This window comes from Callospermophilus lateralis (assembly GCF_048772815.1).
Source record: "Callospermophilus lateralis isolate mCalLat2 chromosome 11 unlocalized genomic scaffold, mCalLat2.hap1 SUPER_11_unloc_1, whole genome shotgun sequence".
Classification (NCBI taxonomy): domain Eukaryota; kingdom Metazoa; phylum Chordata; class Mammalia; order Rodentia; family Sciuridae; genus Callospermophilus; species Callospermophilus lateralis.
The window spans coordinates 504648-648826 of record NW_027510153.1 but is presented as its reverse complement, the minus strand read 5'-3'; the positions used below and the strand labels follow the sequence as shown (position 1 = coordinate 648826).

General features: G+C 43.5%; 1 protein-coding gene and 1 pseudogene across 1 annotated transcript; one reads left to right on the top strand and one right to left on the bottom strand.

Annotated features, from left to right (window-relative positions):
* Window positions 1–23717: 23717 nt before the first annotated feature.
* LOC143385932 (adenylate cyclase type 10-like) lies at window positions 23718–90859 on the bottom strand (annotated as a pseudogene).
* Window positions 90860–117853: 26994 nt separating this feature from the next.
* Window positions 117854–136711, top strand: LOC143385931 (protein phosphatase Slingshot homolog 1-like). Its single transcript, XM_076841371.2, is given in 12 exon segments — window positions 117854–117909; window positions 118875–118943; window positions 119836–119901; window positions 122582–122776; window positions 124002–124095; window positions 125438–125463; window positions 125465–125561; window positions 127788–127834; window positions 129394–129540; window positions 130776–130976; window positions 132687–133212; window positions 135485–136711. Coding segments are annotated over 12 exon segments (2751 nt in total).
* Window positions 136712–144179: the final 7468 nt, after the last annotated feature.

Genomic DNA, 144179 nt, shown 5'->3' with positions numbered 1-144179 from the left:
TGACTGTGGGGTGGCACCAAGATGAGCTATAATTGTGAGAGGCATATAGCTCTTCAGAAATATAGAAAACTTATTTTCAAAAATATATCAGCAAATAACACACTTGTGCAATTTAGTCAGCATGATCCTTAATACCTGGAAACTAGGGAAAAACAAGATTTAAAAATATTGGTTGAATAAATGAATGAATGAAATCGTAAATAAATTTGGTAAGATTTTGGTAAGAGCCTGGAAGATATGGATTCCTCTAGATAAGTTTTTATTCTGATTATTTCAGGAAAAATCTCTACACTTTATTGATTAGTCCATATTACTTATTGAGAGGAGCTCTTCTTCCCTTTTTCAAATTATTAAAATATATTAAGCCTCAAATTCCAAGCCTTTTTGATTTTATGGATTTCAACTTTTTTTACAGAAAAATTCTCAGCAGTTATTATCATGTTACTTATATTTTCCATTTCATCTCAGTTTTTCCATCCCTTTCAGCATAGCTTATGTATTGAGTTGGATGTCTTTTCAAAGTCTTACATTAACTAAGTTTTACAGATGAACCCATCCTGAAAATACTAAAATCCAGAATCTTAAGAGTTGCAGAATAACAATAACAGTTTATCTTCTTTCTTTGGTAGTCATCGTATTATTATATTAATTATTATATTAATCAAGCAGTATATACTGAATGCCAAATGGCTGCCAATTTACATTAGGTATTACAAAAAGGACACACACACACACACACACACACATATATATATGCACACACACACACACACACAGTAGAAATCATAGTTCTTGCCCTTTAAGTGTTTATATTAGAAGTACTTAAAATATATGTTTACACATAAAGCAAAGAACAGTAAAATAACAAACAGCTAGAAATTGACTAAAAAATTATGGGAACACAAAAGAGAAATAGATTACTATGTACCAAAGCCAGTTGCCAGGAGTGTTTTGTAGAATCAGCAAGGCGTGGCTGGAACTTGAAAGACAAGTAGGAGGAAGAAGACAAGCCGCTCAAATGGAGAGGATCAGCAGGAACACAGGCATGGTAACCGGAAGAAAAATGATGCTGACACTTTTTTACATCCCATTTAGAAGCCAAAGAAAGGCATGACTTTCAGAGCAAGTAATAGACTGTAAGAACCAGTTATTATTACCTGAGGAGAAATGTTGCCTTGGGACATTAACAGGTGGCATTATTGTTTGGGGATTAATTTGAGTCTTGGTGTTTTATGCCTGCAACAGGTGTGCTGAAGATACTTTAATTGAGTGATTAAATAAGCTGATGGAGAACAACCGAGCTGCTGATGCTCTGTTTAGAAAATGCTAAGAAACGTTGAATGCTGATTAGGTTTCTGGAGTTTGTGGAATTTGTTTTCTTTTTCTTTACCATGTTAATTTTTGCTACAATTTAACTTGCATATTTAGTCCATGCTACTCATAGTAAAATAGTAATTCAGAAAGATTTGGGTTTGCTCCTCATTTGTGTAACTTTGGAAAATCATCTAAGCCCAATATGTAAGAAAGAAAGGAAAGCATGGTCTCCTTCAATGATTGTGAGAATGAAATGAAGCTATTTAGTTTATTTATTTACCTTTGCTTTGCTGAGGATCAAAAAGGGCCTTACCATGCTAGACAAGTACTCTACCACTAAGGAGCTGCATCCTTAATCCATGAAATGAAAACATAAGCAGAACATCTAGTAAATTTCTTGGCACGTGGTTGTCTTAAATACTTTTCCTCCTTCCTGCTTTCCCTTTCTCTGTTCAAGTAATGGACAATGATACCCCCAAAGACTACATAATATATTAAACCAACTTGTGACACTTTTTGGAGTAAAAGGGAATAGTACTAAAAATTACAGTGGGGCACAGAAGAAAATTGAGACTGACCCTTACTATGTTTCTTATGAAAAGAGAAAGAAAAAGAAACCAAAAAAGATTTTTTTTTCATAAAACTATATGCCATTGAATAAAAAGTTGCCGTCACAAAAGGTATTCTGTGAATTTCATCACACATATTTTGAAGTAAAAAATCTCATTGCAACATGATGTATAGCTACCACTTAAAATAGCAATGAATACAATAGTAAATGCAAACTGCCACTCCTATATATCTTTCTCAATAAGCTTCTTTCATTTTTTTCTCCTTTTTAAATATTGATAAGAATTGTATGTATTTAGGTTGTGCAATGTGATATACTGATAAACATAAAATGATTACCACAATCAAGCTAAATAACATATCTAGCACCTCATATATAGATACCTTTTGATCAGCATGACCCTGTTCTCCTAGAAACCCTGACAACCACTTAATCTCTGCTTCCACAAATGCATGAAATCATGTAGTATTTGTCTTTTTGTTCCTGACTTTTTTCACTTAGCATAATGTCCTAAAATTTTGTCCCAAATGGTGAGATATACTTCTTTTTAAGACAGAAAATTTTTTCCCTCTTTCTCTCTGATATTTTCTGTATTAGCATTCATTCACCGATGGACTTTATGATTCATTATTGGTAGGGGTGGTCCTTTGAAATTCTGTGATGTCACTTGTAATATCTCTTCTTTCACTTACATATCTTTTCTCTCTTTTTAAAGATAGTCTAGTTAAAGTTTGTTATTTTTTTTTTGTTTCAGAAATCCAACTCTTGTTTCATAAATATTTTCTGTTCTCTATTTATTTGTGCTCTGGTTTTTATTATTTCCTTCCTTCTGCTAACTTTGGGCTTAGTTTTTTTTCTGTTTCTTGTTCCCTGAAGTATAATGTTAGGTTGCTTATTTGAGATCTTTCTTTTTTCATAATGTAGGCCCTTATAACTATAAAATTCCCCCAAACAATTGCTTTTGCTGCATTTCTTAAGCTCTATTAAAATTTCTTTCTATTTTGTATTGCAGATACCTTTTTATTTCTTTTTGATATCTGATGTTTCAGGAGTGTGCTGTTTAACTTTTATACATTTGTAAATTTTCCAATTTTCCTACAGTTACTGATTTCTAGTTTTATACCATTGTGGCTGGAAAAGATACTTGATATGATTTTAACCAAATCTTAAATTTGCTAAGACTTAATTTGTAATAAAACATATAATCTATCCTAGAGAATATGTGTGGAAGAACATCTTCCGCTGCTGTTGGAGACAATGTTCTCCATTTATCTAGTAGGTCCACTTAGTCTATAGTGTTTTTCAAGTCTGCTGAATGTCTTTTTAAAAAATATTTATTTAGTTATTTATTCTAATTAGGTATATATGACAACAGAATGCATTTTGATTCATTGTACACAATTGCAGTCCAACTTTTCTTTTCTCTGGTTGTACATGATGTAGCATTGCTACCATATGTGCAGTCATACATGTACCTAGGGTTATCACATCCATCTCATTCCACCATATTTCTTGCCCCCATGATCCTTCCCCTCCCTTTCCCCCTTTACCCAATCACAGTTTTCCCCATCCCCACCACTCCCACAAACATGGATCAACATCCACTTATCAGAGAGAACATTTGCCCTTTGGTTTTTTGGGATTGGCTTACTTTGCTTAACATGATCTCCACCTCCATCCATTTACCTGCAAATGCCATAATTTTATCTTTTAATGGTGTTTATATACCATGAAGTTTATATACCACAGTTTCTTTATCCATTCATCTATTGAAGGACATCTAGGTTGGTTCCATAGTTTACATATTGTAAATTGAGTTGCTATAAACATTGATGTAGCTGCATTACTATAGTACGCTGATTTTAGGTCTTTTGGGTAAAGACCGAGGAGTGGAATAGCTAGGTCAAATGGTGATTCCATCCCAAGTTTTCTAAGAAATCTCCACACTGCTTTCCAGAATGTTTGCACTAATGTGCCGTTCCTTTCCCTCCGCATCCTTGCTTCAAGTCTGCTGAATTTCTGTCTAGAAGATCTACTGTTGAAAGTGGGGCTTTGAAGTCCCCAAGTACCATTGTATTGAACTCTATTTCTCCCTTCAGTTATGCTAATATTTACTTTGTATACGTAGGTGCTTTGAAGTTGTGTGCATATATATTTATAATTATTCTATCTTCTTGATAGAATAATTATAAATATATTATTATTATTATTATTATATAACAATCTTATTTTCCACATTATAGTTTGTTTTTACTTGAAGTCAATATTATTTTGTGTTAGTATAGTCACTGATGTACTCTTTTGATTGCTGTTATTATGGAATATCTCTTTTATCCCATAACTTTCAGTCTATACATTTTTAAAGGTAATGTAAGTCTTCTATAAGTAGAACATGGTTAGATCCAGTTATTTTTTATTCATTCAGTCATTCTATGTCTTTTGATTGGAGAATTTAATCCATGTATAATTAAAGTAAATGTTTTGAGCTGCTCATTGTTTCCTGATTCCTTTTGCTACTTTCCTTTGTAATTTGATATTTTTCTAAGTGGTATGCTTTTCTTTTTCTCTTTTGAATGTCAATTGCAGTATTTTCTTTGTGGTTACCATGAAGCTTAAATAAAAATTCTTTTTTAGAGAGAAAGAGAGATAATTTTTTAATATTTATTTTCAGTTTTTGGTGGACACAACATCTTCATTTTATTTTATGTGGTGCTGAGGATCCAACCCAGCGCCCCGTGTGTGCCAGGAGAGTGCATTACTGCTTGAGCCACATCCCCAGCCCCGTAAAAATTTTTATAGTCATGAAAATATGTTTGAAGCTGATAATAACAACTTCTATTGCACACACAAATATTACACTTCTAAAAATAGCCAATAAATACCTGAAAAAAGACTCAACATCAGTAATCACTGTGGAAATACAATTTAAACCACAATGGAATATCCCCTCACACCTGCTGTCAAAAAGAAGGCAAATAAGTTGGTGAGGATACAGAGAAAAGGGAGAAATGGGAATCCTTGTGCACTGTTGATAGGAATTTACAGTGGTACGGGCATTTTGGAAAACAGCATAACTTCCTCAAAACTTAAAAAAGAACTTATATCATCCAATAATCCAACCACAAGGTATATTCAAAGGAAATGAAATCAATATTTTGAAGAGGTATCTATATTCCCATGTTCAGGGCAGCATTATTAACATATTCTATGATATGGAGACAATACGAACTTAACACCACAAAAATACATAATCCAATTAAGTATGCAAAAGAACTAAATAGACATTTCTCAAAAGAAGAAACACAAATGATCAACAAATATGTGAAAAAATGTTAAACATCTCTAGCAATCCGGAATATGGGGTCAACCTGATGCTGGAGCAGTCATGGTACATGGGTCTGTAGGGGCTGGTCTGGAGTTTGGAGTCATGTATACTAGCCTTATATCATATAGCCACAGCTCTAGTCGAAAGCCTGGGGCCATGGGAGCAGACCAGGTAGGCCTAAAGCCTGTGTTTGTGGTTGTTGACTTGAGGCCAGGGCTGCTGACCTGCACTAGAGTAGAACTGATGCCCAGGGCTATATGTCCTAGCTCTGGGCTGGTCTGGAATCTGGGGCAGAGACCTGGAGCTTGTATCCACATAGGCTGGACATAGTATGGGGATGGTACAGAACCTATGGCAATGAGAGCTGGCCAGATGGAGATTCAGTGCATGGGAGCTGGCTTGGCACAGGTGTTAGCCTGGAGCTGGATCTTAGGGCATGGGGGCTGGCCTGTTTCTACGGCTATCCTGGAATCTAAGATAGGAGGGGCTTGCTTGGTGCTGAAGTACGTATGGAGCCTGGGTTCACAGGTGCCAGACTAGTGACTGGGTCCTTTGTGCTGGTCTGGCACCAGGTTCACTGGGACAGTTCTGGTCCTGGAGTATGCAGAAAAGGTGGGTGCTCAGTTCACTCTCCTATCCCCACACTAAAGGTATTTCTCTCCACAATGTTCTCTGCAGATTCAGGGGAGGAGGTAACATGAGTAATGTTGAAACTGTTCTTTCTTCTCTCTTGAATGGGTCTTTTCTTATTTCTGTGCTTCACCCACATGCCATCATCTCCCACTTTAGTCTTGTGAAGGTATTGTGTGTGCATGTGTGTGCATGCACGCACCCTTGAATATGCACTCATGGATTGATGTTCAAGTTAATATTACTCTGAAGGGATGAGACTTCATCCCTTCAGAGTGGAAATTCCTATTCTGCCATTTTGCTGACACTGTGCTATTACATTCTTCACAAATTTTCAGACTGATGCAGTCCAGCTGCTCTGGGAGATTTAGAGAGATCAGTAACGGGGACCAAGTTTCTGTATATGGATGGTCCCTGACTTATGATAGTTTAACTTATGATTTTTTTGACTTTATGATGGTGTGAAGACAATACACATTCAGTAGAAACTATTTGCCAGGTTTTGAATTTTGATATTTTCCTGGGTTAACAATATGTGATTCTCTCCCAGTGCTGGGTAGTGGCAGTGAGTCACAGTTCCCATTCAACCACAGGGTCATCAGGCTAAGCAATGAATACCCTAGAGTGTACCATGTGTCCAAGCTAGGATGTAAGTAAATAACTAAGTAAGATATATTAAATGCATTTCCAATTTATAATATTTTCTATTTACAATGAGTTGATCAGAATGTAACCCTATTGTAAATCAAGAAGCATCTGTATTTAGATTCCAGAGTTATTAATTCTGAGGGCTATAACTGAAGTTAACTCATTAGAAGCCTTGGCTGAGAGGGGTTTCAAGGGGTACTCTAGCATAGTGAGGTGGGGTAATGGCTGGGAAGAGTTTAACTTGTCATCAAAGATTTTCTGACATACTTTTAAGTACTTGATTTTTTTTGTGTGTGTGTTTTTAGTTTCTTCACTAAAAGGAAGAAACAGAGATACAGTCAAGTTGCCATTGAAATATTGCCCTTGTTTGGGAGTTCAGTTTCATCTATGTGTGCTTTAGTATTTGGTAACATTAATGTTGTGTTTATAAACTTAACAACTTGAACTTGATTCTGTAATCATCAAACTGAACGGAAGCTCTCAGCCCAAGAAGCTTCTGTCCCAGTGCGTTAATTAGCACATGCCTGAGTCTGACTGGACAGTCTAGGGCCTAGGGCATAGTGAGTCAACAAAGGCTGCGCTCTAACTTTTATGGGCTTTTTAAGCCATTTTTTATTCTTTGTTTTGAGTTGCTGAGTCTGGCCTCAAATTTACAGTCCTCCAGCCTTAGCTTTCTGAGTCACTGGGATCACAGGTCTCTCCCAACCTCCATTATGAGTAAAAAGACCTTGACTGTGGAGACAGCTTATTTTCATTGGCCTTTTCCCCAACTCTAGGTCCCACTCTTTATAACCAAAAAAAGCCCTCTAATGCATATGTAATGTTAGTGTGCTAAAAACTATACATGGAATCATACCACAACTATATAATAAAAAGAATATAACTAACAAAGAATCATAAGGCTTATTTTCAGTTTTCAAGAATGTTCATAGAGAATTATACCTTAGTTTTGCCTTTTCATCTTTAAGAACCAGTAAATCCAGTTTATAGACAAAACTTTTCCCTAAAAGGCAGTTTTTTTATTGACTAATTACGGTAAGACAGTTTCCTTCAGCTTTAGCTTTCATTACCTGTAATATGATGAAGTAATAACAAGTACTAACCAACTAATATTTCTTTTGGTTTCTTTTATAAGAGCTTGTTTTACTACAATTTGCAGAGAACACTTAAAGGAGGCATGACTACACGAGTGTTCAGTGCTGCTTGTTTTCTGTACTTAAAATATCAGTGAGGGAGATGTCATATGATAATAAATGCTACTGATTTAGAATATACTCACTTGAGCTTTGCTTACTTTTGTTGTTAAAGAGAAAGCGAGAGACAGAGAGAAGGCAGATATACATGTGCTTTATAAAGAAAACGGCTTTTAAAAATGGCTCAGTAGTATTATGTGGGCTGACTTCTATTTCCTGGTGCCTCTGGCAAACATGGGAAAGCAGTTCTTCCATACAGACATTCTTGGAAATAAAATGTCTCTAGAGAGTGAGCTTCCTGCTTTATCATTTTAACCTACTAATCTGTACCTCACAGGACTATTGAGAGGCTCGGCTAATAAAAAATGATCATAAAGCACTTGGCAAAATCACAACAACTATAAAAAAGGATAAATGCAAATGTGGTAAGGCTTGTCTTTCTGGTATGTACATAAAGCCTTTGTGCATGAAATGATACAGTGACTCAAATGTCAAGGAAAAAAAATTTTTTTTCTTTTTTCACTTTCACAAACTGGGAGTAGTTTTACCAGCTGGTTTGCTAGACTGAATTGTTTCTAACTCAATAATAGGGTACTAGGTTTAAAAACCTTCCTTCTAATGCTGATATTAGGCCCCTCCATAAACTCAAGAATACATTGCTTAAGAATTCATACCTGCTTATTTAAAGAAGTGCAACACATTTGTATTAAAAATCATAGGGGTAAATAAATGGGTCATGTAGCAATTGAAGGCTTTATTTACATCACAAAATAGGAATTAGCAGCACCTATTTGGTAGTTTTCTTGAGTTACTACAGTGAGAACAGGATAATTACCGGGCACAGTGTACATATTATGCTGTATGTTCCTGATCTACAACTCCATCCAAGAGGAAAGGGAAGGGAAGACATAAGATGCAGCTGTGTAGCAGGCAGAAAAGGCAGTCCATCCACATTGATGCAGGAATTCTGCTCAGTCACATGCATACTATTGGGCGGATTCATTGGTCTAAAAGCTTCTTATTCCAGCCAAGCCCAGCTTCCCTGGTGTCTCAAGAAGATGACAAGACATTGTTGTAATTGTGCACAGAGAATGAAGAAAGGTGGGTGAGACAGTCCTCCCCACAGTGGAAGCAAGTAAGTTCCCACCAAACTAAGAAAACAATCAGTTTCTCCTTTCTTCCCAGAGAAGATGATAGTAGAAATTGTCTTAGCAGGTAAGTCCTATGTCTTGGATTTATAATATCAGCAGAGAGATAAGTTGATGTCCATACTTACGAATCCCAGGAATACTATATATATGTATTTTTTTTTACTTTGATCTTGCCTTATAACTGTAAATATTTTAGAGATGTGATCTCTATTTATTATTCAAAGAAAGTTCTGCTGTGGAATAATACCTTTCCTCTGGCATTTTAGTAAGTTCTATATTTGCCAGCATGTTATATTCCTCTACCCCAGAATTAATCACATTTAAGCATACCTAATGTTTTTCTAGTTTTACTTATATGTTAGAAAAGTAGAGTTTGGCACAAAGGGATTTGTTTTGATTATGTCTCTATTCACATTAAGTTTAGGGTTGCTTATAGGGGTTGCTGATTTTGTTGGACTATCTATATCACATTAGATGCTCTTCTATGTTTCCTTCCAGTAAATTCTAATGACACTGCTCTTTGGATGTGATTACTCATTCTTTTGAGAGTATTAAAAGGGTGTGAGCAAAGCTGTCACACAATGATGATGTTTTTATTTATGTAAAATATCTGGTGGGTGGAGTAGAAAACTCCTATCCAGTGCCACCAGGTCACACAAACACTGCTCTGTTTCTTGAAGCCCAAGTAAGATTTCTTGGAGTCCCTGAAAAAAATTTGACTCCTCTTATTACAATCTATTGGACATACTCTGCTTCATATATTCTTTGCTGTTAACTCCAAGTTTTCCAATGTCTGACAGACTAAGGAAAGAAGATAAGGGTGAACTAGCAGAAGCTGGTCAGAGGTAGGAGAATTTATTCTACAACTCTGGGAAAATTACCTGAACAAGGGAGAAGGGAAATATGTTTTGCTGTATTGTTTTTGAGAATTTTATTATCTTTCTACTTAAGTTTATAAATAAATACATATCAAAATTTCCACTTGAATTTTAAAATTATTTGGGTATATTGAGATTTGGTAATAAAGATATCAAAATTTATATAAGCCCTTTGGCTCCAAAATGTAATACAATATTTTAATGAAGATGACTTTTAAATCAACACAGGATGCTAACTTTATAAGCTGTGAGGTATGAAAGCAAGTCAGAAAGGTGTACTTTCAGGCCTAAATCCTTTCTTTTTTTTGTAAAGAGAGAGTGAGAGAGAATTTTTAATATTTATTTTTTAGTTTTTGGTGGACACAACATCTTTGTTTGTATGTGGTGTTGAGGATCGAACCCGGGCCGCACGCGTGCCGGGCGAGCACGCTACCGCTTGAGCCACATCCCCAGCCCTAAATCCTTTCTTTTACCTTCTCTCTTATGTGCTGCTGAAGGAGATTTTAACTTCAGATTCATATTCACAGTATTGCTGCTGAGGGTAAGAAACAAAACAAAACAATAGAAGAGTGTTTTCCTTAACAACATTGTCTCAGTTGATATTTAAAAAGTCAGGTGTTGATAAAATGTTTTTAAGATAATTTTCTTCAAGAAATTTGGCTTGTTAAAACCCTATATAAAGATTTTTTCTTCATAATTAATAAAGATGATGATAGTATTAATAAGTTTAACCAAAGAACAATAATAAGAAGCTGTGCAGAGTTAGATTCTACAGAATGCCTGACTTGTGTACATACTGACTACAGTTAATGGGAGGGATATATCTAAAAGCTTATTTTTAAATTAATTATTTGAAACTCAAAAGTTTAATATAAATTGGTGAGGTTCACAGCCCGCTTGAGTCCAGTTAAGTTATATTGAATCTAAAGCATTATTAGTGAAATTATTTTAAAAATGGTAATTCTAGAGTTTACAACTGTGTTTTTCTTTTTTACACTCCAATGGGAAAGAATGTCCTCTCCTGGTACTTCTGGGTATCAGTAACTCATCATATTTATTTAAGGCACATTTATATATGGATAAGTAATCGGAGGTTGGGGCGCCAGGGCTTACCCGTGTGGTTATCACAGCACATCAGGAAACAGGGCAGTTGGCTCACTGAAGTCCCTGAACTGGATTTTTCCACACCATTAATATATAAGGATGTAAAAGAAAAGGACTATTTGGGTATGGCTTAAGGAAGGTGGGAATATTAGGTCGCTAAAAAGTTGGTATTAATTTATTTTATATGACACTATAGACAAAACTATGCAATTACAATAATTTTGTCAAGACTTCCATTAATATCACCTAGAAATCAAGAATTTAAATTTTTTTAAAAATTATTTAAAAGTTTTTTATTTACCTTTCTTTCTTTCTCTTTCTCTCTCTCTCTCTCTCTCTCTCTCTCTCTCTTTCTTTCTTTCTTTCTTCCTGGAATTGAACACAGGGCTTTATACATGTTAAGCACATGCTCTACCAGTGAGTTAGACTACCAGCCCTAAAAAATATTTTAGATGTATTCAAGAGCAGGCAGTCAGGTAAGGAAAGAGTTGGGGGTGGGGGAGTGAAAGTCAGAACTAGATGAATTTAAGCATCTGTTGTCATGGCCACATGAGGCTTGAGGCCTTTCCTAATATGGGAATCCAATAGGATACTCCTCATAAAGCAGACACCCCAGAGGGATTTAAGGAAAATCAATTATTTCAAACAACAAAAGAGAGTTAAGGAGAAAAAAGCTTCCTGGAGGATTCATAGCTACAAGCCAGATCTCATATCGGTGGTCTAAAAATTTTCAAGCTGAGAATTTAGTATGAAATGGTCCTGAACTGCTGGTGCCTCCAGGCATCTATCAGCAGTTTTCTCCAGAGAACTTATCATTTCAAAACTCACTAAATTTCCATGCATAAAGCTCTAAGGATCAGATAACTAAAAAAATCACCACATACATAAGAAAATAATGGACCATAAGTAAGAACCAGCATGAACAAAAATTGAAGAATCAGATCCATAATGATTCAGATATTAGAGTATTTGGAAACAGAATTTAAGTGTATATATGAAATGTAATTTAAGAAATTTAGAAGAGGCTTTAAGATATGTGTTCAGAGAAAGAAAATTTAAAAAATAAACAAACATAACTTTAGAAATAAAAGTAATATACATTAGAAACTAAAAAGATGATGTTAGCACAAGATGAGACAAAACTGAAGAATCAATGAATAGGAAGACATTTGTGAAATTATCCAGAATGCAGCCCAGAGAGATAAAGAGAAAGATACTATGAAAGAGATATGGAGTGTAGAATGAGAATACATGTGCTATCAGCAGCCTGGAAAGAAAGGAGAGAAAAAGTGGCGTTCAGAATGTTTGAGAACTGATGAAGTCACCAACTCTAGAGTCAAAAAATCCAAGGATAGCAAGAAAGATGGACTCAAAAAAATCTGTACCTAGATTTACTCTTATTGAGTAAAACTATTGTAAACTAATGACAAGGAGAAAATTCTAAATGTAGCTAGAGAGAAAAGATGGATTACATTTCAAGATCATTTTTCAAAATTCAAATTGTAACTAAGTAAGCTAGAAGATAGTGTGATTTTCTTTTCTTTTTTTAAAGAATAAGGGTAAAATACGTTCCCAAACAAAAAATGAGGGGATATACCAGCACTTACATCATATAATTTAGGTAAATGTAAAGTGATCCTAGATGGGAGATCTAAGGGAAAAATAGGAAAAAAGCACAAAATGAGTGGTAAAATTCTGGATTAATCTGAACAAACATTGACTGTATAAAACAACATTCACTGGGCCTAGTGGCACATGTCTGTGATCCCAGTTATTTGGGAGGCTGAGGCAGGAAGATTGCAAGTTCAAGGTCCTTTCTCAAAATTAAATACGTTATAAATACTTAATTACATACTGTAGTTTTGGATGGGCTTTTAAAGATTATTGTGTTGTTTTGGAGAAATTGGGTCTATCAGTGAACTCTGAATTTAATCAGTTAGAATCTGCCTGTTAGATGTTATAAACTGTCAGCTAAATGCATCGAAAGTACAAAGCTTTCAAACTTGAAGGTTGATGTGTGAGTGCTGAAACAAAAGCATAAAAAACCACAATCAATCCTAAAGAAGATGAAGGAGTAAAACAAATCAGGAGACACTGACAGGAAGCACAACATTAAAAGGCAGAAATAAGCTCATATTTATCAGAAATTATAATAGGTGCAAATGATTTAAAAGCTGGATCTAATTAGACTAGTTAGAAAGTAAAATTTATTAGGCAAATTCAAAACACAATGATTAAAAAGTTCAAATGTAATAGAATGAAAAGAGATATACTTATACCAGACAAATACTACTCAGAAGAAAACTGCTTAGCATTTAAGGCAAAAGAAATTCACCACATAATGATGAAAGGTTTCATTTACCTGGTAGATATAATAATTATAAACTGGCATGTATAACTGCAAACTATATGAAACAAACAAATAGAAATATTTGCCAGAACAATAAGGTGAAATCCACCAATGTATTAGGATATCTTAACTCACCCCTAAAATTAATTGAACGTGTCAAGTACATGGAAATTCAGTAATAGAAAATGTCAAAACACACTCACTATCCTTGATACATATTGTTAGAATACTGTACCCAAGGGCTGCAGAATATATATTCTTTTTATTTTTTAATTTTTCTTGAGGGGCCAAGGATGGCACTTAGGACCTTTCATATGCTAAGCAAGCACTCTACCATTGAGCTACAATTCCAACCCCAGAATATACTTTATAAACCTACACAAAACATTTAAAATAACTCTGAAAACATTTAAAAACATTAATATTGTGCAGACTGTGGTCTTTGAAAATGTTAACATCAAATGTCAATAAGGAAATTCTGCTGAAATATGATTTTTGGAAGGTCTAATACCAATTTGAAAGTCTGCCCTTTGTACACTTCTCTATCAGTCATAGGGGAAGTTCTACATAAAGTGTCACTAAGATTATACCACCGGTTTCAATAATCATATTACCAAGGTAAGTGAGTATTAAATTCTTCTCCAGTAGTTTTTAGTAAATTATATATGTAAATCATGTCCATCTGATTCTCTTTTACTTTGGTAATTTCAGAATAAATAGAACTCTTCATTACAGATACCTAAAAGGTTGTTTAAAAACATTCACTTTGGAGTGTTTTTTTTTTCTCTACGCATACAAGGTAAATAGAATTAACAACACTGCATATTATGCAGGGCCATAACTGTCACTTAAAATACCAAAAATGGTTGGAGAAAACAATTGTACTTTCTCATGATGTAGGCATCCCAGGTAGGGTTTTTTTCTTTTTTTGCTTTAGAGAAGAATTAATTATAGTGAAAGGAGAAGTTCAAAAAATTCATAACACATGGAGCAGAAGTGGTTTTTAGTTTACAGAATTTATTTCAAGTCTTGGAGTATGCTAATGTCTTAGGTAGAAAAAACTTAATTTGGGAAAAACAAATTTATGTGGTGTAGTTGGCTTAATTATACAACTGAAATTCACAGAATAATTTTTTAAAAGATCACACAAATTTATAGAACTTTAAAACTTGAACATTACTCTGTTCATGTGGTATTACTATAATTCCCACTTTATAAATGTAGGAACTGAGAAACTGAAGTTAAATATCTTACCCCAAGTCAAGTTATGACAACACATTATGCCAAAATGAAACTTCAAAAAAAATTTCAGTTATGTTTTAGCTTCATTTTTGATTAAGAGGCCATAGCTGTGTAATAATAACTTTGGCAAGAAAGTTTCAGATCTTTGAATTTAACCTTAGCTTTTTTGATTCTAAGTTCCCTAATTTCCAAGACCTTGTTTGACTTTTATATCTCATGATACACTATATTCATACCACATTGGATTACCTCCTGCGTGAAAATAGACTGAAGTAACACACATTTGGATGACAATCAGTGTAGCCACGTGTCCTATGTTTGCTGGGAGGCTTCCCCGGAAGACCAGCCTGGGTCAGTTTTGAAAGTTCATCATAAGACTTTTTCTACATCTCTTCTGGTAGACTATGAGGCAGCAAGGCAGAAGAAGATGTTTTAATAAGTAAAAGTAAATAGCATCAGATAGCCCTAGGTCTGAATTCTAGTATTGCCATTACCCACTGCTTATGCTGGCCCCAGTATCTTCATGGATGAAATGTAGATAAATTTAACTCTAAGAGTATGGCAAATACTGATTCAATGTTTATAACCTGCTTTCTAGTTCTTTGGTGCCCTGTAAGTTAGCCCCTCCTATCCTCATACTTAAGTGGATCCTCCTAGGCGCTCCCCTACAATACTGGTCCTTGAGGCCTGCCACTACATGAATGTGTACTAAAGTTAGTCCTTGGTTGTGCTGCAGTTCGTGGCATAGGAATGTCTGTTTCCCACATGTGCGGACAAGTGGAGCACTATCGTTTTGCCACTTGACAGGGTTATTTAGCAGGTGCACATGTCTGAACATTCCTGAAGCAGGAGGGGGCAGCTCTGGATTTCCCAGAGCAGTAAGTAACCAGGCCACAGCTGGTGTGAGGCAAAAGCCAGGAGCATCAACTTGAGCTCTGAATTTGCAGTCTGAAACGAAGGGAACCCAATTCGTGTGCACTTGATGTTGTAAATACTACACAAGTCGAGGAACCTTTTCAGGTACTTCACTGGTAGGGAGGCTATAACCTGGACACTGGGAGCCTGGACTGGACCCAGAAAGGAAGCTGGTTGGTCCAGTGCTGAGGACACAGGAGGCACCTTGCATTCTGGCTCAGTTGCAGAATGGTATGTGAGCAGGCGCCTCTACCCCCTCTCTCCCCGCTGGCCGCCTGGGGCGCCGGGATCCGGCTCAGGCATCCTCTGCAGGCTCCCGCCCTGGGGCCCTGTGGCCCAGGTGAAGCTGCTGGGCGCGTCCCCGTGCACCCCTTCCCCCCACCCCCCCCTCCAGGCGACTTCCTGGTTTGTAGAAGGTGCAGGAGTCCCTGTGGGCGGCCTCGGTCGCAGGAACTAAGAGGCCCCTGCTTTGGTGGCGGCGGGGGCGGCGGCCTGCGGAGACGGGGGCGGCGGCCAGGCCGCTGCTGCTGTCACAGAAAGGCTCTAGGGGTGGGGTGGGAGGCGAAGTAGCTGGGGGGGGGGGGGGGCCGCGACATGGGCCCGCCGCCACCTCGGCTGTGAGTAGCCTCCTTGGTGGTGGGGCGGCCGGCGGAGGCGGGAGCGGCGTGACCCTCAAGGGGAGGGCAGCTGGCTTCCAGGTCGGCTGCGGGTCAGGACGGACAGCCCCGCAGCGACATGTAACCGTGGAGTGCAGGACCAAGTGAGTGGGGACCCAGGGCGCCCGGGGTGGGCGTCCCTCGGCGGCCCCTCCCGGCTCGAATCCTGGCCCTCGTGGCTGCCTCAGCCCTGCCCGCCGGCTCCCGCGGGGTCGGAGGGGGCGGCGCAGGCGGGGTCGCGGCCGGCCCCCAGACCCCGCTGCGGGCGGGACGGCGCTAGGCCGCAAAGCCTGCTGGCAGGGTCGCCTCAGGCGGGGTCCGCGGCTGCCCCTGGCCGTCAGGGCCTCGCCTACGCCTGCACCCCGGGGTGGCCAGACAGCCCAGGTGCGCCGACAGCCCCGCCATGGGCTTCTCCTCCCGCTGGTGTCAGACTCGACAGGTCTGGGTGGTGCGAGGTGGCCGGGAGGGAGCAGCCTTGAGGTTAAGCGGTTATTATTTAAAGTGCTCTACTAGCATTAAGATAACCGTTTTTGTAAGCTGTTTTTATTTTTTCGGTTCTGAGTTGGATGTTTCCTTTTGCTGTTTCTTAGAAAATTAAACAGGTCCCTGAGGCTTGTTTATTGGAGGCATTGTGTGGTGTGTGGTGCTGGCAAAGGGTATGCCTGTGTCAAAGTATTCATCAGTGCCTGTCTTACTTCAGCAGGTTAAGTAAAAAGCAATTTGAATAACGGTGGTGATTTTTCTTTTAGGTATCTTAGAGGCATGAGTTCTTTATTTTTCTCCTGAAACTAACTTTGGAAAGCATTCCGCCTTTTACTTCCCTCCCTTCAAACTCTTCCCTCAAATTACAATAATAAATATCACATATATTTGTGTAATTGCAGAAGGCCTTTTAAATGTCACAGAGTGTAACTGAATCAATATTTAACTTTTACACCTACTAGAGATTCTAAATAATACTAGAAAAATAGGGAAACTATGTAATTTAAAATTATTTTCTTCAGTGTTTGACACCATAGTGAGTAGGGTGAGTAAAAAAAAGTAGGATACTTTTTGACCTATTATAAGAAGGAAATTACCTGAGGGTGCATTATTTTCATTGAAACAAGCTAATAGTGGGGAAGCCAAGAAAATGTATATTTGCAAATTGATTTATAGAGTTTGTCACTTCCTATGATTCTAGATACATGTAAAGATTTTTTAAATGAACATTTATTTAAAAGTGAGAGCTGGCATTAATTTCTTGAAGGAAATACATATTAAAAATTGCAAATATACAAAGACACTAAGGTCTTGGCAGGGGTACCTGAATTATATGTATTAGCATTTTGGCATTGTGGTGTCACAATCTTGTGATTGTGATGGAAAGAGAGATTAAAACCAATGTTTTGAGAGAGAAAATTGGCTTAATAAATTTCACTCCACTGTTTTTGAAATTTAACCAATAGGTTAAATGTGTGAGAAGTTAGTAAAAATGTCAGTAAATTCTGAATGAATCAAAGCAACCTTACTGTTCCTGTATGGAAAAATCTAATGTGGAGGTAGATATTCATTTTCCCCAAAGATAATACATACAAAGCAGATCTTTTTTCTTAGCCTTGGAGTGTGTGAATAGTTTGCTACCATAAACATGTTTAAGTACAGTAAGTACATCTCAAGAAGAGCATATGCAAAGTACCACATTTATAGAACATTATAAATATTACATGGCAATGGCAAGTGAGCCAGGTAGTCGTTGCAAGTCCTTTGAAAAAGGCCTGAGAACCTATGTTAAGGTGTGGCAGGGTTTAAAGGCACTGAGGAATGCAGTGGCTTTCCAATTTTGATTCAATAGGATAAAAGCAATGCTTTGCATTTATACAGCAGTATACCCAGTATACCTTTATAAGGTACTTGCACATATATTATCTGATTTATAGTTCTCACAATTCTGTGATGTGGACAAGACTCTTTATAGGTAAGAAAACAGTCTTTGAGGTTAAACTCTTTGCCTCAAGTCTCTCTTAAGTTGCTAACTGATAGTGTTATTTTTGCTGTGTTAGTTATAGTTATGTACTTAGAAAAAGTATATTGAGACAAGAACAAGATTAGTTTTAGAATTAAGAAAATATAGGGGATATGGGTATATCTCAGTGGTAAGTGCTTGCATAGCATGCATAAGGCCCTGGATTTGAGCCACAGCACTTCATGTCTAACCCCTAAAAAGATAAAAAGCAACACACACACACACACACACACACACACACACACACACACACAGCTTTATACAGATGTTTGTTTTAGGAAAGAAATATAACAAAGTTCTTTTTCTTTTAGGGAAAATCCAGAAAGAACCTTTGACTTGGTATTGAAGGTGAAATGCCATGCCTCAGAAAATGAAGGTATGTGTGTTCTAATTCTTAAAATATTTGATTACATTTGTCAAAGCAAGGGTTAACATCATGGACTGCTGGAGCATGATAGTATCAGGAAAGTAAATAAATACTACATGTGGATTCTGCATCAAATGTCTCAAGTTGCTAGTAATAAAATAGATACTAGGTCTTTATGGTGGGTTCAGAGAAATCAGGAGTTTTATCCGTGCAGCTTGAATTTCAAGCATGTGTTAAGCCTGTATAACTTACAATGTATTTTTATCCTTTGTTGATAAAAATAATTTTTCATAATGGTAAAAGAGTATGTCTTTTCATTTTCTTTTATTTTTTTGAAAATTTAGCTCCATTTAAAAAATGTTTAGTGCATATTCTCTTGCTAGTTCTGATGGGACCTTCACCAGTTTCCTGGTAATGTTTCTAGAATGTGAAATACAGACTGAGTAGCCCCTACTTTTGATTTACTTCAGTAACATGGCATTTTCAGAGGGAGGTAACAATAGTGTAACATTATTTGGAAGGGTTTCAGCTAACAGTCTGTACAGTTTCCTGAAAAGACAGGATATTTTAGTACTATGACTTTTGTCAGTTTTTCCACCACTTTTGTTATAATGTATGTGTTTGTGGGGGAAAGAGAAGCAGAAAAGGATAAGAAGTATCTTTTCTCATTTAATTCTTTCTAGTGTGTCCATACATGGTACATCTTCATGGATATATTCAGCATTTAACTTTATTTGCTGTGTTCTTAGACCCTAGATAGCATGCTCTGGGGTTTTGTGGAGACTAGTTGGCCATCTAAAGCCTTGGTGTAAAGTCTGCTGACATTCTTAGTTTTAGAGACTAACCAGCAATTACATACTTTTAAGTAATTTGGAACTGCACACCTTAAAATAGAGGAGCCCAACCCAATTGTGGTGAAATGGGCATGGCTAATTTTAGGTAGTAAGTCACACACATTCCTGACTCTACCAGCTCTGCCTGCTGTTCTTCTGGCCTGTTTAAATTACAGCTGTGATCAGGTGTGTCTAATGGTAAGGAGTGATTCTAAGGTTGCAAAGAGCCTTTTTTTGATTAAAAAGGTTATCTTTTTTTATCCTGCATATTGTAGTTTGTCGGTTTGCAACTTTCAGGCCCAACCAAATCCTCTTTACAGAATAGACATGTTATGTGGAATAGATAAATATTTTTTCAGCTCTGATTTAAATTTATACTGTATTTATGGTATTAGTTAATCTTGCAAATACCTACCATACTATTACCTCAGTGTATGAAGTAATGCTTACCTGAAGTGTTTTTAAAATAGCCTAAATTCATTTGGAAAACATGGAATGTCTGTGATTTTGAATGCATGATTTAAAAATTCTAAAGTGGTCTTGATGAATGGATGAATCTGCCTTATATAACAACTGATCTATTCATGTGTCACAGAGATTGTGACCTGCTGTAAAGATTTTGAGTGGTTTGCTCCCTGCTTTTTCACTTTGCTCTTTGTCACTTAGCACGAGCTAGTTATTCCAATATGTATCTTGTACTTCCAACCTTTTTAAATTGCCACCGCTGTTGTTGTCATCATCGTCATCGTCGTCTTCTTCTTTTTTTCTTCTTTGCTGTTGTTATTATCTAAATCACTACTTCCTAAAAATACTTTCATATGTATTTGAATAGTCTATCCAATTTGGTGAAATTGAAATGTTATGATGGATAAAGTAAACAATTTGTTTTTTCTGTAGGTTAATGCATTTTATATGGCTGTTTGGAGCAAAAACTTCTGAAGATTTTTTTTAAAAAAGCTAAACTAATTGTAAAGAGCATTAGTCTTTCTTTTTTGATTTTGATCTAAATAGTATGAACAAAATGAATATCTTAGGGTCTAAAAAGTTATAAATTTTGTTCCCTAAAATGTAATGATATCTCTAACTAAGAGGGCTATAAAAGTTAAATTTTATGTCAAGTTGAAAGTTTGATGTTCTATAATAGTTTATCAATTTTTTCCTTTATTGATAAATAAGAATGGAAAATGTATTGAAATTATTTTTTAAATTATTGGACTATTTAACTGTCCATAAACTCTTTTAAATATGACTCTGAAATGTATACTAACTTATTTTAGGTGGAATACTTTTTTTTTTTTTTTTTTGCTAACATGTAGACAAGCATGGGTGAAATTATTACATGGTGGTTGAAGTGGAAAACAAGATGTGTGAATTTGGATGCTTTGGGCTACCAACATAAAACTGGTTTGAATACTAAAGAAACTTCAATGTTCATATAAGAGGAAACCCAAGAGGAAACCCAATAGGTCGGGAGTGATCCAGGTTCTTTCTACTTCCTAGCTCTTCCACCCACAGAAGGCTTAGATTCTTGTGACTATAAGATGACCATCAGTAGATGTTGGAAGTCTCCTCTCCTGTTTATGTCTGTAGGGTTTTTATGGCTTTTATATATGGCCTTTTATGGCTCTCTCTTTAGATTCAAAAGTTTCTTTCCTAAAATACCCCAGAAAACCTCTTGTTGGATCTCAGTGTCCAGAGTTATCTTGGGCATCACCATTTCCAGTGTACCATTGGCAGAGTAGGTGGAAGGCTGTGGCAGGACAACCATGATTCATTTACTGAATAGTTGGCAAGGAGAAGGTGTTGGGAAACCAATTAAAATATTCTTGGTAAAAGGTTTCTCAGAACATTGCTTTTTTCTTTTGATGATGCTTGATCAAATAGAAAATAGGTTCAGGGTAGGCTTGATTTATCCAAAGATTGAAATGCTCTTTACTCTTTTTGTTAAGGTATTTGGTATGCTTCTCTTATTCATTATTTAAATGGGGAAGTTTTAATTTCTCTCATTTTTCCTGAGTAACTTAGGTTATAAGTATCTTTAGAGAGAGTTATTATTAAGTTTTAGTTAGTAGTTTGAAACAGTATGAGTTGTTCAAATATAATTTGATATAGCCAGCTTTGGTAAAATAGTGATCTTGACCTGGTCTGTTGCTATTTGGATTTGCTTCAGAGGCATTACATTGATTGTTCTGAGCACAACACATTTTAAAAATTAATTAATTAATTAGTACCAGGGATTGGATCTGGGTGCTTTAATACTGAGCCACATCCCAGCCCTTTTTATTTTTTTATTTTTGGGACAGGGTTTCTCTAAATTATGTAGGGCCTTCCTAAGTTGCTGAGGTTGGCTTTTAACTTGTTATCCTCCTACCTCAGCCTCCCAAGTCACTGGGATTACAGGTGTGAGCCACCATGCACAGCCACAATAAATTTTAGAACACTGAAGAGTAATTTAGCTTCATATGGAATGCCCCACAAATTTAAAAAATTACCATGAGAGGGGTTGCTAGTGTTTCCCATCATGCTTGCTGTGTGTTAGTAGAATTGCTTCTGGTGGTATCTGTGGACTGCTTGTGGCATCTTTTAATGGCCATTTCCCATAAGACAACCTTAGTAACTTGTACTTTAACTCTCCAGAGTGAAGTGCCGAAATTTAGATCTTAATGCTCATCCTGGTAGATCTCCAAGCTAGTTGCCCTCCTCCCTCTTCTCTTTTTTCTTCTCTATTTTCCATCAGACAGGGAAGTACAGCCAGTAGTGATCGCTTATGCTCAGTTCTAATAGCAGAGCTTATTGTTATTATTCTGCCTCCATTTTTTTCTAAAGTGATTTAAGATTTCAGGGTAATGAAAAGTAACCCTTCCCCAGTAGAGACAGGACATGCCCTCTCTAAAGGTTTTTCTTTTATGCAGTGACTTTGAGACTGTAGCTTTCTCTTTTTTTATTCTGTTGATAGTTTGCTGCAAGCAACAGAAGCAACAAACAATGGTGCAGTCCTTCTTCTGTAGCACAGTCCTGATTTTTTTAAAAAAACACATTGTCTATTTAAGCACAAGGAAATCAAGAAACTTGTCCTAAGTACTAATTGCAGAGTCTGTACTTCAATCACTGCTGTATTGCATAATGACTTTATGTAATCTCAGTATAGGCTGTTTTATCATTGGAGGAAATATTAGAGTATATGCTATATGTGATGCAGGTAATTTTTTTGAAACAGTAATATAGTGTTTTAAAATTACTGAATCCAATATAATTCCACCTAAAACTACTACCAGGTTTTTTTATGTGGTTATAGACCCTAACTCAGCAGACTAACCTTCTTGGCCTTTATTTTTTTTTTAGAATTTTATATCTCTATATTTAATGAATCTTTGATCCAGTACTTCTATTTGTTAGTAATTTTAAGCACATATATAGCAAAGATTTTTCTTTTTTTCTTTCCTCTTTACCTAGAATAATTTTCCTTAGGAATAAATCTCTTTTTATAAACAGACTTTTTACTTTGATCAGCTTATTCAATCTGGTATCAAATTATCCATTTTTTAAAAATCTCTGGTTTATGTTAGCAGTTTAATGACCTTTTACTCTTCTTAAATCAGACCATTAAATCAAAGAATCCTAACTTCGTATTTCCTGTGGCCTGCACAAAAAGGCATTTCTAAGCCCACTTTGGCATTTAATAATGTTTTCTTCTATTGATACCATTCATACTAGAATTCAGAGCCTTTCAATTCTGCATATATTTTAGCACTTATTGTGTTCTAATAGAAATGTCTAATATAGGCACATATGGTCATACAGATAATATGACTAAATGTCTGTTTACCTGCTTGAAATAAGCTCTTCATAGACCATATTAACAGATATATATTAATTTGTATCCTTAAGAAAAAACTTATTGCAGTTATCAGACATGTTTAGTGAATATTTACACAATGAAAAAAACTTGGTCCTAGTTTATTTCTGGCCATTGAATTATTGAAATGCTGATTAAATCAATTAAATTAGTTCATGGAGAGCTGTTTGTACAAGTGATCTTAGATGCATGCTGGCATGAAAGTATCAGGGACATTAACATATACCTAAGTCCAACAACCCTGGCATTTAGAAAATAGAATCTTGGAGAATTATACATACAGTAAAATGGTTTAGGAGATGTTGTTATTGTTCAATATGGAAAATATCTGTGAGTAAAATGTGGTTACCATGATAATTATTTTTGCTCTAGCTTTGTGTTCATTAAGATATTCTTTTTTGTGTCGTTCTCAATCTAGATGTACTAAGATAAATTAGAGAAACCATACTGGAAGTACAACTTTATATCCTAGTTTGTTGAATAAAATGAAATTGTTTTATTTTTTCATACTCACCCAGCAGGAACTGAGTTAATGCAAGTTAATGTGATTGTTTTAGAAGCAGATCATTGGAATATGCCATTTTTGTTGCATGCACAAAATAGTTAAGCTTGTCTGTATTTTTATAGCTGTCTTCAAATATAAAAAGCAAATCAGATTTCACATTTCAATTTTTGCTCATTATTACTTTGATAGGCATGTTACCAAGTTTTTATTTTGATAATTGATTATAACTTATCTCATCAGGCACTTCTATGTTCCACATGTTCTCTGCCTTTGCTGCTTTAATCAAAGTGACTCCTTGGATTTGGGTATTAATGATTCCAACTGTTATAGGTGAAAGGCTGCAGGCCTCTGATGCAGTGTTCTTCAGTGGTGTGCTTGCCCACAGCTGTCTGGCCACTACTGTGCTGCCACGGTGTAACAAGTTTGTTCAGGTTTCTTCTTGGAGCTTTCTTTTCTTGACTTTCAGGATAATGTGTTCTTGACATATTTTTTTAAAAAGAGAGAGAGAGAGAGAAAGAGAGAGAGAGACAGAGAGAGAATTTTTTTAATATTTATTTTTTAGTTTTCGGTGGACACAATGTCTTTGTCTGTGTGCTGAGTATCGAACCCCAGCCGCACGCATGCAAGGCGAGCACGCTAGCACTTGAGCCACATCCCCAGCCCAAGATTTTTCTTATGTTCAAATAATATCCTTCTTTCCCCCTTCCTGTATTTACTTTTGACTTGCACATTATAGGGTAGTAATTTACCTTTTACAATATGCATTTTAAGAGACACACACACACACACATACACATATGTATGTATATATATATGTACATGTGTATGTATGTGTATATAAATACATATCTATATATGCATATATATATATATGTATATGTGTGTGTATATATGTGAAATAGGCATTCTGGGGTGCTTTAAGTAGGTATTTTGGGGTGCTTTGAGTGGGTGTTGAAGTTGTTTTAGATAACAATGAAAATATCACACTTAATCCCTATTATTTTTAATCAATTCCAAAAGAATAATTATTTTGGGTGCAACCCATTACAATTTTGATCCCATTCTTGTGATTGAACATGATGTAGAGTTATACTTGTTGTGTATTCATATATGAACATAGAAAAGTTTTGTCCAATTCTTTTCATTGTCTTTCCTATTCCCAACCCCCTTCCCTTCCCTTTATTTCTCTTTGTCTAATCCAATGAACTTCTGTACTTCCCTTCCTCATTCTCCCTTGTTATGGAAGAGAATATTCCACCTTTTGTTTTTGGGACTGGCTTATTTTACTTAGCATGATATTTTCCAGTTCCATCCATTTACCAGCAAATGTCATAAATTCATTCTTCTTTATAGCTGAGTAATACTCTATTGTGTATATGTAATACATTTTCTTTTTTTAAGTTTTATTTTTAAATTGTACTAATTAGTTACACATGACAGTAGAATGCATTTTGACACATCATACATAATGTGTCATTCCTCTGGCTGAACATGGTGTAGTCTCACTGGTAGTATAGTCATCATTGTATATAGGGTAATAATGTCCATCTCATTTCTACCGCCCTTCCAGCCCACTTCCTTCTCCTCTGTCCAATCCAAAGTTCCTTCATTCTTCCTTACCCTCTTGCCCCTATTATGGATTAGCATCTGCTTATCAGATAAAACATTTGGCCTTTGGATTCTGGGATTTGGTGTATTTTGCTTTGCATGATATTCTCTATTTCCATCCATTTACCTTCAAATGCCATAATTTCATTCTTTATTTTAATGGCTGAGCAATATTCCATTGTATATATGTACCACATTTTCTTTATCCATTCATCTAGTGAAGGGCACGTAGGTTGGTTCCATTGCTTGGCTATTGTGAATTGAGAGGCTATAAACACTGATGTGGCTGTGTCACTGTAGTATTCTTATTTTAAGTCCTTTGGGTATAAGCCGAGGAGTGGGATAACTGGGTCAAATGGTGGTTGCATTCCAAGTTTTCATGCTGCTTTCCAGAGTGACTACACCAATTTGCAGTTCCACCAGGAATGTATGAGTGAACCTTTTTCCCACATCCTCACCAACATTTATTGTTACTTGTATTCTTGATAATTGCCATTCTGACTAGAGTGAGATGGAATCTCAATGTAGTTTTAGTTTGCATTTTTCTAGTTACTAGAGATGCTGAACATATTTTCATATTTTTTTGACCTTTTGTATTTTTTCTTCTGTGAAGTTACTGTTCAGTTTCTTTGCCCATTTATTAATTGGGTTAGTTGTATTTTTGTTGTTAAGTTTTTTTGAGTTTTTTATATATCCTGGAGATTAATGCTATATCTGAGGTGGAGATGGTAAAGATTTTCTCCCATTCTGTAGGCTCTCTCTTCATGTTTTTGATTGTTTCCATTGCTACCAAGAAGCTTTTTAGTTTGATATCATCCCACTTATTGATTTTTTATTTTATTTCTTGTGCTTTATTTTATTTTTATTTGTCTTATTGAGGAAGTCTATTCCTGAGCCAATATGATGGAGAGTTGGGCCTATGTTTTCTTCTAGTATATGCAGGGTCTCTGGTCTAATGCCAAGGTCCTTTATCCACTTTGAGTTAAATTTTGTGCAGGGTGAGATATGGGGGTTCAATTTCAATTTACTACATGTGGTTTTCCAGTTTTGCCAGCCCCATTTGTTGAAGAGGCTATCTTTCCTCCAATGTATGTTTATGGTGCCTTTGTCTAATATGAGGGAAATTATATGGGCATGTCTCTCTGTCTTTTATTCTGTTCCATTAGTCTTCAATTCTGTCTTTGTGCCAATACCATGCCATTTTTATTACTATAACTCTGTAGTATCAAATTTTCAGGTCTATTATTGTGATGCTTCCTGCTTCACCTTTCTTGCTAAGGATTTGCTTTGTCTATTCTAGGCATCTTATTTTTCCAAATGAATTTCATGACTGCTTTTTTTATTTATATGAAGAACATCATTAGAATTTTAATGGGAATTACTTCGAATCTGTGTAGTACTTTGGTAGTATGGCCACTTTTCAGTATTAATTCTGTGTATCCAAGAACATGGGAGGTCCAAGGAAATGAGTTTTAACATTTAACATTCAAAAGAGATTCCCACTTTTGATTCTTAGTTTATGATAGAGAGACATCACCTGAAGCTGGGAGAGTTTTTGTTTGTTTGAATGTTTCAATTTTTTAATGTTTCAAACAAAAAAGTGTTAAAGATACTTTTGAAAAACTCCTGAGATCCAGGTATTCCTATATTGTTAGGTTGAATGATTTCCCAATTGTAATATTTATTTTGGGTTGTTAGAATCTTAGTTTATATAAGGGTAAATTGATTTACTTCAGATACTAATTTAATTTTATCTATAGAAAGTGATGGTTCACATTTGTATGATAGGTTAATCATTGGTATATGGGGTACTAAGAGTGTCCCTCAGTTGACTTATAGAGGTATGTATTTAAGGTGTTATGGCAGTAACACTTAGGACACTCTATAGAAGAAAGTAGAATGATTGAACTTGAAGTACCTATTGCTTCTGTGACTTTTGCAGCTCCTGCAGCCCCTCTTACCCTGTAGGTTCTGTTGTCATCGGCTACCCTGTGGCCGCATAAAGTGTTGTTGCACCCCAAGCACACTTGTTATAAGATGATCTCCCAGTTCTTCAAATAACAATTTCTTTAAGTGGGTGGGTATTAGTGTTTATCTGATCAAAGTAACTCACAGTGAAGTGAAACAACTGATAGAAAGCTCTACAGGGAACATTTTAATTTTATTTATTTATTTATCTATCTATTTATTTATAAATGTGGTGCTGAGGTTTGAACCCAGTGCCTCACATGTGCTAGGCGAGCGCTCTTTGAGCCACAACCCCAGCCCAGGAACATTTTGATTTTAAAGAAAGCCTTGTAAATTCAAATTAATTTAGAAGGTGTAGTTTGTTCTAATGGAAAGATCTCTAAACTAAGGATGAAATGTAGCTTTAACTGTAAAATCCTGGTTAGATTTTACCTTCTTTATTTTCTCTGTGTTGATACTCTGTAATTTTTGATTGAAGGTTTTAATAATTATGTAAGTATATTTAATGAGAATATTTGTTCAGTAAATTTCATTAAGATTTTTTGGTTTAAAATTCTTAGTTAATGAAATAAAGCTGTAACATCATAATTACAGAGCTTTATTTATCAGTTCATCTCCTTTGATTAGGCTTCCAGGTAGGTTTTTACAGAAATAGTAATAAAACTATTTACTGCAGTCTGGGGAGGTAGAGACTGCTATCCTTTCATAAAGATAAGGAATTGGAAGCTCAGAAAGGTTAACCAGTTTGCCTAAGTTCCATAGTTTTAGAAAGTAAGACTGGAATTTCAGCCTGTTTCTGTGACACCAGAGCCTGAGCTTTTATCCATTGGTACCTCATTTCTTTCTTTTTTTATTATTTATTTTTTTAGTTGTAGTTGGACACAATACTTTATAATAATTTATTTATTTTTATCTGGTGCTGAGGATTGAACCCAGAGCCTCACACCTGCTAGGTGAGTGCTCTATCACTAAGCCACAACCCCAGCCCCGTGGTACCTCATTTTAAACAGTGAACTTTCTCTAATGGTAACAAGTTCTTTGGCAGCAATTTTCAAAAACTACTGATTTTAGAAAATCCCTGACAAATTCCAGGATTGACTAGAGTTGTTTTGATATTTTATCAAATTCTTAGTAGACATCCAAACATAATGGGAAGAGGGGCCTAAACTCCATGGGAAACATTTGTCCCTTCCCATCATTTGGTGAATGTGTGTGTCAGTCATGTCACGTAACTTCATTAGGAAGGTGGCCTTCCTTAAAGGGGCTTTGAATGATTGTAACAATGCACAAGGCTATGGTTTGTAGCACTGAAGTTCTTCAAAGGGGGCATCTAGCTGGGCCGTGAATGTGGCGTGGGGAAGCTCAGGGGTAGGTGATGGATGGAGAGATTGGATGTTTTGTCAACCCTCCATTGGGCGTTAGGTGCTTATCTTTCTCTAAGTTATTTGGAGTGTTACTTTATATTGAGTGTGAATAAGAGTGAAGAATATATTGCTTTTGCTGTAAATATTTACATCTAAAGAAGATCAGGAATTATTCTTGCTTATACAGTGTAACCTGCCTTGGCAGGGAGTTGTTGGGGTTAGTTTTATTTACTCAGAACATAAAACAATGTCTGACTCATAGTGTGTACTTAGTGAATATTTATTGAAGAACTGATGAAGATGCTTTTAAGTAAAAGGAAATTGTTTGTTTCCTTAATTGGTAGTGAAGGTTTGATAATTATCATTAATTTCTTCTTTAACATTATTAATAATGAAGTTTGTGAAAGTGAAGCTACAGAAGTAAAAGATAACTAAAAGAAGTTGCTGAATAATAATCCTTTTGGTGCTTGTCTTGTGGCAGTTATATTCTGCTGTGAACTAGGTATTCATTTTCCTGAATTATGCTGTCTCTTAGGTTTTAGGCTTTTGAGGCTGAATTTTGTGCAGACTTTGGGAAGGTGTCTTGTATATGGATGGTGTTCAGTAATTACTTGCTAAATTATATTCTGCTATTAAAACAAAATTAGAAAAAGATTGTCCTGTAGTACCAATATCTGTTGAAGATTTCTTAACTCTTTTAATTTATGTAGAGGACTTGAAATACTGCAGGTTTTTTTTAATCCTCACAAGCAATGGGTGCTTTATTTAAAAGAAGATTTTTTAAAAAGAACTGTTGATTAACCGCAAACTGTAACTTGCTTGGCAGAAGTGGTGAAGATCAGATAGAAAGAACCTATTCCTCTTTCAGTTCCTTCTTATTTATCACTTGAATCTGAAAAATAAAAAAGCCTGTAGCTATCGGTTTAGTACATCTGATGGTCTTCTGTAGATGTATTTGCTTCTAAAAATTAGTCATTTCAAAAATAATTTTGTCTTGGTTTGTTAGCAGAAATTCACTAACATAAGGGTGTATTTAGTATTTAATTAATGCTAAGCTGTCTTAAAACTGTGTTACCTGAGTAGTTGTAAAATTTAGATGACTTTATTATGTTTATAAGATACTTAAAATTAACTTGTTAATTTATGTAGAAAACATTGGTTGTAATGAAATCCAAGTGAGTCCAAATGTGTTTTAATACACTGAAACGCATTTTCTTCAACTACGCTGTCCTTTAGATTTTTGTCTTTTCAGGATGTATGCATTAAAAGTATTGTTTCTCTTAAATGGACATAGAAGTGGTTTAGAATGGAGTTTTAAATGGTGAGTTATTAAAAAAATTTAAAAAACTTTTAAGATTCCCATGTATCTGGGATGATGTTTGGAAGAGGAAGTTGTATAATTTTGGGAGAAAATTTTTTCAAGATCTTGGTCATTTTTACCCTTTAAATAAATTAAAATAGCATTTTCTGTTTAATATTTTGCAAGTAGTTAATATGGATAATTAATTTAGTTTTTAGAAAATAGTGTGTTATCTTTTAAAACTTGTGTATTATTACAGGACTTGAGAACTAAGTTTTAAAAATTAGTGCATTATAGTTATATATGATAGTGGGGTTCATTTTGATATTTTTATAATTTACCCCATTTCAATCCTCATTACTACCTTTTTCTCTATTCTCCTACACCATGATCCCCTTCCTTTACTCTATTGGCCTTCCTTCTATTATCAATCTACTTTATAAATTGTTACATTATAATTGTACATACATAAAAGTGGAATTCATTGTGAGATATTCATGTGCACACAGAATACTTTGGTGAGAATTAAGTTTTGAAGTTTTTATTTTATGATAAAATTTTGGTGCAATTTTGGTGATGAATATGTGCAGAGGAATCATTGACAAAAAGGGAGAGCACAGTTTCATCAAGATTATGTATTGGTTGTATTCACTGTGCACAAGTTTATACATGTTAAAGAAGAAATTGTAAGCTGAGTTTTGTGATATACAAAAATTCTAGCTTCCAACTTTTATTGGTTACTATAGTGTTGTTAGTGACATTGAATGTTTACCCTAAGAAGTTAAAATATTAAAATTGAATTCAAGTTGTAAGACAAAATTTGAATTTTTAAATATTAGAAATATTTAGCTGCAGAATTAAAGACATAATGTGATGAACATACACAGGGTTAAGCTTAACATGTGTCATTTTTCTAAATTTGGTCTTTGAGGTAGAAATTACTATCCAAAATTCCTTATTAAGCCCATTATTCAATCAATTTATTTATAGTCTATTCCATTTAGGAGATTGGCAATGATAATTTTGTTTGTAGATGGACTTGGAAATGAGACAGGATATAGCCTTAATGTCAAATGTTATACCTTAATCCTTGAATAATTTACTACTGCTTTCTTCCTTATAATATTCAAAATAGTGGTGTAAGTGTTAAAAACATTTGAAGTCACTGAATACTACCAAATTGCCTTCCCAGTCATTAAAGTGAGATTAAAATGCATTGAGGATATCTGACAGTTTGTTTTTAAGGTATTTTAATTCTTCAAAAATGTATAATTATATTTATTACATATGACCATAAATAATTTAAATTTACTTTTCAAACAAATTTTAAATATGATTAGAATTGATCTTTTTTAGATATTAAATCTAGTTTTGTCAAAATAAAATATTTGTTTTTGTTTTTCTGTTAAGGGGCATGTCAAAACTAGATTCAGAATTGAAACTTCATTTAGAAGCTAGGTTTGGGGAAGAGTACATAATGGGTGCTTTTGCCTAGGAGTCTGAGAGGTTAAAGCCAAGGGCAGCCCTCAGTGAGAGGCGTTTTCCTCCCACACAGGTGTTTTTAACCTAGAATCCTGATTAGGAGTGTTGAGTCTTCTCCAGAGGTCTTGTTTTTTTCTTTTGGGATCTCTGACCAGTATGGCCCAAAGGAGGCCTGCTGGTTGCATCATCTTGAGCCACATACATGAAGGTGGTGCATGTACCGTCATTTAGGAACTTGTGGTTTTTACTTTTTTGATGTATTCAGTATTTATTCTTTCTTTGATTAGACAGTTAATATTTTATATTACTTTGAAATGTTTTAGATTCTTTGGTTTTTAGTTGTACTTTGCTTATTTTTATTATGTTATATTAGTTTATTTATTATATTTTAAAATTTTTATTCTTTTTATTTAAAATTTATTTAATGAAAAAAATTATTTAATGAAATACTCTAATTGTTTGGAAAAGTTTTGCTCTTTCCTAATCTGATATAAGTAGCAAACCCTTTGAGTTCTTTTTTAGAAATATAACTTTTTTCTAATGAAGAGAAAAGGACAATTAGTAGAGAAGTAAAAATATGATGCAAAACGTAAAAACACTCTAAATTTATACTTATACTTTGACTAAATATGAATAGATAATTCAATCTCTGTTTCAGGGTGAATATAAACAAATGGGTTAGATACCATGATTTTCTTAAAACATAAAACCTGGATCCTCTCATGAATAAAATAGAATGGCTTACCTGATTGACATCATAGTGGAGTGGAAAGATACTGGACCAAGAGTTGGAATACAGATTTTGGTTCTGACTTCACGACTTATTAAATGTTTTACTTTGGCTCAGTCCTTTAACTTTTCACATTTATAAAATCTTTGCACAGCATATCTCAATATTTTTAAGAGTCAAGTACATATACTGGTCTGAAAGTATTTTGTAAACTGAACTGTTAAACACTATCTGTACATAAACTTTTATTGTTTTTTTAATCTGTATTGTGTTTAGCTGTGTGAAAAGGACATAATCACTTCAACAGAAAGGAAACATCAGTGATTAAACTCTCCTCTTTTGATGTGTGTCATCAGTCTGTAAGAAAGGAATGCTTAAAGGAAAGTTGCATAGTAACTTCTAAGTCCCCTATTTAATATCACAGTAGTATCAGAAACAAGGTTGATGGAAGACATTAACGTATTTGAGGCTAATGAGTCAGTTTCACTTTGAAAAGGATATTTGTCAGAGTATGAAAATTTGTAACATGCAAAATTTGTTTTTTATATATGTGAAGGCAATTTTATATTATATATGTATATATGTATTAGTTTAAAGGTAATCTTATACAATATTTTTGGCACATCTGCATTTTATGAATGTCATAGGAAGTCAGGTGTAGAATTTTTCCATTTGTAAGATAGTATACACTTCAAGACTTGATAGCTTCTAGAGCAATCAAGGAAGACTTAGACAATATTTTCTTCTTTCCTTCCTTCCTCCCTCCCTCTCTCCCTCCCTCCCTCCCTTCCTTCCTCTCTCTTCCCCTTTTCCCTTTTCTGCCCATCTTTTTTTTTTCCCTTGAATTCAATCCAAGGCATTGGACATGCTGGGAAAGCCCTCTCATTCTACTGAGCTACATCCCCAGCCATATCTTTTCTTTGGCACTTCTTTCTTCTGAACTCTTCATATACACAAACTTGAACAGCAAAATGGGAGTTCCACAGATGTATAAGTTCCACAAAATTCTAAGAGTTAATATTAGCAAGCTAGAACATTATTAGAACAGGAATAGCATTAAGGGTTCATGACTCTGAAGGAATAAGGATGAGAAAAGATTAAGGATAGCATTACACAAGTGCAGGGCTTCTCAAAGGACATATCAATTGAGAGGTACAGTGCAGTTGGCTTGTGAGAGCTGTGTAAGCAGATACCGAGAACAAGTTGAGTAGTCCTTATCTGAAATGCTTCATATTGGGCATGTTTGCCTTTTGGATTTTTTTTCCTTCAGATTTTAGAATGTTTCTGTATACATAATGATATTTGGAGAAATAGACCCAAGTCCAAACACAGTATTCATTTGTGTTTCATATATACCTGAAGGTAACTTTATTTTATTTATCAGGTTACATATAATATATAAAACTTTTAAGCTTATATATTTTTGACACATCTGCATTTTAACTATGACTGTTATTTTCCACTTGTGACCTTATGTTGACACTCAAAAAGTTTGAGATTTTGGATCATTTTGGATTTTGGATTTTTGGATTAGGAATGTTTATCCTATATTGCAATTTTCGGATGAAAAAAATTATAGCAAGTACAAGTCTATCCGTGTAAGGAAATTACTCTCATTTATTTGAATTCCTCTATAGCTTTCTTGAAAGAATATGAAATTAATTAATTAATTAATTAATTAATTTTAATTGATTTTTTTAAAAAAATAAATGACAGTGGAATGCATTACAATTATTACTACACATATACAGCACAATATTTAATTTGGGTTTAGAAATTATACTTGAAGCAAGATTCTTGTCAAGTGAGATTCTGTCTCTTTATAAGTGATTTAATAAAGTTTATGAAACTTATATTTTGTTAAACTAATTTATTTAAGACTTTTCTTTACATTACTTAGTTCTCAGGAATAGTGTTTCTTAACTTTATGTTATGACACATAGAAAATGACAATATGTGTATAATGCTTCAGAGCAAATGGACTTCATGCAATGATAGGAGGTATCTGGTCTCGGGGCTCCTAGGATTAAAGGGGTCATTATTTTCTTTCTGTTACCCATTAGAATGACCCAGATTAGAATGTTCTCTTCATTGTGTTCTTGGTGAAAATCTACTTTTTATTCATTATTATTTATCCTAGAAGAGGACAGCAAAACTCTAGAGTTTGGCTGGAGTTAGAAGAATTTGGGTTGTAGTTCTGACTTAAGCTTTCTGAACTTAAGCTTTCTTTTCTTTTTGTTGTTTAAAATGAAAATAATTATAATCCCTTCTCTTTCAACCATAAAGCTGTGATGTTCAATCAAGATAGTAAAGTGCATGCATACACTTTTGAACATATGGTTATTTTAGTTATAATTTTAACTTAATAATAAATTTTTAAATTATAATTCAAGAAAACTGCAAGTATATGCTTTTCATAACTTTCTAGTGTATGCACATATATATGAGCATATATATAAAATGTGTCTATATTTTAATAAACAGTGGTATAGTGTACACCAGGGATGGCTTTAGGAAGGAGAATTGCAAGATTTAAAAATGACAATAAAAAGTAAATATTATAAGAGATGTATTACATTTATGACTGTGTTTCTTTCCATTTCAGGCTAAGTCCTTTTAATAATAGTTAACTTTAATTATGGGTTCTGATAAATTTTATAGTTAACAATCTCATTGTCATCTATTTTCATGTATTTTTAAAATAAAAAGATAAATCTCAATAATAATGACTCATATGAAAGAAAACATTCAGCCTTTAGTTTTTTGGGATAGGCTCACCTCACTTAGCATTATATTCTCTGTCTCCATCCATTTACCTGCAAATGCCATGATTTTATTCTCTTTTAATGCTGAGTAATGTTCCATTGTGTATATATATACCAAAGTTTCCTTATTCATTCATCTACTGAAGAGCATCTGAGTTGGTTCTACAATTTAGCTATTGTGAGTTGTGCTGCTGTAAACATTGATGTGGCTGTGTCCCTGTAGTATGCTGTTTTTAAGTTCTTTGGGTATAAGCTGAAGAGTTGGATAGTTGGGTTAAATGGTGGTTCCATTCCAAGATTTCCAAGAAATTTCCATACTGCTTTCCAGATTGGCAGCACCAATTTGCAGTCCCTCCAGCAGTGTATGAGCATGCCTTTTCCCCCACATCCTCACCAACACTTATTGTTGTTTGTATTCTTGATAGCTGCCATTCTGACTGGAGTGAGATGAAATCTTAGAGTAGTTTTGATTTGCCTTTCTCTAATTGCTAGAGATGTTGAACATTTTTTCATATGTTTGTTGATTGATTGTATATCCTCTTCTGACAAGTGTCTGTTCAGTTCCTTAGCCCATTTGTTGACTGGGTTATTTGTTTTTTGGTGTTAAGGTTTTTAAGTGAGTGCTTTACATATACTATGGAAATGGAGGGGGAGCATGGGAGGAATGGAGGAACTTTGGATAGGGCCAAGAGGAGGGAGGGGGCAAAGGGATAGGAATGATGGTGGAATGAGTTAGACATCATTACCCTAAGTATATGTATGAAGACACGAATGGTGTGAAAATACTTTGTGTATAATCAGTGACTTGAGAAATTGTGCTCTATGTGTGTAATATAAAATGAATTGCATTCTGCCATCATGGATAACAAATAAGAAAAAATAAATAATAAAAAAGATACTGAGTGAAGTCCAAATAGAATAAACCTAAATTAATCTATGCTAATAAAAAAAAGATAATAGTGACTCATTCTTACTGAAAGTTGGGATATTGGTACCAGTTTTTCACCATAAGAAATAAAACTACCTATCTTAAAGGGAGCATGTTTTAATTGTTGGAAAACACCTAACAGTAGCCTTTGGTCTTGACATTACAATCTTCAGAGCATCAGGGAAGTATATTAATTCTGTCAAAATACTCTGTTTCTTAAGCATGTAAACTGTATGTTTATGATAATTCCTAGGACTTTTATTGAGGAATTAGTCTTATACAATTGGTGAAGATGAGATTTTTGGTTTTACCTTCATCAGTAATGTTCCTGTGAAATCTAACAGATCATCATACTCACCATAGTGGGATGGCCATTCTGATTATGTAGACCAGTAATGTGGTAATCTTGTCCTGCCAACAGGCTTTTGATCTCCATTGCTAACTAAAGGTTTTCTCAAACTGGGGCCTGAAAATAGAAAAAGCAATCTTGAAATTCATCTGGAAAAATAAGAAAGCCAGAATAACTAAAGCAATCCTTAGCAGGAAGAGTGAAGCAGGTGGCATCACTATACCAGGCCTCAAACTATACTAAAGAGCAATAGTAACAAAACCAGCATGGTATTGGCACCAAAACAGACTGGAAGACCAATGGTACAGAATAGAGGACACAGAGACTAACCCCCCAAATTACAATTATCTTATATTAGACAAAGGTGCCAAAAACATGCACTGGAGAAAAGATAGCCTCTTCAACAAATGGTGCTGGGAAAACTGCAAATCCATATGCAACAAAATGAAATTAAATCTCTAACTTACCATGCAGAAAACTCAACTCAAAATGGATCAAGGACTTAGGAATAAAACCAGAGACTCTATTAGAAGAAAAAGTAGGCCCTAATCTCTATCATATGGGATTAGGCCCCAACATCCTTAATAAGACTCCTCTGGCAAAAGAATTAAAATCAAGAATCAATAAATGGGACAGACTCAGCAAAAGAAACAATCTGTGAGGTGAATAGACAGCCTACATTTTGGGAGCAAATCTTTACCCCTAACACATCAGAGCACTAAACTCTAGGGTATATAAAGAACTCAAAAAGCTAAGCACCATAACAACAAGTATCCCAATCAATAAATTGATCAAGGACCTGAACAAACACTTCTCAGAAGATGATATACAATCAGTCCATAAATACATGAAAAAAATGTTCATCATCACTAGCAATTAGAGAAATGCAAATCAAAACCACTATAAGATTTCATCTCATTCTAGTCAGAATGGCAGCTATTATGCATACAAACAACAATAAGTGTTGGCGAGGATGTGGGGAAAAAGGTACACTCTTACACTGCTGGAGGGACTGCAAATTGGTGCAGCAAATCTGGAAAGCAGTATGGAGATTCCTTGGAAAACTAGGAATGGAACCACCATTTGATCCAGTTATCCCTCTCCTTAGTTTATACCTAATGGACTTAAAAACAGCATATACAGAGACACAGCCACATCAGTATTTACAGCCCAGTTCACAATAGCTTAGCATTATATTCTCCAAACCAAATGCCAAATGTTAAGGAGGCTGATTCATAGTGAGGTAGGGAGGCGGAGCATTGGAGGAATAGATGAACTCTAGATAGGGCAGAGAGGTTGGAGGGGAAGGGAGGGGGCATGGGGTTATAAATGATGGTAGAATGTAATGATCATTATTATTATTATCCAAAGTACATGTATAAAGACAGGAATTGGTGTGAATATACTTTGTATACAACCAGAGATATGAAAAATTGTGCTCTTATATGTGTAATAAGAATTGTGATGCATTCCGATGTCTCATATAAATAAAAAAGAGAATAATTCCATAAAAAAGTGAGCCTCTTCTCCAGCATGTATCCACATTTAATTCTTCTTTTCTTTTGGTACCAGGTATTGAACCAAGGGGTGCTTAACCACTGAGCCACATTTCCAGCCCTTTTATTTATTTATTTTTAAATTTTATTTTGAGACAAGATCTCACTAAATTCTTAGGGCCCTGCTAAGTTTCTGAGGCTGGCTTTGAACTTGTGATCCTTCTGCCTCAGCTTCCTGAGTTGCTGGGATTACAGGTGTGCACCACCCTACCTGGCCACAATTAATTCTAATATTCTAGATCCTCCATGATGTGGATTCAGATAATCATTCTAGACTTTACTTCACTACCTGCACTTCTCACCACTCAAACAAATTTTAGGTAATCATGCATAATTTCCGTTCTGTGCAGAGTGTTATTATTTTCCATTTTCATGTGGTCGATTTGTATTCATCATGAAAGTTCAGCTTTCAAATCCTGCCTTCAGGATAATATGTCAGTCCTCTCCAAATGCATGTTAGTATATTTAAATTACTATAATCAAGTTACATAATTTATTTGATGGTAATTCTTTAAAGTTTATGCTTGCCTTAATGGAAATTATTTAAAACATACTTTTAAGTAACAGTCTTTAAATCAGAAAGTAATTAATGGAAACGGTAAAAAATAACATTACTGTTAAGGGGCATACAAAGAAAAACATGTCTTCTTTCCTACCTTAAATCAAAATTCCTTACCACCTCTTTCTAGAGTATACTCATTGTTTCTTTTACATTTCCTCAGAAATTTTCAGTGTATTTGCTTGCATGTTTACATAAACATCCTCTTGGACCAAAGTGGATGCATTTTATGAAGATTCTTTTCTCTTTGCCTTACTTAATTTAGTTTTCAGATTGTTTTAACATCAGATTGTGTTGACATAGAGTTTGAGTTGCGGCGAAGTGTGCTGGTCCAATGTCAGTATAGTGAACTGGTTTAATTTTCAAACTTTTTTCCTGAGATTTTCTGTTGCTTTTCCATCTTTTAGGTCATTTTTGATGTGAGTGATGTATTAAAATACCTTAAAGCTTTTATGCTTACTCTTTCTTATTTTTGTAATTATTAATGTTATTGATTCTATGAAGTGGAATATATATTACCTTTAGTGAACAGAAAATTTCATTTGCGTATTTCATCTAATTTCTTTTCATCATGATATGGGCACATATTGTGAAGATTATTAACCCATGAAATTACTCTTTGAAAATATAAATTTTTTTCATTTGTAGCATTTTTATTAATTTTGTAAATAATAGCATTAGATTATTATGCAATCTGGAAAATATGAGTTCCAAATACATTTGCATGACCTACCATATAACTTTGTGCAAATTACCCTTTTTGTATTTCTCATTCCTCATCTGTCAAGTGAGAAAATTAAATTGCAAATTATGAAATCATATACAAATGTTATGATAAGACCTTAAAACCAGTTTGTCATCTAACAAGGTTTTCCCCTAGAATAAGTCAAAATAGTATCTGTAGATATATTTTTTCCTTTATTTTCAACTTTTACAAAATTTATTTATTTATTTATTTATTTTTGGTAATAGCCAATATAACTCTTAATCTGCTTTCTTTGTTTTCCCATGTGTTTTGGAAATCATTTGGTAAGAGAGTTTGTATTATATACTATATTTAACGTTTTAATAATGCCAGTTCTTTTCTCCATTTGTGAATACAGTGTATTCTTTTTATTGAAAGAAATGTTATTAAATTCTTAAGGAATGATTAAAAAGAAAAAGCATGACTTCTGTCCTAAAAAGCCATTACTGATTCTGCCTAGACTTCAATATTGCTCAGTTTGCTTTTAGTCTCTCCTTGTGTGCATTTTTGTCTGTTTTCCACCATTAACTTCACTTTTTTTCTTTGACATTCCAGCTGGCCTTTGTATCATCCCAGTCCCATTTCATTTGTGGGGAACCAGTGTTGCAGTCATCACCCCTTCTTTCTCCCTTCCAGTTGCCCCTATGTTCCCTGTCAACTTCTGCCATTCCTGGATCCTGTCTTTAATAAGCAGTTTGTTTGTTTCTCAAATGTTAAGAGACATTCTATTAAACTTCAGATCTCCATGGCACACAGATTTGTTTGTTCCACTGCTTGTTTGTCCATCCATCCATCTATCCTCCTGAATATAAAAAGGCTCCTTGATGTTAGAAGGAATGCAGAGATGATACTGGGGCCTACTCAATAAAGGAATTTACAATCTAGTGAAACAAAAGTGTATTTAGGGGTTATTAGTTGTTAGAGTTTAGATTTTTTCCAAGCCCCATCTGTAACTGCTACTCTCGTTAAAAGACTCAATGTTTGAGAACCCAGTAATTATAACCAGATGAAATAAGTTTTGATTTTGTTCTTAATTTATTGAAGTATCTCAGTTATTAATATCCTCTCTGAATGTGATCACCTCTAATTTGAAGATTCAATTATTAATAAGGAGGTGACAGGGACGATCTATTCCAAAATCAGTCATTAAATAATACTGGATCACAACTGGTCTTAGGTCTTTGATTTTACTAAGGTTTTCAGATAACTTCTAGGAAGCTCTTCAGATTCAAAAAAATCACCCTTTCCATTTTTTTTAATTAACTAACAACTGGGTGAACTCAACATTGAGGTGATAGACAGGTATTATTTCCTGATGATTGATGGCTTACTTTTCCTGTCAGTTTTGGTAACATTTGCAATAAAAATCCAACATTGACTAGGTGGTGTACTGAGTGACTAATTATTTAATGTTTAATATATTAATGCTAGCAGAGTAACATTTAATAACTAATTCCAGCTCCCAGGTCTGGTTGTGACTAGGATAGGAGGTACTGGGCCAGCTGTGTCTCCAGGTCTGTGTTTCAGCATCAAGCTGCTTTTACTGCTGATAAATCTCAGATACAGGTGTGAAGATTGAGCATCTTTCTTATTCCTGGGTTATAATTCTGTTCTGCTACTCTTTTCCATGTGTATCCTTGTTTTGATAATTGGGTTTATATTTGTGTTGGTACTCTAGTTTATCCTTCAAATAAATTATAAATTTTTCTAAAGCAAGAAATGACATATGTATCACCTATTATCTTTGAATTCTATTCCCTAATATAGTTCTCTGTGTTTAGAAGGCATTTAAATGAAAGTATAATAATGAGTGATGATAATGCTTACCTCTTCCTAATTTTCTTCCCATTTTAAAAAGTCTGCTTTTCCTTGTTGTTTCATATTGTATCTTTTCCATTTTGAAATATATTGCTTTTAAGGATATACCACTACTAATATTGTAGAAAGTATTTTCAGAAAGTATTTTTTACATGAGTTACTTATTTGATTTTCATATCAATCATTAGATGGATATTAATATTTTTGTTTAAAATTGAGGAACCTGAAGAACAGAAAGTGAAGTGATCAGGCTTACACAGATAACTGACAGACTTAAACCAAGATTTCAACTCTAAAACTTACTTTTATTCCAGTACACTTTGATTCTATTTCAGATAAGTGTGGTAAATTATGAGAATTATTCCAAATTATAGGATCACATAAATTATTTTTTTAGGTAGAATGAACTTTTTTCTTGATAAATTATAAATCAGAAGTTTAAATTGAAGTAGCCAAATACTATGTGTTAGCTATATGTGAGTGGGAATGCCTTCATGATTTACGAAAAAACATCCCAGCCCATTGGAAAAAATTCAAACAAAAGAAAAAAAATAACATGAAGACACCAAAAATCATCATAAATACTATCCCCTAAAGAATGTTGTGGTTAATATTTTGTTGAATAATCTTCCACAACTCTGAATATGTGTACATTATATTCTTTTTCATAAACTGGCTCCTCTGCCCATGGCATCCTGCAATTTTACCTTTAACAGTTGACAATTTATCATGAACATCATTTTGTGTCTGAAAATGGAGATCTACTCAAATTTGATAATTCTCTGAGTTCCACTGTTTTGAGTCTGCTGTGCATACATCTTATGGCACTGGTATTATCATCTACTTTGAATAGTTTCTTAATAATATCATTTTTGAACTTTTGGTATGTATTGGCCAATTGTCTTCACAGAAAAATTGTGTTTACTATTGACTGTTTGAGAGCATCTGTGTACCACTCTTCTCAACAATACTATTAATCCTTTTTAAAAATATTAACAGTATCAATTCAGCATCTCAAAACACTATTTTAATATGCAGTCAACATAAAAACATTACACAAACAATTCATACTATTTTTTCTAGTCTTTGAAGTTCTGTATTTAAAAAAAATAGGTATTATGTTTTGGAGCAATTTTAGTTTCGTAGCAAAACTGAGTGTAAAGTACAGAATTCCCATATGTCCCCTTCTCTCACACATGCAACTTCCCTCACTGTCAGCATTCTTCACAGGAGTGGTACATTCATTATAAGCATGGTAAAATCAGTATCATGCAAAGTTCATGGTTACTAGGGTTCACTCTTGGTATATAGATTCTCTGGGTTCTGACAGTTTAAAAGGTATGTACCCACCTTTATAGTATCATATGTAGTTATTTCACTGCCCTAAAAATTTTCTGAATTCTACATATTTATCCTTTCCTCACCCAACCTCTGATCTTTTTACTGTTTTCACACTTTTGCCTTTTCCAAAAATATCTCTGTTTTAAAATTTTGATAACATTTTTCCCTATTGTGCTGTACTTTTTGTCTTTGATTAGCAGAAAAGTTGATCATTATTTAGTGGTGTCATTATTTTCTTCTGTTTTTGTCTTGTATACATTAGATAGATCTAGATTAATGGATTTTCCCTTTTAGTACTTATGTTTTTCTTCTTCTGTTGGGTTTGTTTTTAGAAACTTAAAGAATAACATTGTGCATCAATAATGATCCTATCTACCATGAATTAAATACTCATACCAGTGCTAATATGAGAACTTTTCAACAGTAAACAATATTTATTCTTTTCCTTCCTTTGTGGTATTGTTTTCATACATTTTTCTATCATGTAATTTATAATTATTCTCAATGAATCCTTAATTTTCTTTAAAAAATAAATTACTTTTAAAAGAAATTTGGATATAAAAGAATAATCTTGTATTTACCTACTCATTTAACATCTTGGGCAATCTCCTTTATGTAGATTCACAATCTGGTCTAGAATTACTTTCTTATACCCTGAAAACTTTAAAAGAATATTAATTGTAAATAATAAATACATTGTATCTGAAAATGTATTTATTATACTTTAATTTAAAAAAATATTTGGAGATAGATTTCTAGTTTGAGAGCTTTACCATTCAACATGTTAACATTGCTGTTCCATTGTCTTTTAGTTTGCATAGTTTTTTTTAATATATATATTTTTTAGTTGTAGTTGGACTCAATACCTTTCTTTTATTTATATTTTTATGTCGTGCTAAGGATTGAATCCAGTGTCTCACACATGATAGGTGAGCACTCTACTGCTGAGCCACAACCCCAGCCCCTAGCTTGCATAGTTTTTTGTGATATTGCACCAGAAATTTTTGATTGTTATTCTTTTGTATGACAGTGTATCTCCACTCTACTCCAGCTGCTTTTAAGATTCTCTTTCATTATGATTTTAAGAAATTTCATTATCATGTCTAATTAGCTTTTGTTGTCTTTGTAATTATACTGCCTATGACTTTTTGAACTTCTTGAATCCACAGATTTGATTTTATACAAATTAAAAATTAAATAAATTTAATTTTATACATATGTCAAATTAAGAAAAGTGTCAATCATTGTTTCTTTCAAACTATTTTTCTATTCACCCGCTTCTTTACTCTTTTTCCCTTAGGACTACACTTTATTTATGTTAGACTGTTAATATTACTTTAAAGAGACTATTTTTTCTCAGTATTTTTTCACTGTGTTGCTTTATTTTGTATAGTTGTATTTATTCTGTATTTAGATTTTCTGACCTTGTATTCTGTATTCTCTTGTCTGCATTAAGCCCATACAGTGACTTTTGTTTCAAATAACTTGTCTTTCAGTTCTACATTTTTTTAAATTTTACTTTGTGCTTTTATTTATTTCTAAATTTTCAAAATTGATTTTTTTTAAAATGAATGACAATGAAATGTATTACAATTCTTATTATACATATACAGCACAATTTTTCATATCTGTGGTTATATATAAAGTATGTTCATACCAATTCATATCTTCATACATGTACTTTGGATAATGATGTCCATCATATTCCACCATCCTTGCTAACCCCCTGCCCCTCCCTTCCCATCCCACCCCTCTGCCCTATCTAGAGTTTGTGTATTCCTCCAATACTCCCCCTCCCTACCCCACTATGAATCAGCCTCTTTATATCAAAGAAAACATATGGCATTTGGTTTTTGGGGATTGGCTAACTTCACTTAGTATTATCTTCTCCAACACCATCCATTTACCTGCAAATGCCATGATTTTATTCTCTTTTATTTCTGAGTAATATTCTATTGTAAATATATGCCACATTTTTTTTATCCATTCATCTGTTGAAGGGCATCTATGTTGGTTGGTTCCACAGTTAAGCTATTGTGAATTGTGCTGCTATAAACATTGATGTGGCCGTGTCCCTGTAGCAGGATGTTTTTAAGTACTTTGGGTATAACCAAGGAGTGGAGTAGCTAGGTCAAATGGTGGTTCCATTCCCAGTTTTCCAAGGAATCTCCATACTGCTTTCCACATTGGCTACACCAATTTGCACTCCCACCAGAAGTGTATGAGTGTACCTTTTTCCCCACATCCTCACCAACACTTATTGTTGTTTGTCTTCATAACAGCTGCCACTCTGTCAGTTCTAGATTTTCTATTTGTCCTGTTTATTAGTTTCTATTTTTCTACTGAGAGTCTTCATCTGGTCATTCATTTTTTTTCCTATCACTTCCTTTGAACTCTTAGAAATATTTGAAATAACTTGTGTTAGTTTCTTTCTGTTTTGTAACAAAATACCATAAACAAATATCCTGACTTAGAATAGTACACATTTATTATTTTATAGTTCTGGAATTCAGAAGTCAGTAAAATCAAAAAATCAGCAGAGGTATGTTTCTTTCTGGAACATCTAGGAGATCATCTTATTTCTCACCGTTTTTTAAAGCTTCTAGAGGTTCTCTGCATTCCTTGTATCATGGCCCCCTTTCATCTTCCAAGCCCACAATGGCTGAATAGCCCTCCTCACATCTCATCACTGACACTTCTGCTTCTCTCTTCAACATATGAGGATCCTTGCAGTTATATTGTGACCACTTGGATAATCCAGGATATACTGCCTATTTTAAAAAGTCACCTAATCAGCAACTTAATTATCTCTGAAATTCTAATTCTCCTTTGCCATATTAGCTAATATAGTTACAGGTTTTAATGATTAGTACATAGACATCTTTGAGAGGTCACTATTCTGTCTCCTGTGAAATTATTTTAAAATTCTTGCCTACCAATTCTAGTATCTGTTTCATGTCGAAATTTATTTCTATTTACTGTTCATTCCTCCTGTCCTCCATCCTGATTATGAATTATACTTTATTGCTTATTTTCATGTCCAGTGACTTTCTGTTGTGTGCTGAATATTGAGGATATATTATTGACAGTTTAAAATTTACCTTCTTTTAGTAAGTTTTGAAGTGCAATTTTGTGCTGGATCAGTTTGATCCTTACAAGATTAATTTTTAATCTCTGGGTGGATTTAGAATATTTTACTCTAAGGCTACAGAAGCTGACTCTTTAGGTTCTCATACTCTTTAGGTTTGTATCAAGAACTGGGCAGAGTCTTACCTTTTACTCTATTTGCATGCCAGTTACCCTATTAGAGTTTCATGAATACTATCAGAAGATACGAGTTTGCAGAGTTAGATACAGAGAACTTCATGACATGGCACAGCAAGTGGCATGAGCATCAACATATTTGCATCACTATTCCTTGCCCCTAAATCACAGAAATATAAGGTGAATAGGACTAGATGGATGACTGTAATTGGTTGCATTACCAGAGAAGAACCTTGAGCTTAGAGAACCCAAATAGCATGTAATGTACAATAAGTATGCCTGCCCTTTACTGCTGGAGGGTGAGCTCATTTCTATCTTCTAAGGATATAAGCTGATTTGCCCTTTGCTTTGGATGGAGACAGATTGTCTTTTCCAAGGTTGTTTGTTTAAATCAAGTTACTATTATGCTAGTAGTTTAGAATGGCTTTAATGATTTCTTGCCCTATAAAAGCATGTTGGATCAGATAGTCTGGAATAAAACCCAGTTAGTGCCTGTGCTCTCAAAGAGTAAGGAAACATGAGAGACTCCTGGGATTCTTTCCCAACAGTGTGACATTTCTGGGGTAGTATTAGTTGATTTCCCATTTTCATGGTTTTATATGCATGCCACTTGGCTATTAACTGCCAGACTTTGTAGAATGTCATCCTGATCATTGCAACCTAATAATTTGACTTATTATGACCTTTATGCAAATTTCTGGAGCTCCTAATATTTGATAGCTTTTCCTACTAATTTTGCTGCCTTCCACAACTTGATTCTGTCCTTTCTCTCCTCAGCATGGCTGCTGTTCTTTGCTTGTGTGCTGTAGTTCTAAAATGCCTCAAAGCTGAAAGCCAGGGAGATAGTAGTATTCATTTAATGTAATTTCTTTCTCTCAGGACCAGAATTTTGCTTTGCTTATTTCATAACATTTGTTTCAAATATTTTGTGAAGTTTTATTTTATTTTACATTTTTTACAGTTAGCTAACTACTTTATGCTTACTATCTCATGACCAAAAGTGAAATGTTTTAACACTTTACATGATTTATGGGTATACAGCATCATGGCATGTACACTGAAAATTACTTAGAGGTATTTTTTGCTTTTTAAAAGTTCTTCAGAGTGTTATATAAATAGATACTCAATAAAATGTGTCATGTTCTTTGATATTGCTGTCATGATAACAATAAGAAAAAAGGTTACTTGATGACAGATTGGTTTGTAGTTATTTACCTCTATCAAAACATATGTCCAGTTGATCACATACTTTTTCTTTCTTTTTTTTTTTGGTGCTGGGAATTAGAACCCAGGGCACTATACATACTAGGAAAGTGATCCTATGATTGCACTACAGCACTAGCCCAGATAACATAAACATTTTTATGAACCATTACTGTTTTGAAAGAAAACAACAACTAGAGAAATTTGTAAAGGCTGCCATGATTTGAAATAGTGTCATTGTATTATATTTATTATTTCCTTATATAATTTAAATTTGTATAATAATTTATAGATTCAAAGGGGTTTTGCACACATTGTCTTAAGCTAATTTTGTATTTCTCAACAACTCTATATTAGCTTCAGCAGCTATTCCCATTTCACTGATGAGAAAATTAGATCTCAGTAAAGTAATTTCATACTTAAGATTCTAAATCCATGAAGTAGTGTTAGTGAGCTTTGGCATCACTCTGACAAAATATCTGAGAAAAACCAGTTAAAGGAGTAAAGTTTTATTTTGACTCATGGTTTCAGAGGTTTCAGTCCATAGTTGCTTGGCCCCATTGCTGTGGGTTTGTGGTGAGGCAGAACATCATGGCAGGGAAGGTGTGGTGGAGCAAAGCAGCTCACCTTGTGGAGGCCAAGAAGTAGAGAGAAAGAGAGGAGGAAGTGAGGAACAAGATATAGTCCCCCAAAATATCACATATCCAATGTAGAATATTATTCAGCAGTGTTATGGTTTGGATGTGAGGTATCCCCCAAAAGCTCATGTGTGAGACAATGCAAGAAGGTTAAGAGGAGAAATGATTGGATTATGAGGGCCTTAACCCAATCAGAGAATTAATCCCCTGATGGGGGATAAACTGAATGGTAACTGAAGGTGGGTAGGGTATAGCTGGAGGAGGTGGGCATTGAGGTGTTGCGTTGGGGTATATATTTTGTATCTGACAAGTTCAGTCTCCCTCCCTGGTTCCTGATCATCATATGAACCTCATCTCCACCATACTCTTACACCATGCCTCATCTGGAGCCCAAGGAATAGAGTTGGCCTTCTATAGACTGAGACCTATAAAACCATGAACCCCTAAATAAACTTTTCCTCTTCTAAAAAAAAAAAGATATAGTCCCCAAAGGCACATTCCCTAAGAGTCCTCTCCCTTCAAGTAGGTTCTACCTCCTGTAGTTTTCCTCCACTCCACAATAGTTCATTTATCTGTGAATCTGTCCATGGGTTAATCCATTGTTAAGGTTAAAATCCTCATGATCAATCACTGTCTAAAAGTCCCACTTCTCAACATTCATGCATTGGGAACCAAACCTTCAACACATGACATTTGGGGGATATGACAGATCCAAGCTATAACAGGAGTAGAAGAGCTAAGGGTAAAAATTGAGACTTTAAATAAAGTTTACTGCTCTTTGTGCATATGTGGGTTGCCCAATTTATTTTATATGAGCGTATATAATTTATATTCACTTCATTTATTTTTTTCTTGTTGTTTGATCTGGAGCTAAAAATTTAAATCATAATAGGGTGAGATCATATATAGATATAAATTTTTAAACTTTATGATCTTTTACATATTTGAAACTTTTAAAATTTTTAAAATAGCAAATCCTTAGTGAAGGCATTAAAAGAATGTTTTTGTATGACTTTATTCAGTAATTATTTAAATTTTCAGTTGGATAATTAGGTTCAATCTATTGTGTAAAAACTTGTTGAAGATTGTTTATTGACACACTCTTACATTGGAATTGTTATATTGGTATTAATATTTTAACATTTAATTTACTTTAAATCACATTTGTAGTTTAAAACTGCTTTAGTGATTATTTGCCCTGTTTGCATGTATAAAGATGATACCATTGTAATCACATTACATGCTTATTTGGGTAACATATCTTTGTTTAAAGATAAAGAGTTGGTAAAAATGGGAGTTCATAATCCACTTGAATCAAATGTATGAAATATGATATGTCAAGAGCTTTGTAATGTTTTGAACAACTAATAATAAAAAAATTTTAAAAAATAAATTGAGTTGGAAGTGTTGAACATTTGGAGTATATGCTTGAATTATATTGTCTATATAATCTATATGATCTGGGGGTATGTCAAAAGTACTACTTCAGTGAGAGAACTTTTTGGTAGGAGATGTTAATTTTTACCAGTTTGTGGTGTTTGATCTTGATTTGAAAGAACCTAGCTCTATCAACAAATAAAATAATTATTTACTTCCCAAGAAATCCCAGAAAATAATTTTTGTTAGAAGAAAATATAGTCTGTATATGAAAATCTTTGAATGTTTTTCTTATCAAAATACAGAAAACTGTCTTTGGATTCACTGGATTTACTTATTAACATAAATATAAGTTTGCTTTTCACTCCTTCCCTCAGATAGGGAAATCTTTGGAAATCATAAAAGCAAGTGAATATGACAAAAACTTATCTTGAACCAATTTTGCAGAAGTACTTTATAAATTTAATCTTTTCTTCTTGTTCATAATACTATTGCCATACTACACTTCAAGTCTCTGAAAACTTATTTGTAGTTCTACCCTAATCAATTACTAGTTACATGACCTTTCCTGGCTCAAGTTCCTAATATTGAACAAAAGCTATAGACAAACTATAGTTTCTTGAAGTTTCAGCATTCTATCATTTTAAGTATATTGTTGCTTTAGTTCAAATACATTATCAAAATAGTTTTCAAAATATATTGTATAGCATGGTGAATATAATAATAGCTGTTTGTTTACAACATCAATTCCTAAACCTCAGCTTTCCAAGAGTCAGTCTTCCCTGTATAGGGATAGTCTACTCATAGTTCCCATTTTTTCATTCTTCTGCTTTTTTAAAGTCATGTAAATAAAAACTAAGGACCTTCTAGGGACTGATATAGCACTATATAATATGACTATAATCCCTTCTTTCCACATTTTGACCTCATCCTCTGTAACTCTTGCCCCTAGCTCTGTCAACTACAGCCACATTGGCCCTTTTTGCTATCCCTGTAGTACATTCACATTCTTCTTCAAACATTTGTACTTTGAGTTTGTTCTGCCTCTGGTATTTTTGCTCCACTGTATCTGCCTGATTCCTTTGCCTTCTTCATGTGTGTGTATGTGTGTGTTCATTCTCAGTGAGATCCACTTTAACTAACTTAATAAAATCAAAACTGCACACACCTTTCTCTGTCACTCTTGAGTAAATTATATATGCCTTTTCCCAAATCACGCACAAATTCATGACTGTATTGATTGGCTTTGCTGATACAAAATTCAGTCTGATGGCACACAGTTTCCCTAGGATAACTGAATGGAGCTATTGACAATATCTTAGAACATCGGCATATTCTAATTTGGAAGTAAAGTCTGATTTTTTAGAAATTGGTGGATGCATTTCACAACTCAGTTATGTTCTATTAGAATGAATTCATGTACTTATTTTTCATGGGTGTATATTATTTGTTGAAACTCAGATATTTTCTTTATATTTTCTTTACTTGTGTTGTTTTCTTATTACTGAGTTTTGAGGATTTTTTTTTTGTATTTCTATCGTATGGTAACTTTAATTTTTCCAGGTTTGTCTTTCTATTCTCTTAATGGTCTCACAAAGTAAATTCCTTTATTTTGAAACAGTTATATTTTCATTTTCATTTAGTTGAATATATTTTTGGTTTTTCTTTTCTTCTTTAATTCTTCTTATTTAGAAGTGTGTTACGTAGGTTCAAAATACTTGGGTATTTTCTAATGATTTTTCTGTTGTATTTTGATAACACAATTCCTGAGAATATTGGTTGTATGATTTGGATTTTTTAAAAATCTATTGGAACTTGCTTTATGATCCCAAATATAGTCTCTATTCTTAAATATCATCTACTTAAATTTTTATTTTTTTAGAACATTGTTGATTTGTTTGCAAACAAGTATGAACAATGAAGGCTTACTTTTAAGCTTAGAGTTGCCTTTAGCTACTGTTCGTTTTACTTCACTGCTGTAGTATTGTCTTCTGAGTACTGGCCCAGTCTTCTACCCAGGACTCTACTACCTGACAGCCTATGTCTGCATTCTGATGGGGATGGGCAGAACTGTGACCTGTTCCTGAACAAAGCCTTGAGGCTCTCGGAAACACAGGGGAACATGCTGGAGAAATGCTAGCTGAACATGAGCAAGGTGTGGACCCCTGCTCGCTGGCTGCAGGGGGCTGCTCTTAGGAAGACCCACAGTTTTTCCAAAGAGAGATGCAGGGGCCAGCACTCCTGAGTGGTGTAAGCAGACTGGTGAACTCAGTTCCACCTGGGTTCCCCTTTTAAATGTGAATTCTCAGGTCCACAGATTCTACTAAATAGACAGGTGGGGCCAGGTGATTTTTTTTTTGAGGCAGCATTTTGACATGTTGCTGAGGTTGGCATAGGTGTGTACCACCATGCTCACCTTTTCCAGGTGACTCTTATTCCCACTAAATGTGAGATGCATTGGCCTAGGACACAACTGTTGAAAAACTCTCCAGTCAAAACAGAAAAAATTAGAATGACATTTGGACTATTATTGAACTTCAACCCACTTGGCAAGTGAATTTGACTTTGAACATTAATTAGCAAGGGTAATTAATTTGGAGATTTTGAGTTCTCCCAAGTAATTTTATAATAAGAAGGCATTTTGATTCAAATTTAAGCTGCTCTGATTTGTGACATTTTATATAAGAATGTCTCCATATTGTCACTGACTCTCATCTCAAGACCTCTAGTGGACAATGTGGCTGCATGTAGTTGAAGGTGGGTGGGAAATAGACAGGAAGACTTTGAGCTGAGGGGTGGGTGGCTTTGGAATTTAAGGAATGTTTGGCTGTGACCCATCTTGGAGGCTTGCAGTTCATCAGGCACAGGTGTGGCCATCACTGGAGGCTTGCTTGGTCAAAGGCTTAGCAAGCTGATGGGACTGAGCCTAGGGTCCTGGGGAGTGGGCTACCAGAGAGTCTTGTTTTCTCCCATCTCCTTCCACATGATGGCCTCCACAGGTGAAGCCCCAGGTTACGCCTGCTTCCTCACTCCTCCAGCAAGAAGTGCTGCAGTTGGCTGGTGGTCTGGGGAAAGAATGAGGCAAGTGCACGGGGTCCCTGTCTCTATCCTTTGTCTTGAGAGCCAGGGCAGCAGTCCTGGGCATGGTGTGCATCTTCTCTGCACAGGGGGAAGAGGCCTGCAGGTCCCAGGACTGCCCGCTGCTGAGGGTGCACGGAGTCCTACGGCCATATCCTGCAGTCCCGGCTTCTTCAACGTGGTTTCTGTCTGCTCTGATATGGGTGGGTTCAGGTGGGCAAGCACCACTCATGACTGGTTTGGAGGCTCCACCCTCCTCAGAAGCAGTGTGGCCGCCCCTCGTTCCCCTTGGGGGCCTGGTTCCAAGACCCCTCTCCCCACAGACAGGACCTGTGGATGCTCAAGTACCTTACAGCAAATGGCCAGGATTTGCACATAATGTAGGCACCCTGTCCCGAAGACTTAAATTCACCTCCAGAGGACTTAGGAGACCTAACCCAGTGTGATGCATGTAAATATGGTTTTACTGTATTGTTTAGGGGAAAATGATAAGAAAATGTATATGTTCAGTACAGATGCAATCCCACCACTATCCCCCAATCCAGGTCTCTGTCTGGGTTCAGTTGAATCCACAGACAAGAACCAGGGACACAGAGGCCGTCGGGCCATGCCCTTTCTGGTTTCTCCAGCAAAGTGTGTGTAGCAACTGCTCACTGCAGGACACCTGAGACTGCCACTTCCCTGACCTTGGTTGAGGTGATGAAATAGACAACCCCTCCCTGTCTCCGGGTGGATACTCTGTGACACCCTCCAGCCAACTCGGGTATAAGTTAAACAGGTTTTTGCTTTTTTCTGGAAATACTCCCTGGAGCTCTTCCAGGAGACGTTTCCCCTTAGAAACTTAGTGACATCTAAGACACTTACCAGATAGCAACACAGGAGTAAAGTCCCAGGAGGATTCCACTCTGGAACTTGAAATTTCTGTTGTTTTCATTTTGGCATATGAACTCCACACATTCTTCAAATGTTCTATAGGTAAAGCCTAAAAGAGAAAGCAGCAGGAGAGCGTGGCGGGTAGGTGGGGGTGCTTGTCCTGCTGGCAAGGACAACTGTCTCCACAGACACTGTGGAGACAGTTGTTTCTGATTGCTATGAGCCAGAGGGTCCTGTGAACTTCAAGAACAACAGTCCTACACCCGCTGTGTTGCTGAGTCCCTGCTATCATGGAATGTTGTAGGTTCACAACGCAATTCCACAGCAGAGACCAGGCAAGAGCAGATTCTAAACCAACCTTTCCTGGCCTGAGCACAAAGAGGACCTTAGTGTGGCCTCTCCCCAACCTTCCCAGCCAGGCTTCCAGACTGGCAGCAATATGTGCAGCCCTTTCTAAAATGCATGTGTGGAGAACAGCCCCCCGCTGATCCTGCTGGTGAACTGTGCACCAAGGGCTGCCCACTTGCAGTCAACACAAGGTCTTCAGGTTCACCAACAGCTGTTGGTGCCTGCCACTCTCATCATTAGCAACCCAGTCCTTTAATCTAAAGCACAAAGTCTTTAAGAATACCCTAGTAAACATGAAGCCCTCCCAGCACAATGTGCATGGCCAGATAGGCCTGTCAGCTTCAGGGTAAACTGAGCTGAGAGTGTAACTGACAGCTTAGGCCAAGGCTTCCTCCAGACTGGATTCTCCTTCTTGCTGTTCCTCAACAATCCTGCCACCTGCCAGACTGCTCGTCAGCACAGCCACCAACCTCTCCATCCCTGTCATATCCATGCAGGCTGAAAACTTGCAGTCTCAAGGCCTCAGCCCTGGGGCTGCCTCACCACACAGTACAGGGGCCACACCCACCTTCTCTTCAATTCCAGAGCTGCACTTACCAGAATACAGCATGATGTCCAAGCAGACAAAATAGAAAAATGCCTTGCTGAAGATGTGCTCTTCCACCACAGAAAGGTCCCACAGCCACCCAGCACCTGGAGCAGCTGCTTGTATCTGTGGAACAGAGAAGGCAGTAGGATCACCAAGTGGTGGATGGGGAGAAGTGAGCCCTGGTCTAGTCCTGGTCCTGCCCAGTAAAACAAAACCAAACAAACCTTAAACCCAAATTGCCATCTGTTTTGTTTTGTTTTCCAATCTGTTTTTTATAGATTCTTCTTTTTCAAATATACATTTTTTTATTTATAGATGGACACAATAACTTTCTTTCTTTATTTATTATTTAATTTATTTGTTTTTCTATTTATTTATTTATTTGGGGGTGCTAGGGATCCAACCCAGGGCCTTGTGCATGCAAGGCAAGCACTCTACCAACTGACTATAGGCCCAGCCCTATTTATTTATCTTTTTGTGGTGCTGACAATCAAACCCAGGCCTCACACACACTAGGCGAGTGCTCTACCACTGAACCTCAGCCCCAGCCTATTTTTTCATAGATTTTGAGACCAGGGTGACCATAGTCAGGCCAAACTGGCCTTCAGTCCTGGTTTCTATTGTCTGGGCATTTTCCTTCCTATGAGACATTTCCCTTTCCTGCCACCTGTCAGGGCTTGGAGTCCTGATTCCAAAATAGGGATGATCAGTCTCATGGCCAGAGCAACCAAATTAGAGATGATGCTTATGAATAAATTCTGTTAAACAGATGTATCCAAAGGCAAAAGAAGAACACTAACTGTCCCATTTATTGGGAACTGGACTCCCTGTCCTGCCCTATGGACCAGGATAAAAATGAGCCCTGAACATTCAGCAATATGACTGACTTTGGAAAATAAATAGGTTTCAAGATAAATATCTGCTTTTCAGGAAGAGCGATTTACAAAGTCTGCAGAGGACCAGATAGTGTTTATTGGGATTCCGAAGCAGTGACCACAACTTATGGGCTCGAGAGCCTGGGAAGAAAACAATTCCGGTGTTTGGGGGCATTATTTGTGTCTTCATTTCCCTTCTCACCCACCAGCCCTTACCTAACTCGATGGCCAGGTCCAGGTGGCCCATTATGTATTTGATGTGGGCCAGTCGACCAGCCACGAGGGCCACGATCTCAATGCCTTCGCCCTTCAGCGGGAGGTTCACGATGTGCTCTATGGCCATCAACTCATACTTGAACCACATGCCCTGGCAGCCAGCCAGCTGGTGGTAGAGTGAATAGTCCAGGTAATCATTAATGATCTGAAATGGCATCAGGGCAGGGGAGAGGAGAAAGCCTAAGGTGGTCCCCAGACCCAAGACCAGGCACATCACCTGGCACCTGCCATTGAACCATGGGTTATCAAGCCTGGGAATAAAGCTGGTCACAGGCCAAAGCCATGGGTTTCCTGAAATCAAACTGAGTTTCTACCACCTATTTGCTGGGGCATCCAAGGCAAGCCCCATGGTCCCTCTTGCCTACATCCCTTAAACAAAAGGCAAATGTTTAATTTTTGTGAAACATAAAAGCAATAGCAAATCTAAGTAAATGATTGCACAACAGAAAACCTGAAAAGGTCTTTTAAAAGAGAATCACCTGTTAAGCTTCTCCCTTTTGCCCTCATTCTCTGGGTATATTGTGCACATTTCCAGAGGTAACCTGTGTGAACCTGCGCCAGAATAAAGGCTGAAGCAGTGTCAGAATCTAGTATCTTCTGTGAATCCAGACATTAAGCTATTTGCCAAATTTTAATACAACGTCGTTGTATTTTGTTTGTTTGTTTGGGGAAACAGAATTCTTTTAAAAAATAAAAATGTTGCCAGGTGCAGTGGCGCACCTGGAATCCCAGCAGCTCAGGAGGCTGAAGCAGGAGGACCCCAAGTTCAAAGCCAGCCTTAGCAACTTAGGAGACTGTAAACAACTTAGTGAGATCCCTCTCCAAAAAAAAAAATAAAATAAAATGGGCTGGTTTGTGGCTCAGTGGTAGAGTGTCCCTGGGTTCAATCCCTGGTACCAAAAGAAAGGAAAAAAAAGAATGTTAATATGTAATGAGTTTATTACTTTTATTTTAAAGTATTTTTTTATTTTTTTATTTTTATTTATTTTATTTTATTTTATTTTTTCCATCTTTCATACATTCGATTCAAGTGAGTTATGCACTTCCATTTTTACCCCAAATACAAATTGCAGAATCACATATTAAAGTATTTTTGAATTGTGGCAATTTTTGTTTTATGATAATATCAACAGATACAACTCATAGAGAAAAGCCACTTGGAATCCTTGATCATTTCTAAGAGTGTGAAGTTGGAGAAGGGCAGGGCACTCCCGGCCAGAGCTTCTCCAACCCTCTCCTGACTTGGAGTCTCCTCTCCTGCGACTGAGAGCAGCTAGGAAAGCGCCCTACCTGGAAGCCGTTCTGCGTCTCCAGCGCGGAGTTCACCTGCATTACAGCCGCCAGGTAGCCATAGAACTTGTAGTGGAAAAAGTAATTGGAGCTGTAGATCCGCCACAGCAGGGAGAAGCAGGCGGTCTGCCGGTAAAGCTGGGCCAGCCTCCCCTTCCTGTGCAGTGGAGGGGGCAGGGCATGGGCAAGGGGGTGAGGCCGAGGCTTGGAGCAGGCTCCCGAGGGGCCCCGTGGGCAGCCCGGTCTGGGTGGGCGCTCGCTGGATAAGGGACATGCGCGTCGTTCATCACTTTTGGGTCTGGAATGACCACCCTTCTAGCTGAGGAAGGAACGACAAACCCCAGCTCTGGACCAGCCACACAGGCTCCCAGGCTATTGCCTCCACCGCACCCCGCGGCCGGGAGCCAGGGCTCTGCTCCACGGAGCCCAAGGACGCTCAGGACACCCTCGTTCCAGCAGTGGGACGCAGAGGGCCAAGGCTGCAACTCCCATGGGTCTCACCATTCACTAGAACGGTGGGGGGGGGGGGGGAGAGGGGTAGAGATGCGGGGTAGAGATGGGAGATTCTGGGTCCTTTCCTTTTGACAGGGATGGACGACAGGGCAGGATCCCTCTACCGCTAACGCGGGGCACTCGTCAGTAATGAGGAGCGGTGGCCGGGACCCAGGGTCCTGTCTGCCCTGTCGCCTGGTGGGTGTGGCAAGGTAACAGCGACCACAGCTCCTTCTTCCCAATGCTTCTCTACTTTTTCTCCTTGTACAGGTATTTCTTATTCCTTTTATTAAACATGGTTGCCAACTTGGGTCATTAAGTTTAGCCAACGAAAATACAGGATCCCAGTACGTTTGAGTTTTGTTAGAATGCCTACGCTCTGAGTAGCTCATGTCACACACACTGTCATCAGAGACTCCAGCACAGCTGCCCACCTCTGCCCTGAGGCCTCTCAGAGATCCCTGTTAAGCTCCTGCCCTCCCCTCTGCCTCCAGGAGCCCACCTCCATCTCTGTAAAGGAGCTGGCTCATCTCATTGCCACCCAGGGAACCCCACATCTAAGGGCCACTCTGGAAGCTGGGAAAGCAGCTCTTGGTGAGATTAAAAGAGCTGGAGCAACCCGCCATGCTGCATCTTAGGCATAAGGTACAAGAATAGCACTAGGGTCTCTCTCAAAATGGAAGAGAAGTCCTCTGTAGGCTCTGCAGGCCACCACCCAGTGACAGCCTCCTTGTATGAACTGCCAACAGGTGGAAGACGCTGGACACTCTTATTATTATGGAAGTTGTCAGACCTGTACTTGGCAACAAGAGTATAATGAGCTACCTGCGCTCAATACCCAGCTTCTACAATGGTCAATCTTCCTGCCTCACCCATCTTTCCACCCACTCTCTCTCTCCCCCATTATCATGTTTTATAATGCAAAATTTCCACCCACTGAAATGCACAAATCTTTTATTTTTAAGAGTTTAAAATTATAGTGCATTTTGCTTTCTGTGGACTGTGTTCAGAATTACTTATAGTTTTCTTTTTTTTTAATTTGTTCTTTTTAGTTATGGCTGTGGAGTGTATTTTCACATATCATACATACATGGAGTATAACTTCCCATTCTTGTGGTTGAACATGTTCTGTATTCATATATGAACATGGGGAAGTGATGTCCCATTCATTCCACTGTCTTTCTCATTCCCATTCCCCCTCCCGTCCCCTTCTCCTGCCTGTCCAATTGGGTTCTCCACCCACCCCCACCCCCATTGCAAGTCACCATCTGCATATCAGAGAAAACACTTTTTGGCTTTTTGTTGTTTGGGATTGGCTTATTTCACTTAGCATAATAGTCTCTAGTTTCATCCATTTACCATCAAATGCCATAATTTCATTCTTTGTGGCTAAAATTGTGTACATTTTCTTTATCCATTCATCTGCTGAAGGACACTTAGGTTGGCTCTATAGTTTGGCTATTGTGAATTGAGCCATTGATATGGCCATGTCACTATAGTATGCTAATGTTAAGTCCTTTCAGTATATGCCAAGGAGTGGGATATCTGTGTCAAATGGTGGAAAATGGAAATTCCAAGTTTTCTGAGGAATTGCCAAACTAGTTTCCAGAGTGGTTGCACCAATTTTCAGTCCCACCACCAATATATGAATGAACCTTTTTCCCCACATTCTCATGATATTTATTGTTATTCTTGATAATTGCCATTCTGACATGAGTCAGATGAAATCTCAGAGTAGTTTTAATTTGCATTTCTCTAATTGCTGGTGATTTTGAACATTTTTTTCATATATTTGTTGACCAATCCTATTTCTTCTTCTGTGAAGTGTCTGTTCAGTTCCTTAGCCCAATAATTGATTGTGTTATTTTTGTTTTATTTTGTTTTGTTTTGTTTTTTTGATGTTAAGTTTTTTGAGTTCTTCATATATCCTAGAGATTAATGATCTAGTTGAGGTGTAGGTGGCAAAGATTTCTCTCTCATTCTGAAGGCTCTCTCTTTATGTTTTTGATTGTTTCCTTTGTTGTGAAGAAGCTCTTTAGTTTGATACCATCCCATTTATTGATTCTTGATTTTACTTCTTGTGCTTTAGGAGTTTTATTGAGGAATTTGGTTCCTAAGCAGACATGATGGAAAGTTGGGCCTATGTTTTCTTCTAGTAGGCACAGGGTCTCTGTTCCAGTTCCTAGGTCCTTGATCCACTTTGAGTTTTGTGCAGCGTGAGAGATAGGGGTCTAACTTAATTTTATTATGTATGAATTTCTAGTTTTCCCAGCATCATTTGTTGAAGAGGCTATCTTTTCTCCAATGCATGTTTATGGTGCCTCTGCCTAGTATGAATAACTCTGTTTATGTGGGTTTGTTTCTGTGTCTTCTATTCCTGTTCCATGGGTCTTCATGTCTGTTTGGGTGCCATGCTGTTTTTGTTACTGTAGCTCTATAGTATAATTTAAGGTCCGGTATTGTGATGCCTCCTGCTTCACTTTTCTTGCTGATTGTTTTGGCTATTCTGGGTCTCTTAATTTTCCAAATAAATTTCACGAGTACCTTTTCTATTTCTGTGAAGAATGTCATCAGAACCTTAATATGAATTACATTAAATCTGTATAGCACTTTTGGTAATATGGTCATTTTGACAATATTACCTCTGCCTATCCAAGAACATGGAGCTCTTTCCATCTTCTAAGATTTTATTCAATTTCTTTCTTTAGAGTTCTGTATTTTTCATTGTGGAGGTCTTATGTTTCTTTTATTAGATTGATTCCCAAAAGTATTTTTGAGGCTATTTTGAATGAGATAGTTTTCCTAATTTCTCTTTCAGTTTATTCATTACTGATGTATAGGAATGTCATTGATTTATGGGTGTTAATTTTGTATCCTGCAGCTTTGCTGAATTCATTTATGAGTTCTAGAAGTTTTCTAGTGGAGACATGAGGAATCATGTCTTCAGCAAACAGGGATAGTTTTAGTTCTTTTCCTATTCCCATCCCTTTAATTTCTCTCTCCTGCCTAATTGCTCTGGCTAGAGTTTCCAGGACTCTGTTGAGTAGAAGTGGTGAAGGAGGGCAGCCCTGTCTTGTTCCAGTTTTAGAGGGAGCAAAAGCACAAATCTTACCAGTATAATTTGACCATGGCACCCCGTGTCCTCATCGGACTACCTGGATGGGCAGTAGTTTGCTCTTTGGCAGATGTCCCTAGGTTGGGACAATGCCCAGAGCCTCAGTAATGAATAGAAGTGGGCTTGAGACTGAGATTCTGGGCTGGCTGGTGCTGGTTTCAACAGTGTGGCCTGGTGGTGAGAGGTTACAGCAGAGGAGGCCACTGGAGCTCGCTCTGCAGAGGGACCCTCATACTTTTGTCATCTAAACTCCCTCTGCAAAAGCTGCCTGTGAGGTGCTGTGGGACCCAGCCCTGGTCTAGAAGCCCCTCCTAGACGCTCTTCCTCCCACTAGTTAGAGCTAAACAGGGGTCCTGGCGCCCCCTAGAGGCCGGGGCTTGGGGGCTGACCTGTGTGGTGTGGGGTCTGCCTTGCGGTCCCCCAGCTCCCCCTTACCCTGGAGGGGAGCTGTCCGAGCCTTGCTGGTTCAGGTAATGGAAGTGTCTGTTCTTCTCCACATGGGTTTGGAGGAACAGGGAGATCATGTTGTAGGGGAACACGTGGTTGAAGAGCTTCAGCGCCTTCCTCAACATCTTCATGGCAAGCACCATCTGGCCCATGTTAAAACAGACCTGGAGGCAGCCAGAGGGAAGAGGAGAAACCAGGAGTCTGGGTGGGCCTGAAGGTTCCAGCCACAGATGGCGGGATGCTTACAACACAGCTCCTCTGTGGCCCGGAAACAAACCTCCTGTGGGGTGGGGTGCATGGGGGGTGTAAACTGTAACTGCTGGCTGGATAACTGCGTGAAGGAAGCTGCAGCCTAGGTTTAGCATTTGGCGTCTTGCTCGTGTATCATGAGCTCACGTTCATTCCTAGAGGTTGTTGAAAGGGTTCACTGAGCTGTCGGCCCTGGACAGCGAGCTTGTGCGGTAAGCGACAGTGAGGGCTGGGGGCTCGGGGCTCAGGCGGGACTCTGGTGTGGGTGGCAGGAGGACTTGGGAAGCTCAAAGGTGACTTCTGCCAATGACCACTGAGTCATGCCTCCAGTGGCTTCTTACCTGGCCTTTGAGACTGTAAAATGTGGCAGACTCAAAAGTCCTTCTCCAGGACTTTTTCTGCCTGAGAATTTTCAGCAGCTTCTCTCCCTCGTTCAAGTACATGTATGCCTGCAACCAGCACAGAGAGAGTGGCCCTGAGCCAGTGGGACAGACCCCTGAAGGGACACAAGCCCCCCCACAACCCCCGCAGTATGTGGCGGAGGAGAGGAGGCAGGCACCACTATGGGCCTCTCCTGTCCCCAGCCCCACTGAGGACAATGACTGGCAAGCAAGCTCCAGGCAGCAGCTGCTGGGCAGAGCTCCCTGTCGCATGCTCCTGGTTGCAGGATCCCTCAGCCAAGAGGACCCACTAGCAGTCCCGACTTTCCTCCTGATGCTGCAAGTTTTAACTGCCCCCACTGCCTCTTCCGAGGCCATCTCTGGGAGGCAGCAGAGGAAGGTGAGCCCAAGCAGCTCTCCTCACTTATCGCGAGCCTCCAGGGCGTGAGCAAACACCAAGATAAGATCAGACCTGAAGAGGAGCACGGGGGAGGCGGCACAGCCAGCCTCCTGCAGCCAAGGGAGGCCAGGAGGCACGTGAGGAGGCAGCTGCAGTCCAGCCAGCCAGCCAGGTTCTCCTTGGCAGGGTGCACTGGGACCTTGCACCCGGCCCCTGCTGTCAGTCACTGTCTTCCTCCTCAGTCACCACTCCGTGTGGAGTGACAGGGGAACCCACAGGCTTCAGTGAGTTGGTCTCTGAGGCTACCTAAACCTCTGCTTCCTGGAACCCACTGGCCACCTCCTCACTGCCACCCCAGCTACATGCCTGAAATACATACGAGACTTCCATGTTTAAACACTCGAAGGGCTGATAGACATTCTTAATGGTTTAGTTTTTAAAATTGTATATGAATCCAAGGTATGAATGTTGATTGGACTGCTGTGATGGACAGCAACTTTAAAACAGACTAGACCAGCACTGTGGCCAAGGACTGGGGACACAGCTGCTCAGGTGTGTGGAGCTTCTGCAGCTGCTGGAGGCAGATGAAGCAAGGCCCAGAGAGACCTTTCCTCAAATTCCTTCAGGGAAGGTTAGTCGGCTAGCAGCTCCAGGAGGCCCTAAGGTCAGACAGGTGGAGAAACACTAGGTTCCTCAGCCCAGCCTGCCTGCCCTGCCCCATCCTCCTGAGGCCTACAGGTGTCTCAGCATATCAGAGCACCTGGAATGTCTGCAGTAAAAAACCTTCTCAGCCAAGCCCAGCTCAACCCAAGTTGCTTAGCAGTGGATCATTTCAATGTCATTCTAAGGTCACATTGCCCTGGAGCCTTATTTATAATTATCCTGGAGACACATTCTTTTGTGCTTTGGGGCCTAAAGCTATATGTGATGATTTTAGCACAAATTGCATCAAGAAAAAGTGGAGGAGACCTTTTTTAAAAAATATTTTTTAACATATTGTTTAGTTGTCAAAGTGTAAGGGTCTGGCGAAACGTCGGAGGAAGAGACCACCAAGAGACTGACTCATGCAATTGCAGAAGGGGGTTTATTGGGGATCCATTCCAACGCGCTGGGGCTCCCGGCCCACTCAAGAAGGGTGAGCAGCCAAGAGCCCCAAGCAGGGGTTGAGCAGAGCTTAAGTACACTTCTTGGGGAGGGCGGGGGCTTTGCATACATCAGAACAAATCAGCATGAGGCGCGGGAAAATTGAACAACAAATCTGAGACATGATTAGTACATTCATTAGCGGGAACAGATTGGGCAGGGGTGATTGGTTATTCCTAAGCAGGTACACATTCAAACTGATTGGTTCGGGCCCTGTATGCTCTAGGCTATGAATCAGCAAAATAGCCTAGTAGGGCATTGTCTTAACTGCCTCAGGGTGTAGCAGAGGAATTTAACAATACCTGGTCCTTCACTTTTTAACTTCAATTTCTTTTACTCTTACATTCCCCACTCCTTTTTCCGACTACTTTTAATCTTAAAAGTGATAGATCATAATTATTGAGGGGTCTCATTTTTCATTTCTGCCAGTGGAGCATATTGCTGCCTGATTACCATGAGTTTCACTTGTCCTATCTGAGCCTGGAGGAAAGAAACTATGCGGTTAAGCACACAGGGATCCACAGTCAGTAACAGCATAAGAATGATCAAGGGTCTGGCTAGGGCTGATAGGAGTGTAGTTAACCAGGGGGACTGGGCAAACCAAGACTCAAACCACCCTTGTTGAGTTTCCCTTTTTCTTTGGCGCTCTTCAAGGCGTTTTTTTAATTTACTCATAGATTCTTTTACAACTCCAGTATGGTCAGTATAAAAACAACATTCTTCCCTTGGTGCTATACAGAGGCCTCCTTCCCTCATAAAGAGAAGATCTAACCCCAGCCTGTTCTGCAAAACAACCTCAGAGAGAGAAGTTAAAGATTCTTGCAAGGCTGTGATAGAAGTCTCTAATGTTTTCAAGCCCTGATCTATCACTGTTTCTAACTGGGCCATTTGTTGTGACCCCCAGATCATAGCAGCTGCTCCCGTACCTACTCCTGCAGCAGCTCCTATCCCCAACAATATGGCTAGAGTGAGGGACACTGGTTCCTGGTGGAAACGGGTTATTTGTCCCCCTACTAGACCTTCAAATGATTCTGCATCATGAAAAAGCACCCTGGGGAGTACTTGCACCATCACACAATAATTTACTGAGCTGTCAAACACCTGGACTGAAATGCAAGGAGTTAATCCTGAGTCACATGCCCACCAGGTTCCTTTCTCAGGGACTAGAAAGCCCTGCGTGACATTGATTTCTCCTATCTGGGTGCATATGTGCTGTTTACTTTTGGGTGGGGACCCTAGACATAAACCTGTCCTGGTTACTTCTGGGAGAGTTAACTTTGGATTTTTGCCCCAACTACAGGTGGAACTCTGCGTCTTCACAGCATAAGTCCCATTAACTGCTATTCCTTCATAATAAGGGGGCGCGGCAGAGAGGCATAGCCGGCAGGATTGGGTGAGGTCTGGCTGTGTGGAATTCAGTACCGTGAAGGTTCCTTTAATTAATTCCCAGGGGGAGGGGTCAGCTATACTCCGGACTGGGGAAGTAGACAAAGACGGAAACCTGGAGGATTGAGATACAAGAGGGGTTCTGGTAGTTCTAAGCAAAGGGGGTTTGGGATGCTTAATTCCTGGCTTGAGGGGATTGGGCCCTATTGTGGGATTTTCTTCCTGCTTAAGTCTGTTGAACCAGAGACCAAAGTCATAAGTGGGGCCATAAACATAGAACCGCATTCCCCAGTTATTTCCTGTAAGCCATGTTGTCCTGAGGTAGCCCCTTGCTTTGGAGATGAAAGTTATATTGAGGGGGTTACATAGAATATTTTTTTTCACAGCGAGTGTTTGACACTCGGCTAGTTAAACAGTTCCTAGGGTGTATCCAGGTGTCATTTCGCCCTACCTGAATCATGCTGTCTGGGGAGTTTGGTTTAAACCATGCAGCTCCCATTTGTTCACAACCCCAAGATTTGCAATTGAAGTCATTGGGCCCTCCACAGATTCGGACCTGTTTGCGGCTTCGGAAATCAGCTGGGCACACATAATAATCAAGACTGGCTAGTCTACACCTATGATAGGGGCAATGACATCCATGATACATATGGTGTGGGGAATGTTGCCCTGGCTTGGGGTCAAACGGGATCTGTGTGGGGTCCTCTATGTCAGGGAGGTCCCAGTCAGAGAGGCCTGTGGCCAGTTGACAAATGTCCGGATGGAGAGATAGCCACCAAGTCCATAGGGGGCCTATATGTGAAATAGACCATACTACTTGTCCAGTGGGATTTATAATCTGCCAGTGTTGTTGAACAGGCTGATGGGGATTAGGGCTGCAGGTGGTCAGGGGAAGAATCCATAGCCCTACCCACACGACGGACACACAACTTGAGAGGGTTACCAGTCTGTTCCAGTTTCCAGCCGGAGTCTGGACAGGGCACAGGCTTGAGATGGAAGGCATGGATCCAGGGAGTGATCCCATCTACTTTTACCGCTGTAGGCGTTATAAGCAGCACCTGGTATGGTCCTTTCCAGCGGGGTTCCAGGGATGACACCTGATGTCGTCTCACGAATACGAAGTCTCCCACTTGATATCGGTGTGGGGTTCCCTTGTCTCCGGGCTGATAAGCAGTGGCCAACTGTTTCCACAGGTATCGCTGGGTGTGTTCAAGGGCTTTAAGTCTGTTAAGCAAGGGGGTGTGAAAGGAATCGTTAAGTCTCAGGGTTGGGGTCAAGTCCCTGATTGGAGGAGGGGCACCATAGAGAATTTCATAGGGGGTAAGGTTACACAAAGAGATGGAGGGGGTATTTCTTGCACGAAACAGTGCATAAGGTAGGAGCATAGTCCAATCTTTTATGCCGGTCTCCAAGCTTAATTTCGTTAAGGTCTCTTTGATGGTTCTATTCATCCTTTCTACCTGTCCTGAGCTCTGGGGTCTATAGGCACAATGTAACTTCCAATTATCCCCAGGGTCCTGGCCAATCCCTGACTTACCTGGGCCACAAATGCCGGTCTGTTATTGGAGCCCATTACCTTAGGCAGTCCAAATCTTGGAAAGATGTCTTCCAGAATCTTTTTGACCACCATCTGAGCAGTTTCTTTCTTCATGGGGAAGGCTTCGACCCATCCTGAAAAAGTATCTACAAAGACTAGGAGATACTTAAGTCCATACCTTGCTGGCTTGATTTCAGTAAAGTCCACTTCCCAGAACTGTCCGGGTCTGGTCCCTCATAAGCGCTTTCCTACAGGAAGCTTGGATGAGTATGCATTAACTAATTGGCAGACTTAACAAGCTCTGGTCACCTGCTCAGCTATTTCTTTTCTTTGTGAGCCAGTCAACAATAAGTCCTTTCTTTTGTCCTTCAAGAGTGCCTGTAACTTCTTTGAGCCTAAATGGGTGAGCTGGTGAACATCTTTGATGTAAAGTTGGGCTTTTTGGACTTGTGAACTTGGCTCTGTAGGATCCCGGAGTTCGGTGTCCATGTCCCCAGGCCATAAGTTGCCTGAATGTTCCTGCGCAGCCAAGTTTCCTGGTTGTTGTTCCCCCGGCGTGGAAACAGTTAACAGGGTCATTCCGTTTAGGGCTGCCAGCTTAGCTTCCTCATCTGCCCGTCTGTTTCCAACTGCCACGGGGTCATTCCCCTTCTGGTGCCCCGACAGTGCACTATAGCTAGTTCTTTAGGGCCTTTTACTGCCGAGAGAAGGTGGAGGATCTCATCTTTGTTCTTTATTTCCTTCCCAGGGGAGGTTAATAGCCCCCTTTGCTGGTAAGTAGCCCCATGCACATGAGCAGTGGCGAATGCATAGTGGCTATCAGTGTATATGGTGGCTCTTTTGCCTGATGCTAGCTCCAATGCTTTTGTAAGGGCAATTAGCTCTGCTTTTTGAGCTGATGTTCCTTCTGGAAGACCAGAAGACCAGATAACATTAATTTTGCTAACTACTGCTGCTCCAGCCTGCCGCTTACCGTCTTGAAGGAAGCTGCTCCCATCCATAAACCATACGACCTCAGGGCGGGGCAGTGGCTGATCCTTTAAGTCTCGTCGTACATTGGTCTCCTCTGCCAGTATGTGTTGACAATCATGAGCGACGGGTCCTGATGATTCTTCTGGCAGCAGTGTAGCCGGGTTGAGTGGAGCAGGGGGTCCCAGCGTTATTCTGTCCTTGTCAAGCAAGAGGCTCTGGTAATGGGTTATTCTGGAGTTTGATAGCCACCTGTCTGGAGGCTGATGGATGATGCTCTCCAGGGCATGGGGGGCTATGATGGTTAGCTTCTGCCCCAGTGTTAACTTATCAGCATCCTTTATTAGAAGGGCTGCTGCTGCTATAGCCCTTAGGCAATGGGGCCACCCGCTAGCCACTGGGTCCAATTTTTTTGATAAGTATGCTACCAGCCTTTTCCAAGGTCCCAAAGTCTGAGTGAGCACTCCCCGTGCTATTCCTTTCTTTTTCTCGATGTAGAGAGTGAAGGGTTTTTCTACATCTGGGAGAGCTAAGGCTGGGGCGGATAGCAGCACCTTTTTGATATTATCAAAAGCCTGTTGGTGTTCAGGGGTCCATTGGAATTGGGCATCCCCCTTTATCAGCGGGTATAAAGGGGCAGCCAAAGACACAAACCCAGGAATCCATAACCTACAAAAGCCAGCAGTCCCAAGAAACTCTCTGAGCTGTCTCTTATCAGATGAGGGCGGTATCTGCACAACAGTTCATTTTCTGGGCTCAGTAAGCCATCGTTTGCCACCCCTAAGTGAATAACCCAGGAAGATTACTTCTTGTTGACAAACTTGGGCCTTTTTGGCAGAAGCCCTGTATCCGAGCTGAGCAAGCTCGGATAATAGTGCTTGGGTCCCAGACTCACAGTTCTCCTTGGTATTGGCTGCCAGCAGCAGATCATCCACATATTGGAGTAGGGTGACTTCGGGGTGTGCAGTTCTGAAGTCGTTGAGGTCCCTGTGGAGAGCTTCATCAAAGAGAGTGGGGGAGTTTTTGAACCCCCGTGGGAGTCTAGTCCAGGATAGTTGGCCAGATGTTCCTATTTCTGGGTCTATCCATTCGAAAGCAAACAACAACTGACTGTCCTTATGCAGGGGCAAGCAGAAGAAAGCATCTTTTAAATCCAGCACAGTGTGCCATTTCTGCTCCGGATTCAGAGTGCTAAGCAAATTATATGGATTAGGCACCGTGGGGTGGATGTCCTGCACTCTGTTGTTGATCTCTCTTAAGTCTTGAACAGGACGGTAGTCCCCAATTCCTGGCTTTCTTACTGGTAACAGGGGGGTATTCCAGGCCGATTGACAGGGCCTTAGGACCCCAAGAGCCAGGTATTTCTGAATATGGGGTCTTATCCCATCCCTAGCTTCTTTGCTTAGAGGGTATTGTTTAACACTGATTGGAGAGGCAGAGGCTTTTAATTCTACTACTGCTGGAGGTTGTTTTATGGCTAGACCTAACCCAGAAGTTTCTGCCCAGGCATTAGGATAATCTTTTATCCATCTCTGGGGTAGTCTACCTGTTCGATCGGTCCCAGGGGCCGTGAAGAGTTGATGTTCATCTTCTACTGACATAGTCAGAGCCGTGACTATGGGGGTCTTTACTGAAGGGTTTAAAAACTCCACTTGGGGACCATCGGGGTTAAAGGTTATTTTAGCCCTGAGCTTGGTGAGTAGGTCCCTGCCCATTAATGGGGCTGGGCATTTTGGGATTACTAGGAAAGAGTGGTGAACTTTTCCCCTTCCTAGGTCCATAGTCCTCTTTGTTGTCCAAGCCCGATATTTACTGCCATTAGCCCCTTGAACTAAGGATCTTTTATTAGATAGAGGGCCCAGTGGGGCCTTGAGGGCTGAATATACGGCTCCTGTATCTACTTCAAAGTTCACTGGGGTCCCCTCCACCTCAAAAGTTACCCTGAGCTCGGGGAGGAGATCCGAGCCCTGACTTTCCTAATCATCTTCTAGAGTCAGCATGGCGGGCTGACGTGATTGCCTCTTTTTGGGCCCTCTTTGGCCCAGTGTCCTTTTTTTTTTTTTTTACAGTAGGCACATTGATCTGAGGCCAGGGACAGCCTTTGGCGTGGGCCCAGGTATCCCTTCCTGTCTCCCTGCTTTCTAACTTCTGGCCTGTCTGCGGCTGTGACCAGGACCTTAGCCAATGTTTTAGTCTGCCTTATGTTTCTCTCATCTTCCTTGCGTTCCCTTTCCTTCTCCCTCCTCTGTTCCTTCTCTTCCTCAGTTTCTCTCTTATAATATATTTTCTCAGCCTCTCTGACTAAATCTCTTAAGGTCATATCTTGTAGTCCATCTAAACATTGTAACTTTTTCTTAATATCTAGGGCAGCCTGCCCAATAAAAGCCATTGCAACAGATGCCTTTTGGTCCTCTGCCTGAGGATTAAAGGGAGTGTATCTCCTATATGCTTCCATAATTCTCTCCAGAAACATGGAGGGAGATTCATTGGGTCCCTGAATTATCTCTCTTACCTTGGCCAAATTAGTTGGCCGCCTAGCGGCCGCTCAAAAACACACTACAAGAGCCCGGCGATAAGTGGACAGATGCTCCCTACCTTCAAAGGTGTTAGGGTCCCAGTTGGGTCGGTTTAAGGGGAAGCCAGCTTCTATGATGTTAGGGAGTTGAGTTGGTCTCCCATCTGGTCCAAGAATATTCTTTCGGGCTTCCAAGAGGATTCTCTCCCATTCCTCTGTTGTGAAGAGAGTCCCCAGAAGCTGTTGGCAGTCATCCCAAGTGGGCTGGTGTGAGAACATCAGCGACTCGACTAAACCTGTAAGTCGGCTGGGGTCCTCAGAAAAAGGGGGATTGTTATTTTTCCAGTTGTACAGATCTGAGGAGGAGAAAGGCCAGTATTGGTAAGCCTGCATTTCTCCCCCGCGCCCATCATCTATCGTGGGCCCATAGGGACGAAGAGGAAGCATCACCAGGGCTTCCGAGTTCTCCATTATCCGCCGCCTGCAGGTTCCTTTAGCTGGTTCAGGTTCCTCCGGTGGGGGAGGGGCTGCTGCCGCTGCTGCCAATGCCGCTGCCACGGGGAAATCCCTGGGAGGGCTTGGGTCTGACCCAATTACCTCTAGCGGCGGGGTAACCGAGTCAGCGGCGGGAGGGTCATCTAGGATGGGTTGGGGGTTTGGGAGCATGGGTAGAGGATAAGGAGGGGGAGAAGAGTCCTGTGACTCAGGGAGTATGAAGGGACCACGGGGAGGAGCGGAAGGTTTGAGTGATTGGATCATGGGGGAGGGGGTTGGAATGGGAGCTGGGACAAGAAAAGGCTTCACCCACGTGGGAGGAAATTCACAGAGGTACTGCAAGGTTAAAATATATGGCTGTTGATCTGGATGGCCACGCGGCCCCGGCTGAAAGACAATATCCCTGACTTTGCAGATTAGAGGGAGGTAGAAGGACCCTCCTGGGGGCCATTTAACTCCGAAGGTGGGCCATTCTGAAGTGCAGAGTGTCTGCCAGGTCTGGTGTTTCACTGAAAAAGAAAGATTCTGGGCCCTTGAATGGACGTCAGTCCAATGTTCAAGAGTCAGGGACAGAGGCGTGGTATGGTTTTGTCCCATACTGGATGTTGCTCAAACAGAGACAATACAAACGTGACACAGACACACAGTAAACATTTAACACAAGTTCAGAAGCAAAAATTAAAGACAGACAGTCAACTTAACCTGAAAAAAAAAAGAATAGCCGGCAAAGCCAGACGGGTTGGCAGCAGAACACCTGACGAGGGCTCCTCCGTCCCTCTAAGGGCACTTCCGTCCCTTTACCAGATGAGGGCTCTTCCGTCCCTCCCCGAGTCCTCCAAGGCGTCCCTTGGAGAACGTGGCCTGTGGCTTCAGGACACGTCTGTCCACCACCGCCAGGGAGAACTTACGCTCTCCGCTGGCAGCCACCCTGCCAACCCAAACCGAAAAACCAGAAAAGCTCTGAGAGCTCACGCACTCCACTGAGCCAAAAACCAAGCCCTGAGCGATCGCAAAGAAAAAACAAGAAAGAGAAGAAGGAGAAGAAGAAGAGGAGGAAGAAGAAGAAAAAGAGGCGCCTTACTTATTTACCCCCTAAAAGGAGTCCGTTGGGGTCTCCCTGTCCGGCGATGCGCAGTTCCCGGCCAACGCACCAAATGTAAGGGTCTGGCGAAACGTCGGAGGAAGAGACCACCAAGAGACTGACTCATGCAATTGCAGAAGGGGGTTTATTGGGGATCCATTCCAACGCGCTGGGGCTCCCGGCCCACTCAAGAAGGGTGAGCAGCCAAGAGCCCCAAGCAGGGGTTGAGCAGAGCTTAAGTACACTTCTTGGGGAGGGCGGGGGCTTTGCATACATCAGAACAAATCAGCATGAGGCGCGGGAAAATTGAACAACAAATCTGAGACATGATTAGTACATTCATTAGCGGGAACAGATTGGGCAGGGGTGATTGGTTATTCCTAAGCAGGTACACATTCAAACTGATTGGTTCGGGCCCTGTATGCTCTAGGCTATGAATCAGCAAAATAGCCTAGTAGGGCATTGTCTTAACTGCCTCAGGGTGTAGCAGAGGAATTTAACAATACCTGGTCCTTCACTTTTTAACTTCAATTTCTTTTACTCTTACAAAAGGATATTTGTTTTATTTATTTATGTGGTGCTGAGAAACGGACTCAGGGCCTCACACATGCTAGGTAAGTGCTCTGCCACTGAGCCACAACCCCAGCCTGAGGAGGCCTTTTTGGAGATGAGATTAAAACCAGATTTGCACCGTCAGAAGACCTCTAGGTATTTCATGCTCGAAGGCATTCTGGTACCAGAGGGTGAACGTCACTGAGGATATTACTGAGGAAGGCTGTGCTGGACCACAGCTCTGATACCCAGAGTCCTCGCTGTATCAAGCTGGGAATAGGGCCACTTACCTCCCACACAGGGAGACAGGCCATGCCAGACTCAAAGGGAGCAGCGTACTGATCGATGTTTGATCCTGGTTGCAATTTGTTCCAACTCTCTTTTCTCAATTGAACACTGCCTCTGAGCAAGGTGGTTTTCAGAGGAAAGGGGCAATGGCAGGAATCAGGAACATGGTGAGATAAAAAAGCCTCTGGGAGCTTCCCAGAGCAGCTTACCATGTAGTTATCACCCAGGATGAGATAAGCGGCAGTAATTTCCAGGAAGTAATATAAGGCTTTGTTGTTTTCTCCCAGAGCCACAAAATGCTGGGCCAGAGGCAGGATGACGATCTCCAGTACCTCCCCACACTGGCAGGACTCCAGGGGGAGTCGATTTGGAGTCAAGGTCCGGCTGGCCTCAAATTTGATATTTTCCTGCCTCAGCCTCTCAGTTCTTTGTAATTACAGCCATGCACCCACCACATCTAGCTTAGCATGCTCTTTTTATTTATTTATTTATTTTTTTTTTTTTTGCAGGGAGTGGGGGTAACCGGAGATTGAATCCAGGTGTGCTCAACCACTGAGCCACATCCCCAGCCCTATTTTGTATTTTATTTAGAGACAGGTCTCTCTGAGTTGCTTAGTGGCTTGCTTTTGCTGAGGCTGGCTTTGATTCACAATCTTTCTGTCTCAGACTCCCGAAACACTGGGATGTCAGGCATGCACAACCTCTCCTGGCTAGTGTACTCCTTTGATATAAAAATATCTTTAAAAACTAACAAGAACAAGGCAGTTAAACCTACTATAGATACTAATGACCAAAATCATCACACATAGCCTGGACATTTTCCCATTGTATCTCAGAGGCCAAAAGGACTGACCAGATGAAAGAGTCTAACAGCGAATTTACTGATAATGATTTATATTCTTATCTCCTAAATGGTTACATTTAGCTGTACTTGAGATTTTCAGGAAGTAACTCAGGTCTCTTAGGAACCTCTGATTTAGCTAAGTTGATCTCTTCTTTAGCTGGAAAATAAACAAAGGAGTTGTGGGTATAATTGTAATGCTCCCTGGGGTATGGTCTCTAGATGAGACACAATATCTTTATTTTATTTATTTTTGTGTGGTGCTCAAAGACTCTGGTTCCCTTCTGGCCACAGAGGGCTGCTGCCCAGTCAGGAGCCACATCCCCCAGCCCTGCTGCACCATGAGAAGCCTTGAGAATACTTTTTACACAGAAGATGTCACCTCTGGGCTGAGAGGGGTTATGTGTATGCTCTACTCTCTCCTTACATAGGAAAGCAACCAACTCTGAGGACCTAAGGGACAGCAACCCAGGAGCGGTCTGAGTGCCAGACTAACTGCAGCCAGGCCACTTGTTAAGCTTTACCAGGTTATCACAGGAGCAGGACATAAACCATCCCTCCATTTCAGGAAGCCTCTGAGATTTCCTATTGGTCATAGTTGACCACGGTACCCTAACTCCTCTACCCTGCACTAATTGAAATAGCAATTTAACCATCCTGAACAAAGTGACTCAGTTTCAAGTGGGAAAATACAGATAAAATTCAAATGAAATGCCCCAAAATGCTGACTCAAGGATGGAGAATCTTGAAGTAAAAGCCTTTTGCTGAACCAGATGTCAGCAGAGATGATCTTATGATAGAAAACAAATGAGGATTGTCTAATCCAGCCGACTCCATTCAGGGAGCAGAAAAACCCTAGAGCCAGGGAGGAACTGTCTCCTGTCCAGATTTGCTGGTGGCAGAGGCAGGGCTACAACAGGGTTGGCTAGCTCCAAGGCCACGGACTCCCTGATGCTGGGAGCCATCAGCCAAGTAGGTATGACAAATTCCTTGCCAGCTTACTCCCATGCTGTCTAGTGGAAGGACTTCTGAAAGGTGACCTTGCTCAAGGACCAGGGCAGGATCCGTGTTTAGGGTGTTCCCCCTTTAGAATAGGGCAGTTTAGCATAATAGGAGAGTAGGGTGTTTCCCCTTTAGAATAGGGCGGTTTAGTATAATAGGAGATTAGGGTGTTCCTCTTTTGGAATAGGGCGTATCCTGCTGCTGAGTTCCTCTTGAGTGCTTAGGGTCAGACAGTATATTTTGGGAGACAGAAGCCCATGCGGAGTGGATTTGGGAGAGAGTGGATTAGGGCAGAGTGGAGATTTGGGAAGAGACCGTGGATTCCCCCAGAACGTGTTTGTAGACGGCCGGTGTGAGTTCGGGAATAAAAGAATTGCTGTTTGAATCTACAAGCTGTGTGGAGACTCGTGATTTGTGCCCAGCCGAAAGACTGCGGCACCTCCACAGACATCCCAATTTCTAGAAATGCCTGTGAGCATCTCAGGAGTTGTCTTTTATTCCCTTCCACCACGGAGCAAGTGCCCCACCCTGTACATGCCATCAGGCCTCCTGCAGACAGACCACTCTCCTTCAGGACTTCTCCCACTTGTCCTCAGAAGTAGAGGCTGAATGCGTTGGGCTTTCTCTCCCCTGGTCCTGGAAAGCTTCTCTTGGATGCCAGTAGAAGGAAAGAAAGGGACCAGGGAGGGAGAGGGGAAGGAAAGGGGAGATACTGGGAGTGATACTGACCAGATTACATCATTATCTTGTCATCTGCATGAATATGTAACAATGAATCCCACTATTATGTATAATTATAGAGCACCAATAAAAAATACAGAAGAATTAAAACTGCTCTGGTCAATGTTACCAGTGGCTCCTGCATTGCTGAATGGAAGGGCTGTGCATTTGCCCACATTTGATCACACCTTTCAGTGGCATTCAGGACAAGCTACTGCTCTCTCTTTTCACCAGTTTTGACAACACAGATTGCCTCAGTCCCCACACCACTTCACAGCCTGCTGAGCCATCATCTAAATGCTGCTAAGGCTCAGCTGGGCACGGGGCTTCCTTTCCCACCCTGATTTCCCCCTAGGTTATTTCATCTGCCCATGACTTTAAATCCCATCTATGTGCCAGTGACTTTCAATTTCAAATGCCTAAGCCCTGACATCTACTCTAGCTACATGCCTACACATCCAAAATCCTCCTTGGCCAGAGCCACTTGGATGCCTAACAGGCATTGCAAAGTTACCATGCTCACACAGAGCTCTTGAATCTCTCCTCCACACACCTAGACCCACACACATCTTTCCTAATTTAGCATTTGCTGGTTGCCATGTTTCATTGCCTCAAGGCAAGAACCCAGGCAGAGGCTAGATTCCCTGCTGTCCCCACCCTTCCTCATTCAGCCCAGCAGCATGTCCGGTGGACCCCACCCAGGAACACACCTGAATCCTTCCTGTTTGCCCTCCTGCATTTCCAAGACTTTCTCTGGACAGGAGCGGAGCCCAGCAGTTCAGGCTGTTTCTATAGAGAAGATGGAGTGGGTCTTTAACAACCTGACCTGGATCTCTGGCAGAAGCTGCTGGTCCCCAGCTCCATCTCCTTCCCTCTATCCCTCCTTACTAACAAAACTCAATTTTATTCAAAATAGTTACATTTTCCAACCTCCCTTGCAGCTGAATACAGTCATGAGTTCAAACTCTGTGATATGTTGTAGAGGAAATATTGGGTAGGACTTCTAGAGAATTCCTTAAAGGGGACGGATCCTTTTCTTCTTCCCCTTCTCCTCCTCCTCCTTTCTTCTTTCTCCTGGCACTAAATGGGAACATGATGGCTGCAGTTCCAGCAGCTATTTTGGTTCCTGATGTGCTAGTATCTTGTGAGAAGAACATTTTACATAAGAGCAAAACGAACTTAATAATAAGTTTAAGTCCCTCTAGCCCAACTCCTGTAGTATACAGCCAGCAATAATTCTGAGCAATTGTCTCCAACTTGTCCCAACTCACTTAGTCCCACAAGGCCCCTGGATGGTTTTATTAATTCATCTTTTTATTGTCCTCTGGCCTCCACTGAAATTCAAACTTGTGAATGGACACATGACCATCCCATCATTTTTACCATTACGGTCCCAATATGAACACCACTACCTTGCATGAATCAGGGCTCAGTTTTTTTTGTTGAAAAAAAACTGATGAGTAGAAATGAAAAGGTATTCCTCCTCCTTCAATGTCCTATATTATTATATGTATTGTTTTTAAATGTTTTAAATTGTAATGGTAGGGGTTGAAGATGAGCTCAGTTGTAGCGCTCTTGTCTAGCATGTGCAAGGCCCTCAGTTTAATGCTTTGCAAGGGGTGTGGGTGTATACACACACACACACACACACACGCACACACATAACGGTGCAAGAATTAGATGCAGAGAAAAGAATATTGGCTAGAGAAAACAGAGTATGCGAGATATCCTCTCTGCCTTTATTACCCACTGAGTGGATCATATTACTTATAGTTTTCTATTTTCTTCATTTATAAAGGTTATTATATTGAGCTTCCTACTCCAAGGACTATTTATAAAAATCAAAAGAAAAAAAGATACTAAATGCTCATAGAAAAGAAGAAGGAAGGAAAGATACTACCTGCTCACCTTATAGTTTCAAAGTCCTGGAATAAGACTTCAGGTTGAAGAGTCAGACTGTCTCCTCCTTGTACTTCCTGCTCCTCCAGGCCAAGACACTGTTTCTAGTGCTCAGAGTGAATGAAGGACCCTGAGCAGGCTAACACTCTGCCTCTGGGTCCTCCCCAGCCTGAGCCCCAGGACATCTACCCCATTAAATGAGAATAAAATGTTTTTTAAAGGTGTACACTCTTCAGGTGGAGAACGGGAGGGGCCACATTCCTGACAGGGACCTTGTGCTGGCTGACCCTCTGCCTGGCACACTCTATCCTAGCCATCCACATGACAAAACCCCTGCTCTGTCTCTACATGAGTCTCCTGAGGGCTACCCTAATGACCTTCTCCCTAATCCCCTTGCCCAAAGTTCTATTGCCGTCTGTGGGATTTGTTATTATTGTTATTTTTTAATATTTATTATTATTTTTTTTAGTTTTAGTTTATTTTACATTTATGTGGTGCTGAGTTTCAAACCCAGTACCTCATGGATGCTAGGCAAGCGCTCTACCTCTGAGTCACAACCCCAGCCCAAGATTTGTTATTTTATATATATATATATACACACACACATCATGGTTACTTCTTCTTCATATCCACTTTTCCTAAAAGAATGCTGCTTTGCTCACTAATGTACCTGACACGCAGTAGTGACGCAATGGTATCTGTTGAGTAAATGAAATATCCAACAAGGCCCTTGCATTCCTGGAAGCTGAAGGGGGTGGCAGACTCTGCTGAGCCAGGGGAGGGATGAAGGAGGAGCTGTGGACCCTTGAAATGGATTGAGTCAGTCACAGAAAACACCATTTTTAAGGATGTGAGGCTCAAAGGAGGCTTGGAGAAGGAGCCACTCCTCACTCTGACTCACATCAGCCTCCTAAGTCTCTCCCAGGTAAGGCCTTGGCCAGCAGGTCCAGTGGACCGACTCCACCTGTGGGAAGGTCAGGGACTGCGGTACTCCCCAGGCCAAAGCAGGATGTCCTTGAGGAAGACACTGCCTCAGAGATTTTCCTGGAAACTCTAGGACAAATACACATTCGCTAAGAAATCTCTACAGGCGACATGGAAGCACTCACTGATTCATCTCGGGTGCTAGTGACGAGATACTAGGAGGTGCAGCCAGAGCTGTGGCACACACCTGTGTCCCAGCTGATGGGGAGGCATGAGGAGCACTAGGGCCCAGGAGCTCACGGCCAGCCCGGGCCACACAGCCAACCCCCCCACACACACACACACACAGGAAAGGGAAAGAGATGGTGGGATGTTGTATAAGAGTTAAATCTTCATCTACCACGGTGGCAAGGAGGTGGGGGGGGGACAGATAAATTTCACAATTTGACTTTTTGAAAACCAGTACAAGGCAGCAATATGTAGAAAATATAAGACCCTGAGAAGGTCCACTGAAAGTACAGAGGACGGTCATGGACTACCATGTCTGCGATCAGACTTGCAGGAAATATCACACAGGCTCTATGTGAAGTCTGTGTAGGTGACAGACTTTTGTACATACAGCAGGTTCTGACCATAGTGGTAAGGCCCTGGCCTCACTCCTGTGGGGGGTGCTGGTGAAAGATCACCAGCAGCACTTCCCAGAGTGGCCTCATGTGACACAGGCTAGCTGGCCAAGGTCTATTGCAGGATCCAAAAATAACTGGAACCCTCTTCTCTGAACCAACCTGTTGGAGGCCAGCTGTTCAGAACCTATCTGCTAGCTGCCAGCTTATCTTATTCCCCCAAATAAAATGGCACTCTGCTAAGGACATTGGGAGGGGTCACTGGGTTCATGCCCTCTCCCCCATCTCCCCAGGGGCTGCCCGAGGTCCTCCTTCCTTCAGGCAATGCTTCCTCCTCCTTCTCCACTGCCTTCCCCCTGCCCCAGACCTCTGTGGAGGTCTTCTCACATGGCCAAGACTCCCCAGACTGCCTTCTTCTCCAAGCCGGGTTATGTCTGACCTTTGGGAAACCCTACACCACTTTTCCACACTCTGAAAGGGCAGCTTGATCCCAGTGCAGTCCAGGTCCCTTGCTTTAGCCTTCCTGAGTGGGCAGGTGGCCTAAATTCTGTGCTAGGCAGTCGGTGGAGAGACAGCTAGCTGGAGGTGCAGAGGACCCCCACCTCTCCCCAGAGACACTCTTCCTTATCCACGAAAGACTCTGCTATTTCCTCGACAGTTTCTGCAGATCCACCTCTGACCCCAACTTGGATCTCAGCATTCATTGTGTCTTTGTATCTTGGTTCAAATGTCAATGTCAACATCATGTCACATAATACAACCTTTATAACAATAATTAAAAAGGCATCGATGGCCTTGGAAAAATATAGCATCTGAGAAGAATTTTAACAAATGCTACTGAGGGACTCTGGATTCAGCCGCAATTGAGTTCCCTTGATGTCCTCCTGCTGAAGTCTGCTCTGTGCCACAGCCCCAGGGGCTCAGAACATTAACGATTCTCAGCATCATATATAAATAAATGAATAAAATAAAAGTCCACCAACAAAGAAAAATATATACAAAAGAATTGTTTTTTTAAAAGTGATGGACCTGACGCTGCAGAGCCTCTTGCAATCTCTGGTAAAGCATGACCCTAAAAGCCCAACCCCTCGCTGTAGGAAGCTGGGATAGGGGGAGCAATCAGATGAAGAGGAGACTAAATAACATCCCTCACTTTTTTCTGTGTTAAATTACTGAAGCTTCCAGAACCTCAATTTTGTTATCCATAAAGGGAAAATAACCCCCCACTTTGAAGTTTGATCCAGTGAGAATACACGCAAAATAGAAAATAAATGGGAATGAATATTTATTTTGAACCTGCTGCAGTTCTTCCCAGGGTTTGATATTCTCATAATAAAGCACCCTCTCCGTATAGCCCTGCTTTCCCACTGGACCCAGCCATACGCACTGAGGCCCTCCCGCTAGGGCCTGTGAGCTGGGCCTTTCCCGGCTGACCTTGGTGCTGCTACCATGACCCTGCTGGGCATCATGCCTGTGGGAACTGAGTCCTTAGTCCCTTGCGGACCCTGAGCGCTCTGCTATTTCCCCAGGTTTGTTGCTAGTGTGTGGCCTCTCTACCTTTGCTTTGCTGTGGTCTGAAAACCCTGCCTTAAGACCAAGCACACTTCTCTGGAGCCCTGCCTGCTCCTCCCTGCCTGATTATCTCCTGTTCCTATTCCTTTCCACTGGGAATTGTTTCACACTAGATCAACAAAGCCACAACTGTGCTCTTGCTGCATCATGTTGGACCATCTCAGCCCCCTTGGATCCCAGCCATTGCTGTGAGCTAATACAGGCATTTTAGTTTAGACTCTGATCAGGCCAGAATCTGGATCCCCAAACCTGGGCCCTATCAATCTCACAGTGAGGCGGGTTCTGCTAGTGAGGTGGACAGTCCCCACCTTCTCCTTCCCCACAGGCTGCTGAGGTCTCAGCCTCCCTGGGCCCAAGGCAAGTCCCTGGGGTCCAGATACACTGCTTCTAGATCTTAGTCTCCAGAGTTCCCAGGAATAGCTGGGGTTCATTAGGAATGAAGGAGGTTTACCTTGGATTTCCCGAGGCTTAGTCATCTTCTTAATGGTGTCCATGTCCAAGGTGTTGAGGCGGATATCCACCATGAAGTGGTGATATGGGATGAAGTCCCCACTTCTGCAGTGGTTGCACCTGTGGGCATTCTCCTCAAAAAATTAAGCACACTTCAAATGCATGGCCTTCTTCTGGTCCTTGAGCCAGAGCTCGTAAGCTGTCTTCTGCATTATAGGCCGGGAGAACCAAAGAATGTGGCACTCAATCACCTCACCCTCCAGTTCTCAGAGCTCCTCCTCCTCTCTGTGAGGAGGAGGGAACAGGAAGGGCTTTCCAGCCAGGCAGTGGGCAAGAGATAAACCCGCTACCCAGCACAGATCAGCCTGTGAGTCTATGCGCCTTTGGCCAAGGGGAAATATGGTTCACTTCAGGTGTGACTCACCCATCTCCTCGCTGGGTCTCAGAGAGGAGGAGCGATGATGGACCTCAAATGAGGTGGCATTTTGCTTCAGGGCCAGTCGAAGCAGTAAAAAACGTTCAGCTCCATGAGGGTGGCCAGGGCCTTGATCATCATCTTCATGTTCCAGCAAGAGAGAACCTCACACAGCAGCTCTGAGGTGAAGGTCAGGCCAATGATGGCAGTGCACCTCACCAACATCTGGTGGGAGAGGCTCATGCTGTCCAGCTGGACCAGAGAGATTTCTGCAGGTGGAAAGCCAAACACAGAAGGGTACTAGTTACCCATCTGACTACCCACATCCTGGACAGGCTCTGTCCTGCTCTACAGCTCCTCTTGCAGACACCCAGCTAAATTAAGTCTGGTTCACAGCTTGCTCCTGTGCAGGAAGACACACTACAGGTCTGGGCTGGGGCTCAGCAGCTGAGGGCTCGCCTCGCACAAGTGGGGCCCTGGTTTACATCCTCAGCACCACGTGAAAATAAATAAATGAAATAAAGGCATTTTTCCACCTACAACTAAAACAAATTTAAAAGACAAAATCCAGCTGCAGCTCTAAAGACACACAGGAGCAGAGTGAGGCTGCCTCCAGGGCTCTGACTTTGGGTCAAAGTGGGACAGGAATGTGTACAGACAGCAGGGGTCACGCAGGCCACGGCTTGCACCCGCCATTCCTGCTTCTTGTGGACTTCTCCAGCTCATCCTCTCTTTTCCCCACTGGCTCTTCTCATTCCTGGAACCTCCCAGCAATAGGCCTTCTCTCTGTCTGTCCCTGAGATCCATTCGCATGCATTTATTCCCTCCTCCGTATCAGGAGCAAGCGTCAGAGTTCAGAGTGCCGGTGATCCCTGCTTCTCATGGAATCTCGTGGCTTACGTGGCTCCCTGGATGCTCCCTGGACGCTCCATGGGGATGTCCTTAGGTTAGAGACAAAAGGTCAACTCCTCAACTGTTCCGAAAACACATTAGAAGCCTAGCTAGTCCTCCTTCCCACAGCAGGAGACGCAGTAGTGAAGGACACACAAATGACACCAACTGAAGACAGAGTTCCAAGGTCTGAAGTCACTCTGGATGGCATGCATTGGGGCTGAGTGCAAACTAGAACATTTCTTGAAAGCCATTTTTCTTCCAAGCATAATTAATAATACCCCTGTGACATCCAGTGCCTTGTCATTCCTTTCTCACAAGAGTGGACGGCAGAAGTGTCTCAATGCTAGACTTTTCCCTCTCATATTTGGTTTCTGTTTAACTGAAAATGTGCTGTACCTCATTCTCTTGTGCAGTTGAACAAACCTGTTCAAATCAGACTCACAACGCAACACGGGAGGGAGGCTCCTAATTGGAAGTAGAAGAACCAGCCTGCCAGGGCAATGTAGGACAGACAGGCCAGGGCAATGCAGGACAGACAGGCAGAGAGCCCTGGCCCCTCCCTCCTGGGGCAGGGGTGATCCCAGGGGAAGAGGAGGAAGAACCCTGAGAGAGCTGGCACCAGGTAGAGTGCCCCTTACCTTTCAGTGTCGCAGGGGGCGACAGGTTTTTCAGTCTGACACCACTGACCAGGTTACAGACTTCTTCATTTCCCTCCTCATTTCTAAGAGAAAACACATTTAATTCCTCCCTTGGCATAACGAAATTCTCTGTGGGGAGATCAGAAGGAAAGGAAGCCAAGAGTTAAAATCCTGTCTTTAAAGTCTGGCTTTCCCATAAGCTCTGAGGTGGATCTTGTGTGAGAAAGAGTAGGAAGAGAGGAGCACTGCCTCACCAGATATTCTGAGATACCTTGTTTCAACAAAACTGATTTATGAAAATTGAAATTTACCCAAAATGGTTTTGTTCTGCCCCGACAACTCCCACCCAAGAACAATAAATGGCACCAATATTGGTGTCTTCCCTAGTATGCACAGTTTGGTAAGAATAGAGTTCACAGGGGACTTAGGATCTCTCCCAGCACACACAGTAACCTACATTAGTATGCACATTTACAGTCCCATGCTCAGGCACAGGCACACCCTGAGGGAGACCCAGCTCTGATTGGGGCATGACTGCAGCCAGAGATTTAAAACAGTGAGGTCTGGAAAGTGACCTTGCCGAATAACTGGGTCTCCGGGTACCCCAACATGCATTGCCTGCTCCTCCCCGTGGTTCTCCCACACTTGGCAGATTGAAGACACTGTGGTGGGGAGGGGAAGACACCAGTGCAAGGCCCAGGCTGCATCTCCTGCAGAGGTGAGTCCTACGCCAACAGCAAGACAACCAGGTCGTGAATGAGGGCCCCATGAGTGGCAGAAACAGCAAATGGCAGACGATCTGACTCTTCAGTGTGCATGCGAATTTTAAATGCATTGTCTCCTGCAAGGGATAAAACATGAATGCTGCATGCGTGCAGCCCTTGAGGTGTTTAAGAGCTACGGGACACATAGGCAAGTGGTAACACCAGGAAAAGTGACTAAGAACTGAAGAGCAAAGACTAAGCCAGATACTGTGGAGCACACTTGTATTCTCAGCAACCTGAGAGGCTGAGGCAGGAGGATCACAGACTTGAGGCCAGCCTTGGCAATTTAGCTAGACTCTCAGCAACTGAATGAGTTTCAAAGCAGAAGAATAAAAAAAGGCTGAGGATGTGGCTCAGTGGAAAAGTATCCCTGGGTTCAATCCCCAGTGCCCTCCCCTCCCCCAAAAAAAGGCAAAAAAAAAAGCAAGCAGAAGAGTGATGGTGGATAGGAGTAGGTAAGTGGAGGCAGAGTCACCGGAAAGCAAATGCTGAGCCCAGTGCCATTAACTCAGCTGGGAAACGGGGTGGAGAAAGGACAGTGTGTTAAGTTTACAAGTGTTACACCAGGGGGTCCCTGGGAGAGCCAATGCACACATGACAATATACAGCACCTGGGATTAAAAGTGAGATTAGGGCTGGAGATCACACATGCACGCACACACACACACACACACACACACACACACACACACACACACACATGCACACACAAGTACACATCAAATCCAGCAAAATATGAATAAATGGAAACATCAGGGGGGAGAAAGCAGAGAGTGAGGGTGAAGCCCGGGACCCCCACAGGAGGGTTTGCCCAAGAGAGGGAAAGGGCACAGGAGGAGGGTGTGATAGGGAAGCCCAGGGAGGGGAGCACCTGAGAAGAGGCCAGCACGTCGGTGTGGGAGGTGAAGGGGACAGCGGGTGTGCTGCCCTGGGCTGCTCATACTCTCCCTGGAGACCCACTGTTAAAGCAGCCACGCTCTGCATCGCTCCATCCACGATTACCCAGGGAGCCTCCAGGCACAAGGCACCCTTCCAGGACTGGAGACTCTGGAGTTTACAAAACTCCTACCTCACGTGGGGATGGACAGGCCATAGCTAACAAGTTAACAGGACACTTCATGGTGTGACTCAGTCATGTAAATGGGAGGAGAGAGCGAGTGCTGGGCACCTTATACTCAGGGCCACGTGCTCCGCGCTGGGTTCCTGCACAGAGAGGTGTTTTGGGAAGGTGTGAACACATGCTGCACAGCCCACGCCTTCTGCTCCCAGACACCTAACTGTATTTCCTGAGAACAGCGACATCTTTACAGAACTCAGTACAATTACAGCCTTTGGAAAAGGTGACGTGGACCGGCTCCTGCAATCCTCTGTCCACCTGCCAGTTTGTCAACTACCCCACAGTGTCTTTTAACATCTCTTTTTCTTCCAAAATAAGATCCAGTCTCGGATCATGTATTCATTTCATATTTTTAACTAAAGTGAAATTCATGGAACCTACAAGTAACCATATTCAAAGGGTACAGTTCAGGGCACTTGGTGCAATCACGATGTGCTGGCGCCCGCCATTCCTGCGCCTTGTGGACTTCTTCTCCAGCTCATCCCCTTTTCTCCCCACTGGCTCTTCTCATTGCTGGAACCTCCCAGCAACAGACCTTCTCTCTGTTTGTCCCCAAGATCCATTAACATGCATTTATTCCCTCCTCCATATCAGGAGCAAGCGTCCTCAACTGTTCCCAAAACACGCTCCCTGGTCTCACAGCAGACGCTGAGAAGTTTTAAAGGGGGGAAACACTTGACTCATTTAATCTTTTAAACTTTTATTAGTGCATGTTAATCATACAGGATGCTGGGATTCACTGCGGTGTGTTCATGCGTGCCCATCTCATACTTTGATCATTCTCGTCCTCTCTCCCCATCCCCTCCTCTTCTCTATAATGTCTCCCTCTTACTCTCTTGTCGCTCCCCTTCCCTCACTCCACACAGAGGGAGCACAGGACATGGGTTCTTCTATCTGGTAAGTCTCACTGACTTACTCAGAGATTGCTGCTCTCCAGTCCTATCCATTTTCCTGCAAATGACGATTGTCCTCTGTGATACTCCAGTGTATGTATCTGCCATATTCTCTCCATTGGTGACAGACACCTAGTCTGATTCCACGACTTGGCTACTGTGATTTGTGCCATGATAAACATGAGTACAGGTGTCTTTGGAGTATGCTGACCTCAATCCCTTTGGTTAATGACCCGGGATCGTATGGTAGTCCATATTTTTAGATTTTTTGGAAATGTTTATCCTGATTTCCGTAGTGGCTGTACCAGTTTACACTCCCACCAGCAGTGTGTAAGAGCTCCTATGTTCCCCTATATCTTCAACAGCATTTATTGTTATGTGCCACTAAATTCAGCCCCAGAGGAAGAATATGACCCTGCAGACTGAGTGGTGACCCAGCGGTTCAAGCCTCAAATCACCATCGCTCATTGAAAGTCACAAAAATGAAAGATCCCGTTTTAGGAAGACATAGAGGCGAGCTCTAACCCTCTTCTCCTGCCACATACAACTCAAACACAAGAAGACACCAAGGAAGAGAGGGAGAAGACCAGCTGGGGACCTTGGGACCCAGAGAACATCGTGGCGGAGAGTTCCTGGGTTTCTTTTGCCTCACACCTACCGGATTGGGAGCTGCAGAATCCGGAGGCTCAGAATCACCTCTCAGAAAAGCCTCAAAGAGAGAGGGGCTTCAGTCTACTCTCCAAACTGTATACTCAGCTGGCTTTCTGGCTCCTCCTCCTCTGGGCAACGAGATTGTTTTCCTGAGTTTCCAGCTGGCCTCGGTCATGCCATCCCTCGCTGCAGGCCTCAGCACACTCTGAAGTGTGGGGCCCTGTGCGCAGACTCCCTGAGCTAGCACTTCACCTCCGGATGCCGCCCAAGCTCTTCAGGTCTGACCCTGGTGGCTTTCCTGGCTGTCACAGGTGTGTGCTAGCCTAGTTCAGGGAGTCTGACCTCTTTGTCCTATTACAGTTTGGGTGTCAGATACAAGGTTTTCTACCCCCTCAAGCCCTCTGACCCTGCAGGAAGCAGCCTGTGGAAGGCCCATTCTCAACACTTTCTCCACGTAAGGACAGTGACAGAAGACGACTAAGTGCCCGGCGTTGTGGTGCATGCCTGTCATGCCAGCAACTCAGGAGCCCGAGGCAGGAGATGGTGAGCTGAGGCAGCCTGGGCAACTTAGTGAGACCTTGCCTCAAAACCAAAAGCAAAGGGGGCTGGAGATGTAGCTCAGTGGCTTAGCACCCCGGGCTCAAACCCCAGTACTGAAACAAGAGAAAGAGAGTCCCCAAGAGACTTACTGAACAGGTTGTTCCAGGTCACCTTGGTCTTCTCCTCAGTCTCCATTTGCTGGAAAACGAGCACCTTGTGGTGGTCCAGGTTCTTCAGCAGTTCCTCACAGTAGTAGGGGATCCCGCAGCTGCCCTCCACCAGGTACCTGCCATCAAGACAAGGTGGCGGCTCACACTGCAGAGTACCTGCGGTCACTCGAGACGACTCCCTTCCCATTCTCCATGTGCTCCAGTTTTCTCTTGAGTTTCAGGGATTGCTTTCATCTTGTTCTCTTTCTAAGTGTATTGAACTTAGGTCCCCTTGGAGATGGACATTGGATAGCTTCCAGTCTCGTATTAATACAAATAGAGTTTGATAGAAACTTTGTACATATGTTACTTCATATTTGTGTCAACACATTTTTGTGATAGTCTCCTAGAACTGGGATTGCTGCATCAAAAGGAAAAATGCAGATATGTATAGAGAGAGAGCAGGGAGGGGGAGAGAGAGTCCAATGCCTGACTGGAGTTATTCTATTTTGAGCACTGGGGACTGAACCTTAGGGTGCTCTATCACCTGAGCTGCATCCCCAGCCCTTTTCTTTTTCTTTCAGGATAGGGTTGGAGTTATTTTAAGTGACCCTTTGTCCAAGCCATCTTCCTTCCAGGAGTAAGGCAACATCATTAGAAAGAACAAAAGCAGAGAACAGGAGGGTTGTCAGCAGCCAGCCCAGGAGAGACGCTGTCGTCGTCTGGGTGGGAAAGCACCTGTCTGCAATTCCAGCTACTGGACAGAGAGAAGCAGCTTAGCGAGACCGTCTCTAAATGAAATAGAAAGGGCCGGGATGCAGTTCAGTGTTAGAGTGCTTGGCTGGTGTACTCAAGACCCTGGGTTCCATCCTGAGAGAGAGAACTAGTGCATGCTGTTAGGGGGCTCATCTCAAGGCCCCAGTGGAGGCATCCTGAGGAGCTCAGAGAGTCATCTTGGACAGCTTCCACAGACAGACCACACACCTGCCAGCCATGGGGGACATGGTGGGTCGCAGGCCACAGCCTGCCTTTCCCACCACCTTCTGTGACTGTGCTCCTAGTGACTGTTATCATGGGTAGACCACAACAGGTAGACCCAAGTCCAGCTTGATGCATGGGAAACACCTGCTGAGCAGGGTGTGGAAAGGGGCAGCGTGGAGCCACAGGAAGAGGTGAGCAGCACCGCCCCACCAGGCACAGCATGCGGCCTCTCTAAAGGAAGGGCCAAAAAAACACTGAACAGGAATTTGCAGGCACATCCTGAAGCATCTGATGACCTGGGGGCAGCAGAAAGCGTGACTTACATCTCCAGCTCTTTGGGGATACTGCGCACGTTGAAGTCAAGGCAGACCTTGTTGTGCATGTCTCTGGGCTGCATGGGCCCCAGGGTGATGTAGGTGGTGTTCCTGTTCTTCATGATGGCACTGGCTGCCGCACAGGGAAGGCCCACGAAGGGCGATAGGGAAGGCCCACGAAGGGCAACAGGGACATGATGATAAAGATGGGGACCGTATGGATGAGCTTCTCCATGAAGGTCCAGGAGGCCACGTCCACAAACTGGGCCTCATCGATGATGAAAATGATTCTTTCCTCCTTCACTGTCTGGACAAGGTGACAAAAGAGAAAGAAAAATGCTGCAGGACTTCAGGGATTTGTGCTCTGCGGCAGGTGGTGTATCCGTGGTGTCTGATGGTCTGTTACAGTGAAGGGAAAAACCAAACCGAATCTTTGTCTTTTCAATAACTCTGCATTAATCTGAATTTCAACAACTAACAATTCATATAAGTTACGACCAATGCACTCTTATTTTGGCAAATGTGGGTATAATGATGATGGAACGTAAGGAAGTCAGGCAGACAGGAGAGGCGAGCCCCAGGAGTGGGCTTGAGGGAATCCTCTGAGTCTATTTAAATTCTGAATTGATTCTGAGCTCAAAGCTGGAAGACTGGAAGATAGGGAAGCACTTTTGGGTCCAGCTTTCACGTACTTCCAAATGTTTCCTGGAGCCAGAGCCCCTTGGGCAGCTGGCCAGTGGCTGACACACAGGTGCTCTTACCTGTTCCAAGATCTTCATGAACAGTGCTTCCAACTGCTTCTGTTTTCTCAAATTGCTCATCCCAGAAATCTCCCAAGAAATAGGGAACTGTATGAAAAATTATGAGAACACTGAGTGCAGGAAACAGTGAAGGAACTTCCAGCTGTGTGACCCTGGGTGAACCACTGAGCTGCCTGTGCCTCGAGGGAGATCCTCCTTGGATGTCCTTATGTCCTTTCAGCCCTGATTGCCTGTCCTTGAGCCAAGGGAAGAACAGAACACACAGAACAGTGTTTGCATGGGCAGTCAGTTGTGGGAGAAAGTGACCCTGTGCTCAGGCTGGCTGGCACTATACAGTTCTACTGGAGAGGAAAGAAAAACATGAACCAACAGGTGGCCATTAGCCAGGCGCACTGGCACACACCTGTGATCCCAGTCACTCAGGAGGCTGAGACAGGAGGATCAGAAGTTCAAGGCCAACCTGGGCAACTTGGTGAGACCCTGTCTCAAAATAAAATGTAGAAATTTTAAAAGGGGCCAGTGAGTTAGCTTTGTGGCAGAGCACCCCTGGGTTCAAGTTCCAGTACCACACACAAACAAACCAACAAAACTGGGGGCCGTTTGGGACTTCTTGAGTGTGGCATTTCCAGATACCTCCAGAAAGTCTTCTGAATGTGGATGTAGGGACTGGGATGTGGCTCGAGGTAGAGCTGTGCATACATAGTATGTGCAAAGCCCTGGCTTTAACCCTTACGACCTTGGTACTGTTAAGAAAAGAAGATGGTGGATTTTCAGGAAGGATTGGGAGCTACTTCCTCACCACCTGGTGCTCTAGTGAGACAAGGGTAATAAAGCCAAGGAGATGTCAATCATGAAGCCTCAAGGAGCAGCTGTGCTTGCCCTGTGGCCCTTCCCTGCAGAGCCCAGTCCTAGCGGGTACCTGGACATGGAAGATTCCATTGAGAAGACAGTGGAACTTCTCGTCCAGCAGCCTCCTGACTCTGCTTTGAAGGTTGCTCTACCGCTCCTTGTAGTGTCTGCAAGTGTCCAGACCCAGCACGTTGGCCATGAGTATCTGGACGGTGTAAAAATTCTGATGGAAGTTGATCTTAGTCAATGTGATAGCAATGGTTCTGTTCATGAGAAACCAAGAGCCAGAAGAGAATTTGGCTTACATTTTTCAGAAATACCGAAGTGAAGAGGAGCTCTGACATCTGGTTCATCTATCTATCTATATCTATATCTATATCTATCTATCTATATATTTATAATGCTTTATTTATTTTTTATTAATATATTTTAAAAGACACAGGTTCTTGTTGTGTTGTCCAGTCTGGTCCTGCACACCTGGACTCAAGCCATCCTCCTATCCTCTTGCCTCAGCCTCCCAATAAACTGGGAGCCCAGGCACATGCCAACACACTGGCTTATGTAACATTTTTAAATAGGTATAAGTAATCCTGGGTGTTAGAAGTCCATGGGGAAGGAAGTGGGAGAGCATATGTCTCAGGGCACCCATATGCCAGAGGATGGGGCTTAATGAAGACTGTCAGATGTAAAATCCTCATTGTCCAGATGGATTTTGATGATGGCACTCACAGTGCTCAGCTCATTGCATCAGCTAAGTGTGTTCTTTGTAGTTTTCTTGGAAAAACATAGGAAGTCAAAATGTGCCCAGGACATCCTGAAGAATTAAGCTGCTTCTGAAAGAAAAAGGGAATCATCCAAGTGAGTCCTCTGTCCTAAAACATGGGCAGCCACAGCTCAGGAAGCTAAAGTAGAAGGGTCAAAAGTTCCAGGCTAGACTCAGCAATTCAGCAAGACCCTATCTCAAAATTAATAATAATAAAAATTAGGGCTGGGAATGTGGCTCAGTGGTAGAGCAGCCCTGGGTTCAATCCCCAGCACAAGTGAAACAAAACAAAACAAAACAAACATGGATCACAACACTCCACAAAATGAAGGGAATCATAGGCCATGCAGAACCCAGCATCCAGGTGGGGTCTCCCTCCACAAGGTGAGGATGCAATACACTGGAGAAGGAAAGGGCCACACAATGCTCAGGAGACAGGTGGACATGGCTGTCTTACAACTCGGGCCAGTGGGGCATACCAGGAGGCTGAGCAATGACCCTCTCATAGTACTCAGAGTTCCTTACTAGTGGTTATCACACTCTGGCATGCCACACTACATTCCCAGGGCAGGGGCCAAGGGTAATGGGCAGGTATGACACCTCACCAAACTTCCTTGAGGAATGAGTACTCAGTGTCAAATTGCTGCAGTGACAAGATCACAGGTTTCAGGGCCAAGCCCTTCACTTCTACCCATAGGGCCTCGCAGTCATGGCTCATCAGCAATCTGGAGAAAGCCAGCCCAGGTGGTGTCTTTTAAGGAGAACCATGATCCATGCCCCCACCTGGCTGTGCAGCTTTCACCTACGACACTAAGGGCATCTGAACATGGGCATGTAACACGGACACACAAGTCATCAACTGGAATTCAAGCAAGGGCACAGAACACCAGGTCAGAACCAAGGGCCAGTGGGCACTCAGACAGAAAGAAGCCCAACCCAGAGCAGTTTTTATATACAAGGAGTAGCTGAGGCAAGCAGGACCTCCAGGGTCAACAATGGCAGAAAGAAGACTTGCCCTGACTAAAAGAAGCCTTGATTTCCTCCTGAGATTCCAATGTCTCTCTTCCAGCTTTGGACCCTAACTGAGAGCCTTCTGATCCTTTAGAGCTCAGCACAATGCCATTACTTCTTGTAATCTGACTTCATGCTATCAAATGGAGTTAGCCACTGGCAACTCTCCTTCCTCTCGGTAGTTTTCCATTCTCTGCCATGGACCATATCCCATGGTGCAAACCCAGATATTCCCAGGCACATAGGACCTCAGCTCTCCAGACCCCCCCTTTTTTTGGGGGGGTACCAGGGAACAATGCAGGGGTTTAACTACTGAGCAATAACCCAGCCCTTCCTTTTAATTTTCATTTTAAGACAGGGTCTTGCTAAGTTACTTAGGGCCTCCATAAGTTCGGAGTCTTGCTTTGAACTCTCAATCCTCTTGCATCAACCTTCCAAGCCACTAGGATTACAGGTATATGCCACTCTGCCTGGCTTCACACCCCTTCTGTGTACCTGGCCTTACTGACAAGCTTCCCATTCCTACACCCAACCACACAGCAGACATCCAAACCTATCCAAAACAGACGTCACCACTGGCTCCCAAACCCATTGCTCCTTCTTGGAGTCTCCATGATGATTGCACAAAGCTGCAATGAGCTCAGGAAGGCTGTCCTCCACCTCCTGCCACTCCTCCATGGAATTGATGATTAGCCCAGCCACAGTGCCTGCTAACCATTTGCAGTTTGCACCATGCCAGAAACTTCCTGACAGATCCCTTCTCTCAATGTCACTTTCTTACTCCACTGTCTTTTCATCACCCAGCTATTAGGGCATGTGTACATACACTTTCCTTCATAGCTCCTCTCTGTGCAGTCAAGACCAAGTCCAAGGCTGTCCACAAGCCCCTCCACATGTCTCTCCACCTATCCCATCTCCACAACCCGGCACTCACAGCCTGAATTTCAAGCTGTGTCAGTGGTCCCTTCCTAGACTCCTGCACAGATGCAGATTCAGACTCAACACCTGTGCCTCAAGGAGCCCTCTGCCTCTGACATCTACCCAGCCAGCCCTCATGGCCAGCCCAGGAGATGTCTTTTAAGGAGAATCAACTATGATTCATGCCCCCACCTGGCTGCACAGCTTTCACCTGTGACACTAAGGGCATCTAAATGGGAGGCATCCTCGTCCATTACTCTTTGGCTGTCCAAGGATGAGAAGCAGGCCAATCACTTATATCCCAGGTGGGCCCAGCATCCTGAGAACTGAACATTGTGCTCAGTGCTGCTCTCAGAATAGAGCTCTGCTCACAAACAGGTAAGAGAGACCAAAATGGACTTATCCTCATTGTGCCTAACATGGAGGGACACACAGGTTTCCTAGACTGAACAGTACCTTAAACAGAGTTGAGACCTTCTGGCACTGGAGATAGAGGGCTCATGGGTGAAAGAGAAAAAGGAAAGGCTGTGGGGGCAGTCACCTCTGTGAAGATGGCATGGTGCTCCAGGTCCACATTGTGAAGATGGGCCTGGAGGAAATCTGCAAAGGAGTGGTGCTGCTGCTTGTACCAGTATTTGTGTGACAGCACCTGTACCACAAATGAGCCCAGAGTCGAGGTGCTCAGCCACACCACAGCATCTGGTATGACACAGTTCAGTAGGATCAGCTTGGCCTTCTCAGACACCCTGTGGTACAGCTCCTCCATCAGGTCCCCAGGGCCCTGCCTCTTCACAGCCTGCTGCACCACGGAGGCACAGGTGTCAGAGTGGAAGCTGATAAAGACATCAGCAGGGCTGTACTTGTGCCAGCCAGGAACTGATGGGCCTTCACATCAGCGAACTCCTCTGCCCACTGCGTGAGCTCCTGCATGATGTTCTTCTGCCACCCCTGCAGCACTGACCTGAAGTCCAGGTAGTGCTTCTCCAGCCGGTTTATGAGGGGTATGGGGAACTGACCGTACACCACATTTTTCTCCTCAATGACAAGCAGGTGGAAGTCAGGGTGGACCCGACACTTGACAACATGGGTGCCAAGCCCGATGTCCACGTACTTCTGACCCCTGAGGTAGATGTAGTACTGGTTGAGCGCCACATTATGGTGCCAAAGTGAACAAAGAACAAAAATAATAAAAGGACTGTGGTTTAAAATGGCTGGCAGGGAAGATCAGGAAGGTCTGTACCAGGGCATGGTGGCTTTCCAATCACAGGGCAAGAACAAAGGCAAGATCATGGAACACACTAGAATGAAGCTGATCAAAGACCTTTATTCTGGTCCTCATCATTCATTAAGTCACCTATGCAATTAATTTCATCTCTGCCCCAAGCAGCAACAGCTGCATCCAGGGCTAAAGTGGAAGACAGACATAAGTAGTGGAAGACCTTATAAAGAAAAGTTATCAGGTAAGAGCTCTGCTTATCCCATCTCAAGTAAAGGTAGAGCAGGAAGATGTGCATATGTGCAGAGATTCTGTTCTCCAAAGCTGAGGCCTGCAGAGAGGCAAGCTGAAGAATGCAGTGAAGGCTCAAAAACTGCCCAGCTCAGCAATCAATCCAAAGTTCCTAAAAATACAAAGAGCAATATGTAAAGCAAGGTACCTTGAGAGTGGGATTAATGTAACAAACTGAGCAAAGTTAAAATAGAAAGGATGTTGGTACAAGCAGCAATTCTAATTTTGAAGAATATCTATCCAAAAGCTCCTCAGGGAAAAATATGATACTAAAGAGGGTTGGTAGCTGGAAATTAAGCATACCAATCTAGAGAATTAGAATTAGGTAGACAAGGTTTAAGAAATTGTTGTGTAACTAAACATACAGGGAAACCATACAAGGAGTAAGTGACATAAAATAAATGAGATAAGCTAAGAGTTTATAATCTTTTAGATAGTTCCAACTTAAGATGTGGTACCAAGCCCATAGATTTATATGCCCTGCCACCCAAAATTACATTCAAAAGGAAAAAAAAAAGGTTTAAAAAATATATAAATCTGCAACAATGAATAGGGGCCTATGAGCAGTTAACAGATTCCAACAACAACAAAAAAAGTGAATTATCAAAATCTGCCTGAAGCAAGTTTTTAAATAGAGTAGAGGGAAATGATCCCAGAGGGGGCTGCAGCTGAAGAGGAACCCCATCTGCCTAGAACCATAGGGAGGACCTAGACTCAGTCAACAAGAATTATAAAAGACCAGAGAGGAAAATGAAATAATGACCCATGTTTCTCTATCACAAACTATTGCCCTAATATGTCCCTCATAACTTTTTCTATGTGGTGAAGATATTTACACCTAACTTGGATGGGAGAATCACAGGGCTCTCTTCTAAAGAGCCAGAAAGACCTTCAGGGGACACTAGAGCACCTCTACCAACACTGCTCCCACAACACAGCATTCTGTATACTGGCCTTTGGAAGCCCCAGGTTAACATCTGACCACAACCCTGCTCATCCTAAAGCAAAGCTGCCAGGCAACAACCATCCCCACTATACTACACACAGTTTCCAGTCTTCACATTCTCTCATTCTTAAAAAGAATAAACATCACTGAGAATTTGAAGAAATCCTACACAAATAAAAGAGACAAAAATTTATTTTAAAAGTTCTAGCATAAAACAGATAACTCAAGGCGAAGAACATAGTAAAAACAAGCCAGAAACACCTGTAATTTAAAAAGATAATAGCCTGCTTTTGATAATGACAACATCTTGCTGAGATCAACTAATAAAGCTAAAATATATAAATATAAATATGGGCATGTATATATGTATACAAGTGTGTGTGTATGTGTATGTGTATGAGTATAAATGAGAGAAGATCTTTTTTTTTTTGAGAGTGAGAGAGAGAGAGAGAGATTTTTTTTAATTATTTATTTTTTAGTTCTCGGCAGACACAACATCTTTGTATGTGGTGCTGAGGATTAAACCCGGGCCACACGCATGCCAGGCGAGCATGGTACCGCCTAAGCCGCATCCCCAGCCCGAGAGAAGATCTTTAAGACATTAAAAAAAATCAAGAAAAGGCAAATCTAAAATCTAGAAAAGGCAGGGAACCAATCAATAGTCAAACCCCAAAGTCTGCCTGAGTGGGGAAGACTGGTAACCCACTCTTTTTGAAGCTAGAGTCCCATAATGTTATACCCTCACAGTAACCAAAATTAAATCAGACTCCTCACAGACTTATAGCCCAAGGGTTACATCACCACTATGATGCAGGAATCTTCCAGTCTTAGATCTCATTAAGGAGGTACTGTACTGATAATGTTTCTATGTGTCTTGCTGGAGCAAAGAAAATTTTTCTTTGGAGAAAGATATCACCATAAAATCTCAAATTATCCAACAAATATTTTTTTCCAGTGCAATGGCCACTATATAAAGACAGTATCAAAAGAAAGAACGGATAAAAAGACAAACTCAAAAGTCTAGATATTGGATTGGACATACTACAAAGTAAGAACTTCAAAGGCTTTGGATATTAGATGGGATATTACACATGACATACTCTATAATAAACAACTACATTCACCACTTAAATAAATGAAAGACAAGTGTCAGAGTATCCACATAAAAACAAAGAGGTTTAAAGGAAATGAAAAGAACTGAAGAAAGAACCAAAAATTCCAAAACAAAAAATTACACAGAACACATCATACAAAGGCAAAATTAGGGTTGGGCTTTTATGTATGTTTAGTGAAAATCCCAGAGAAAGTGCAGAGAAAGAACAAAGTAGAGTCAATGTCTAGAGAAACTGGCTGAGAATTTCCCAGAGCATATCCAAACTTCTGTCCATCATAGTGAAATCTCAGAAAATCAAAGGCAAAGAGAAAATCTTAAAAAGGGATAAACTACCTTCAAAAGACAGACTGTGATTTCTCAACAGAAACAATGGAAGCCAAAAAAACAGTAGAAGAACAGCTAGAATTCTGAATTTAGCAGTAAAATATTTTTGTATTTCCATTTCGCCCTCAAAAAAAAAAAAAAAAAAAAAAAGAAAGAAAGAAAGAAAAGGGAAAGTAGAGAGTCAGCTACCAGTTACCTATATTAAAGAAAGCTCTAAAGGACTTATTTTTGGGAAAAGGATTACAAATGGAGGGTAAGAAATACAAAAAAGATCAAAAATTGTAGTAAGCATGTGAATAAACTCATATATTGTCTGTATCATACATCAATAACAATGTCTGATGTGGGCTGATAAAGACACATGGTAATAATAGCATGTTAAGTTGAGGGATGAGGGTTTGTAAATGGCATTAATAGATTCTAAGATTCCATTTTGCTGAGGATGAGGGAAAAGATTCTAACTTTTCGCTTTGATAAATTAATCATGAATATAGTAACTAATGGACTAACCCTAAAAGGATAGATAGATGGAAAGGAAAAAAAAAGGAATAATAATACAAAAGGCAGCATAAAATAGGACAAATGAAGAGCAGGAAAAATAAGATAGGAGATTTAAATCCATTGTTATCACTAATTAAATTAGGCATAAATAAACTAAGTGCTCCAGTTAAAGGCAAAGATTGTCAGTATGAATGTAATATCCCCAATTACACAGCGCTTACAAAGACATGGAAATGTAAAAACAAATAGATGGGAAAAAAACACATAAACACTAAAGAAAGCTGGCAAACTTTAATAACGAGACCAAATAGATTTTAAGGCAAAAGAACATTACTAGAAGTAACAATGGTAAATTTTTAAATATTAAAGGTTCTATCATGAGCAATATATAATAATTTTAAATTTGTATATTCCTAATTCCAGTCTTAAATCTATAATGAAAAATAGATCCAGAACCATAAGTGAAAATATTCTTCAGTCATAGTAGGAGACATTAATACACAACTCTCATTAATTGATACAGTAAGCAGACAAAAGAAATTCAGTAAGAATATAGAAAACATAAACTATGCAATGAGACTTGACATTGCACCCTACACTTTTTCTTCATTCATAGGCACCCACACACAGAATACACCTACATACTGGATTATATAGCAACACATGAATCTAAAGAAATTATTTTTTAAAAAAATAGGTTGAAAAAGAGGCTGAACAAAGATCTACAAATTAAGAGATTACTCAAGATCTAGGCTTGAAGCTGGCCATGAAAAGGTATCTTCAAAGACATATAAAAGACTACAACACAGGCCTAGTGTGATAAGGAGATGCAGAACATGGAATAAAAAGAATGAAATAAATGAATAAAAGATTTCAGAAGGTAATGAAGCTTAAAGGAGGTAATGAGAACAACTTGTTAGGGTGAAGGTGAGAATGAACTGAGGGCACATGGATTCTGAAAAGCTATTCAATCAGAATATATGGATTGAAGAGTAAGACTTAGGAATTCAGTAGAGGAAATAGCTGAGAAAGCAGTTAAAATGCGGTACTTCAAATATTTCCTATTTTGATGACAAGATTTAGTTAGTACATGAGTTACCCTAAAATTCCTAAGAAAAAAAAATAGTTACAAGAAGTACAGAATCTCAATGCAAAATAATCAGTACATACAGACTGCTAAAGAAGAAAATGGACAGAAGTAACCTTTTAAATGTTGGCAATAGTTCCTGATGGCTAACATTATGATGAGGGAACAAAATTTCTATTTATTTACATTTAGGGATGGAAAACACAAGCAGGTACAAAACTTTCCAATTCATCTGAGTCCACCATGTGTCTTCATATTCCCTCTCCCTTCTTTATGGTTAGCAGTTTTCCAGAAGTTCTAACTCCCCAAGGGAAACTGACTATAAATAGAGTTAGCAAGTTTGTTTTCACTGTCCTAATAGGAAGTAAGGAGAAGAAACTATCCCTGTACAAATAAGAGAGAACCAAACATTTGTTTATAAGAGCTGAACTTGCATCATTAGCGTGGAAAAAACAGGTGGAAATGATTTCCTACTGATAAAAAGCTTACCTTCCAGAAAAGCAAATTCATTGACAGCTTCTATTGCATTATCTGAAACACAAGGAAAAGAGACACTTGACTGTGGTCATTTGGACATCAGCTCCAAATTAGCACAATCCACACAATGAAGGAGATAAGGCTTTATACAAATTTAGGCATTTATAAATATGTCTCTTACTGTCTTGAGATCTATTTCTGTTCCATCACTAAATCTTACATACTAGCTGCCTAATAGAGTAAAGTCAACTCCAGGCAAATACTGTTCAATGAGAGGGGGAAATGTGAATCCTCCTACCATTTTGCTTTACTCTTGAATTTATTCTCTTTGCTCTGAAAGTTATCAGAGAAGAGTTTGGCAATATAGCAGGGAGTACAAGATACAGTATATGAAAACTTCGGACATGTGCAAGGGTTAGCAGCTGGATAGAGGGTCAGAAATCAAACACCTGCTTTGCCTTCTCAACCTGCAAAGGGAAAGCTTAACCCAGCCCTCCACTGTCTACTGCCAGATACTATAGAGACACTCTACCCAAATCTGTCCTCTGAAGGGTTCTCCTGTTTCCTTGTTGAGCACAACAGTAGGCATCTTTTGCAATGGTCTCCAAAAACAGTTCCTGTCAAACAAATGAACAAATTAAAAAATCAATGGACTCCTGTTTTTGAAAGAAAAAAAGGTGAAGGGCTCAAGCAGGTGGGGAGGTTCTGAAACTTAAGACGGTACAGGACTTCACTAAGGTCATTCCAGTACCTCTTCCCCCAGAAGGCCACTACGTCCCTTCCCCCCTACTCATAAATCCACCGTGTTCCTTTACTAGACTGCTGCAAGTTGTATGTGAGCCAGGAGAGGTGCAAATTAAAGTTGATCTCTGCGCCCTCGTAAAGTGGTTAACAAAGCAATACAACACATGAAGGTGCGTGGCACTCTTCTCCAACCTTCCCTGATTACACACGCCTCAGACTGCAAACACCCCTTTCACTTTACGGCTCAGCACATCCCGCTCAGACCCTCTTCTTCTTCCTCCCCAAATTCCGCCAAATAGCCCCAAGTCCCACCCCCAGGAAGCCACGCCCCCAGAACCATGCGCCGCCACCCCTTCGCGCTCTCGACGCATGGCGGCTCGTGCCAGAATGAAGATTGCTTCCTCTGCCGCTAGCGTCACGTCCTCACGTCGGGGTCTGCCTTCACCAAAGCCTTCACTCGAGCCAAAGACAGCCTGGAGAGTCCAGGCTCCCCCCACACACACATACTCGTCGGAGCTTGAGCCTGTGAGGCCGCTGCCTCCTCTCCAGGCCCCTCCGCCTCCCCTCCAGGGTGCCCCGCTTCCAGCCGCTGCCTCCATTTCGGCACTGAGCTTGCTCCGCGAGGCCGCCGACTGTGAGTGTGCATGCAGCGCAGCCCCCCCACCCCATCTCCATGAACCCAAATTTCTAGTTTTATGCACTTATATGACTATTTTTTTATTCAGTTCTTTGACACTTAAAACTCTCTGCTGAATTTCTTAGAACCCAGATATAGTCTATAAGATCTAAGGAAATAATTGGCTTTCTTAATAAAATAAAATAAAAAATTTCCAATAAGTACTATATTAATCATTACTATAACAAAATACCGAGATGAGTAAACTTTAATTTTTTTAAATAAAAAGAGGTTTATTGAGTCTCACTGTTTTAGTATATTGAAAGTCCAAACAGGATAGAGCAGGCTCTGGTGAGGGAACCCCCTTGGTCCTATCACCTCATGGCAGATGGCAATGGTGGACCTATGTGCAAGATGGAGAAATCACAGTGTCAAACAGGAAGCCAGAGAGGCTAATTGGGCCAGGCTCAGCTTTCATCACAACCCTCTAGAGGGAACTAACCAGAGCCCCAAATGAAATACCTCAATCCCTTCTAAGAGCATACCCCCACTGACTTTCCTCCAGGCTCCATCTCTTAAAAGTTCATACCATTTCCTGTGACCAGCACCCTGGAAATCAAGCTTCCAACACATGACCTTTTGGGATACACACACAAACCACATCCATGTAGCAAGTGCATAATGATGAAAAACAAAACTAAAGATTAAGATTATAAATACTATTGAACAGAAATTACTTACTTGTTCCTTTCTCGCTAATGAGCAATAATTCAAGTTGGTATACTTCCTAATAACTCTGCTCCTGACGTGAAATTCCACTGCTGAAACAGAGAATTTGAATTGAGGATGCCTGTACTACCTTTAGGTCAGGAAACAGATCAATTTTTCTACCACCTTTCTCTGTTCGAACTTCCGGCAAAATCTGCATTCCCACAAACCCCAAAATACTACACACTGGGTGGCTTAAACAACAGAAATTTACTGCTCACAATTTTGGGGGCTGGGAAGTCCAAACTTGAAGTATTAACAAATTTGGTTTCTGGGGAGGACTTTTCCTGGTTTGTAGAGGGCTACCTTCTTGCCCTGCCTTCACATGTCCTTTTCCTTGTGCATGCTCAGACAAAAAGAGAGAGAAAGGATAAAAGAACTCTCCATTATCTCTTTTTATAAGGGTACCAGTGTCCTAGGATCAGGGCCTTACCTTCATGACCCATTTAACCTTAATTACTTCTGTCAAGAAATTTTCACCAAATACAGCCACATTAGAGATTAAGGCTTCAACAAACGAGTTTGAGGGAGAGGGCACACAAACATCACTGCTGGAAAATTATTAAGGTGGTCAGGATTGAAAAGAAAAAGCTAAGAAAAACCCTTTGGGGAGAGTTAAATGATATCACCTACCTGGTTCTTTGCCCACTCCAGTTCTTTGGGTAGTCCATTGTCCAAGACAAGGAAATGTACAAAACAGTCCCCCACTAACTTACCTAATAATTTCCATTAAACTTTCGTTCCTACAGAACTTTATTGTCAGCAGAATTTGCAAGCAAAACTCCATAAAAAAAATTTTCATAGTTGCCAGGATTGAAAAAAAAATCTGCAGCATGAACATCATGCGAAGATGCTTGTGTATTTCTGGTTTCAGAACCCACTTTGCCTCTGCCGCTAGCCCTGATGCCCCCTGAAGAAGGCAGCCAGGGTGACCTTGGCCACTGGAACTACACTGTTCTTGCTGCCACTAGAAGCTAGCAAAGCACATCTCCTTCAATGATAACTCCTTTTTGTTTTTATTTTATCTTCCTGTTTTGGAGACCTTAGAATAAATTTACTCAGGACTTGACTCAAAGAAATCCAACACTTTTCTACTGAGAAGGATTTTCTTGTCTATCCAGAAGACTTTTCCTATCTGAGGGGTTGGAGAATCCTCTACCCTCAATTCTCAGGAATATTAATCCCTCCCTGAATTATGTTCACCAAAATTTCACATTGAGGTCCTAACCCCAGTTTCTCAGAATGTGACCTTATTTGCATGGAAGGTCTTTAGAGAGATGATTAAGTAAAATGAAGAGTAAAAGTAAACAAACAAAACTGATATGAACCTTAATCCAATATGACTGGTGTCCCTGCAACAAGGGGAAAAATGGAGACAGACACACAGACAGGAAGAATCCCACGGGACTAAGAAGACAGCCATCTACAAACTCAGGAAAATCCTTCCCTCAGAACCCTCAAAAGAAATCAGCCTGACCAACATGACAATTTCAGATGTCTAGCCTTTAGAACTATGAGACAACCCATTCCTATTGTTCAAGCCATCCAATTTGTGTGGGGCAGTCCCAAAGCCAATGCAGAAAATAATCTGCCTTATTTATTGTTGAGTAAACAAGTGACTCTTGCCATTGCCTGTCATGCCTGCCAGCACATGTCTAGATTAGAGGCACACGCCACCACAGTCTGCTAAAAATCTTTTACTACAGAGAAACTCAGATAGATGCAAACATAGGCAAAATAATACAGCAAGCTCACATACACCTATCAGCAAGACAGAGCAATCATTCACATTCAGTCTTATTTTATCTAACTCCGCCACCATCCACCATATTAATTGAAGAAAAATCCTCAAGTGCCATTTTGATTCCCCCATTAATATTTCAGAGTATAACTCTAACAATTATTATTTTTAAAAAGTATGCCATATCACCACCACCATGGGGATATGCATAAGGGATGGGGGATATTTTGAAAGTTGGATGCTACAGACCTGATACTGGAAAGGGCATTGTGGGGGGAAGTTGTGGAGAAGTGGTTGTCCTCATTATTTCCAGCTCCCTTCCTGAACCTGTGGATATCGATATCAATGCACAACCCTTTAAGCCATGTAGGGAGTCCCACCTTGGGTCCAGGGGCTTCTGGCCTTCTTTTTACAGGGAGAGATGCTTGGAAGTCACTCTTTGTTGGAGGAGGCCTTTCTTTAAGGGGTTCTGAGTGATGTTTTCACCTCTTAATGTACCACTATCACCACTTTGGCCAGTTTGGAATCTAGGTAGGGGATCCTGTCAATTGGAGAAGTTTGGGGACTGTCCTACTTCAGGTGTTGAAGGGTCAGATCCTTGGATTCAAATGCAAGGATCTGACTAGCTTTTTAACTGTGTGTCTCAACTCAGTGCCTCGGTAACCTTACCTTTGAGACCAGGACCCAAAGGGTGTTAAAGGTTCCACTGGGCAAAGAAATAGTCGGGCATGCCCAGGGAGCATGGGGCTAGCACTGAGCAAGAGGAACAAAATTCTCTCCCACTCCTGCCCACAGAAAGAGAATGATGAAGTTCAAGTAAAAAGGGATTGTCAGAGATTAGCCGAGCAACTTTTGTTTCTCAAAAGCTGGGTAGTTTTATCATACTATGTGCAGCTGAAGATCCAGCCACAAAAAGGACCACTGATAACAGAGATTCTGGGTCCTTGTCTACCACGCTGTTACCGCTGTTTACCGGTGACGAGCCCTTACTTCCCACATGCAGTAATATAACAGCAGAGAAGCACACAGAGGCCACTTTAGAGTAGAAAGTAGAAGCTTTATTAAAGGACAGCAGAAAAGACTTCTTGGAGGAAGAAGGGGACCTAAGAGGTAAAATCCTTGGAAGGGGGAGGTCTTCCCTCTTTTTATAGCTAAGGTCTTCATTCAGCTTTCCTGCACTCCTGTCAGCATTCCTGTCCTTTGTTCTGTTATCTTGCAGTGTTAGAATGTAGGCAGGAAAGCCCAAAGGTGAAGGACAGATGGGCCAGAGGAGTAATCTGGGCAAGAAGGGCCTGGGAGGCTTTCTATTAGCACCTCCCTGTTTGCTGGGAGCTGCTTCATTAACATTTCCTTAGAATGGGCTCTGGGTCTTGGGAACATTAACATTTCAATTTCCCCAAGTGCTGCTCTGCTTTCCTGGGCTCCATTCTCAATATGGCCTTCATTCTGGCCTTCATTTTTGATTTTACTCGATATTAGACCCCATTTAACCTAATTACACTAACTACCTATTTTAAATCTGGCTTCAATGCCACATTGCTCCTGGTGGCTTTCACATGGTGGGAAACCCAATCTTTCCCTTCCACATGAGAGGGCCTGTCAGCATGCACGTGAGGAGGGGGTGGAGAGGGATAACTAAGGACAGAAGTGGTGGCAGGCCCATGGGGAGGACAGAGGAGTTGGCAGTTCTGAGACTCCAGGATGATCACATGCATAGTCCTGGATGCTGTGTGAAGGTGGGGGCCACATTTATGATCAAGCACAAGAACCCATGCATAAAAGCGTTCCTCACTTGGTTTAATAACCTGCTGTCACCATTTTGAAATTCTTGAAGTTTTTAAACAAGAGCCCTAGATGTTCATTTCACACTGGACACCACAAGTCAGGTAGCCAGTCCAGCCTGGCAATAACCCATCAACTGTGTAAAATGCAGCACCCCTGAGCATCCCAGGTGAAGGACAGAAAGCTGATCCAGCCAGGGATGTCATCCCGCACAGCTGTTTACATGGAGACAGAAAAGTTGAGGAACCAGCAAGTAAAGGGTTCAAGAGATCAAACTATATTGTATCTGGGATGGGAAAGGAAGCAAAGCCAGCAGCAGACTGGTGTATAGAAGGAAAAGGAGAGTCCCTAATCAACTTTGGGAGACCCTGTCTCAAAATTAAAAAAAAAAAACAAAAAACAAGAAAAAAAAAAGAATAGAAAGAAAGGGCTGGGGGATGTAGCTCAATGGTAAAGTGCTCCTGGATTAAATCCACAGTACCTGTCACACCAAAACATCCTATTTAAAACTTCATTCCCAAAGTGCTCAGATTATTGTTTACTTTTTCTTTTTATTCCTATAATCAATATGTTTTGTGGAGGGCCATTTGTACCTGGCTTTATGCCAGGATGCTAAGACTCAAAATCAAGCAGCCTATGCCCTCACAGCACTGCTCAGCCTCTAACATCCTACCACCCAGGGGTGCCAGGCTGCCAAGGATCCTCACTACAAGGGATTCAAGGGCTCTGCCACCCTGTGCTCTTGCCCTTGGCTTCTCGGCCCAGATTCAAGAACTTAAATGGCCTCATGCTGAGCGTGGAGCAGGGCTGCCCAGACACAGACAGCGCTGACACAGTGAAAACTGTGGAAACTCCCCCTCCCCAACACACCTACCCAGAAGTTTTCCATAGCCTTGTCAGTTTTGGAGTGTCTGGGCTCAGACTTCATGTTGGTGGCCAGTGCAAGTTGTTCTTCAGCCTTCTTCCATTCCTCCTTCTTGGCATAGAGGAAAACGATGTTATACAATACCTGGAAAGGCAGAGGCCACTACAGAAATCTTGAGGCTCCTTCCTGTCAAAGGCCAGCAAAGGGCATGTGTACTCACAGGGCATGGCACCTGGTGACACATCCCCTCCCAGCTCCCCTGGGTGGAACATTAGATTTGCAACCCAGTTCTGTCAATCACTAGCCTGGTGCTAAGATAGCATCTCATGATGTGTCACCTTAACATCTGTATGTTCTTCCAACAACCAAAGGGGGCCCAAGAGGACAAGAGCTCAAGGGGACAATTTTAGTCTGGAGATGAGTTACTTGCCCAAGGCCCCTTGAAGAGGCAGAGAGAGGACTGTGACCTCCCAGTCCATAGGACACAATATATATATATATATATATATATATATATATATATATATATGTGTGTGTGTGTGTGTGTGTGTGTGTGTGTGTGTGTATACACACACATATTACTTTACAATGATATAAAAGTAAGTGTATTCAGCAGAAAAGGTACTGCAATTTTTTAATTTGATCTTTTCTTGGTCCAGCGATATGCACTACAACAGACTTGCAATTTGGGCCGTGGCAGTGAGACCCAGCTCCCAGTAACCAAGCCATCATGGGGGAAGAGCCCCCACCCTGCAGTGGACTGTGTTGCCAAACTGTGATGGTCAGTAAGTCAGGTGCATGACATGCATTTTCAACTTAGGGTATTTTAAATTCAAGATGGGGGCGCTGGGGCTGGGTCAGTGGTAGCACTCTTACCTAGCATGTGTGAGGCACTGAGTATGATTCTCAGCACCATATATAAAAAGATAAGTAAATAAAATAAAGATCCATCGACAACTAATAAAAAAATTAAAAATAAGTAAATAAATTTAAGATGGGTTGATCTTCACAGGTCTGGAAGCATCTGTATGTGCTCATCTACTCTTAATCATGGGTTGAAAGGAAAGGAGAACTCAAGGGGGTTCAGAACTTCCTGTCCGGTTCTCAGCCACCTTCTCTTGAAATCTTTACCCACAACAATTTTTGTATCTCGGTGACTAGAAAAACCTTGAGACTCCTTGACATGAACACTGTGATTTCTCAGAAGTCGAGGAGGTGAAACCCACGTGGGACAAGATGAACAGAATTAGAAATAGGGAAATGACTGTGACACAGAGGGCTTCAGGTCCTCAAAGATGGAGCTCCACTTGCAAGGAGACCCTCTCAGTCAGCATTTCCTCTTCCTTGGGTCATTTCAACCCCTGCTACAGGGAGGATATCCCTTTCATGGAGTTTTGCTGGGATGTCACTGTGGCATGATCCTTTCTCTAGTGCCACTTGACCCCCCAGCCCTATGTTCTGTGTAAGTGGTAATGGGGTGACTAGCAATGGTGAGATGGTTTCACCACCACAACTGAGGGAAGGGTACCTCTGGCATCTAGAGGGTAGAGCCCAGAGGCAAGCATCACCCAGTCCATCGTAACATCAGTTCTGTGACTGAAAAGCTCACCTCTAGAACAGCCAATAACAAGCCTCAACTACCCAGTCTGTGAGAGGTGAAGAAAAGCTGCTAGCCTGCCCTGGGGCTGAGATGTCCCCAGGGACCCTGGGCAGCTGTGGACTCTTATTTTTAGTCCTGAGTGACCCTGGGAACACTTGACTTCTTGTGCCTGAGAAACTGTCAGAGGAAAAGGAGAGTCTAGAGTCTGTTGGTCTTATAGACACCAGCAGTTGTTGGAGGGGAGGCAGAGGTGTGATTAAGCCAGCAGGTAAGGAGGGTTTTAGAGGTAGAATAGATGGAAAAGCTGGGCCAAGGCCTAGAAATGCAGAGCCTAGTGGAGGCTCAGGCAAGCTCATACTGTTGATGATGGGGCCAACATGGGGATGGAAAAGCATGGGAAGACGGGGGTGAGGGGTCTAATTGGTAACAGTCCAATAAGCAAGCAAATTACAGTCCCTGTTATTCAGAAATCTAAGCAGGAAGGAAGCACAAAATAAGTTGATCACCAAGGACAAGAATTCTAGCCACCATGCAATGATTTGGGGACAAGACTGGACTGGTAGGGCTTGAGATATGGCTCAAGTTGTAGCGCGCTAGCCTGGCATGCATGCGGCCTGGGTTTGATCCTCAGCACCACATACAAACAAAGATGTTGTGTCTGCCAATAACTAAAAAATAAATATCAAAAAAAAGACTGGACTGGTAGAGACTGGGGGTTTATCCAAGCCCTAGAGGGACTAGGGCACAGACAGGTTTCCAGCACAAAGACCAGAGCACCAGCTGCCAAAAAGAAGGTCAATAACAAGACTGGGGTAAAAATTTTATCTCCCACCCTGCACAAAATTCCACTTAAAGTAAATCAAACACTTAGGAATTAGACCAGAAACTCTGCAACTCCTAGAAGAAAATGTAGGCTCAACACTCCAACATCTTAGTACAGACACCAACTTTCTTAACAAGGTGCCTAATGCACAAGAAATAAAACCACCCCAATAAGTGGGATGACATCAAATTAAAAAGGTACTGCCCAGCAAAAAAGCCAGCACAATGAGAAAGACTACAGAATGGGAGAAGACCTTTGCCACTAATGTCTCAATCAGAAGATTAATATCCAGAATGCATAAAGAACTCAAAAAGCTTAATAACACAAAAAATTCATAAATGGGGAAAAGAACTAAACAGACACTTCTCAACAGAAGGACAAATTACCAAAAAACACATGGGAAAAAATGTTCAACGACTCTATCAATCATGAAAATACAAATCAATATTACACTGAGATTTCTTCTTACTCAAATCACAATGGCCATTATCAAGAATACAAATAATAATAAATTCTGGTAAGGGTATAGGGAGAAAGTTACATTCATACATTGTTGGTGAGACTGCAAATTAGTACAATCACTTTGGAAAACAGTATGGAGATTCCTCAGAAAACTAGGAGTGGAACCACCATATGGCCCAGTTGTCCCATTCCTTAGTATCTAACCAAAAGAATTAAAATCAGCATATGATAGTGGTATAGCCTCATCAATGTTTAAAGAAACACAGATCACAATAGCCAACTTATGAAACCAGCCCAGACGCCTGTCAACAGATGGCTGGATAGAGAAAATGTATTATATGTGCACAACAGAGTTTTACTCAGCCATTAAAAAAAAAGAATGAAATTATAGCATTTTCTGGTTAATGGATAAAACTAGGTCATCATACTCAGTGAAATAAGCCAGATTCAGAAAATCAAGGGTCAAATGTTATCTCTCAAATATAGAAGCTATCATTATCATCCTGATTTTACCAAAAGGGGTGGGGGCATATTATATCACTTGCTCACAAGCTCCCCAAAAAGAGAAAAATAAAGGAAATAGTGAGGGGACCCCATAAAAATAGAAGTGAGATCACTGAAGTAGAAGAAAGGGATTTGGTGGGTGGAGAATGAATGGGAAAAGGGAGGAACACCAGAATGAAATTGACCAAACTATCCTATGTACATATATAAATATACCGCAGTGAATTTCACCTTTATGTATATCCATAAAGCGCTAAAGTGCTAATCAAAAAACTATAAATAAGTAGAAGACCAGTAGAACAGAGGAAAGGAAACAGGAAAGGGACAGGCAGAGGAAAAGCCTAGAGATGGAATCAGCGCCAACTATATTTCATGCTTGTATAATCATGTCAAATGATGCCCAATATTATGTATAACTATAATGCACTAGTGGTGGGAGGAACCCAGATGGGCTGCCTGGGAAGGCAGTGAAAAGGCTGGTACCTCCTTTTCTGGCTCCTTCCCAGGCACTTACTGCTCTGCCCATCATTCCCACTGGCCACATCACTCTCCCAACATTTTGGTCTCCCCTATCAGTCTGAATGTTTCAGGAAGGGTCACTTGTTTACCTGCTGATACTCAATGCAAAGCAAGCCACTTGGAACATAGTAGACCTTTAAAATTGTTATCTGGCTATCTGGGTCCTAGCTGGCAAGACAGCTCAGTGGTCTCTCGGCTAGACAGCAGGTGGCTGTGGATAGCTGGGAGCCTGCTGCACACTCAGGTACAAACTGCCGGGGTTCTAACCTTGCCTCAGCTATTGCTAATCGGGCCATATTGTGAGGAATTCAATCACACTGCATCTAATTTTTCTAACAAGATGGGAATTTATACTTTTTTATCTCACTATGTGCCTTTCAGTTGATGTATAAAGAATTTAGGATAGTGCTAGACATGCCATGCACTTGTTGTTATCATCTGATGACAGATAAAGAACATTTTGTATGTGCGCATATTGTAGCTGTCACATCCGCAGCATAGGCTTAGCATCTCCCAAGGAGCACGGGAAGATGGCAGCCTCCCACATCCCACCCTCAATTAACTTTCCTTAAATGTTGGCACCGTGGCCTAGAAGAACAGAAAGGAGATGCATCCCTGACACAAGTTGCGCCTCCGTGGGGGAAGCGGCACATCAATCGTGCGGTCCCCATCTCTTTGCTCAGGGCTGGTGCGGCTGTAACTAACCCGCTCGCCTGCCAGGAAGGGGCGCCTGCTATTCCTAGCACCTCCGAGAGGCGGGCGCCTCCTGGAGGCCACCGCTATATCTGCTGGGATGCCCACCTGCATTTGGAGTGGTGGCGGGGTGAGGGAGATTGTGGCACGGGAGGAGGGTCCATTCATTCTATTTTATGCATAAACATTTATAGACACTGCTGTGTGTTAGGATCGTTATTTCTGGGGGGGGGGGAATAAAATGAACATCTCATCTCTCGGTGCAGTCATGGCATGATGGAGAAGATAGATGATCAACAGGTAATTCAATGTGCATCACAAAGAGCTGGGAAAGAGATGGATATCAAGGAGGAAATAACTAACCCCTTCATTCCTCCGAGCTTTGATTTGTCCTGGTACTAGTTCAAGGCACCAAAAAAAATAAAGACGGGAACTAAACAGTCATCCTGCTCCCGAGGAGCATATAGTCCCATGGGAGTACAGACAGGCAAACTTAGAAGTAAGGGGCAAACTTGGAAATAAGGAGCATGGCAAGAAGGGACCAGCCAGGCTTGGGAAGAAAGGTCAGGGGAAATATTGCAGTATTTTTCAATGAAGCCTAGAGAATGTGCACGATTTCTTCAGGTTAAGATGTGAGAAGCAGTATCTTTGGTAAATTTGTAAAAGCAAATGGAAATATATGGGTTGGTGAATGGTGGGTTTGTTCTGCATCTGAAATACAAAAAAGGGCAAGGACGCCACGCAGGAGAGTTGGGGGACCCACAGGGTGCATCAGAGATTCTAGAGCAGAAATTCACACTATGCAAATTCAACCTGAAATGCAGAGTGAGGGTCTATAAAAATATAGACCGCTCAAACTTGATACCCACCAAGTGCGGAGCACTGGGCACTGTTACTTAATTTAATCTTTTTAATGGACTGAGAGGGTAAGTACCATTATTATCCTGAGTTTACCCGAGTTTAGGAGGGAAAGAGATTACATCACTTGCTCACAAGCTCCCCAAACAGGCATCAAGTATCTGCTAATCAGGTCATCCAGATGCTGAGCAGGAGCCCTTCCATGCTACTGAGCTAAGGAAAACCAGGGGCACTACAGACAAGACCCCTGGGGCAGGTGGAATCACATCACCTAATGACTTATCTGGATGTGGAAGATGAAGAATAGGGAAGAGTCAAAGATACAATTATAATGACATTTGTTTTTGAGATAATACATTTTCAGACCTGAGAAAAATCTTCTGGGCCTTTGAGAACAAAACTCCCAGTTTTAAAACCACACTTTCAGCCAGGTTCACTGGCACACACCTGTAAGCCCAGTGGCTGAGGCAGGAAGATCAGGAGCTCAAAGTCAGCCTCAGCAACTTAGTGAGACCCTAAGAAACTCAGAGAGACCCAGCCTCTAAATACAATATTAAAAAGGACTGGAAATCTGGCTCAGTGGTTAAGGGCTTTGGAGTTCAATTCCTGATACAAAGTAAAAAAAAAAAAAAAAAGCCTTCAAGGATCACTGCAACTATGTGCAACTGTATCATAACCCCTGTTCCTCCTAGTAGGAAGGATGAGTGGGGTGTGCTCCTAGGTGTAGCCCCCATCACACACCCTGGATCCTGTCCTGTACCTACTCAACCACATTACTTCATCAATTTGTCTCTGTCTCTCCTTCAGAAACAATTTTTGTCTTTTCACTGAATCATCCCCATAATCATCATATATGTGTACTAAAATCTCCCCCATAAAAAAATAAAAACCTTCTTGACCCAAAACCTCAAGCCTCCTCTCACCACCATATTATATCTATCCTCTTCAAAGCACTTATTTATACTCAGACTCCACTTCTTTTCCTCTCATTCTTTCTCAAACCCACTTCAATCAGTTTCATTCTCATGACTCTGCCACAACTGCTTCTATGGAGTTCATTAAAAGACTCCACATTGCAAATCTCAGGGGCCATTGAGAGTCCTCCTCTGAGGTGACCTGCCAGCAGTATTTCACACAGGTGAGTCTCCTCACTCAAGTGCATTGCAGCTGCCTACCCTCTTCTCTACCTGCCCTCCCCTCCTACCTGTGCTCACTACCTGGCCGCGGTCTGACGATTCCCCACTGCCTGTTTCCAGACTGATCTTCCCTCTGAACTTCAGGCCCATCTGTTCAACTGACCTCTCCACATCTCACCTAGACACTGAAACCAGTGTGTGGTCTGAGTGGAATGACCTCAACTTTTCACTCTATTCTCAGTGTGGACAGCTATGGAGGAGCACAGCAAGAGCATGGCCTGAGCCATGAGGACGCTGCTAGAACAGTGGGCACACACTCCTGTTGGCACCAGAAGTCATCAATTGCTTCTCGGTGCCACCAGTGAGTGGAGGTGAGGAATTTGCCAAGAACGTGTGCAAGGGGCCCAAGAAAGTGTCTCCAGATGACCCCAGCCTGGGCTGGCATGGGCTTTCACAGAGCACCCTGTGCTGATCTGTGAGCCCTGAACCCATGGGGCCTCAATCCCATTGCCTCATTGTGAATGCAACTTCCAGAATGAACACATGGCCATCAAATCTGCATCTCCCTGGGGAGACCATGGGGGCAATATTCAGGCTTCTGACAGTGAAATATGTGTGTCATGACACCAAATGCAATGGAGTTGACCGCATTGTGACCTGTTTCAGGATGTTCTGGATGAACAGGGAAATCCAGTCAATAGTTGCCCTCTCTCCCACATTATTTCTCTCTGACCCACAGTCCACCATTCCCATAAGAATAATTTCTCCCACTTAAAATAAAACGACTCCATTGACCTCACATAGCTCTCACACGCTGCCTCTGTCTCATTTCTGCTCTGTATTACAAATCTCCCCTAAACACTCAACTGCCTCTCGTCTCCTGTCTTCTAGAATCCATGCCACTGGGTTGTTTTTTTTTTTCCCACCCACACCACAAACTTTTTTTTTTAAATAGAGAGGGAGAGAGAGAGGGAGAATTTTTTAATATTTATTTTTTAGTATTTGGCGGACACAACATCTTTGTTTGTATGTGGTGCTGAGGATCGAACCTGGGCTCCATGCATGCCAGGCGAGTGTGCTACCACTTGAGCCACATCCCCAGCCCAACCACCACAAACGTTTTTTTAACCCAAGTAAATGATGGCTGCCAAAGTTAACAGCCCCTCTTCATCCAGCATGCACTTGACTGTGTGTAGCACTTGGCACTTGCGCATGCCCATCCTTCATAGCATGCTCTCACACTTGGTTGGTCCCCAGGGTGACCCTCCTGCTTCTCTCCCTCCCTTCTTGGTCACATCTGCATAGCTCCTTTTATGACCTCTCAATTTTGGTGGTGCATGCCTGTAATCCCAGAGACTCAGAAGACCGAGACAAGAGGCTTACCAGTTCAAAGCCAGCCTCTGTAACATAGTGAGGACCTAAGCAATATAGTAGAATCCTGTTTCAAAATAAAATCAATAAAATTAAAGTGACTGAGGATTAGAGAGAACCACACAGGGTGTTGCTAGGTAGCCAGGGTCTTGCCAAGTTGGCTGACCCTGAACTAGTGATCTTCCTGCCTTGGCCTCCTGAATCACTGAGTTTACAGACATGGGCCACCCCTGGCTCTTCATTTATAAATTTATAAAAATTTAAGATTTCCTAATTTTTGTCTCTAGCCTTAACACTCCTGAACTTCCTTCCCACAGACTCAACTACCTATGCAACACCTCCACCTGGATAGCAATCTACCTCCTCACTGTAAGGTGCCCCAAACAAAATTCTCCTTCCTTCCCTTTCTCCCTCCCTGCCTTTCTCCTTGCTTCCTTTTCTTCTTTCCTTCCTTCCTCCTTTTCTTTCCTATATTTTATCTTTGACTTACTCTTTATAATAAGGGATTTCAAACATCCACAAAAGTCCATAGACAGACTGGTGTACCAACTCCCCCACCCATCCCATAGGCTTGGTGACTATTCACTCAGGACCAATCTTGTTTCCATTCTCCAACCCATATTATCTTTCCCAGACATACATGTTGCATCATTCCATATATATCTTTTATTCAGTTTGCATCTCTAAAAGACAAGTCCTCATTTTTAAACATCATCATGCCCTCATTGTCCTCATAAAAAAAAAAAAAAGACGATTTCTTAACATCATCTATGAGCCAGTCAATGTTCCATTATCCATCTGCCTCATAATTTTTTGGAAGCTTGAATCAGAATTCAAATAAGGTCTGCACAGTGTGATTCATATATCTGTAAGTCTTTTAATCTCTAGATTCTACCTCCCATTCCCTGTTCTTCGCAATTTATTTGTTGAAACTATGTAATTTGTCTTATGGTGTTATCCTCTCTTTGGATCTTGCCGAATGCACCCCACAGTATTGTTTGGCATGTCACAACCTCCTCTGAATTATCTGCAAATTGGTATTTGGATTATAGAGGTAGTGTCAGATCCTTCTGTTGGGAGGCAAATAATGTTCCCCTGTCTCTCTTTTTATCATATTCAGAGCTGTTTATGCTCATTGCCTGGACCCATTACCTCATTAAGATGGCAAATTGGTGTGATATTCAAATTCTATTATTCTTCTTCATTCATTAGCTGGAAGATTATTAAAGAAAAATGCCCCCGCAAGTACTATTTGATTATCCTAGGTATATTTTGCACAGAAAAGGCAGAATAAATGCTTATTTTTCCCTTTACTATCAATCATTTTTCTCAATAATGAGTTGGTTCGCCATCATTCTCCAACAAGCACCAATTAAAAGATCTATTTTAGCATCATCATAAACACATGGATTTAAACACATTTGAAGACATTGCAATTCATTGCAGTTTTATCCTTATTAATGCTCACATACTCTTCTTTCTTTCTTCTCTCTTTCTTTCTTTTCCTTTTTTACTGGACCCAGGGCCTTCTACATGCTAAGCAAGTGCTCCACCACTGAGCTGCATTCCCAGATCATTATCCCATCCTTAGCAAGTGAGGGCCCCTTCTAACTGGCATTAGTCCTTGGGACCAGACCTTAATCATCTTTGAAAGCTTTCTTGCTAGCTAGTATTTCCAAATACCCCAGGATCTTATGATCCATTTCCTGTCCCACACTTCTGGTCAGCAAACGTGGGAAAGAGTACTGCAAGATCATGATATGAATGCTGGCATGACTGTTGTGCCATTCGTTTGAAATAGATCTCTTGATTCTCTTCTCAAAGCCTGCTCCTCCCTCACTCTTCCCCATGCTTATGGGTGTCAACTTTCTTCGTCTAGTTACTCAGGCCAAATACCCTGGAGTCAGCATTGAGTCTCTTTCCTTCATACCCATGTCTGCTCTATCAGCAAATCTGCTGACTTTGGCTTCATATAATGTACCCAGCTCTGCCATGACCGCTCCCTGCACTGTGGTTTCACCTGCTGCATTGTAGGAGCCTTATAATGGCTTTTTCTGTCTTTTCTCTACAGGGCAGCTGCTTGGCTCTTTTGAATACCATGACCGAGACCTTGGCACTCCTTTGCTCAATATCATTTGCTTCTCCTTGTGCTTGGAGAAGAGCCCAGACACGTTATGACAGGCTGTAAGGCCTGCATGATCTGGTCTCAAACCCTTGCCCTTGCCCCACCCTCGACCTCCCTGTGCTCACTGCCTAGCTGCTTCCATTCTCTTCCTCAACAGTTCTTGCCTTTCCCTCTGCCTGGAGAGCTCTCTCTCTCTCTCTCTCTCTCTCTCTCTCTCTCACACACACACACACACACACTCTCTCACACACACACTTCTTCCCCATCTCCTCATTTCTGCTGTCTTCACTTTATCAGAAAGGCCTTTCTTCACTCTTGTATAAAATTGGCCTCACACGGCCCCTCACCAACCTCTTCTGTCCTTTTACTCTGCTCTTTTTGTCTTGAGAGCACTAAGCACAGGGGACAGCTGTGCTCATTCACTCACTACTAGGATACAAGGCAGGAATGTGTCCATTTTGTTCACTGCTGTACCCCGAGAACTAAAACAGCAGTCCTGGAAATTGTTCAACTGATGTTTGTTGACTGACTCAATGAATGAGTGAATTAAGGCAAAGGAGAGAGGGAACATGTGGAGAAGAGACAGATATGTTAGCCAAGTTTCCATCCCTATGACAAAATACCTGAAAGAATCAAAGAATTTGGGCTCAGAATTTCAGAAGTTTGGGTCCATGGTTGCTTAGCCCTGTTGCTTTTGGACCCATAGCAAGGTAGTCCATCATGGATGAAATTTGGGGCAGAGCAAAGCTGTTTGCCTCATTGGTAAGGAGGCAAAAAGACAGAGGATGGGGCCTGGATCCCAATATCTCCTTCAAGGACAGACTCCCAATGACCTTTTGCAAGGCTCTGCCTCATAAAGCTTTCACCTCCTCCCAACAGCATCACAGACTGTTGGCCAAGACTTTGATGCATGAGGGGACAGTGGGAGACTTGGAGACCTCTCATTTAGCCTTTGGGGCTGTGGGGGTATTGACCCTTGATGAGATGTTGCCAGTGGGAAAGATGACAGTGCTCTCTCCTGTTCCAGACTTACCTTCCTGGTCTTCAACAGAAGAGGCCTCATCCGGTTTCAGCAATGAACCATAAATGAAACCATTTATTACAGAGAGTTGCGGGAACATGATATAAAGATGAACAAACAATGTAGAGGAGAGAAATGAGCCCTCTTGAGTTTCTGTAAATATCAGAGAACAAGAGAACCCAGAAGTCTCCCTATTTAGCTAGTCAAACAAAGTTAAGCAAGCCTTTGGAAGCACCCCAGCAGAAGGCAGGGTGTCCAGGTACGTATTTCAGAGAGCACGTCATAGTCAGCCCATCTCTGCTTTCATGAGTGTTCAGGTAAGGAATTTAAATCACTGGTTTACAATAAACCTAAACAAAAGTGTCATTTTCTTTTAGATTGGCCACTTGTCTGGGGAAATCTGGCCATTTATTTAAGACCATCAGCTCTCTCTAGTGGGAGACTGCATCTTTTGAAGGCAATCTATGCAGGATGGGGATACAGAGGCACTGGAGGGGACAGGGGAGTTTGGTGGATGTGGACAGTGCCTTGAACATGCTGGCCAAAGCTCTCTGCCTGTTCTTTCTTCCCCTCACTCCTGGTTCCCCCGCCCTTTCTTTAGAGGACACGAACCTTCTTAGAAACTTCTTTCTTTTCCCTCTCTCACTCCTCCCTTTATCCCCATTCCCTCCTCCTTTCATTCTTTCTCTCTACCTCTCCATCTCTACTCACCTCCTCCCTTGAAATAATATATATGACAAAAAAAGTAGAAATTTATGATTTTAAATTAATCTGTTTGTTGGGGAAATCTAAATAAAAAAGATACATAGCAATGTCCTGTCTTCCAGGTGCATCAGAGGCCATATTGAAGTTTAGGATCAGGTTTAAAAACAGAGATGGCTCCGGCTGAGGAAGCAGTTCCGAAATAGAGCCACACGAGGGCGCCTCTGGGGTGGAGCCGCCGATAAGGAACAGGCATTAGTCAATTGCAGTGCCCAGTGCCGCCTTCAGGGGCACCATTTCTCTGCATCTCTAGACAAGTGTAAATTACATTACTACCAGTGCTTCTGGCGTGCCACCACCCACCCCTGGCTCTGCGAGATCTTGAACAGGTCATCAGGATTCAGAAAGCAGTGATAGCTCAATGGGCTGAAGAAGGGAGGCCTTCTCTCAAGTGGCTCTGATGTGTGTCATCTCTCAGGGACTCCCACTCCATCCTGGGGAATACCTGAAATTGGAAAGCTCATCTTCCTAGTGAGGGAGGGATTAGGACTAGATTTAATTTGATTTCAGTACAGTGACATTTCTTCCATCCCAGTACTTGTGCAGCAACTTCATAGTCACTTCATGCATAATATATTTGAACTGAATAATACACGTGCACAAACATCTTTTCCCCTATATTTTCATTCTGTGGAGCATGGGTAAATGGCCTTAGAGTGACATCTGAGGCTTAGAAATACAAAGAATGATGCCAAGGAAGGGGCTGCCAATCCTACAAAGCAGAGCCTGTCTCCTGGGGCAACTCCAGTACCCTAATTGTGAGGACTTTCCTAGCACTCCTGAGCAATGAAAAAATGGCAATGCTCAGAAGCCCTGTGCTGCACCCTCTTCAGTCCCCAGGATCAGCAGCAGCTGCAGATGGTTCTGGCATTTCCCACTGCTTATTAAGATGGAAAACATTCAATAAAACAGAGCACACGTTTGTCCCTCGGAGGACCTGAGGACCCAAAGCTGCCAAGGATACTAATTCCCATTTATTTCTACACTTTTTTTTTTTTTTGCTTGTCTGCTTTCCCTGGAAATGGGCTTGCGGCCTGGAAAGCAGACAGCATGATTCATGAAAGAACTGTTTTTCTTGCTAAATAAAAGCAGGGTAAAGGCCACATCATTTTCTGAGCACGCAGTGAGAAAGGCCTTGTTCCCCATAGCCCACTATAGTGGGTGGGATAGTGTACCTTCGGGCCAGGTTTGTGAGGTTTCCTGTGCTGGTATCTGAGAGTCTGGATCACACCCATAGACCCAGAGTTTTCCGGTAACACCAGCTGCAAGTGGAGCTTACAAAAGCAGAATATAAATGTTCAAGCTAGATGGGAGCTTACAACCCCTTGTTTTATAGGGTTGAGAGGGAAGGTCTGGAAGTGTAGGTGCTATGATTGGATATGGTTTGTCCCCTTAAAGGTTCATGTGCTGGAAGTTTGGACCCTGATGAAATGGTATTGAGAGGTGGCAGATCTTCTTTAGTGGAAGGTGATTAGGTTTGGAGGTATCACCCTTGGAAGAGATTAATGCCTTCTGGAGGAAGTGGACTAGTTCCCAGGAGAATGGATTATTATAAAGCAGTAACTGTGGTCTCTTCTCAGTCTTGCTTCCTCTCTCTTCACTCTATCTCTTGCACATATTCCACTATGTGATGCCATCTGCCACACTGTGACACAACAGAGGCCCTTACCAGATAAACTCAGCCAGCCTAGCTGCCAGAACTGTGAGCTAAATAAACCTCTTGCTTTTAGAAAGTTCACCTCCACAGGAACTAGGTGATTAACCCAGATGGCTTCCCCTGCTGAGGTCACAATTCTCTGGTTTTCCTAAATTCTTGCTGCGAGATTTTGTTGCCTTAGCCCAAAAGAGGGAAAGCAGAGCAACACCTTCCAGGGACCGTCCTTGGTTCCTGGTGACAGGGTGTCCAGGCGAGTCGTGTTAGAAAAAATCATGTGGAAATGATGGCTGGTGCGGCTGGCATTGTCCCCAAAGTTCTAGATCTGCTCATGCCTCCTTGGGAGGACAGGTAGCCGTCCCAGGGATCCATGTCTGTTTTATTGTCATTTGAGATTCAGGAACTTCTTGAGAGCCACACTGCTGTCCTCGTGCATTAGTGTCTGCCACCTGTAAAGGTCTGGGGCAGGCCCTTCTCCTGCCGGTGCCTCCATCCTGTGCAGGCCCAGCTGGCTTCTCCGTTTCCACCGCCTGGGCCCCAGGGTCTGGGAACCTGCTTTCTGGTAGAGTTGCCACCCCCCACTTGACACTTCAGCGCATTCTTCCTCTAGGAAGACCCCTCCCCAGCTCCCATGTTATTCAATCCATAGACCCACCTCTGCTACAGAGACTTGGTGTTGGTCACTGTGGGACCAGTGGAGGCACAGTGGCACCTACAGGGTGTTAGAGGAGTTGTGGGGCGGTACAGTCTTGTAGTCCCCTGTCTGTGCTCTGGGCTCTAGTTCAAGGCTGTGAACAGAAGTCCTCTGTGGAGCTGGCACAGTGGCTTGGAGGCTGAGGCAGGAGGATGGTGAGTTCAAAGCCAGCCTCAGCAAAAACAAGGCCCTAAGCAGCTCAGGGAGGCCGTCTCTAAATAAAATACAAAATAGGGATGGGGATTCGGCTCAGTGGTTGGAGGCCCTGAGTTCAATCCCCAGTTACCTGCCCCCCCCACAAAAAAAACACACAAGTCCTTTATGGACTCTGACTGCTGCCAGCTTCTTACCCTATCTGGGCCCAGGAAGGACGGTTGAGGTGCCCCTTGTCCCATGCAGGCTGTGGGGGTTTCTGCCTGCCCTGGAGCCCCTCCCAGCCTGGGCTGTGTGTGGCTGTCTGTGCTGTGACCTCTGTTCTTTGCTAGTCCCTGGCTTGTGTGCTCAGTGCCAAGGCCTGCCCTTTCAGGCCTGCCCACCCCAGGGCACCATCCAGGATGGCTGTGTATTGTCCATTCCTGGCCTTGGTACAGCTGAGTATTAAGGACATATGGTGAGCCCATCAAGATTGGGCAGGGCCTCTGGGGGAGAGTTGGAGAATCGGCTCGGCCTGAAGACACTTGAAGGCCTTGTCACTCCTGCACATGGATTCTTCAGATGTGGAAGCAAGTGGTCAGGAGGAGGGGCCTGTGTGGTGGGGATGCTCTGGAGGGGGAACTGGCCTCGAGTCCCAGAGCCCCTGGTCCGGCGTAATCAGGTTACTCCCCGAGGGGGCTGTTGAGTGGCAGATGCATAAGTCCAGAATCCTGGTGGCTGGCAGGGCTGGCCCCTGGCACGGTCGCTGCCGTTTCACACAAGCTGTTTTAAATGCCCCAAGAGTGTTCCTGATGATCTGAGGAGCCCCTCTGATAAGCGTCTTTGGTCTGCTTTTCGGTGGCGCCAGTCGCTAAAGTTGACAAGTATCATTTCCCTGTTGGGATGGGCAAGACAAAACCAGATTCAGCCAGTTTGTAAGGTGGCAGCTGCACAAAGGGCGGTAAACAGAAGTCTGAAAGTACATTAATAGTAAGGTGGGCACTCGTCCACTCCTGCCCCCCAGGACAGAGGAGGCTGGGCACCCACTCCTGCCCCCCAGGACAGAGGAGGCTGGGGCTGGCTCTGCCACCTGTCCAGGGGCCCTGGTTGGACATGGCCCTCTGCCAGCACCGTGCCAGCATCAGTGGCTTCTCCGCTGCAGTGTGGGTGCAGACCAGTCGTCTGCTGCCCATACCCCACACAAAAATGGTGCGGCCATTGGTGCTCCCCTAGCAGGGCCACCCAGACCCCTGTCTTCTAGAATTCAGTTGTAGAGGACTCTTCCTGGGCACTGAGGACTTCTTCCAAATACAGGCCAGCAGCCCATCCCAATCGGGTGATGGCTGTCTGGGAGCCAGACAGGCTGGGTAGTGGGACTGAGGGAACACTGGGCCAGTGCCTGGGTGGACACTGACTTCAGGTGTCTTCTATCCCATGATCTAGCAAAAGCTGTACCATCGGGATGGTCCTGCGGCTGTGGAGCGACACGAAGATCCACCTGGATGGAGACAGGTAAGGACCACTCAGAAAGACCCTCTCTGTGTCGGCACTGAGGCCCAGCCGGCAGGCAGCCTGGGGTTGACTTTATTAGGAGGGTAGTGCTGGGGTCCGGGGAGCCCCAGGGGAGCGTGCGTTCTGGAGGTTCTCTGAGGGAGCTTGGGTCAGGCAGCAGCGGAAGCCTGCCGCAGGTTGGCTGGGAGACGCTCAGGAGCAGCCGTGCGCTGCCCCGCAGCCACTCCCCTTGGGCTCAACGCGGGGCCACCCTGAAGCTCCCAGAGGGGTGTGATGCAGCTGGAGCTCCCGTCTTGGGGTGCCAGGAAGACACCTGCCAGTTTGGGACTTCAGAGGAGGACGCCAGGGGCCTGGGCAGGTAAACAGGGCTGGAGGCTCCAGGCACCTTCTCTCCTGGGGCAGCGAGGGCTCAGGATGTGCGGGCAGGAGGGAGACAGGCGGTCACTCCTGCACATGGATTCTAGGCTGCGGAAGTGGCTCCCTGGAGAGGACTAGAAAGGACAGACATTCATTTGGTTGAAGTAGTGGGATCATAGGACACTTTTTCTTTTTAAAATTTTGTTTTCCATTAATATGTTTTCATGTAATTAAAAAAAAGTATCGATGAGTGTGTGGTGCCAGAGGGAGCAGGTGGGCAGGGTCAGTTATGGAGACAGATGACACCAGGCGCTGTCCTGGCCCTGCATGGTGATGCACTTTGAGTTTTGGGAGTGTCCTTCTGCTGGGTGGGGAGCACCCCCTCCTGGCTTGCCTTTGGCTCACCTCACACCACACCCGACGGTGGAGCGTGCTCTTCCCCAGTCCCTGGCAGGACTGCTCTGCTGCTGGGGGGGATCTGACCACAGGGTCCGACCTTCCCCACAGCTGCCCTTCTCCTTGTTCTCATCCTCAGTGGGTTCAGCGTGAGCACGGCAGGGAGGATGCACATATTCAAGCCCGTGTCTGTCCAGGCCATGTGGTAAGTGTGTCTTCAAGGACCCCATCCCCTAGGCAGGGTGGCTTCTTGCTGACACCATGAACAGCAAGACCCCCATTCAGCACACACCGGTGATCCTGGGAGGCTGAGTTCAAAGTTCAAAGCCAGCCTCAGCAACTTAGTGAGGCCCTAAGGCCTCACTAAGGAACTCACTAAGGAACTTAGCAAGACCCTGTCTCAAAAAATTAAAAGGGTTGGTCATGAGGTTCAGTGGTTAAGTGCCCCTTGGTACCAAAAAAAATAAAGAAAAGAAAAGAAGAATGAAAAACTCTTTCTGAGGAACCTGTTGGGGAGGAGGAATGGCAAGGGTGGGCGGCGTCATGGTATGTGATGTGCCTGTGAGAATCGCCACAGTGACACGTTGTTGGGATCACAGCCTGTATGACAGACATCACTAGTAAAGTGATGAGAGAGAAGCCCTGCTCTCCCAGGCCAGAGCTGGGGCATGCCCAGCAAATAGGCTCAAGAGGGCCGTGCCATTGGAACTGTGTTTTAAGCGTATAATTCGGTGGTGTAAAGCCCCTTCTCAGAGCTTCGTGGCAGTCCCCATCACAGAGGGAGCTCTGTGCTCGCTTCTCCTTCCCCAGGCCTGGCAACCCCCATTCTTGTTGCCCCAGTGGATTCGTCCTTTCTAGGAAATTCATAAGCAGAATCATCAATGTCCCTCTGTGTCCTACTTGCACTTAGCATGCAGTTTTTAGGGTCATTCATGTTACCACGTCTGCAGAATTCCGTTCTTTTTATAAGCTGAGTACTGTTCCGTGTGTGAAGGCACTGGTGGTGTTCACGTGGCCAGCTCCTGCCCACAGAGGGTCAGTTCAGCTGTGTGACAGTTCCCGTGAGGCCCTGCTTCTGTTCTTTTTGGTTTTTACCCAGAAGTGGAATTGCTAGGTCATGGGTTGCGTGGACTTTCTGGGAAAGTCCGTGCCTGAGCCGCTCATGTTCCCATCAGTAGAGTGCAGAGTTCCCATTTCTGCATTTCTTTATCACCTCCTGTCATTTATTTATCTGTTTATTGAGTCAGGGCTTCGGATGTTGCCTAGCCTGGTCTTGAACTCCTGATCTTCCTGTCTCAGCCTCCTGGGGAACTGGGGTTATCAGTCATTTATCTTATTTTATTCTTTTAATTGGTTGTATGGACGCATGTCTGTGTGTGTGGGAATTAAACCCAGGGCCTTACATGCTAGGCAGGTGCTTAACCACAGGGCTAAACCCTAATGCTTTCTATTTTATTTTTGAGCTAGGGTCTTGCTGGCCTTGAGCTTAAAACCCTCCTGCCTCATTCTCCAGGGAGCTTGGGTTATAAGCGTGTTCCACCAGGCCCGTCTCACCAGTTTTTACATCTCATACTCACCGTCTTAGCAGCTGTGAGGTGGTACCTCACTGTGGCTTTGGTCGTCTTCTCCTGAGGATTCTTGAGCATTTTTCATGCACTTATTTCCCATTGTATGTCCTAATCGGAGGACTGCCTATCCCAGTCCTTGGCCTAGGTTTTTCTATATTGTCATCTTGCCTCTCTCTATGGGCTCTTGGCAATAAAATGTCACCTGGCATTAGTCCACTTAATCCCCGTGCCTGGCACGTAGTAGCTGCTCAGCGTGTGCAGTCGAGGAGCAGCACTTTGCTGGACGTGGAGCATCTGGTGGGAGTGGTCACAAGACTCATCTGGTGGGAGTGGTCACAAGACTGACCTGTTGGGTTTGGGGCCACAGCACAAGGACAAGTTACATGATACCTGGAGCGCTGGGCAGATTCTCCCAGGTGTTGAGCCACTGCAAGGCCCAGGTCTGGCCCTAAATAATTTACTCTTCAGGCAAATAAAAAATAGGCCCACGCAATTTTTCAAAAACTCTGGGACCAGAACTAAATTTAGTAACATTCAGCTCAGGTTGATCTCCTCACCCAGCCTGGGGACAATGGGCCAGATTGGGTGTCTTACACCTGAGACAGGGTCACTCTGCAGTTCCCCTTCAGGGCCTCTGCCACCCTTTCCTGGTTCCTAACTTGCCCCACTGTGGAGGACCTTCAGCCTGGGCTTCTGGTGGACGAGGTGAACTACATTGTCAGTGTCCCTGTTTCTGTCCCCTCCGCCCCCCACACCTCCTTTCCTCTGGCTTCCACATCCAAACGGGCTGCTCCGCACCTATCCTCAAGGAGTCTCCCTCTGAGTGATGGTCACATGGAGGCCGACCATGTGGGATGCAGCCAGATTTCCTTCCTGCGGTCCCCACACTCAGGGTCACTGTGACTTGCGAGGTCACCCGTGATTCTGTGGTTAATCAGTTTAACGTAAAGCAGCGTGTGAGCCTGTGTGTTTGGGAGTCGGGAAGTTTGGGCTTGACTTTCGTCCTGTGGTGCTTGTGGAGCCAGGGCCCTGCGTGTGCTCCGCTGAGGTACCTCCCACCCCTGGGTTTCTGTTCTGGTCTGTCTTTCTCTGTTTCTGACAGTGAAGGACATTCCCCCACTGTGGGCTCAGCAGAGGTGAATGTGCAGAGGCTAGCTCTGGGACCTGACAGCTGTCCGTCTCCGGCTGCCACGTGTCACCCACAAGCCCTCATGTAAGCAGGACTCGTGAACTGGCCCCCGCCTGCCCCAGTGAGCCCTCCTGGGAAGGGAGGCCGTGCTTCTCCTGGTTTCCCGACCTGGCCTTCTCCCCACCCAGGTCAGCCCTGCATGTGCTCCACAAGGTCTGCGAGGTGGCCCGAAGACACAACTACTTCCCAGGGGGTGTGGCGCTCATCTGGGCCACCTACTACGAGAGCTGCATCAGCTCCGAGCAGAGCTGCATCAACGAGTGGAACGCCATGCAGGACCTGGAGTCCACGCGGCCTTATTCCCCAGCCCTGTTTGTGGACAAGTATGTGTGTTACCTGCCCAAACACCTCCCTGCAGCCCTGGGCCAAGCATTCCCTTCCCAGAACCAGCTTCTAAAATGGGGCTTCTAGGAGCTGGGCATTTTAGTGCAGCCTGTCATCCCAGCAGCTCGGGAGGTTGAGGCAGGAGGATGGCGAGTTCGAAGCCAGCCTCAGCAAAAGTGAGGCCCTAAGCAACTCAGTGAGACCCTGTCGCTAAATAAAGTACAAAATAGGGCTGGGGTGTGGCTCAGCTGTTGAGGGCCCCTAAGTTCAATCCCCAGTACCAAAAAAACAAAACAGCTTCTAACCTGGGACCCCGGGAAGCCTGGCTGTGGGGAGAGTTTGTGACACACCTTAAAAATAATAGACGAATTTGGGGAGTGCACTTCTGGGGAACGAGTCCTCGTTTCCATCAAACTCCCAAGGGAATGAGCTGCCCCGCTCACCCCCTCCTGATGATGCTCTGCGTCTGGGCCTTTCCTCTGTCAGTTGCAGTTCCTTAAGTCCCGAAAGTAACTTCCTCTTCTCTAGGAGAGTCATGCATGTGACTCCTGCTTCCTTGGGTCCTTCTGTCCCGAGGGCAGCACCCGTTGGCAGCAGGGACAGTGAAGCACGTGGCCTTTGTGTGTCCGCTGGCGCACCACTGGGCCTGAGTCTGATTTGAGAGGGGAGCTGTTCCCTCCTGGGTCAGGGCCCACTCCCCTGCGTGTTGTGTCCCTGGGACGCTGCATTCTGAGGACTGTACAGAGCAGAGTGGCCCAGCTGACAGGAGGTCCAAGGAAATGGAACGGACGGGGAGAAGTATCGAAGCTTAGGGATTTGACGGGGTCTCCTGGGAAGAAGGGTCACCCTGACCCATGTGGCCCAAGAGCTGTTCATGCTGGGCTGGGCTGGGAGGCCTGGACCTTCACTGTGAGGAGGAGGTGAGGAGCACGGCCGGTCGAGGCTGCCCACCCCATGTTGCCAGGCAGAGGCAGAGACCCAGTGGTGTGGGACTGTTCCCCTGGCAGGTGCAGAGTCCTGCTCTAAGAGTCTGTGACACCGACATGGGGCCTGAGTGAGTGGGTTTCCAAACCTCCCGACGTGCTGTCCGGGTGGGCGCCAGTGCCTCTGTGACCGGAGAACATGCACACCGAGAGCCGACCTCGCTAGTCCCTGCCGAGTTCCTGCGACCTGGGACCTGAGCGTCCGTAGCCGCGCACCTTTCTAAACAGCATTTCTCTCCAGGCCAACTGAAGGGGAGAGGACCAAGCGCCTCATCAAAGCCAAGCTGCAGAGCATCATGATGAGCCAGGATCTCGAAAATGTCACCTCCAAGGAAGTAAGAGCCCTCTTCCCAGAGCTCCTTCCCCGGCAGGGGGTGGGCAGCGGCCGCAGGCCAAGACCTGTCCCCAGACACACTCCTCTCGGCCTCCTTCTGCCCTGGCAGCCGGGCTCAGTGGGAGGTCACAGGCCTGGGTCAAACTAATGTGAGGTCAGGGCCACCATTTACTGGCTGTGTGGCGTGGACGTGTTTCTGGAATCCTCGGAGCCTCGCCTGTGTCACCTTTGGTCACAATTTCCACGAGGTGCTTGGTTTGCACCCGGAGCGGGTAGCTCAGGCCCTCTCCCTCTCCACCCCCGCTGCCCTGTGCTGGACATGAGTCCAGCTGACTTCTTCTTGCTCGGGACTACAGCCGACCAGCAAGGTGTCTTCTGTCCACCTTTTAATGTTTTCCTGGATCACTTTTAAAATTTTGTCTGTTGCTTTTTATCTGTTGTTCCAGGAATGCAATGAATTATGACAGCAGCTTAAACTAGGTGTTTTCTTTCTTCTTTTTTTAGTACTAGGGATTGAATCCCATGTGTTAGGCAAGCACTCTACCACTGAGCTACATCCGTAGCCCCCTTTTTAAAATTTTTAATTTTGACATGGAATCTTTCTGAGTTGCCCAGCCTGGCCTCAAACTTGCAATCCTACTGCCTCAGCCTCCCAAGTAACTGGGATTACAGGTGTGCACCATTGTACCTGGCTTAGTTAATATGTTTTCAAAAATCATGTGGTGATGCCTTCCAAAGCAAGAAGAAACTGACTTTAGATTCTCATTAAGGTGTGTTTTGTTATTTAATTGTTAAAGTATAAGTGGTTGGCCAGGCACGGTGTTGCACGCCTGTAATCCCAGTGGCTCAGGAGGCTGAGGCAGGAAGATCGAGAGTTCAAAGCCAGCCTCAGCAACTTAGCAAGGCTCTAAGCAATTCAGCAAGACCCTGTCTCTAAATAAAATATAAAAAAGGGCTGGGGGGTGTGGTTTAGTGTTTAAGCACCCTGGGTTCAATTTCTGGTACAAAAAACAAACAAACAAACAAGTGCTTCAAACTCAGAAAAGATCCCTTGGAAATGACATTCCTTGTTCAAAATAATAAACGCCCCCCAGTAGGGTTTACCTGGAGCCTGGGTCATCCACATCCCTCCCACGACACATTGGGTGCTGTGGATGCCTTCCTCTGGACACAAAAAAGAAAACTGCACACTTTTTGAAAACTGCTTCAATTTGTTTAAATTAATCACATTTAAAGCTAATTATGACTTAATTGTTTGGAGGTGGGCAACGTTTTTTTTGTTGTTGTTGTTTTTTTCTTTTTTTTTTTAACAAATCACTTTTCCTGACTTTCTCATGCCACAGATCCGTAATGAGTTGGAGAAACAGATGAAACCTGAAAGAGTTCAAGGAGGTCATAGACAACGAGATGCTGCTCATCCTGAGGCAGATGGACAAGCCCTCCCTCATCTTCGACCATCTTTATCTTGTAAGAGGCACAGCCATGGCAGTACCCGGTCTGAGGTCATAAGGCAGACCTACTGGTCTGGCGCTCGCAGCAGGTCGGAGGGAGGAGGCAGGCAGGGTGCCAGCTCAGGCAGCCCCGCCCTGGCTCAGACCCCCTTGCCCAGCTGCAGCCCGTGGTCTGCTCTGTGGGGTATCTGAGAAATGGCTCCAGCTGAGCTGCGGGGACTGGTCTGGGCACACCTGGCAGTCACCTGGTGAGTGTCTCCAGACCTTCAGTGCCTTTTGTCTTCAGTCACTAACACACAGGGCCCACCCAGATACTCTCAAATGGTTCATGGGCCATGAAAACCCAGCTGGTGGTGGGCACGTGCCCACTGAGCCCCAGCACCATGCCCAGGCAGGATGGTGCTGACGGCTCCTCCGCTGCCCTGCCCGCAGCCCATCAGGAGAGTCGCCTGGTCACGGAGGCTCTGCACAGGGTGTGCAGACTCCCCGCCCCTCCGGCTCCTGCTCCCGGGTCCCCACACCGTGAGTCTCTATACAAGGCAGCTGGCCAGTGCTCAACGTCGGAGACTCTGGAGGATGACCTTGCTAAAATTAGACGGGAGGCTGCGGTGGAATGCAAGTCGGCCCAGAGAACTAGGCCCCTCCTGCTTCACCTGCTCTGTGACCTGGAGCAAGTCTCTTTCCCCTCTTTTTCTGGCTCCTTCATGATTGTGAGGATTCAGTACGATGCCTGTTGAAGGCACTGAGTGCCGTCTCCTTGGACACTGTTGTACACAGCAGCCATGAGTTGAGGAAAAGTGCTCCCAGGAAGCTGGGGGAGGGGGGGGGGTTCTGCTGCAGACGCAGTGGCTGCTCCCTGCCTGCAGGAGTGGCCCGAGCTCTGGTGTCTGTCGGGACAGTTACACAGATGGGGAAGGTGCGGTGCTCACAAGACTAACCCTCCTGTGCCGGTGGGCTTCCTATTTGTGTGTTTAGACAAGTGACAGGTGACAAGGGGGCTCTGCCTGGGAAGGTCCAAGGGAATGCAGGGCCCTGACCCTGTCCTGGTGAAACTGACATGGGCCACTCCCCCTGTCTCTCCACAGGTGGTGGTCACAGCTAGGGGGTGCTCATGGCCTTCTCAGAGCCGTGGTTATTTTTTTGGTGTGGTTTGGTACTTTATGTCGTTTTTTCCATGAGAAATATTAAAGTAATATTTTTCCATGAGAAATATCAAATACCAGAGTGCAGCCGCCCCTACACGGCGAGCAGGGCCCCACCCTGGAGGGCCCGACCAGGAGCTAAGGAGAGGGGCATCAAGGAGACTGAGCCCTGGGTGCCTCTGCCCTCTGTGACTCTGCGTCCTCCAAGTCACCTAAGAACAAAGTGGTCATTTTTGCTTTTATTCCCTTTCATGTTTTTGTGTGTCACAGGGTTCATTTTTGAACGATGGCATTTTTAAACTATTAAAAAGAATTAAATGAACACATGTTGTAGAAAGTTGGAAATATAAATCTGTCTAAAGAAGAAACAAGCACTCCTACACCAGAGCTGGTCTCTGAGCAGTCTGTATCCACTTCCTGTCCTCTGTGTTTGGGGCATCTGTCTGGGGTTTTTCGGGGCTGGCCCTTGAACTCAGCCTCCCAGCGTTTCAAACATGAGAGGGAGATGGTCACGCAATCGATGTGCCCCTGTGCTCTGCTTTCCTTTGTTTTTTTTTTTTTTTGTTTTACTCACGTGGTATTTCCCTGGGCCACTGAACAGCCTCCAAAAGGCCGCTCATCTTGACGGCCCTGTTGTAAGGAGATCACAGATCTGTCGGCCTCTTCCTGTTGGACCTGTGGGCTGTTTCCACTGTTTCGTCCTCGTCCATCTCTGAGTTCTGACCGTTTCCTCAGGGAGCTTTTTGTAGGTGGAATTACTGGGTCACAGGATAGGAACATCTGAACTATTGCCAGAATGCTTCCCAGAGAAAGGACACAATGCCCACTGTCCTTAGTGGTGAGGAGGTCACGGTCCCTGCCTCCGTGACAGGACCCCACCATGGTCCCCGGGAAGGAAGCAGTTTCCTGGACTCGCTCTCTCCCCAAGGCCAAGGGCCACACTCCCCCTCACTGTCGCCTCTTGATCTGTAAGGGCCTTGGGAACCCATGGGGGCTTATGAGCCGGCAGACCCACCATCCAGGGTTGGGCACCTGTGCCTCCACAAGCAGCTCCAGGGCTAACTGCGACACTCACGGGGTTTGTGTGATCTGTCCCCCAGGGCTCTGAATGGAATGTGTCCAATCTGGAGGAGCTGCAGGGCTCAGGGTGAGTCTGCTCCTTTTGTCTTCCCCTGTCCTTTCAGGCAGCTTGGAAACACCCACCTCTATTGCGGAGGTGGCCCGGGTTCCACTCTGATTGCCTGCACCCTGGTCTCTGAAGTGGCTGGAGGGGCTAATTTGCATAGCTAAACAGATGTGCTTCAAAATGCCATGTTCTGAATAATTCATGTATCTGAGATCTTGTGGAGTCTGTGATTGTATGGGTCACGAGCAGCCTCCTAAATCACACTACGGTGGCACATCCGAGAGCCTAGACCCGACAGGCCCTGGGCTCACCCCGCCCCACTGCCCTGCAGAGCTAGCTGCTGCTGCTCCTTGCATGGCCGCACATCTCTGTGGGCTGTCGGGCCACTCAGCAGCCCTGACACCTGGCCCATTCCTGGTTCTGTTGGAGTTACACCTCTGGGCCTGGTGGGAATCTTGCAGCTCAGTAGCCAGGGTCTCTGAGAATGCTCAGCTATAAGAGTGAAAAATGTTTAAACCTAGACCTTCAAGAACAGATGTCTGAACTTAAAAAAAAAAAAAAAAACAGCCACAAAATCACCATTCTCTGGGTCTGACATGATGGCATTCTTAAATTACCACATTTGAAAACCAAGACTAAACAAATCTTAAAATATATCTTTAGGACTACTGGTTAAGATGGGTTCTTTCAACGGAGTGTTCTTTAAATGTGGGCTGGGACTCTGTATGCTTCTGTCTTGCTGGGAATCAATAGATGACTCTTAAAGCTCTTGGACTGCATGATAAGTATTCACTTAAGAAACTGATTTGAGATGTTTCCTAACTCCCGAAATTATTTTGGTCTTCTAGAAATGAAAATACTGATTAGGTTAGAGAACTACAGAATCTGGGTCAGCAGACTCCTCAAATTCTTATTTATTTATATCTTGCCTTGTTTCAAAAGGCTTTAAGACTGTTCCCAAGAACTTAAATAATGGATGGTTTTATTCTGCTTTTTAACTATTTAAGAGTGTAGATTGTTGGGAGATTAATTTTTTAATGTCACTGTATACTACTGATAGTTATAAATTTTGAAACTTTAAGGAATTTAGAAATGTATTTAAGAGACATGTTTACTTTCCATAGTTAAGATTGCTAAGCAATGCTTCAAACTGAGTTTTTTTTTTTTATAAGGCCTTTCTAATCAAGGTACTTTTTGGTTTTGTGTGTATATGTATAATACATTCTCATTTTGTACAGGAAATACAAAAAAAAAAAAAAAAATCCCAGTGCTGATGATTGAACACAAGGCACCCTACCACTGAGCTATACCCAACCCTTTTCAATTTTGAGACAGGGTCTCACTGAGTTGCTCAGGCTGGCCTGCAACTTGCCATCCTCCTGCCTCAGCCTCCTGAATCTTGGGGATTGCAGGCAAGCGCCAGTGCACCTGACAGAAATTCAATATCAAGGAAAAGCAGACGTCCCACCAGGAGCATGTGCCTCATGTGTATTTCTTTTTCTCTGCTGGTGTTGTGTTGCTTTATTTTCGTGGTCCCTCCTTTTCATCCTCCACTTTTTATCTTATCTGTCTCCCTGCAGGGTTGACTACATTTTAAATGTCATTCGAGAAATAGACAATTTTTTCCCTGGCTTGTTTGCATATCATAACATCCGAGTGTACGACGAGGAGACCACGGACTTCCTTGCCCACTGGAACGAAGCATATCACTTTATAATCAAAGCCAAGTAAGTGGGCGGGACCTGTGGGGGGGTGCGGGGGCATGGCTCCTCAGAGTGGGGCTGGGCGGGCCGGAGGCTGCTGGCTGAGGATGCCTTCTTGTCCGGGGACTTTTGGTGTTGGCTGCAGAACCCCAGGCACCAGAGGGGACAGCGAGTGCTGGTCTCCTCCGGGTGGCTCCCTGGCAAACCCCTTCTGTCCTGGTGGCATGACCCCGTTGTCATCTGTGTTATTCTAGGCAAGGACTCAGCACCAAGAGCATGTGGAAGCTTCCCCTGGGTGGGAAGAGCTAGGGAGGGTGACCTCAGGGCTCTGTGCAACTCCCCAAGTAAAGTTTTCCTGTATGCTTAGCACAGACGACAGGGGGGCTGGCCCGATGCCCCTAGACAGGGTTCCCACCATGTTCCCACCCTCCTTCTGTCCCCACCTTATTCCCCTGCAGAACGGCTGTCTTACTGAAGTCCACAACAGAGAGGGCTCTCCCTTGGAGGTGCTCTCAGGGAAGCTCCACCTTCCCTCGTACCCCTCCAGCCAGAGCTGCACGTCCGTCCTTATCAAATCCTCACTCTCTTTAAGCCTGGGGTGCAGAAAACAGCACCTGCTCCCCCCGGGGTTGTCTTCTGGACTGATGAGTTTGTCCCCTACAGCCTGGTGTCCCCAGGTGTTCTCCAAGGTGATGCGTAGAGCGTCCAAGTTCCTGGCCCTTTTGTAGCTGTCACTCAGCTGCACCTGGGCCTGAGCTGCCTCCTGACCTGGGGCAGGTCGGCCCATCTCTGTCTTGGCCAAGCCCTGCTCTTCTTGCCCCTGGGCCTGTGTCCAGCAAGCATCTCACTCTCCCCATGCAGTTCCACTTGGCTGACCCCGTTTTCTACAGCAGCTCATTCACTGTCTGCATTTGCATGAGTGGCTGAGTGGCTTCTGTGTCTGCTTAGCTGCCCGGTCCTTCCCAGGAAAGGGCTTTCGGTGGCCAGCCTGTCCCAGTGACTGCAGGATCCATTTTATGTCTGAAAGAAGCTGCCTTTGGAGCTGTCCCGCAGCAGGCCAGGGCCAATTGACCCTGACTTCCTCCTGTGTGCTAGTCGGTTTTGCAGCTGAGTTATTTCCCTTAGAGGGCATATGGAATCTGCTTCCTGACATTCCAACAGGATTTGCACCACGAGACAACTTTGAGACAACTTTGGGGCTTATAAATTCAGTTGCTGGAGACTCCAGTACTTTACTCATACCACTCCTTCCCCTGCAGGCGGAACCACTCCAAGTGCCTGGTCCATTGCAAAATGGGGGTTAGCCGCTCGGCATCCACCGTCATTGCCTATGCTATGAAGGAGTTTGGCTGGCCCCTGGAGAAAGCCTACAACTACGTGAAGCAAAAGTGAAGCATCACACGGCCCAACGCAGGCTTCATGAGGCAGCTTTCTGAGTATGAAGGCATCCTGGACGCAAGGTGGGTGCCCCCTGGAGAGTGGGGGCGGGGCAGACTGAGCACAGCACCCTGTGGCCACACTGGCCAGCCTGCTCTGTGTCCCAGAGTTCTCCCGTTGGCCAGCAGCTTCTTTAGCTGTCAGAAACACCATCGTTTGGGCTTTGATGAGTAGTTTCCAGGAGGGGTCTGTTTTGGCTTTGTTGGCACACACACAAATCTTGTTTTGCTGCTAGAGGGAATGGGGCCTAACTTCCCATCCAGGGCCCAGCCTGCTGTGTGGTGGGCATGTGCCTGTCCTGTTTCCTGAGCACCTGCTCTGTGCCAAGGCCTGCGAGCCAGTCTCCCAGCAAGGCAACCCAGGACAGCCCCAGTGACTGGCCAGGTTCCACAACCAGCCAGCTGGGTGATCAGGGAGGCTGGTCAATTTCCCTGGGCCTCAGCACCCTCATCTGAGCTAAGAGCTAATCCCACCTGAATGTCACTGCCACAGGCTGTGATCATCCCTTAGAAAATGAAAAGCGGAGTCACTATAGGTCCAGCAGATCACAGAAGGACTGAAAGACTCAGAGATTTCTACCCTCAGGGCAGCAGCATTATCCATGGTGGCCAAAAGGGGGCAGATGGGGGGTCTGCAGCTGGAGAGCGTATAAGTATGTGGACCATCTCTCTGTCTTACAGTGGAAGGCAAGGGTAGCTGGGTGAGGTGGCAGATGCCACCAGGAAAGGGCTTTCTGTGATCCCAGTACTGGAGGCCGAGCGGGCAGGTCCTTGGAGCCCAGGAGTTCAAGGGCATCCTGGATACCATAGCAAGGCCTCACTCAGTTAGCAATGACCACACCTCAGAGAAACCTCTTTGGCTATGAAGCTGGCACTGCACAAAGCCACAAGAGCTGTCTCAAAAAGAAAAGAAAGAAAGAAATTCTGGCACCTACTACAGTCTGGGTGGACCTTGGGGCATCATGCTGAGTGAGACAGGCCAGTCAAAAGAAGGCATTCTATTCTGCAGAACCCCATTTGTAAGTGGCCAAGAGTGGTCAGATTTGAAGAGAAAAGCTGGGATCCTGGTGGCAGGGGTTAGGGAGGACAGCGCCGTGTTTACTGGGTGTGGCATTTGAGTCTTGTAAGGTGACAGGAACTGCAGGAACAGATGGGGTGGTGACTGCAGGGCCAGGGACATGGCTGACACAGCTGAGTGGGACACTTCAGATGGTCAAGTGGCAGGGTTTAGGGTTCTCTTAAAGCATTAGAAATCGTCCCATGATCTCTGACCTGCACAGATATCCACGATTTTCTGGGACCTTTCCAATCATTTCATGTGTTTCCTGTGGACGTAGTTCTGTCGGGTCAGTTGAGCTCTAGTACTTTCTGCCCTGACCCCCTGACCTCCTTGATGTCCTTGCAGTGTGGGTGGGAGGGGGAGTGTTCTCCTGCCACAGAGAAACCTAAGTGGCACGATTACGCTCACACGGTGAGCAGGGACCAAACACCAGGTCGGTTACCATTCAGGCAACCTTGGCATGTCCGCCATCCCTTAGTACTGGTACATGCGTGTGCGGCTTCCGGTGCAGCCGGGGTCCTCGCACATCTTGACAGTGATGGCAAGAGGCATGACCTAAGCAAGGCAGAGTCAGTCCGGCACCCCACTGACCTTGGACTGTGCCCACTGTCCCTTGTCAAGACCTCTGGGTGCTGTCCCCTGCGCTCACCTTGCTCTGCCCTCTCTCCTCGCAGCAAACAGTGGCACAACAAGCTATGGGGCCAGCAGGTGGATAGCAGCCTCCAGCCACCTCCTGAAGACCCTCCAGAGCCTGGTGACTTCCTGACGGAGACCCTGGATGGCACTCCCGATGTCCCACTGCCCTGCTTGCACAACGCTGCCCAGCTCGGGCTCCAAGAAAGCTGGGCCCCTGGAGGGCCCGCTCTCCCCTGCTGTTTCCGGAGGCTCTCAGACCCCCTCCTGCCTCCCCCTCCTGAAAACCCTGGCAGCGTGGTGCACCTGGAGGATCTCGAGAGGGACGCTGTGTTGGAGGAAGAGGCCCACAAGCCCGCCAGACACCCCCAGGATGGCACTGGACTCTTCGAGAAGGATGTGAAGAAGAAACTAGAGTTTGGGAGCCCCAAAGCCCAGAGTGGCCCCTTGCCCCAGGTGATGGAGAGGGAAGAGGGCCCGGGCGCAGGGAGGTGGGGGCAGGCCTCCTGGAGCAGGGCAACCTCAACAACAAATACCAGCAAGAAGAGCTGCCCCCAGGACTTGGAGGTAGGCGGAGTGACTCTGGGCGGGGGAGGCAGCATGGGCCGAGTGACTCGGGGTCCTTGGGGAACAATCTGCACCCCTGCAGCCATCTTTGCCCCAGGCACCTTATTGGCACCTGGAGCAGGGCCGCCAACTCAGGTTCTTTTTCCTTATGTAAAATGTAAAACCACCTTTCACCCACTTCACACGAGCTGAGGCAGAGCTCTTCTCCTGTCGCCTCACCCTCCCACACCTCCTCCCTTGGAACTGTTTTGAAACAAGTTCCCGGGTGTCATCATTGCTAAGTGCCCTGTGTGTAGCAGAGCCACAACACTGTCACCCCCTTTAAATGTGCCTGATGTCTTCAGGCGTCTGATATTCAGTTCACGTCCCAGTGCGTGACACCAGCACCACTGTCTCCATGGCTGTGGTACTTGGTGGATCGTGTGGAACACGACTGACCTCTGCCCGTCTCTCAATCAGGTCACCCCTCATTCTGCCCCCGTCTCCCTGTACCCTAAGCGGGCAGCAGCCCAGGAATGGGGACTGGCTTAGTGGAGGTGTGCAGTTGGCAAACTCCAAATCAAAAACTTACCCCCAACCAGGTAGGATTCCAGGTCCCCCCACACTCACGACTCCCCTCTGAGAAGAAACACCCATCAAGACAGGCGGCATGGTACCACTCTGCAGGACAGCGGTGCCACCAGTCGGCTCACATGGTGCTAAGTCACTGGCCCAAGAAGGGGAGGGGCTTAGCTGGGAGGGTAGATTGTGAATGTGACATCATCTAGGAAACAGGACCTCCAGAACCCCGAGACAAGCATCCATTCCCGTGTCTGACCCCCACTTACCATGGTGCCTGGCCAGCCTGGGGTAGGGCGCACTCAGATGGCCCCCGCGCACCTGCAGCTCAGCTGGGCGAGTGGAGAGTGAACACATAGGGATGTGGAGAGGCGTGCCGCAGGCGGTCAGCATACCGACAGATGGGCTGTGGCCTGACAGAGGGGAGCAGCTGTGCAGGGAGCCAGGGGAGGGACTTCACATGGCAATCATGGCCCCTGCACACCTGTTGAGCCCACCCTGTGCCCCACTGACTCTGAAAGGTGCCCTCACACCTGCTCCCAGCCCTCCACAGTAGATTTCCTTGCAGATGTGAGAAGAAACAACATGGGAGCACTTTGGTTAGAGCTTGAGAGAAAATTCTGGTTCAAGAATCAGGCCTCGTTATGGTGGGGGTCCCTGAGATTGTAAGACTGAGGGTCGACTGGTGGTCCCAGAAGCCGACCCAGGGTTCCCGGCAGAGAGACGTCCTCTAAGAGGGCCTGCTCCCATGCCCACTGCACATCCCTTGCAGTCTTCAGGGCAGGGCCGGGTCTCCTCCAGTGCTGGGCCACCAGGACTTCCTGTCTTGGGAAACTGAGTCTGCACAGCTCTGGAGGTTCAGGGAGAAGCCCTCCTCCTATGAGCACCTCCTCCAGCCCTAGGCCTGGAAGACTTCATTTGAGACCATTTCAGAACCTCACGGGACAGAGTGCTGGTCCCCTCGCCTGCCCTCCATCTCCCTGCCTCCACCTCATCCCAGAAGAACAACTCCCGACTAGTCAGTCCTTTGGCACTCCAGGGGGTGAAGGGTGGTCCCACCTGGCAGAAGACTCCGATAGCAGAGGGTTTCCCTGGGAAACAGTGTAAATGGCGTCTTCTGTGGGTCTGGCCGGGCCTGGAGGCACCTGTGACTAGGTCTGGGTTGGGGTCTCCAAACGCTGTCTTTGCCCTTTGCTCCCTCTCTTGTAGAGACCTTACTAGTGCCGTTCCTTTAGCTGGGCTGGACAGGAAGGGCTCCATCCAGGGGCTGCATGCTCCCCAAATGCAAATTATTTCTGCAAGGGGAAGACCCCCGGCTCCGCTTCTGCAGCGAACTCGCTATTTCACTTCGTTCTCAGTGCCATGAGCTGGCACTGAGCAGGGTAGGTGTTCTACTTTCCCGGGACACCGCAGCCTGTCCAAGAGGCACCCTGTGCAGGTGAGAAGGGAGGTTCCAGAGGCCCTGCCTCAACCCTCCTGGCCATGCGACCCAAGCTCAGGTATTGGGCCTCAGCTTCTGGGTCTTGGTTCTGTCTCTGAGGCTTCTCTGACTTGCGTCGTCACAGTCAGGTGGATTCCAGGAGTTCTCGTTTCCCACTGACTGCAGTGAAGGGGTGCCCCTCCAGGGTCTGCCCCTGCACATCGCCTGCCCTCCTCCTGTGTCTGGTCCCTGGTTCACGGTGCTCCGTCTCACAATGTTCTTGTCCCCTTGCAGCACGATGCTATGTTTGGGATCCTGAACAAAGTGAAGCCATCCTATAAATCCTGTGCCAATTGCATGTACCCTGCAGCCAGCGGAGCTCCTGAGGCCTTCAGGGAGTGGTGTGAGGACCCAGGTGCTCCCACCATCTGCACCCAGCCGGCCTTCCTGCCCCACCTCACATCCTCCCCTGCAGCCCACATGTCCATCAGGTCCCGAGGTCTGGAGAAGCCGGCCTCTGGCATGGCTGATGCGCCCTCCTTTCTACCACCAGCAGGTTCAAGAAGACATGATGCCAGCAGCTCTGGAGCCGCAGCTGCTCCAGAGCTAACAGGTAGCATTTTGGAACCTTCTAGAGAGACCCCCAGAGTCCTGCCAAAGTACCTCCTGTTGAAGAATTCTCACTGTGATAAGAACCCTCCCACCATGGAAGTGGTGAAGGAAGAACTGTCACCCAAGAAAGATCCCAAGCCTGCGAAGGACCTGAGGCTTCTGTTCAGTAGTGAATCTGAGAAGCCCATGACCAACAGCTGCTTGATGCAGCACCAGGAATCCGTCATCCAGCTGCAGAAGGCCGGCCTGGTCCGCAAGCACACCAAGGAGCTGGAGAGGCTGAAGAGCTTGCCTGCAGACAGTGCCCCCGGCCGGGTGGAGGCCAGCATACCCGAGGAGAGCCAGGAGCCCACCGCCCCACAGGACCCTGGGCCCCCAGCTCTGCCCGGCCACACGGGGGGTGACAAGAAGCCAGAAGCTACTCCCCAACCCGTGGAAGGAGCCTCACTGAAGAGCCCTCCGCCCCTTCCCTACCACCTGGACCACTCCAGCACCTTCTCCAGAGACTTTCTGAGGACCATCTGCCACACCCCCACTTCCTAGTCCCTCAGCTCCAACATGCCCCGCAGCTCCAGCAGTGACAGCATCCACAGTGTCCATGGGAAGCCAGGGCTGGTGAAGCAGTGGACGCAGGAGATCGAGGTGTGGCTGCGGCTGGCCGGCCTCACTGTGTCATCCCCCCTCAAGTGCTCCCACTCTCTTGCCAAGCTTGGGAGCCTCAACTTCTCCACAGAGGACCTATCCAGTGAGGCAGACACCTCCACCGTTGCCGACTCCCAAGATGCCAAGTGGAGCGAACCCTCCTGCCTGTTCGACCCCCAGGCCGTCCCCAGGAACCCGGCCTCCAAGCCATCAGGGAAATGCACCCCAGGAAACTTGAACAGCCCCTCCTGGGTGAGCAAAACCTGACCCATGACAGACTCGTCATGCGATCCCTCCCTTGTCCCTCGTGGGGTTTGACCCGCCTCTTACATCTTGATTTGTCTTAAAAAACTCAAGTCACCTGAGCCTCCTGCTCTTGCCATGGAGAGGAGGAGACATGGCAGCACAGGAAGGAAGGGGAGGTGCCTGGTACGGGGATTTGTCAGAGACGCAGAACTCTGTCCCCAAGTCCCAGCTCTGAGAAGAGTACTGAATCAAGAAGAGCACGTTCAGATATGCACACATCCAAAATGTTTTATTGCAACTTGCAAAAGAGGAGTCATGGTGACGCCACCGTCCCTGTGCCCACATTCCCCGCTCATCCCACCCTCAAAGACACTCGCGATGGCAGCCTAGTCCTACCTCTGTTCTCGCTGTGCTTTTTGTTTTTTAAATATGATGATTCCCAGGGCTCATCCCAGGGAATGCTGCTGTCAGAAGGGGGTTTCCAGGGAGATTGGCTTTTCCTTTGGTGGGGACCCCAGGAGCGCCACCGCCCTGGGTCTGGTGCGGCTGACGAGCATTGGATTGGCACTGGGGTCAGTTGGGGGAAACGTGTGCAATACCCTCAGTGCCACTATTTCAGGGACGAGGAACCCAGACCGCTGCTTCTCTGTTCCTGCTGCTGAACTGGGCGTGGTCAGGTTGGGGAGCTGCAGTTCTAGGAGGTAGATCCTCCCAGGAGCCCACCCCTCAGGGTTGTTGGGTCCCATTTTCCAGTGTTTGGAAAGGGAAGGGATTTCAGGGGCAGAGACCTCTCCTAGGTCCTGCTCCAGGAGCTATTCGCTGCAGCTTCTCTGAGAGGAATGTGACCGGGAAGGACAGGAAGCGCGTCCTCGTCCTCGGTGTCTCCAGTCGCCACTTCCCGTGGGGAGAACTGCTTCCTGTCTTTCCAGTTCTCCAGCTCTGTGACAGAGGCAGTGACAGCCCAAGTCTCCTTGGGCTCTGGGCAGTGCCTCGAGGAATCAGGTGAGTTCAGCAGCGCCTGTGACCCGGTCTGGGCTGGGTCCCGAGCGAGCGAGGAAGATGCGGGGACATCCTGAAGAGAGAGAAGCAGCCTGGGAGCGAGGCAGGGGCTGGTGTGCAGCCCCCCTCAGCTGAGAAGGGCTTTCACATTCTCTAAGGTTGTGAGACAAAAAACTAATGGTAGCAGGCACCTGTGGCCCCCGAAGCCCTGCGTGGGTACTGCCAGACCCTTTGTATAAACCACCCTGGTTTTATATGATGACACAGGGCAGCCCATGACCCTGTAGGAAAAAGTGGGACAAATTTGAAGTCCTCCTCTGGCTCTTGGACACCTCAAGCCAAACTCCCTCCCCCCCGTCTGTTCAGGCCTCACAGCCCACCTCCACCAGGGTCTCCCGTGGAGGATGGAAGAGTGTGTGGTGGGGGGGTCACGGAAGCTTCCCGCAGTTCCATCTTGCCCTCGGCAGGATCATCTGGATATGCTCAGTGAGACCCAAAGCCTTTAGGGATAGCAGCCCCAAAAGCAGATGTGTGAGTCACCATCTCCTGCTGGTGGGAACTGGGCCCCAGAGCGGCTGTGCTGGAGGAGACCTGGCGGGTTCAGGGTTCAGGCCGGGCTTACTCCCCTGGGGCACAGGGTTCTGCAGACACCCTCTCCAGGGACTCTCTTCCCGCAGCGTGATTTTTTTTGCAGTCAGCTGTTTTACTTGGTAGGGTTCCCCCCACCCCCGCCCGTCCCACTGCTGTCAGTTAAACTCACTTAAAAAGGTGATTATCCACTTACACTTGAAACCGTGTGGGGTTTCCCCTCATCCTCAGCCAACAAAAGCATAAAAAAAAACCAAGTTCAATATGTTTTGCCATATCCAATTTCATGCAGTACATCAAGTTTTGTGTCAACATAATTTTTTAGATTTGGCAATGACAGGCTTTTGTTGGTTTTTTATCACCTCCGTAGAGGACAGTGATATATTTTTGAAAACTTAAGTTTTGAAAGCTATAATTTTTCTTTTGACCAGCTAAAGAGTGGGGGGTGGGGAAGATTACAGATACCAGGGGGTCTTTGGCTTCTGGCAAACTTGCCCATTTGTTGTGGAACCACAGCCAGCATATTAGGTCATCAGGGCAACAGGGGGGGGGGAAGCATTCTTGATTTCTTGGTTCACATCCATCCTGGAGAGAAGGATGAAGAGTTATCTTAGAGGCCAAGACCACTGTTTTTTTTGTTTTTGTTTTTGTTTTAGTTGTCATTGTTGTTGGTTTGTTTTGTGGTGTGACAAAAGCATTCTGCCAGATCACAGGCACCTTGACAATGACATTTACACTGGTCTCAGCAAAGAAAGTGTGCTCCGTGAGCTTGTCCAGAGCGTGGCCATAGTCTTTGGGAGATTCCCAGCATAAGGGACAGGAGAGAAGCAGAGAGGGATGCAGAGATCAGCGCTGGGCAAGTGATTTTGGTGATGGTCATTTTCCTTGAATGCCTGTGTTGAACTAAGGGAAATGTCCCATGGGGCCACATTCCCCACCACATGGCCTTCATGCACACCGTGCCAGAGTCGGGGTGACCCTGCTGCAGCCTGTCCTGCGCTGTGCAGGTGTGCCTGGATCATCAGGTTTCAGGAGGCCAGAGGTGGTGCTGGTGGAGAGGAAGCTCCAGTTCTTCCCTCCTCTGACTGGGATCCGGCCGAGATCCATTTCTGTCTCTTCCAGCCACTGCAGGGTCTTCCACAACAAGCCCTGGCTGCTTGAACTTCCCACGAGAGTGAAAGGTTTCACTCTCTGCGTTCCTTGCCTCCTTGTTCTCAGCTGGGGACCTGCCAACTCTGGACTGTGGACAGCTCACTGCTGCTGGCAGGCCCTTTCCCCTGCCCCCACCTTGCCCCTTCATGCAGGTGACACTCCCCAGAAGCACACAGGTGGCTTCCCTGTGCAAGCCCCTCGCCCAACACCTGCTTTCTCCAGCTCAAGAACATTCCAGTGAGTTCTGAAGTCCTGTCCCACCCTACAAGCCCAGAGGATGCCTCAGGAGAGAGCTGAGGTTGGAGAGACCTTCAGAGCAACCCTGCCCTGCACTCTGTCCCCAGGCCCATGCTGGAAGGTTGGTGGGGACCCTTCCTCCCTAGTGAGCACAAATGCTACATGACTTAGTTAACATCATATTAACAACTTCCCCAAGGTACCCTAAAAGAAAAGCATTGCTTTTGGTGGTGCTGGGGATTGAACCCACTGCCTGGTGCATGGGAGGTAAACACTCTACCAACTGAACCACAGTCCCAGGCATTGCTTTCTGTTGTTCAGGAATTCTTGGGCCCAGATTTCAGTTCACCCAACCCTGCTGGATGAATGGCCACTTAACGGGGCTCCACTCTGGCAGAAGTGGTAAGTAGATCAGGAAGGATGCCTGGGCAGCTCAGGGCAGCCTGGCCTGTCTGGTCCTACTCCCTGGTTAGCTGCCGAGGACACAGGCCACGTGTAGGTGGCTGCTTCACTCCACACCTAGCCACTGGCTCTGCTCTTGCCTGCTCTGCACTGAGTGCCTGGGGAAGGGGTCCCCTCTGTGGTGTCTGGACTTGCATGGTGTGTGGCGTGTGCGTTCATACATACCTGAGCACATACAGCAGAATCCAACCATGTGCGTCATATCTCATCCATTCATCTGCCATGTCACCCGAGCTACAGAGGAATCATCTGGACCATTGTGACGTGATACTGCCCAGTGCTGCCCTGGGCCTTATGCACATGTCCCAGCCTTGTGCTTGTCTTGCAATAGGTGCCACAGCCCCGCCCTCAGACACAGGTGTCTAACAGACTCCCTGTGGGCCGCTGCCCTGGCAAGGGTCTTGCTGCATGAGAAGATGGCTGCTCCCTCCCCTTCATACGTCGTGGTCAGTGATCATTGTTCTACAATCGAGTGCCTTAATCCTAGTTTACAAATACTGTGTATTTATGGAGACTGTTGCGCTCTCATCTTTGGTGACTGGGTATTTGTCTCGTCAGTGGTGGTTGGTGTGGGACACGAGCTGTCCTAGGCCATTCTCGTGTTGACTCCGCTGTGCAGTTGGACTTGGTGTGTTCACAGCTACTCCAGGGAGCCTTGCTAGAAACAGCACCCCTGGTTCCGGGGGCCAGGCCAGTTGCGTCCCTTGGGAGCCTACGAAAGTATGCAGTTTGGTTTGTGGCCAGCTGGGGTGTGGCACAGCCAATCTCCTGACCCCAGTCCCTCGGCCATCCCCATCACGGCTGTGCCCTTGTCTCATAGAGGTGTGACTACTGCCTGGCCACCCTGGCTTTCCTCTCTTAGTGTTCTAAAAATCTTTTGCAACAAAATGTAGGTACAGATCCCCCACTGGGACGCCACCGGAATAGTTAGTCCATGGTTTTTCAGAAGCTGCTTGTGGGTTCCTGTGTGTTGTGTTATATCAATGATTTTTTAATTGTTTTCTTCTTGTTTTTTTATATTATATATTTAAAGGCAGTATCTTTTGTACTGTGAATTTGCAGTAGAATATGCATAATGCACTTTTTTTACTTCTGTTGGTATGTATCATATAGTCTGTGTGCTTCTTGTGATGGAAATAAACTTTTTCTTTATTAATGCCTGATGACTGTGCATTTGTTTAACAGGAAACTACCTCCTCAGCCTTTGCCAAGACAGTCTGATTCTTCATCATCATCATCATCATCATCATCATCATCATCCTGGACAGTCTTTACTGAGCACCTACTGTGTACTATGCTCTATGCCCAAAACCCTGGACAAGTTAGACCAGGGAGAACCAAAGAGAAGTGTCAGGTCTTTGCAGGACTCACCCCGTTCCCTGATTCTGTCAGGAAGGAACAGGCCCTCTGCCGGGTGGCCATTTGTACACCAGAAAAAATGCTCCTCACCAGGATGGGACTGGGATTTGGGGTGGTCTCCCCATTACAGTAGAAATCAGAGAGCCAGAAGTGCGCCCCAGAGGATCACCAGGTGGGAGTGGTCCCCCCCATATGGCAGGGACCAGAGGCTGGTGGGGCCGGTGACTGCTCACTGCCATGGCAGGAGATGGTCACTGTGCACGGCAGAGGCTCGCTCATGCTCACGTCACACCAGGCAGTTTTGGTGGCTCTCTCTCTCCCTGGGTGTGCCACCTTTCTGTCACTGTGACAAAGTACCTGAGATAAACAGAATGAGGGGAAGGTCGGTTGTCCCCTCACCACCCTGTCCACGCTGCTGAAGATGGAGCCCAGGGTTTGGGGCATCCTGGGCCAGCACCCTGCAACCAAGCTGGGTCTCCATCCCCAGCAGGTCGTGTTTTGGCTCAGGGCCTCAGAGGCTTCAGTCCTGGTCCATCTGTCTATTTGCTCAGCCCAAAACGTGGAGGAGAAAGCTGCTTCCCCTCCCCCAGCTCCTGAAGGCTCCATCAGCTGGGGACTAAGCACTCAAGGCATGGCCTTCGGGGAACCTTTAAAATCCAAACTGTTGCTAAAGCTGCACAAACAAGCAAATAAACTCCCCAGAGAGTATACATGTGAGGCCAAATCATGGCTGGAAACTGCTTATCAGGTATGAAATTCAAAGCAGAGGTTAGTGTTGTCACGCTAGAATGCAGTCCTGTCTATAAGGTGTTTGGAGGACACTCCCAGGACTGGAGGTGTAGCTCAGTGGTAGAGCACCTGCCCAGCCTGCCCAGGCCCTGGGTTCAGTCCCCAGTGCTGCCAAGGGAGGGAGGGAGGGGGAGAGACCGAGGGAGGGGGAGGGCCCTGGCTTAGGAATGCCTCCTGGCAACCTGCAGGTACCAACCATTTCTCTTTTGTTCCTAAATGTGAATCCGATTCTGGGGACAGGGCCCAGCTATCTCTATGTTAATTCCCTGGGAATCCCGATGGCCAAGTTTAGAAACTACCAAAACAAGACTGATGCAATTGAGCAGGCTCACACTTCACCGTTCTGATCACGTTCCACAGGGGCTCTCAGGAGACAGCACCATGTCACCTAACAGAGAACATGGGTGTTCCCAAGCCTCCCAGATCCTTGCTTATTGGGGGTTCTCAGAATGTTCCACAACTGGCTGGTGTTACCCAGCTTTCATCTCAGAGTAGACATCCAGGTTGGGTGTGGTCCCAGATCACGCCTACAGGATGGGGGGCACCTACAGGATGGAGGGCATGTAGGGGAGAGTCCATGTGCCTGTTTATGTCTGGGGAAGCCCCTCGGAGCAAGATGCTTGGAAAACCCTCCAGAAGGCAGAGAGGGCTCCTGCGTTGTCAGGAATCCCCTTTTCAAAGAGATGTCCACTCAGGGCGCACAGAGTGATCCCTGCCCAGAAACGCCACTCGTCCTTGCACCCTAAAGTCAAGAACCAAAAGGACATGGTCCAGAACCTTCTCCCCATGGAGAGCACAGTTCACAGATGTCAATTCCCTAAGTAAGATGACTAGTAATAGCAAATAGTCTTTGTACACCCCCCCACACTTTAAATCATCTCCAAAATGCTTATGACATTGAATACAATGTAAATGCCACATATATAATTGTTTATTGCTTAGGGAATGGTGACAAAAAGTCTCTGTATAGTCATGCAGATTTAGGTGGGGTTTTTTTGGGGGGGGGTTACCAGGGATTAAACTGAGGGGCACTGAGCCCCACCCCCAGCCCTGTTCCCTGTTTTGTATTTTATTTAAAGACAGGGTCTCAGTTGCTAAGTGCCTCACTTTTGCTGAGGCTGGCTTTGAACTTGCGACCCTCCTGCCTCAGCCTCCCAAGCCACTGGGATGACAGGCGTGGGAGACTTCACAGAGGACTTCTGCTCACAGTGATGCAGGGTTTTTTTCCCTGATATTTTCTAATGGCTTTTGAATCCCCAAATGCAGAATCAGCTGCACTTATGCATCTTTTATGTGCCTGATGTGAGGAATCCCTCTGAATCCTCCACACAGCCTCGTCCTTGGTTTATGGATAAGGAAACCGGCCTGCAGAGCACAACAAATTAGCCTTTGGTTACATCCAGAGAGTGATAAACCAGACAGATACTACTGACTCCCATCTGGAACCTTCCCTAGAGCGGAGTCTCCTGGCCCAGGAGTAGAAATAAGCAAACAGAAGATGCATCCTGTCCCCACTTTAGGTCCCAGCAACAGAGCAGAGGGGTTAGAGCTGAAGCCTCAAGCCCCAAAGAAATCAGACCCACTGCATGCTCCAGAGGCTGTTGGGGCCACACAGCGGGTCCCCTGCTCCTAAATCCTATTCACCATGCTTTGCCTTTAAAGGGAAACCACTCGTGCATCCTGAAGTGTACTTGTAAAGAGTCCAATTCCAGCTTCAATTTTTTTTTTTTTTTTTTTTTTGTAAACTGTTCCAGCAAATAAAAGATCAACACACACATTAGCAGTCTTTCAATCTGGGAAAGGATGTGCTGGCATCTGACACTAAGAGTCCAGTTCTCCGAGCTGGGGATGTAGCTCAGTGGTAGAGTGGGTATGTAGCATGTGCAAGGCCCGGTGTCCATCC